Here is a 144179-nt window from a genome sequence, read left to right as displayed (position 1 = left end):
AGGCACCTCTGCAAAAAGCAAAGACAAAATATTTGCTGAGCCACTTTCTTGCTTTCTGTGTGTTGGGATGGGGTGAAGACGTCCAGGGCAGTCATCTTTGTGTTCCCTCCAATGCCAAGCCCAAATCCTGGGGCCTAGTAGTGTAGTAGGATTTAGTTAAAGTATTAGCAATTAGGAATAATCAAGGTCAAAGAACACTTAAGGACACATTATTGACACCAGCTCCCTTCATATGCCACTTAACGATGTAAGAGATCCAGATCTTAGTCATGGTTATCACCCTTCTCAGACATGTCGCTGGCCTAGTAATTAATATCTAAGAATGGAGGCAGGTACAGGAACAATCTGCAGACCAATACAAGAACATGGCTGTAATTAGTGGGCACATGCCACCAAACCCTGCACTTTTGTACTGAGGTGGTTTTCTGCGGCAAAAGAATGTCTTCTGGTGTCTTGGGAACCTTCTGGAGAAGACATGCATGTACAGAAGAGCTTGCTTCTGCATTATATGGGGCATAGTTTTTCAAAGAACAACCTCAAGACTGTCTGCATCAGAATCTTCTATAGTGCCTTCTAAAAATGCAGGCTCTTGATTCCCATTCCAGAATTACTAAATCAGAGTCTTTTGGACTTGAGGTCTAGACGATTCTTAGGCAACCAGTTGTTTGAGAACATGGGATTAAGCAGTGTTTCCAAGCTTTTTTTTTTTTTTCCTGTCACTTGGAGTTAGAAATGTTTAATAAAACAATCCTTATTTTTACTAGGGCAGTACATTCATATATTCTATTCCATTCTTTTCTATTCAGTTTGTTGACTGTGATCCATTAAGTTGATTTCATGATCAACTCAAAATGGATGAAAGACCTCAATGTAAGACAGGAAGCCACCAAAATCCTCCAGGAGAAAGCAGGCAAAACCTCTCTGATCTTGGCCGCAGCAACTTCTTACTCAACACATCTCTGGAGGCAAGAGAAACAAAAGCAAAAATGAACTATTGGGACCTCATCAAAATAAAAAGCCTCTGCACAGCGAAGGAAACAATCAGCAAAACTAAAAGGCAACTGACAGAATGGGAGAAGATATTTGCAAACAACGTATCAGATAAAGGGTTAGTATCCAAAATCTATAAAGAACTTATCAAACTCAACACCCAAAAAACAAATAATCCAGTGAAGAAATGGGCAAAAGACATGAATAGACACTTCTCCAAAGAAGACATCCAGATGGCCAACCGACACCTGAAAAAATGTGCAACATCACTCACCCATCATCAGGGAAATACAAATCAAAACCACAATGAGATACCACCTTACACCAGTCAGAATGGCTAACATTAACAACTCAGGCCACAGCAGATGTTGGTGAGGATGTGGAGAAAGAGGATCTCTTTTGCACTGCTGGTGGGAATGAAAACTGGTGCAGCCACTCTGGAAAACAGTATGGAGGTTCCTCAAATAACTAAAAATAGAACTACCCTACGACCCAGCAATTGCACTACTAGGTTATTTATCTAAGGGATACAGGTGTGCTGTTTCAAATGGACACATGCACCCCCATGTTTATAGCAGCACTATCAACAATAGCCAAAGTATGGAAAGAGCCCAAATGACCATCGACGGAAGAAGAAGTGGTATATATATACAATGGAGTATTACTTGGCATTCAAAATGAATGAAATCTTGCCATTTGCATCTATGTGGATGGAACTAGAGGGTATTATGCTAAATGAAATTAGTCAGAGAAAGACAAATATGACTTCACTCATAGGAGGATTTAAGAGAGAAAACAGATGAACATAAGGGAAGGGAAACAAAAATATAAAAACAGGGAGGGGGACAAAACAGAAGAGACTCATAAATATGGAGAACAGAGGGTTCAGGAGGGGTTGTGGGAGGGGGGATGGGCTAAATGGGTAAGGGGCACTAAGAAATCTACTCCTGAAATCATTGTTGTACTATATGCTAATTTGGATGTAAATTAAAAAAATAAAATTTAAAAAAGAAGAAAAAAAATTGGATTCAGTGACTTTCCATGTTTCAACATTAAACATTCTACAACTAGGAGGAATTGAACAACATACAGAAAATAAAAAATCTCCTCCTTTTTTCCCCCTTCCTTTCAGATTGTAGCCAATATGAAGATTGTTAAAATTCCTAGAAGCACAAGAGATGACATACCTGGGCTTTAATCTGTTGTGACTTTGAACAATCAAAATCTTTGGGCTTTCGTTTTCATCATCTATAGCATGAAGCTAGTAGTTCCCTTTACATTTCTTAAAAATATTCAAGTGAAACTAAGGAAGCTCTGTGAACTCTAAATGCATACATTGAGGGGCTCCTGGGTGGCTCAGTCAGTTAGGCATCTGACTTCAGCTCAGGTCATGATCTCAGTTTGTGAATTCAAGCCTCGCGTCAGGTTCTGTGCTGCCGGCGTCTAGCCTGGAGCTCGCTTTGAGTTCTGTGTCTCTCTCTCTCTCTGCCCCTTCCCTGCTCACGCTCTGTCTCTCTCAAAAATAAGTAAACATTAAAAATACAATAAATGCATACACTGATATAGACATTAAGTATAATACATTAATGTAATACAATTAATGTAATTATGTCCTTTTACACTAATTGTACTTGAAACAGTTTGGATATTGGGGTACCTCTACTCATAACACCTGTTGCTTTCTGGTCATAAGTACACTCCTTGATCCCTAGTGGATGGGCTTTAGAGGAAAAGGTACTGCAGAAATCATGTGAATGGTTATGCAAATATTTGGTTCTTTCTGTTATATTCTTCGTTGCTTTCATACAAGAGAAAGAATATTCCTGGGAGAGCAATCTAGATCTTTGGTCTCTGAGATACACTCTTAAGCCTTATAACCCACACACCCTGGTCATTGTTGGGAAAGTGGTAAAATACATGTTCATTAGTTTATTAATCATTTCAAAACATTGGAAAATGGTTAAAATATATTGTATTCATATAATCGAATACTAACAACCCTTCTAACATATATACTTTAATTTGGATGTATTTTAATTTCATGAAAAATGTTGTTGATGTATTGTGGAGTACAAAGTTACATATTCAACATGCCAATTATGTAAATATATATGTATATATATGTATACATATAGGAAAAGTGCCAAGAGAAATTATGCCATTTTGCTTTATATTTTTTATTTTCCAAGTTTTCCATATTGACCGATGAGAAAACCACAAATGACCACGAACATCAATAGACAAAAAAGCCTTACTTATTTCTTACTCTGTAAGTATTAGCATAATGGTAGCATTACCTTTGCTTTGATATATCGTGGAGATTGCCCATATCAGCTTATAGTAATACTTTGTTCTTTTTACATGTCACTGTAATAGTAAAACAAAGTCCCCTATTGATGGACATTTAGGTTTTTACAATCTTTTGTTCTTAACAGCAGTGGGGAAATAAATAAGATATACTCCTCTCATTTTTTTAATGTTTATTTTTGAGAGAGACAGGGTGCGACCAGAGGAGGGGCAGAGAGAGAGGGAGACACAGAATCCGAAGCAGGCTCCAGGCTCCGAGATGTCAGCACAGAGCCCAACGCGGGGCTTGAACTCACAGACCGTGAGATCATGACCCAACTTGAAGTCAGATGCTCAACTGACTGAGCCACCCAGGAGCCCCTAGGAGTGGAAATTCTTAATCCACACATACAAACCTGTTAAAATTTTACTCCTCAAAACAATTTCTACCTGAGTTTTAAGTTTAATTAAGTGGCAAAAGATATATTTAGGTGAACAGACCACTATCACTCACTGTTGACCCTGCTCCCTCTCACACCCTTGACTGTTTTGTGTCCCTACTTTTCTGAGATCAGATTTCAAATTTTCTGAAGTATGTGTTGTTTAATAAATTAGAAGCTGCGATTGTTAATACACTAACTGATTTTAAGCTCAAAAGTCCAAAAGCTGTGTGCGATATACTTTTGTGGGCTTTGATGCTCAGTATGGAATAATTACTACACAAACGTTTCCTACCACTTTGGTTATACTCTACATCTGGATGGCTTTTAGTAAATATAATTAGGATTCCAAGTCTGACTAATACGATGACATGGTTCACTGAAACTACAAATATATATCAAATTTATATTTAAAACAAAACACTAAAGCCATTTTACTGAAAACTAGATTTATTTTAAAATTAAGTGCATAGCACTCATCTAATTCCATTGGTGTAGAATTTAGCACCATACTCGCTATTTGCAATTAATGTCACAACACAGATACATTTTGGTTTGCAGTCTGTACTTGAGTAGTGTTTATTTAGTGGACTTTGGTAAAGCCCTTTATACATATCATTAATCTCTTCACAGTACACATTTAATGATGGTCCAGTAATCTCAAAAAAAAAAAAAAAAAAAGAAAAAAGACCTACTTTAAAGACTAACCAATAAATTAAACAAAACAAAACCCACACAACTCCCCCCACCCCCGTCCCCCCAAGGCTAGCAGTTGTGAGTTGTATTTATATTGAAACCTAATGTTTTAAAAATAGTTCTGATTCTCCAATCACCCCACCCACCCCATCCTGGGTATGCAGCAATAGTAACCAATTAATTATTTTATTCTACCCCCCCCCCAAATTAATCCAGTGTTTAGTTTTTTTAAATATAAACTGGGAAAGTGTTATAAGTTTTTTAAAAAGGCATATTCTTCTATAACAAGAATGACATTTAAACCAATCAATAAAAGCATTTGACAAGACATTAAATTACCATAGGCACCGGCTGTTGTTTCAAGTTGGGATCTCTATCCCAGTATCTTACATTCATAGCATTATTGAGGTAGTTAAAATACTGAAAATCGGACTCCAGGTGCTGGGTTCTGAATGTGAAAGATATATTCTCTTTTGAACCCACTTTCCCCCAAATAATTCAAGCTCTCTTGAGGTAAGAACTACCAAAATCCAATTAGCAGCCTTCTAGAGGAAAAGTGATGATACTTTCAGAAAACAATTTTCATGCTTCAAAACTGCCATGAGTGAGTGTTCTTACCTGAGTGGTTTTTAATCTACCAGACTAATAAATTCACATCATGCCCTATGTACTCTATTATACAAGTTACCATTCTTTTAAGGAAAGGACATTCTCTAAGAATTCATGCTGGCAGAAGCCACCCACCCACATTTATCCACTGGAGCCATCTGGATCAGTCCACTACTGCGTTGAGTCCCTTCCTTTCCTAACAAAAGCCATTGGCTTGATTACTGAGACTCCTGCTGCATACCCACAACACATTTATAATATTGTCTTCAATGCATATTGTGGCAGTCACATACCTGCCATGCAATTTCCCTTCTATTCAAGTGCTATCTTTAAAAACACACACACACGCGCACACACACACACACACACACACACACACACAAAACAAAAAGACACACCTTACTAATTTTTAAATCAGAAAGCTTCCCTCCACCAAATCTCTGTTCTCCCACAGATAAGAGCACAATGTATACAGTTTCAGTTATTACAATGCTTTCTTTCTTTTTACGTTTTATTCCCTCTGAATTCTTTCCCCCAAATTGCCCTTGCTGTAATGACTTATTATTGCTGTTTTCACTCATGACCAATACAGTGAAATGTCCCAGGGCAGTTCTGGGGCTGATGTAATGAAAGTGGCTACTGAAATTTAGTCATCAGTTCCTTTGCCTGCTTACACTGACTGGCTGGATTGAAAGGCTGCTTATAAAACTTGTCTTCCATGTAACAAAGTGCTGCTCTAGCACAACCTGAGAACTACCCTGGCCACATTCCATTTCAAAATAAACCTACAGGACTTCATTCTAGTACTGACAGTTTACAGCCAAGCCTTTCCTTGAAAAAACCTCTAGAGTAACATCAATTCTGAGTATAAATCATTGATTGCACCGAGAAATGCAAAACCTCTGTATGTATCATGAATGATAGGAACCACTTCATTCGTTCTAAGCTACAATTATGTTCTCATTTGAAAACACATCCTAGCAAGAGTATTTTAACCTATGTTATAAAGGTAGTTCATACTATAACATTCCCAAAACATGTTGCATTACAGTTAAGTGTTTCCAAGTAGTACAAATTCCCTGAGTTAAATGTGTTTTAATTCTAAAGATATGAGGTTGATCACTTAGGGGGAAAAATAAGAAAAACTTATGACCATGATTTTAAGAGACCTAATCCATCCTTAATCTTAGTACATGAATCCAGATGCTTATATTGTGATAGGAAGTTATATAGAATCATCTAAAAAAAATTTTTTTTCTTTTACTGCAGATTGGTATAGAATAGCAATTCATGAGTTTAAACTTAGTAAAAAAATCATTTGTGGATCAAAAATGGAACTCAAAACTGCAGAATAAAAAAAAAAAAAGGACTTCTTCAAAAACTAATACTGTAACTTTCCTTCATAAAAAGACCGTTTGGCAAGTCCACAGATAAACATTAGTCTCTGACATATAAGCCAACACTGGGCCCAGAGCCCACCGCAGGCCAATCTCAAAATGGCGATTTGGAGTCTGTCCAAATTTTGTTGTAGTGAATATTTTGAAATATTTGGACCATCAGCCAGGGCTTGAAAATTTTTGTCATTATAGGGATGTGTTTTAACAGGATTTGATATACATACTGTTAAAGTGTTTGCGGTGTTTGTTCGGTCCTCCCAGGTGTTCGTGGCGCACTGAAAGGGATTTTCAGTCTTCCTAGCAGATGCTGGTATCTGAAGAGTTCTGATGCAATCTGGATCCCTTTCCTTTTGAAGAGAAGTTTACAAAAAGCTTGCCCCAGAGCTTCAAGTCACAAACAGTCTGGGTCAGGTATTACCTTCACATAAAATCACCTTTCAAAGCATGGAGTAATGCAAGGGTAATGTTCATTTATCTGATAACTCCGGTTATAAGAAACATTCAGACAGGGCTTAACTTCTACTGGTATTGCCAGTGACATCCCAACACCAGTCTGCACATGCCCAAGGCCCTGAACACTAGTTTGGAAGCCAGCAGGACACGTCTGTAGTGTGTAAGATGAGGTGTGTGTGGTGGATACAATCTGCTGACAGCTTGGTTGTTCCGCTACAGGATGGCGATACTGCAGTGAGGTCTGATGCGTCTGATGGAGATACTGAGGCTGCTGAAAGTGAACTGGCCGCGAGGGCTGAGAAGCTGACTGGAACACACTCAGCTGTGCTGGCTGGGATCCTGCCTGTCCTCTCTGTTTGTTTGCCTCTTTCACATCATTATCATGAGCGCTGCGTAGAGAGAAAGAAAAATGTCAATAATACTACTTCCAATTCGGGGCGCCTGAGCGGCTCAGTCGGTTAAGCATCCGACTTCGGCTCAGGTCATGATTTTGCAGTCGTTGAGTTTAAGCCCCCCATTGGGCTCTGCACTGGCAGCTCGGGGCCTGGAGCTTGCTTTGGATTCCGTGTCTCCCTCTCTCTCTGCCCCTTCCCTGGCTCATGCTCTGTCTCTCTCTCAAAAACAAACAAACACTGAAAAAAAAAATTATAATGTTACTTCAACTCTTCAACAGTTGACTCCATGGACTGCCCCACTGCCCAGGTAGCAGTCACTGTAACCATAATTTTAACAACAGTGAGATTTTACTCTTATCCTTCTAAAAGCTCCTTCCTTTGACACAAACCTTGGGAATTGGCTGCTGGTAGCTCTGAGGCCTATTTCCAGCTTGGGAAATATTTCCACAATAAGCACTTAAACGTGGCTGCCACTTTGGTGACATCTGGTGGCCCTACAATTTCAAGATGTGGAAGTGGGCAAAAGGGCAAGATTTGCCTGGACTGATGAGTTGTGAGCTCACGTAAGAGCAGCTCCTTTCCTTATCATGTACCCCAAATCATGACAGCAATGACAGCCTCTCACTGGAAAACAGCTAAAGTACAGCTTTCTGCCAAGTACTAATCATAAAATGGCTTGCTCATGGCAGCTAGTAACTGTCAGAGCCAAAATCCTAAAAGCTCTGTGCTTTTAAGAAGTTCTTTTCAGAGGGACACCTGGGGGGCTCAGTCAGTTAAACGTCTGATTTTGGCTCAGGTCATGATCTTGTGGTTTGTGGGTTTGAGCCCCACGTTGGGCTCTGTGCTAACAGCTCAGAGTATGGAGCCAGCTTGGGATTCTGTGTCTCCCTCTCTCTCTGCCCCTCCCCCACTCACACTCTGTCTTTCTGTCAAAAATAAACATTTTTAAAAAAGGAAGTTCTTTTTATGGCCTTGTACATGAAGAAAAGTACTGAGAAATCACAAACACGAGGTAAGGAGGCTTACATCAATAGCCGTTCAATGCACTGCACTAAAAAATCCCAGGAGTAAGCAGTAAGACGATGCAATCTTGTAGGCCACGTTGGAGAAAGACGAAGTATAATCCTTGAAGAAGCCACACACGCAGCAGCTACTAAAGAAGGTGCATAATTTAGAAAGGCATAATCTGTGGAGACATCAAAAATGAACTTAAGCAACAGAATACACAAGTTACAAGCTCACAAGTCACTTACTGGCGTCCACAATGACTCACCTTGCAAAGATACTTCCAGGAAGTAATCTGCATACTTGGCCATGTAGAGTTTAGTTTTTTCCAAGCAAATCATTGGCCAGCCATCATGAAGATCTGTTTCGTGTACTGCTTCAGAGAGATAATACTCAATGAAATGGGCAGCTGTTGGAAGGCAGAGGTTCCACTGAAAGGTTTCTAATAATAACAGTTCCATATGTAGCAAATTTTGCTTTGTTAATACTAGATTCATGTTAGTCATACAACCCAGGCTGTTGAGCTGTTCCAGCTTAGGCACACTATCTTCTTTTTCTTCGAATTTACCTTATAAGAAAAGGGGGGAGGGGTAAGACAGAGAGACAAAATGTTATACAAGTGATCATTATAGGTCTGGTCACTTCAATGGGATTTGCTGTCTTACTGCAAAGACTTAGATCCAAAGACATTCTTTCTCCTCTCTTGGGCAGAAACAAGTGTGCCACAACTCTGGTTCTCATATTTTGCAGTATTCTCTCCTGGTGCCTCCATCCCTTACTCCCTACCCGCCTCTAAACAAAAAATGGAACATGTAAACATTCTGATCTATGTCATACTGTATAATGAAAATAGTCATATGTGCCAATGAAAAAATAACTCTCAAATCACCAGCACAATCTTTTCCAGGAAACTTCTTTTGGCAAGGGGGGAACAGCAGTGGTCAGTGGGGGAACAGGCTTTTATTTTAGAATAGAAGAAAGTTTAAAGAATTTCATGTCACGGAGTTATCTGAAATCAAAATAGCTAAGCTTCAGGGGCACCTGGGTGGCTGAGTCGGTTAAGTGTCCAGCTCTTGGTTTCGGCTCAGGTCATGATATCAGTTTGTGAAATCAAGCCCCACATTGGGCCCTGTGCCGACAGGTGGAGCCTGCTTGGGAGCCTCTCTCTGTCCCTCCCCTGCTCTCTCCATCTCTCTCTCAAAAATAAATACATAAAAACTTCAAGTGGGGCGCCTGGGTGGCTCAGTCGGTTAAGCGTCCGACTTCAGCTCAGGTCATGATCTTGCGGTCTGTGAGTTCAAGCCTCGCATCGGGCTCTGTGCTGACAGCTCAGAGCCTGGAGCCTGTTTCAGATTCTGTGTCTCTCTCTCTCTCTCTGACCCTCCCCCATTCATGCTCTGTCTCTCTCTGTCTCAAAAATAAATAAATGTTAGGGGCGCCTGGGTGGCGCAGTCGGTTAGGCGTCCGACTTCAGCCAGGTCACAATCTCGCGGTCCGTGAGTTCGAGCCCCGCGTCGGGCTCTGGGCTGATGGCTCAGAGCCTGGAGCCTGTTTCCGATTCTGTGTCTCCCTCTCTCTCTGCCCCTCGCCCGTTCATGCTCTGTCTCTCTCTGTCCCAAAAATAAATAAACGTTGAAAAAAAAAAAAAAAAGTTTAAAAAATAAATAAATAAATAAATAAATAAATAAATGTTAAAAAAAAAATTAAAAAAAACCCCAAAACTTCAAGTGTTTCATTCTGGCTTATTTTCAGCACAATCTCAATTCCAGAGAGACAGTGGGAGAAAAAACTGGGTGAATATCTAAGAAGCATTCTCATTACACTGAAAAGCCTCCTCTTCTGAATTCAAACAAAACCTAGGTAAGTCTCTTACCAAAAAAGGAACAGGAGAATACTTTATATTTACTTTTGTATCCCCTTACAAAGTAGGAGTAGACATTCTGATGGCTGTACTTTATTATTCTAAGGCATAAACTTCTTTTCAGGAAATACTCATCTAAATGTGCAGCTGAGGAATAGAATTCCCTCTCCAGCCCCAGAATAATGTTTCTACAGATTATTAATGTACCATCTTACACTTTAATTTACTGTATATAAATCATTCATTTTAGAACTTATGGCTGGAAAAAATTCAAACTATCCAGTACCTGTATGGTTTTCAAGATGCAGCATTAGAACCAAAGAATTGTCTTCAAATCTCTCTGGGTTTGTTCCATGGTGGTCCACAGAAGACAGGAAATTATTAACTAAAGCCTTCTACCTTCTACTATTATGTTCTATTTTACATTAAAACAGTCATATAATATTGCAATTATTTCTAATTGTATTGTATGCAATACAATCTATCATATAGATTTCTCACAAAAGCTTTTATACTTGTTCAAAATTATAGTTGTTAGACTATGTTACATATTACTATATAAAATTTTTTGTTTTACTATTTTGAGAACTATTTCTTTTTTTTTTTTTTAAACTTTTTTTTCAACGTTTATTTATTTTTGGGACAGAGAGAGACAGAGCATGAACGGGGGAGGGGCAGAGAGAGAGGGAGACACAGAATCGGAAACAGGCTCCAGGCTCTGAGCCATCAGCCCAGAGCCTGACGCGGGGCTCGAACTCACGGACCGCGAGATCGTGACCTGGCTGAAGTCGGACGCTCAACCGACTGCGCCACCCAGGCGCCCCATTTGAGAACTATTTCAACATATTTGATTTCTTTGGAAATCTTGTAATTTTATTTTCTCCATTTAAAAACATGTTTTGGAGAAGAGCCAGAAAGATTGTCAAAGCAATAGAAACCACACAAGCTTCCCTGTGAAGTTTCTTTTCCAAGAAAGGATGGGTTTATATCACGTGTTGGAGGTGCTACAACAAATGGTAATGGTCACCAGCCCAGATGTTCAGCAGACCGGAGTCAGTGGTGCTATTCAAGTCTGTCCGCCCAGGGCTGGGGAAAAAGTACTGCTGGCTACCTTGGGTCTGGCTTAAGGGGGAGGGGACCTGGGGTAGGTTTTGTCTCTTATGCCAGGTGAGTCAAAGCTCATGACTTAATGAAGAGGTGAAGTCCAAAGAGAATTTTTCTCCTGCCTCAGAAATTTTGAGCATCTTTAGATCTAAATTACTCTTAACTATATATTGTTACAGGTAGGAGGTGATCAAAAAACCATGTACAATTCAGACTCTGAAAGAATCTAGATAGCCCCTCCCAATTCAAATCACATACAGATGAATTTCACAAGTGTTTCCAATGATATACTCAGTAGGGCTGAGAGCACTAAAGTGATCTTTACAAGCTGGTCATCCAGCATCATCACTGCATAAAGATACCGGAAAGGAACCCACTGTTCTCCACTGTCAGAGTGGAGAGTGTCCCAGGAATTTAGTTCAATCCCTCTGGATGAATCATTAAGGCTTTCAAAGTACCCTGCCATTTGTGTAGCAACAGCAACACCCTCAGTGTACTTCAAAGGAATATCATAAAAATTAATGTGTTTATTTACATCATGCTTGAAGTTCCTTTGAAGAAATTAATACACTATAACTCACTGTTTAATTCAAGGATCAAGAATGTTTCATATTATTTCTTTGAAACTTTCAACACTGAAAACAAAATTGTATAAGACCAATTTCAAAGCTCAAAAAACGAAGGCAATGAGGTTGGCTGATTCATTCAAGGTCAAGTAAGCTGAACCAAACCAAAAATGGAAGCCAAAAGGAAGACTTATGTTTGAATTCCCAAATCTGTACTTCTAGATCAAAGTATTGCACTAGGTTATATGGGGACAACAACTATCAAAATAGACAGAATTCTGTATTATTAAAAATCTATGGGGTTTCTATATTTATAAAGTACTTGGCGGTTACAAGTGTAAAAAGAAAGCCTTTGTACCTTGACTTGCAAAGTTAAAAACAACCTGTGTACTGCATAATGACTATACTTGGGATTTTATTCAGGCTTAAGTTTTTTGGAACTTTTTCATTATATATAGTGATATACTCCGATACATAGATACTAAAAGTCTTAAAAATGTGTGACAGCGTCAGTGAGTACCTGCATTCATAACCATCATTTCTGTTGTGCTCAAAGCTATGTGCATGGGTATTTTAAATCTACTTATCTGCAATACCACATACAGATCACAAAGATCAGTTTCTTCAATTGAAAGGAAATACCAGAAGCCATGTGATTATATTGATAAAGGCCCCAAACAGGAAATAAGGGCACAGGAAATTCACATCTGCTTCCCAGAAAATAAAGAATTAGACGCCACAGAAACAAAACATCGGACTTTCTTTCCTTTATAGGAAATGCTCAGATCAGCTATGGAAACCAGCACATTTTCAAAGCCAGCAGTGAATGGTAGGTATATGGCAGAAGGAGCCAGGATCCTATGTCACTGTATACTCTGCCAATAGACATTTCGATTCTTTTATTATTGAGCAGGAAAAAAGTCATCTTTGATACATACTAAGAATTTTCACAAATTTGTTAGACTACCAATCTAAGAGAAAAACCAAGTAAGGAACAGGAAGAGGCAATTCATAGGGGGAAAAAAGTTCTATTCATATTTTAAAAAGGTTCTATTCATATTTAACTATTTGCATTAAAAAGATGTAAATCAAGTCAACTAGGAAGTAAAATTTTCACTTTTCAGATAACCAATTAAAAAGTTTTATCAACCCATTACTGGTAAGCAAGGAGAAATAAGCATTTGTCACAGATTTTCACTACTAATAGCCTATCTTACTTTTGGCTTCATCCTGATTTTGAGATCATTTCTTAGTTACACAAGACCTTGACCAAAGTATCAAAAGCCTCATATCCAAGACTGCTTCCATGCTCTCTACAAGTTCAATGCTGATCACAGAAGCCAAGGGAAGCCAGGGTATACAAGACAAAGAGTTAGAATTTAAGAATTTCCCAGGATGAAGCACAGACTTTTCTGGAAAGAGCCAGAATCTTTAGAGCTAGGGAGTCAGACTAAAGATTATAGAAGAGTTTATAGAAGAATTAATCATTATGATGCTAACATTTATGTTTCAATTTCCTATGTGTTTTTAAACATCTTACCCTACTTGATCCTCACAACAACTCTGTCAGTTAAGTGTCTTTATTTTCATTCTACAGACAAGTAACTTCAGACTTAAGGGTTGTTGAAATGCATATTGCTGACAACAGATTCAAACCTAGGAAATTCACCACTGTAATCCCTACTCTAAAACACCATACGGCTCGCTCTTTCATCAGAGACAGCCTGTCGGACCTTTCTTCCCAGCTCCAACAGTGCAGACATACAGGCAGCTGGGTACAGATATTACCTGGAACTCACAAGCTGTGCTCCATCTTTGGCCAAACTACTGACAGCCTCCCATCCTATTTAATAAGCAGAATCCACCGTCCCCCAGTCCTGTCAGCTGCAAGCTGTTCTCCACTTTTACGCAACAGGCTGCTCACCCTAAAGCAGGGAGCAGATGGGGAAGGCGAGCATACAGAGTTCAATCACTCTGGGAGGAGAGAGGCAGGACTTAAATATAAGTTTATGAAACCTAACTGGAGAGCTGCCAAAGATAAGAAAAGTGTAAGAATGTTAAGAAACACTAGAATGTACTCCACAAATTAAAAACAGACACCAGATACTAAAAATAGGCTACCAATTTATACGCAACCTAAGTACTTTTGTAGCAGCAAACCTACAGAGTAGAGACAGACTACTAAGGGTCTCTTTGATTCCTGACCCAAGGATACAGCCAACAGCTTAAACTCTTGACCACTGCCTACTTGGAGGGGCTGAGACCCTGGGGGATACCTATCTCACTCTCTTCACTATCCAGTGGAAAAGGAACAATGTAAAAACAATTCCTCTCTTTCAGCAAAGAGAGGTTAGGGGATGCCAGCAGAACAAAGGGAGGAGGTATCTGACGCTCAGCAATAGCTGATCAACAATTCATATTTAAGCCACAGGAATACAAATCCTAAAGCCTAGTTCCTTGAAAATGTGCAAAAATCATCTTCAATAAGTTGATCATAATCTTAAACAGTAAGAGATAATTAAAAAAACAAGAACAATTAAAAGCTCCATTTCAATCAACCTAAGATGGTGCACAAATAAAGTATCTTTTCCCCAAATTGTAGAAATTTCAAGAACTTGGCACCAATGCTAAACACTGCATGGTGGCCAGAAATCTTAGATTATTCAACTAGAATCCCCAGGAAACTTTAGCAATAACATGTAGTTTAAGAATATCTAGTTGAGGGGCGCCTGGGTGGCTCAGTCGGTTGAGCGTCCGACTTCGGCTCAGGTCACGATCTCGCGGTCCGGGAGTTCGAGCCCCGCGTCAGGCTCTGGGCTGACAGCTCAGAGCCTGGAGCCTGCTTCTGATTCTGTGTCTCCCTCTCTCTCTGCCCCTCCCCCTCCCCCATTCATGCTCTGTTTCTCTCTGTCTCAAAAATAAATAAAAGTTAAAAAAAAAAATTAAAAAAAAAAAAAAAGAATATCTAGTTGAGTAACTCCTAATTCATTTGATAAGTTACCACTAAGTAAAGTCAAGTAAGTCACACATGTAAGTCAGTTCACCAGGAATAATCTCCCACTTGGTTTCCACCACACTTTTAAGAATCTCAGGCATAAAGCAAGATGAGGTTTGGTAGTGGTAAAAGCAGTGATGGCCACAACAGGCAATATCATTTTTCATGAACGATCCTAAGTTTTAAAAATAACCTAACTTGCATATGTGATTTCCAGTGTCTATTATAAACTGATCCTATTATAAACTAACATTTAGTAGGATAAGAAGCCATTCCATTTGTGAATCCTCACACATCCAATGTATCAAGTGTGGGTTTTTCTAATCCTATGCCAACTACGAAAGCACAAAGGGCTTCACAGCCAGTGATGAAACACATACAGAATTGTACATGAGATTGCTTATGAGAATGAAACTTTAATTAAAGGTTAAATTAAAGGTTAATTATAAACGTACAAGTATTACCTCTCCAGCATTCTGGATAGAGGGGAGAGGAGCAGGTGATGTGTCTGGATCATAGAGGACAACAGATTAAAGGAGAAATATAGATTTTCAGAAAATAGTATTCTGGTAAGAATTTGGCTCAAGGTGTATGGGAACAGGGAGGGAAGATAAGACTGGAAAGGTGGCTGGGACCAGATGCAAGGTTCTAAGTGTTACATTAAAGAGTTTCTACCTTAACCCACAAAGAGTGCTACGTCACCCCCGGGGCTGTGTATATTTATATGCAGTGTGGTCCACAAAGAATTTGAAATACGGAGGAGGTTATCAGATCAAAGGAATAGTAATAAGAACAGAAATAGAAAAAGAAAAAGAAAATGAAAATATGAGAAGAAATTAGTGCCAGAAATGGTATCACAAGGCCTGCATTTGGTTTTAGGTTTACTTTCAGTCAAAGCACAAAACTGTTCTACAAAGAACTCTGGTGGTAGCATGTAGGGGGAATGTTCCTTAGACAGCACCCACATAAGATCCCAAACCCTCAAGAGGGGGTTAGAAATGAAGGCAGTAGGTATTACTACAAAGTATTCTGAAGTGGGGATTACATTTCTACTGTAAATGACATTACTAAAAGAAAAACCCAATTTTAATTCCTTTACTCACCCTCTTTCTCTTCAGTCAAGATACTAACAATGAAATGAATTACAGGAAGAAACTAAGAGAAAGAGCCACCAAAAGACCCAACAGTACATTCTTCATCAGGTAACAAACAGGATTTATCAGAGTCTACCTTGCAGGCCACCACTGAGCCAGGCCTATTGCAAAAACAGTCTTTCCCATTTGTAGAAGCTGCCTGTGAACCTTCAGTTCATTAAGTCAACTCATTATGTAGTCAGTAGAAGGTATTCTAACAACTCAAGACTATAGTACCTTTTGGACAGAGTTTCTCAACCTCAGTTCCACTGACATTTGGGGCCAGAAATTCTTTACGGGGCGGTGGGGGGGGGGGCTGCCTTGTGCATCATAGATATTTAGTAGCACCCTCTACTTACTAGAGCCCTCTACTTTAGACTAGAGGCTAGTAGCACCCTCCCAGGTTGTGACGACAACCAAAACTGTCTCTACCCAATGCCAACTATTTACTGTGGGTCAGTTTTTCCTGGTTGAAAGCCTAAGGCAATGGTTCTCAAATGGAAAGCTACATCAGAATCAGCTTTGGAACTCAAGCCCCATGATACAGATTCTAAGTCAATAGATCTGGAGTGGCCTAGACATTTGTATCAGAATCTTCAGGATGTAGGGCTTAAGCACGTAAGTTTTTAAAAGACTTCAGAGCTAGTCTTTTAATGTCTAGTTAAGAATGATTATGCCAAGAAGCACTTTCAACATAAACTTTCTGATATTAGTAGACTGGAATGAATGCAATTTGGTGATGTTTCACTGACCTCTATATGAATTTATTTTATTCCAAACAATGGAAACTTCTAGTCATGTAGATGAGGTTCATACTTACTTGCTAGAAGCAGACAGGAAAGTGCAACTAAATGCAGCTGCTGGATGGAGATGTCATACCGATCCATAAATAAGTCCAGCAAATAGACAGCCAGATGTCGGGCAGAAGGGCAGAGAGTGAAGCGATTGCTCACAATGGCAATCAGGTCAGCAAAATACCTTCTGAGACTTAGTTGAGGGGACTGGCCTTTGTAGGAAGGCAACTTCAGCTCCTAAATCAAGAGGAACAACATTTAGTGTAACATGGCCTGTAGGAGTAGTATCCCTACGATGCAAAGACAACTTTTGCCCCCAATATATTAGTGTTATAAGTGCCTAAAACACTTCTTGAAGGAAACACAAATTTGAAAAAGTTTAATGCCATGATGAATGGCATTTAAAATTTAAAACCAAACTTTTCTCCTTATTTTTAAACATCTGTGAGGTGAGAAGTTATAGGTGTTTCATGCATTAATTATAGAAGGGATATATTCCAGCAAGATTTTTGTATCCTTTTTCCCTACCATGTGTTTTTAGAAAAACACTGCTACCAAAAACCCAACCACACCACACATATACACCCCCTATAGGAGGCTCAAAGCTTTGGGGTAGAAGGTAACAGGTAGTGAATATGCTCCTAGTAGGTCAAATACTATTACACTTGCAGAGACGTGGAAGGTAGAGACTAGTATTCATCCACTAGGATCTTCTAAGCATGTTTCCATTTGAGCAGTTTTATGATCTCTCATTTGCCATTACCTTTTCATATACCTAAAATTTTTGTCCATCATTGCTGTTCAATCTCAGAATTACATGAACCATTTTTCGAAAATTAGAAATTTTCTATACTATTAAAGTATTTCCAGAACATACAGAAAGCAGAAAGATAAAAAGGTTCTAAATTCATTTCATGAGATCAGCATAATACTAATATTAAACCTAACAGGTATCACAATAGCAGGAAATTACATAGATATGACCTCAAAACCACAGGCAAAAAAAAAAAAGATCAATTAAACTTCATCAAAATTTAAAAATTTTGTGCAAAGTTCACTCTTTTCAACAGAGTGAACAGGCAATCCACAGAATGGAAGAAAATATTTGCAAATCATATATCTGGTAAAAGGTTAATATGCAGATCATATAAAGAACTTTTATACATGCAATCCAACAACAAAGAACTTGCTTAAAGATGGGCAAAAGGTTTAATAAACATTTCTCCAAAGATATATAAATGACCAATAAACACATATAAAGATGCTCAACATTATTAATCATTAGGGAAATGCAAATCAAAACCATTACGAGATACCACTTCAGACCCACTGGGACTGCTATTATCAAAAAAATCCAAAACAGAACACAAGTGGTGACAAGAATGTGAGAAATTGGAACCCATTTGGAATGGTGGGAATATAAAATTGTACAGCCACTAAGTAACAATATTACAATTCCTCAAAAAAATTAAACATAGAATTATTATATGATCCAGCAATTCCACTTTTAGGTATACACCAAAAAGAACTGAAAGTAGGGACTCACATATTTGTACCTCTCTATTGTTAGCAGCATTATTCACAAAAGCCAAAAGGTAGAAACAAACAACCTTTCAGTATATGAATTGATAAAATGCATTTTAGTTTAAGATGAAAAAGTTCTACAGATGTAGAGGTAAAAGTAACACAATGTAAATGTACGTAATGTCACTGAACTGTCCACTTAAAAATAGTTAAAATTTTATGTTGTAAAAACTTTACAATAAACAAACACCAAAAATGGAACTTACATATCTGCCTAACCAATAAGAGCTAAAATTTTAGACAAAATGTTAGCCAATGTAATTTAGTAGTATATCCAAAGAATACATCATCATCAATTGTAGTACACTCCAGGAATGCAAAGATGGCTTGATATCAGGAAATCTATTAATATATATATATTATAGTCTAATAAACCAAATATTATTAGAATATAATACAGTAATCACAAGTTATTACAGAACAGAGAGACAGAAGATCTAACCCAGCTCAGGAGATGGAGTGCTGGGAAAAAACAAAGCCAGGGGAGGCTTTCTTTAAAAGAGGCTTGAACAGGTCTTAAAGACTCACTGGGAAACACAGCTGGAAAACACTTTATTTGGTGGAGTTTATTTTTCACTATGTTAACTTATTAAATGTGGATAAAACAAAGGCAAGAACACCAAGGACCAACAGATTTTTAAGACTGTGTCTAATACATTCTCTTTATATCATTTTAAATGGTAAACTACAAGTGCTTACCAGATGGCTGTCAGATTCAGTTTTCTTCATCCAGATACTACAGTTATGTAAGCATGAAAAAATGACCTATGCTTCTCTCAGCTTACAAGTTTTTTTATAATGTCTATTCCTGATACTCTAGAATTTTACACTCTTGTTCCCGTCTGCTTCTCAGGATCTCACGGGACCAAAGCATGGAGACCTGAGCAGGTCGTCTCCATCTCCAGTCTCAAGTACTAGTCCATTCACCATCCTAAATGGCATCCCTTTCTCAGAATGGGCTACTGTCCAGCCAAGATGGAAATAAAGGCATAGAAGCAGTACTCACAACTGTAAATACAACTCTGTGGGATATTTTTGGAGTGTTTTTCACAAGCTAGCATTGTTCCCATCTGTCATAGACACTCCTGAAAATACTTCCCAGCCATCCTAGGATTTTAGTATACATAGCATAAACAATATGAGAAGGTACCAATATGAGAAGTGTAAGAAGACAGCTGCTTTATAGGGTTTTTTGGGGGAAGTGGAGGAGAAAATAGTTATATTTTACAAAAAATCAGAACAGCTGCATTTGGGGTTGAAGGGAATTTCCATTTGCTGTAATTTTTACCCTTCCCTAGTAGATGCAATGTTGCTGGTCAAAGCAACGATTACTCCACACACCTTGGATCTAAACAGATAATTCCTTCCATTGTGTCTAAATGGCAATTGTGCAAAGGAAGAGCTAAATTGAGATGCTGAGTTATTTGAGATTAGACCTCACACAGGCAGAGACATGTCTGTCTCATCCACTATTACCATTCTAACACCTGGCATAGTACCTTGTATATTGCAGGTATTCATATATGTTGAATAAATAAATAAGCATGACTATCCAACTAAATCACTAAATTAATAATCTGGAATTAATTTTTTTATAAGAAAAGTTCATTTTAACTTTTCTTGACTTCGGTATACTACAAACAGGGGTCTCTCCAGTTCCACAAGATTCAAGTTTTACCAATAAACATATTTACCGATTAATAAATTTTTCACAAAGTGTGACTATTGTGTCAATTGTGGCTTACACAGGGCTTAAAGATAAAATAAGACAACCCAGGGTAGCACGCCACAGGTGACCCAAGGTAACTTTCAGTGGCATTCCCTCAGGCCCCACGCTCCGATAGTTCATAAGCAATTTTAGTACAGGCTTGTGTCTTATTCCTTCGATCCTCCTTAGAGCCTAATACACAAAGTATTTAACAAACGTGCTGGAAAAAATCCACTTCCAACCTCAACTGACAAAATTAACTCAATGTCATCACTCGGATTAAAATTACACATAATTTCCATACCATGGAAATCTTTTAAGGAAAATCTTTTGAGTTTTATGTCACTAAAAAAATAAAAGTATCATTAACATCAAAGAATTAATTTCACCACATACCAGAGGGATAAAGTGCTGACATTTAGAAAAGGAGAACATTTAAAACTAAAAGACCAAGGGCGCCTAGGTGGCTCAGTTGGTTAGGCGTCTCTTTGGTTTTGGCTCAGGTCATGATCTCATGGTTGGTGAGTTCAAGCCCCGAGTCAGGCTCTGTGCTGACAGCTCAGAGCCTGGAGCCTGCTTGGGATTCTGTGTCTCCTTCCCTCTCTGCCCCTCCCCCACTTGTACTCGGTCTGTCTCTCAGAAATGAATAAATGTGTAAAAAAAAAAAAAAAAATCTCTAACCTTAGAAACAGGTACAGTTGTAACAATTTAAGTCGGAATTAGGTTTTCTAATGTAGTTAACCTGGTTTAAAAAAAAAAAAAACTGACGGATACAAGTTCATTATCATCCCAGGAACTTTAACTCCAACAGTCAGTAACCCTTTTATTTTTTTAAATGCTTATTTATTTTTGAGAGAGAGAAAGAATGCACAAGTGGGGGAGGGCCAGATAGAGTGAGATACACAAAATGTAAAACCGGCTCCAGGCTCTGAGCTGTCAGCACAGAATCTGAGGCGGGGCTTGAACCCATGAACTGAGATCATGACCTGAGGCCAAAGTCCGAGGCTTAACCCACTGAGCCACCCAGGTGCCCCATAGTATCCCTTTTATTAAAGAGGCAGTTGTTTTGCTTCTTTCTCATTTTCTGTACATAACAAACGGCCCTCTCCATCCAGGGTGAAACTGAGTTAAGTTAGGGACAGTTTTGGATGTGGTCTCTCTTCTGGTTATCAAAGAGGCAGAGATGACCCGTTAAACTGAGATGTGACATAAGAGCAAAATTGTTAACTTAAGAACAATACACAGACTTTGCATTGTGCCAGAAAATTGCACCGAACCCCCCCCCCCCATTATGTATTAAAGTCTACTTTCTGCTTTTAGTTAGCTGGAAGGAGCAGCTAACTCCTACCTTAAGGCATTTTGAACAGCCCCCAAATCTGGGGCGGGGGGGGGGGGGTGTCTCAGGGAAAAATAACAACAGTCACCTCTTTCTTAGGGCTTACTATGCCCGAAGCACTGTTGTAAAGCACATGCACAATAACTCATTTAATCTTCACAATCTCCCCACAAGCCTTATTGTATTATTATTCATTTTACAGATGAGGAAATTGGGAAAGAGAAAATTAAGTAACTTGTCCGAAGTCTTATAGCAGGCAGGTTAGTGGACAGGCTGGGGAATTTATGTACAGATGTGACCTAACAGCGGAACGCAACAGCAACTACAGAACGAGGGCTACTCTGCCCAATAAAAGCCAGCACACACATCTGTTTAAAAACAGTATCAAATTCATGTTCCACTTTCCCTCTCCCAAATACCACGCTCCACCCTCGCTTAAGTTACAGGTTCTTCTGATACATCCCAGGGAAGAAACCCAGGAGTTAATTAACCTCGAGCAAATAAGCAAACTCGCCTTTTCTGGTCTGGAAACTAGTGACCGGACTTCCCAGGGAGCCGCGATTTATACTAACTGGCACAAAACACTGAATGGAAAAATCGGGCACCGAAATTACCTTGTATCGAAGCGCTTGATGAATGTCGGCGGCCAGCTGTCCCCGCCACCACTGCCCCTCCAGCTCCATGGGACCCGGCGACGCGCCTGGCCAGACGCGGCAACTTCAGTCTGTAAGACACACCCCAGACGCGGTCAAGGCCGGCTCCTTCCACACGACCCTCAGCGCCCCCTCCCCGAGGGGTGTGACCTCAAGCCACCCTGGGTGGCTGCTCCTCTTCACCGGACTCGACCTAAAGCCAGCACCGATCCAAACCAATTCCCCGACGCCGCGCGTAAGGCCCGAGCTACCCAGTCAGGAGGAGCGGGCTCGCGCTGAGAACTGCCGGCCTGGGTGCCGGGCAAAGGGGACCAACTTGGAGTTCCCAAGGCGCGGCCCGGGGTGCGCGCAAGGGAAGCTGGAGGCGGAGGCCTGACTGGGGGCTCCCCGCGTCCCGGGTTCGAATTCTCGCGCCGGCCCCGGGCAGCGGAGAGACTGACACCAATCGAAGATCCCTTGAGGCGAAAACCTCCCGCGGATAAACCAGCAGACGAATACCCGCCCGGCCCCGGGTTCCAGCGGCAGCCGCTCGGGCACTCGCTCCCCCCGGGGGGGCCTTCCCGCGGCCCCCGCCGGGCCCGGCACGCACCCAGGCCGCCTCCACCTCGTCCAGAGCAGCGCACGGGATCGCGCGGCCCCAGAAAGGCGAACAAAAGGCCGGGCCGGGCGGGTCCGGTGCCCCGCGCCCAGCACAGGCCTGCCGGTCCCCACGGCGGCCTCCCTTACCCGGAACCGCGGCCCTCACAGCCCCAGCCCCGCCGGCGTGCGGGGGACGCCGGCCCCGCTCATGATGCGGACAGTCGGCCGCAAAGCGCCGGCCTCAGCTCGGGCCCAGCGCCGGGACGCTCGCGCCGCCCATTGTTAAAGGACCGGCAGGCGGCTCGGCGTACAAAGCCAGCGCGGGGGCACATGCGGCCCCGCCGCTGCCAATCTCGTCTCGCGATACAGCCGGGTCACGCCGAGCCGTCCAATCGGCGGCCGGGCCGGGTCCAGGTGCAGCGTCTGGCTGCGGCTCGGAGGCCCCAACCGGGACCCGGCGGCGTCAACCCCCGCCGGCCCGGCGCGACCCGGTGCTTGGAGCTGCCCGGCAGCTCCACCACCACCTACCGTGAGGCCCGCCCGAGCGGCGGGCAGAAGTCGGAGGAAGGCGCCGGAGAAATTACAAAGTTCATCCTCGTTCCGGTAGTCAATTTGGTCATGCCACTCACCTGCTAAGAACCTTCGATGGCTCCCGATGCCCGCGGAGGAAAGTTCCGAAGCTTCAGCTTGGTGTTTTAAAACTCATTGCAATGTGGATTCAATCTGTTTTATCTCACATCATTACAGCCCCGTTTTACATCCTAGGATCTGCTCAGTGGCATTACCAATCCCGCCCCCCCCCCCCCCGTAAATGTTTTTGGCCGTTGCCGAAGCACCTAAAGCGTTTTCTCTGTGAGATTCTGCTGTCTCTTTAAGTTCCACCTCGAGACCCACTCCTTCCAGAAACCTAATTGACCTCCCCCCGCCCTCATTTCCTTTGCTTTAGAGATTCCCGACAGCTTTGAATAAAGTTGAGCTTACCTTTAGTAACCTAGTTTGTCACATTGAAAATGGACGTAAATAATCATCTATGGTCTTAAATCCGGAAACTACAAAACTGTGGAAACACTCCAAAACCAAGTAAGGTGATGTGGGACCTGAAATATGATTCGCAGAAATCTAATCAATTGTATTTTAACCTTTTTGGTGGACTATCACAACAGAAGTGCATGGTCAACCCAGGACAGTGATGCTCACTTTTCTGAGAATGCAGAGCAACCTCTTTTAATATTAAAAAATAAATCATGGAAGCTTCCCCCTTTTACTTTGAATTCTTTGTCCCCAAAGATGCATGATAAAGAGATACTATAAAGTGATGAATGTATGTTATATAAATCCGTTTTACTTATCACACTGACATCTTGATAAATTTGAAGAACAGCCGCAGATATGTATATGAACCATGTGAGACCACGCTCATGCCCAGAAGAGAGCTACAGGAAGTAATGGCAAGACAAGGAAAACCCAGAAGCAGAGATGGGCAGAACCCAGCCCAGCGCAGCATTGTCCAGGGAAAGGCTGCCCCAGCCTATCTCAGTTGCAGGGTTTCCCTAGAGAGGAGAGGAACACATCAGGCTAAGAGCTCCATCCAATTTATAATGCTGTTTAAATAGTACCTACTTCCTCAGGTTCTAATTCATGTCCACTAAGCAACTTTATGACAATAATTTGGCATCCCAGTAACTTAAATGTGCAGGGTCTATTTAAGAACCTTTTCAGAAAAATAGGTCACAGACTGTAAATCATCAGTGTAATAAGTAGGTTGTCTCTCGTGGTTTCTACTTTAAGGATGTTATTCACTGGGAGGTATTTGTTCACAGTTTTCATATTTTCTGGATTTGCCTCCTATGATGAAAGGACCTTAATGTTCATGCATTTTATAGATTTGTGTGCGTGAGTGTGTTTGTCTATATATACATATATAACTTAGATTATAGCTCCCTAAAGTGTAAATTCAGGTTTATTACGATTTCTTCATTAATTCCTTTGGGGCAAGCTGGACACAATTAGGTATGTACTTAATTCTGAAATAAAGTCTGGTTTTCATACATACAGTTTATTTTCTAAAGGGGAAAGAGAAACACAGTAAGTGAGCAACAACAAAACACCACGTGGTGACAAGTTCTGTGAAGAAAAAGAAATAGAAATAGAGACTAGAAAGTGACAGTGACTGGACATTGTTTTTTGATAAGGTGAGGTGTGCAAAGGCCTGAGGGAAGCAAGGGAACGTGCGGGTATCTGGTGGCTGAGGGTTGCAGGCAAAGGGAACAGCAAATTCAAAGGCCCTAAGGAGAAGGCACGTTTGGAATGAACATGGAGGTCCTTGTATGCTTGGAGTGAAGAAATAGGAAAGACTTGGAAGTCTTGGAAGCAGCAGCCAGGAATGGTATGAAAGGATGGAAGTTAAAAAAAAAAAAAAAAAAAAAAAAGAGGCAGAACTTCTACAGAGTGAGCAGAGTGAGGAAATTTGCAAAGGGTCCAGCCTGCCTGCTGCCTAAGGCACAAAATGGATTATGCAAAGATGAGGATAGGACCAGATTCTCTGCAATGCTTTTATAACTCAGGAACTTTAGGCAGTAAAAGGCCACTGACGTTAAATTGTTTAATTTTTTTTTTTAAATGGATGCATGCAAAAGGTAAAACATTCAAACAGAAGACTGTATGGAGGGACTAGCAAATCTCCCTCTCTCCCCTAATCTCAGTTCTTCCTAGAGGCAACATTAACTCTATTTTGTTTTGTACCCTTCCAGAAATAGCCAAGTACTTCTAACCATGCATATACATAATGCATGCTCCATTTTGTGCACACATCATCACACTTTATGCCCTCTGTTGTGTACCTACCCAGCTTTGTCACTTTTGTCACAATTCTGGTGAACATTCAGTAACAGAACATCCAGGATTCCTTTCAGTGGCTCCATTGGATTCCACTGACACAAAGGACTGGACGCCCGAAGACTTGGGCTCTGGTTCCTGGTTCTTGATTTATTGCTCCCTAGTGGAGTGCTGGTAATTTGTCTCCTCTGAGACTCATGTTCCTATCTATAAAGTGAACTTCTCTCTCTCTCAAAAATAGATAAACTTAAAAAAATGTTTAAAACAGGTTCCTGGGTGGCTCAGTATGTTGAATGTCTGACTTCGGCTCAGGTGGTGATCTCACAGTTCCTGAGTTCTAGCCCTACATCGGGCTCTCTGCTGTCACTGTGGAGCCCACTCGGATCCTCTGTCCCCCTATCTCTCTCTCCCTTTCTCTCTCTCTCTTCCTCTCTGAAAAATAAATATAGTGAACTAGACGATGACTGAGATTGCTTCTGACTTTAACATTTTAGGTTCTTTGTTCTTGCTACACACGTGACAGTCTTCTGTAAGGAAAGAGGCCCAACACTCTTTATAAAGCTCTGATCATTGTCCAGTTTTAAAGGTTTTATTTTTTTGTTTATTTTTGAGAGAGAGAGAGAGAGAGAAAGAGAGAGAGCACGAGTGGGGAAGGGGCAGAAAGAGAGGAAGACAGAATCTGAAGCGGGCTCCAGGCTCTGGGCTGTCAGCACAGAGCCCGACACAGGGCTCGAACTCATGAACCGTGAGATTATGACCTGAGTCGAAGTTGGACACTTAACCGGCTGAGCCGCCCAGGTGTCCCAGTTTGAAAGGTTTTAAATTGAAAATGTATCCTGGCAATTCGTGTATGTACATACACCAATTAAGAAGTCCAATATTTCTAAAAGGCATATAATGGAGAGCAACCATTCCCTGTAGCACTCCCTCCCCACTCCCAAGTCCTACTCCAAAAGGTAACCACTTTGATCTCTTTTAGCTATTTCTCACGGTGTTTGCTATCATCTTTCAAAATGGCATGCTTATATTATGACTTCAATTTGTCATTTTAAAATACATTTGTATACTGTCCTGGCTAATGAAAAATTAGATGCTCTGTATTACCTTTCACACACACATTTCCCCCTTCCTTCATCTCCCCAATATATAATTTTAACACATTTTTGGTTACATCCATTTTCAGTTGTTTTCATTGTCATGACTACACATTGTTCACTGTGCAGCCACATGGTCTCCTATAATCATACTTTCCTTTTTGTTTTCCTAGATGCTTTTTCTTTGCTTTCTTCAAGTCTGTGTCTTAAGTTTTCTACATCCTCCAATAGCTCTGTAAAATGTCTCCATTCAGCTTTCGAAACAGTCAAGCCTATCAGATAATCTATTGGTTTTATCTTTCCACTCTTGATTGATTCCCCTGGATCCATCTAATGCTGACACTCTAGCTCCAATATTGATGGATTCTCTCTAGAGCTGATGGCTGCCTATCCTGGGTTAGATTCCTATTCCCAGGATCACGTGTCTTTCTTTTCTTTGACTTACATATCCCAACAGCTTTCTGAGAAAGGGTGTCTGGGAGGCAAATCTTTGAGACCTGGTGTATCTGAAAGTATCCTTACTCTCCCCTCATCCTTGGTTGTTTGACTAGATATGAAATTCTAACCCGGAAATCACTTCCCCTCACAATTTTGAATTCATGCTCTAGTTAATGCCTTCTAGCCCTCTCATTTCTGCCAAGGGGATTGGAGGCTACATGGAGAAGCAGCCTGGAAGGCTGTCTTCACCATACAGTGAACACACTTTCACATGATCTCTCTGTTCTCAGTAGAACCCCCCCCCTTCCCCACAGTTCAACCTCTTTAGAAAATAAGCTTTCAGACTTCTAGTGTTGGTAAGTAGAGTTGCCTGGCTACAAAGGATGAGGAAGGGGATATTTTGGTATAGCCATTCCTTTTAAAGACTTTTAACTGAGCCTGCTATTTTTAACTCACCTCATATCTCTACCCTTACCTCCATCTTTAAAGTGTCGCAGGTCCTGAGTTTTCTGAGGTTCTTTGTTGACTTTGAAAAGTCCCAACATCCCTGAATCTATAGGCATTTCATTTTCAGCTTCCTGTGGTCTGGTAAATTGGTTATCATGCGTCTATCTACTTTCTAGTTTCTTAGCTTTTATTCACTTGTGTGGTCCACTTGAGAGGGAGTAGAGTAAATTGTGTTCAGTCTACTACATTTAACTTGAAGTTGAATGAATTATTTCCAGTAAAAGTCTTACACTTTGTTCTTTGCTTGTTTTGATACTTCAGAAGTATGTTTCATAACTGCAGTTCTGTTGGTTACCCCCAAAATATGTCTTGGGTTGGTCTACTACTATCTTAGTTTCCTTGGGCAGCCATAACAAATTATCACAAACCGAGTGGCTCAAAACAACAAAAGTTCATTCTCTCATTGTTCTGGAAGCCAGAAGTCTCAAATAAAGTTGTCAGTATGCTCCTCTGAAGGCTCTAGGGAAGAATCCTTCCTTGCCTCTTCCTAGCTTATGGTGGCTCCTGGCAAACCTTGGTGTTCCCTGGCTTATATGATTCCAATCTCTACCTTCCTCTTCACAGCACCCCCTCCTCTGTGTCTGTGTCCTCTCCTCTTCTTGAAAGGATAGTAATCATTGGATTTAGGGCCCACCCTAATCCAGTATGACCTTGTCTTAACTAATTATATCTGTAAAGACTCTATTTCCAAATAAGATTACATTCTAAGTTTCTGGAGAGACAAAAATTTTTTTTTGAAGGGAGGAGCTGTTCAAGTCAGTACAGCTTATTTGTGTCCATTCTCGACATCCTAGCCCAAGGTACCATCATCTCTTACTTGGACTTGTACGATAGTTTCTCAACGAGTTGTATTACCACTAGTTCTATCCTCTAAAGTATTCACCCCCTAGCAGTTGGAGTGGTCATAAAAAGGTAAATCACACCTGTTATAAACATGGCATGGAAGAGTTCCTTGACTACGTTTCCAAACTGTTTTAGCATAATGCAGAATGTTAAAGAGAGTTGTCAAGGCTATTTTTAAAAATAGGGCACAGAATATGTAGACATTTATAATCTCTAATCAACAAGGAGGTATTCCAAATTTGAAAATGCTATATGGCAGTGTTCCATTTCCAGGTAAGATGGTTGTGACAGTTAAATTTTATGTGTCAACTTGCCCAGACATTTGAACAAACATTATTCTGAATGTGTCTGTGAGGGTATTTTTGGATGAGATGCACATCTGAATCAGTAGACTGGGTAAAGCATATTGCCCTCCTGTTTGAATAAAAATGTTTTCATTCACAACCTTACACTAACCAACTTGCCAACCCTCTAGACACAAATTGGGTGTCCTACAATTCAATTCAGTTCTGACACTGTCTACCTGGAGTAGTGCCATATCCTATAAACGCTCAGTACCAGAAGACTGTCCCCACTTTAGACATGAATTGCAAGTTCTGGGGCTTTCAGACTTCTGACTGATTGGGTATAAATGAAGAGTTCCGTGACTCCCTCCTCAGGTTTGATAATTTTTTAGGACAGCTCACAGGACTCAGGAAATGACTTTACTATTACAGGTTTATTATAAATGATACACTATGGAGGAGGAGATAGAGTAGGGTAACGTATGGGCAAGGGGTTGGAGCTTCTTTTTTTTTTTTTTTTAATTTTTTTTTTTTCAACGTTTATTTATTTTTGGGACAGAGAGAGAGCATGAACGGGGGAGGGGCAGAGAGAGAGGGAGACACAGAATCGGAAGCAGGCTCCAGGCTCTGAGCCATCAGCCCAGAGCCTGACGCGGGGCTCGAACTCACGGACCGCGAGATCGTGACCTGGCTGAAGTCGGACGCTTAACCGACTGCGCCACCCAGGCGCCCAAGGGGTTGGAGCTTCTATACCTGCTCTGTGCATGCTGCCCTCCCAGCATCTCAGTGTGTTCATCATCCCAGAAACTCTCTGAACCCGTTGTTTAGGGCTTTTATGAAGGTTGCATTATGTAGGCATGATTGATCAAACCATTGACCATTGGCGATTACCTCGATCTCTAGCCCCTCTTCCTTCCGTGGAGGTCAGGGAATAGGGCTGATAGTTCCAACCCCCTAATCACATGGTTGGTTCCAGCCTCCATCCAGAAGCTATCTAGGGGTCCACCAAGAGTCACATCATTAGTATAAACTCAGGTATGCTTGAAAGAGCTTCTTATAAATATTAGAAGATACTCTTCTTATCCCTATCATTCAAGAAATTCCAAGGGTTTTAGAAGGTCTTTTATCAGGAACTTGGGACAAAGACCAAATGCATGTTTATTATATCACGATATCATACATTCCTAATGTGGGTGGCCCCCATTTAATCAACTAAAGTTCTGAATAAAACACAAAGGCTGACCCTCCTATGAGTGAGAGAGAGAATTCCTTCTGCCTTAATGCTTTGAGCTGGCACATAGGCCTTTTTTTGGCCTTCAGACAAACTGAAACACTGGAGTTTTGTGGGTCTCGAACCTGCTGGCTTTCAGACTAGAACTTACACCATTTTTTTCTCCTGTGCTCCACGATATCTTGCTGACTGTAGATCTTGGGACTTCTCAGTCTCCATAATTGCATAAGTCAATTCTTTATAATAAATCTTCCTTCCTTCCTTCCTTCCTCCCTCCCTTCCTTCCTTTCTTTCTATTTAAATACACAAAAAATATAGGGGCACCTGGGTGGCTCAGTCGGTTAAGCATCCGACTTCGGCTCAGGTCATGATCTCACGGTTTGTGAGTTGGAGCCTCGTGCCAGGCTCTGTGCTGACAGCTCGGCCTGGAGTGTGCTTCGGATTCTGCGCGCGCGCGCACGCGTGCTCTCTCTCAAAAATAAAATGTAAAATATATAAATACACAAATACATGAAAACTATACACATAATATATAAATCTCATTTTATATATATGTGTGTGTATACAGGCATATATATAAAGGAGGAAGTGTAAAGAAATCTATATGGTGGGGACAGTTCTACAATGCACTTAAAGTAGTAAAATGTAGAAGCAGATTTTTAAGTAGACTGTGCAAAGTTAAGTATGTATAGTACAATCCCCAGAGAACTCTTTAAAAAATATACAGCAAAAAAATTAACATATACATTAAAATAAAATACTAAGAAATGTTCAAATAACCTACTAAAGTAGAAAAGAAAAACAGTGGAACAAAAACAGAAAGGAAAAATGGTAGACCTAAATCCAAACATAAACAATGACATTAAATGTAATGGTCTATGCCAATTAAAAAAAGAGACTGTCAGAAGGTATTTAAAAAATAAACCACTGTATGCTATCTGTAAAAAAACTCACTCCAAATATAATTATACAGGTACATTAAAAATAAAAAGATGAGGGGCACCTGGGTGGCTCAGTTGGTTAAGTGTCTGACTTCAGCTCAGATCATGACATCACAGGTTGTGGGTCTGAACCCAGTGTTGGGCTCTGTGCTGACAGCTCAGAGCCTGGAGCCTGCTTCAGATTCTGTGTCTCCCTCTCTCTCTCTGCCTCTCCCCTGCTTGTGCTGTCTCAAAAATAAATAAACATAAAGAAGTAAAATAAAAAGATGAAATGTGTACACACACACACACACACACACACCAGGTAAACACAAATCTAAAGAAAGCTGGACTAGCTATATAAACACGAGACAAAATACATCTAAAGATGAGTTTGTACATCTAAAAACAAAGCTTCAAAATATGAGAAGCAAAACCTGACAGAACTCAAAGAAACAAGAGACAAACTCATAATTACAGTTGGCAACTTCAATGTACCTCTTTCAGCAACTGACAGAATTAGACGACAAAAACAGCAAGGGCATAGAAAAACTAAACACTTTGACCAACTGGATCAAAAGATATTATCAATAGAAGAATGACTGAATAAACCATAATAAATATATTCACAACCAAGGCCACCACATGCTACACAACTCCAGAGGTCCTTGCACATAAATTATGAGTTGTGTGGTGCATAAACTGCTTACGTGTATGTAGTGGTTCTGCCCACACTTTAGAATACTATGGATCCTTTGGACCCACAAACATATGGCCAATTAATCTTTGACAAAATCCAATGGAATAAAGACCGTCTCTTCAGCAAGTGGTGCTGAGAAAACTGGACAGTGATAGGCAGAAGAATGAACCTGCACCATACACAAAAATAAACTCAAAATGGATGAAAGACCTCAATGTAAGACAGGAAGCCACCAAAATCCTCCAGGAGAAAGCAGGCAAAAACCTCTTTGACCTTGCCCGCAGCAACTTCTTACTCAACACGTCTCCTCCGGAGGCAACGGAAACAAAAGCAAAAATGAACTATTGGGACCTCATCAAAATAAAAAGCCTCTGCACAGCGAAGGAAACAATCAGTAAAACTAAAAGGCAACCGACAGAATGGGAGAAGATATTTGCAAATGACATATCAGATAAATAGTTAGTATCCAAAATCTATACAGAACTTATCAAACTCAACACCCAAAAAACAAATAATCCAGTGAAGAAATGGGCAAAAGACATGAATAGACACTTCTCCAAAGAAGACATCCAGATGGCCAACTGACACCTGAAAAAATGCTCAACATCACTCACCCATCATCAGGGAAATACAAATCAAAACCACAATGAGATACCACCTTACACCAGTCAGAATGGCTAACATTAACTCAGGCAACAACAGATGTTGGCGAGGATGCGGAGAAAGAGGATCTCTTTTGCACTGCTGGTGGGAATGAAAACTGGTGCAGCCACTCTGGAAAACAGTATGGAGGTTCCTCAAATAACTAAAAATAGAACTACCCTACGACCCAGCAATTGCACCACTAGGCATTTATCCAAGGAATACAGGTATGCTTTTTCGAAGGGGCACATGCACCCCAATGTGTATAGCAGCACTATCAACAGTATCCAAAGTATGGAAAGAGCCCAAATGTCCATCAATGGATGAATGGATAAAGAAGAAGTAGTATATATATACAATGGAGTATTACTCGGCAATCAAAAAGAATGAAATCTTGCCATTTGCATCCAAGTGGATGGAACTGGAGGGTATTATTCTAAGCGAAATGAGTCAGTCAGAGAAAGACAAAAATCATATGACTTCACTCATATGAGGACTTTAAGAGACAAAACAGATGAACATAAGGGAAGGGAAGCAAAAATAATATAAAAACAGGGAGGGGGACAAAACAGAAGAGACTCAAAAATGTGGAGAACAAACAGAGGGTTACTGGAGGGGTTGTGGGAGGGGGGATGGGCTAAATGGGTAAGGGGCACTAACAAATCTACTCCTGAAATCACTGTTGTACTATATGCTAACTAATTTGGATGTAAATTTAAAAAAATAAAAAATAAAACAAGTTAATAAAAAAAAATAATGCTATGGATCCTTTAATGAGAAAAATGAATTTGTTTACTGGGAGCTTTTTCTACTATTTTTGAAAGAGAAAAGCAACATATAGAAAAGCATACAGAATATGGTCACATTTTTATAAAACAGGAACATATACATACACACATATACGTCCATATGTGTATTTGAGAATGATGGTAAGTGGAAGGATGCATACTTTGTTACTAAGCAGGTGAGCCGGGTGAATAATGCAGATGGAGGAAAGGGGAGGGGAGAACAATGGAACAGGGATCTAAGCAAAAAAAAAAAAAAGGCTGCATTTAAAAATATGATCACATTTATACACTTGTAATGAATATCTGTAAAAATAACTTTTGAAATAATCTCAAATATAAAAGAGAAAAATATTTTATTCAGTTACTTAACACCTTTTGATGATTTGCTATTGTACTTCAAATACAATATGAATTCCTTACCATGACTTCTGTGATCTGATCTTTGACCACCTCTCCAACATTATGTGCCTCTACTGTCCCCTCCCTATGTGAGTCTCTTTCTGGACACAAGGACTTTGCAATTGCAGTTTCCTCTGCCTGATAGGCTTTTTTTTTTTTTTTTTTTTTTTTTTTTTGCCTGATATACTTTTGATATAGGTTTGCATGACTGGCTTCCTCTCCACAAATGCCTACCCAATAGGCCACCCTCCCCTTCCTCCTCACCAACAGGACACTGATTTTATTGGGACAGCAATATCTCATTTAAAATATTTGACCTCCCAGCTTCCACTGTATCACTAGGAGTGATACAATTCTGGTCACTGGGATATAAGTGGAAGTTACTAGGCATGGCCTCCTGGGAAGCATTTTAAAGGAGCTACACCAGCTGCATCCTTTAACTTTCCCTTCTCTTTCTGCGTTTTTTTGCCATGGAAATGGTTGTGAGGCTAAAGCAAAGGTTCTCAAGGTGTGGTCCTCAGATCAGCAGTCTCAGCATCACCTGGGAAACTTATTATAATGACAAATTACCAGGCCCCAACCCAGACCCACTGAATCAGAAATTCTGAGGGTAGGGCCCAGCTGTCTTTGTCAACTACTGTTCAGGTGGGTCTTAAGCAAGTTTGAGAGCCACTAAGCTAGTGGACAGAAGCCTCCTTAGAGATGCCGAAAAGATGGATGAAGACTAGTACACCTGTGACATTACAGAGTCACTACATGGACTTGGACTTCCTCCTTTGGGCTTGGCAGTTATGTGAAAAAGTAATCCCTATTTGGTTAGGAGGCAGCGGTTAGGTTTCTGTTCCATGCAACCAAATGAAATTCTAGTCGATAAATCATCTTCTAAATCTTGGCTGTAACATTGTCTCTTTAGAGAGGACTTCCTTGACTACTCTACTTATTCCCTCCGTCCCCACTGAAGTCCTTCTCCATCAGGCCATCCTGCTTGCTTTCTTTATAGCACTCAGTACACACTGAAATTATCTAACTTACTTACTGTTTATTTGCTTATGGTCTGTTTCCCTGTAAGAATGTAACCTTCACAGGGGCAGGAACTTTGTCTTTTCACTGCTGTACTCCAGCACATACTGAAGTATCTGGTACATAATGGAGGCTCCATTATTATTTGTGGAATGATTTAAAGAACTTTAAAATTATGTTACATTTAAAATCACGTATTTTGAGGGCACCTGGGCGGCTCAGTCAGTTAAGTGTCCGACTTCCGCTCAAGTCATGATCTTGCAGTTTGTGAGGTCGAGCCCCTCATCGGGCTCTGTGCTGACAGCTCGGAGCCTGAAGCCTGCTTCAGAGTCTGTGTCTTCCTCTCTCCCTGCCTCTCCTCCACTCACACTGTCTCTCTCTCTCTGTCTCTCTCAAAAATAAACATTAAAAAATTTTTTTAATATAAAAAATAAAATCATGTATTTTTAAGTTAAAAATAGAACTACCCAGGGAGCCTGGGTGGCTCAGTTGGTTAAACCTCCAACTTTGGGTCAGGTCATGATTTTGCAGTTTGTGGTTTTGAGTCCCTTGTTGGGCTCTGGGCTGACAGCTCAGAGCCTGGAGCCTGCTTCAGATTCTGTGTCTCCCTCTCTGCTCCCACCCTCTCAAAAATAAATAAATATTTAAAAACAAAAAACTACCGTACAATCCAGCAACCACACTATTGGGTATTTATCCAAAGAATACAAAAATACAAATACAAAGGGATACATGCACCCTGATGTTTATAGCAGCATTACTTATAATGGGCATGATACGAGAGCAGCTCAAGTTTCCATTGATTGATGAATGGATAAAGAAGATATGGTATATATATGCAATGGAATATTTATTATTCAGCCATAAAAAAAGAATGAAATCTTGCCCTTTGCAACTACACGGATGGAGCTAGACAGTATATTGCCAAGTGGAATAGGCCTGTCAGACAAAGACAAATATCATATGATTTCACTCATATGTGGAATTTAAGAAACAAAACAAATGAGCAATGCGGAGAGAGAGAGAGAGAGACGAACCAAGAAACAGATTCTTAACTGTAGTGAACAAACTGATGGTTAGCAGAAGGGAGGTGGGTGCAGGAACGGGTTAAATAGGTGATAGGGATTAAGGACTGCACTTGACATGATGAGCAACAGGTGATATATGGAAGGGTTGAATCACTATATTGTACACCTGAAACTAATAATAAAGTACTGTATGTTAACTAACTGGAATTAAAATAAAAATTTAAAAATAAAATCACATATTTTTAAAATAGACAAATGAAAAAATGGTTCATTACACAGTTTCAAAATTTTAGGGAAAAAATTTTAGTTGAGAAATCCATACACCTGCAAAAAAAACCATATGATACAGAAGGGTTCTCTATGCTTGCCTATGAGTACTTTCTACCTAACTCTTAAGTGGCCTATCAATTTGAAAACCATAAATGACTAACAAAATAGTTATGTAAATATTGAAGGTGCCACAGAAATGAACTGCGTGAGTTCAGTATTTTTTTGTCAACATTGTCTTTCCATAGACATCATTTATTGCTACCCCAATCAATATGGTTGACTTGCTAATAACAAAACTTCATAGAATATTCAAATAAGAACAAAAATTCTGATCAGCTAGGGGATACACACACTTAGGTTTTAACCTTGGAGAAAAAGCGTTCTCTTCACCCACATCTCTACTATTTTACTTAGGTAGTCACAAGTTTCATCCAAGACTAACGTCACTGCACATAAATGAGGTCTTCCCTGGCACCAGCCCATGCAGGTGCATTGCAGGACAGAATTCAGACTGAGGAGTCCCTGGGGATGTATTTGGGGGGATCTCTGCTTGTGAGAGTGACCCAAGAAACTCCAGCTTGTGGGAGAGGTGAATTTTCTTTCTCCTGTTTTTACCTCATACAAAAAAAGCTTTCATCAACCTTTGGAAATCTGTACCTTTGGTTTTTTTTTTTTAGAGTAAGTAATTATGCAACATTTAAGTAAACTGTATAAATACTTTTCTCAGTGAAGCACAGAACAACCAAATAGAAGAAAATACAGCGCTTCTGACTTAGATCCCTGTCCACTCTCTCTCAAGACTCCTAGGATCTAGACAGGCCTCCTTGGAGTCACTGCTGGGAAAGGAAAGCAGCAGAAAAGTGCGAGAGGCAAAATGGCGGACTCCTCACTAAGGAGAAAAGGAGCCCTGAGATTTGGTAAGACCATTTTCTCCCTTTCTCACAGAATCGGGAAAGCATGTTAGAGCTTCTTAGGAAGCCCTTCCAAATACTAGGAGCTGAAAGAACTTCAAGTCAGTAGCATGCCAAGTGAAAACTTTTAGGAGGCCCCAGAAGTTGACCTCAGCCCCACCTGGCAGATTTTTCTTTTACTCTTAACCAGTGAAATAATCTTTGGAGAGGCAATGACCTGGAGTTTGTACTTGAGTATCTTCTACCTGGAATTGCATCAGACCCCGCATCAAAAGTACCAGCCTCACTTTGGTAATGACAACATTCTATAAGGCGGGGTTTTCACTCTTAACAGGTCATCAGAATGATCTAGGGAGCTTGTTTAAAATAATGTGGGTTCTGGAGCTCCACTCCCAAAGGTTCCCATTCAGTAGGTCTTAGGGGGATGTGGGAATTTGCATTTTCAACAATGGTCTCCAGGTGATTCAGGTGAGCTGGTGTGATGCCTACGATTTGAGTAATACTGGCTTAAAAGGTAGGGGCCAGAATTGCTTCTTTTCCATGATAAGACCCACTGTAGACAGTGACCGAAGGCCACCAGACTTACTGAAGTGTTTTCCTTGAAGAGGTCGGGAGGTCATCTAGACTCATTCTCAAAGGTTCAGGGAGTGGGTCTCCATGGTGCCTAACTCTATAAGAGAACCAACAATCGGGCTCACATTTGGCTGGATTTGAGGATAAGTAGCAAAATCTAAAGTACCGGAAAAGTCTTGATTGCTTTGGGTGAGGGGCCCATGGCCTATATATTTTTTTTTCCTTTTTCCTTCTTCCTTTTCACTCATGTCGAGCTAAGGAAGCCAAATAGACCCACACAGATAATACGTTGTTTGGGTATGGGTGAATGTATACAGCTAGAGCCAATTCTGTCTGGGGAAATTCAGAAGAGTGAATTCCAGTTTGATACACAGCGTCAATAACTGACTGCACATCAGTGTATGGCATCTGCATAGGAAATCCTGTGACCTAGACAAAAGACAGAATCACATGTAAACCCATGCTACAGGCATGTAGGCAGTCAGGAATTATTGTATGCAAAAATATTACAGAAGCCTCAAAAAATGGTAGTCACGAAGTAATGTTATTTTCTAGGTGCTTACAATTGATGTGGGAAACAAAGGCAGAAGAAAATGGTAGATAGAATTAAATTTCCTTATAACCTGCAGCCCATTGACAAACACTTGAGGCTGGCGGGTAAAATGTTTCTCCAGGAACTCCCTGCTATCTTAATGTTAATGCTTTGCTAGAGGGAAAAACAACTTTAGCTTGACAATAGCTAGGCCTCCAGTATCTCGTGAGTCTTCTTTAGCATATGAAAATCTCACTGGAAACTTCCCCTGGACTCTACCTCCCCCACTCCAGAGTATATAACCAGTCTCTCCTCCTGCTCCTGGGGCAGCTCTTTCTGCCCACTGGTCCTGTCCCCATGCTTTAAAAAATAACCTTTTTGCACCAAAGACATCTTCAAGAATTCTTTCTTGGCCGTTGCCTCTGGACCCCACAGACCCCCCTATCACCCCCAAAACTTCATCAACCGTGTTCCGGGAACAGTACTAAATGCTTCACATACATATTTAATCCTCAAATAACCTTATGAGTTAGGTTCTACTATAATTCCCACTTTCCAGAGAGAGAGGAACAAAGCCAGATACCATAGCCCTCACACTTAACACTCCAAATACGTGCACCCTTTCTAGAATAGCAAACTGCCAATGGGAATATTACTTGGTCCTACAAATGAGGTATTTAAGTGAGCATTATGGAAGAATTTATTTAACACTGATTCAATTTATATTTATTAAGTGACAACTGTGTGACAGGATTAAAGGATTATGGTACATGGTCCTATGTAAAATTATCTATTTAATAAGATGCAGATAACAATCAGAAACCTCTTTCAAGCCTTAGATTGCTTACTTCAGGAGGCTTTTCTTGATCCTTAAATCTGTTCATGTGTTCTTCCCATGTGGTTGCAATAGGATGCTGTCCTTCCCTAACTTACTTCGTAAACTAGACTGCAATTACATGTTTTCTGGTCTGTCTCATTAGCCTGTAGTTTCTGTGAATGCACAAGATTGTATCTGTCTTGTTTACTGTCATAACCCCAGTGCCTAACACAAGGCCTGTCACATGTAATACAAATAATAATAAACATCTGCTGAACACTTGCTAAGTGCTGGGTGCTGTGGTAAGTAGCAGCTCATTTAATCCTCACCAGAACCACAAACCAGATTAACTATTTTTATCCCTGTTTATCTTGCCCAGTGGGGTGGAAAGTATAAAGGAGTTAGGTAACTTGGTCAAAACTAGTGATAAATGGTTGAACCGGGGTTTGAATCCAAACCACAAGATTAAGCTCAGGTTTATGATTATGTGTTACTAAGTAGATAATTTTACAAAGAAAGTACACGTTTTAAACCTTGGCTTAGATTAACCTCGGTTTATATTGCTTTGCTTATCTGTTTACCACTAATTCTGTTTTTTTAATGCAAATAAAAGCAACTTCCTCCCTATTCATGAATAAATAGCACCCACAGATCCCTCTTTGACACCTTAAGTACTTAACTCCAGACAGATTCCTTCTTTTCTTCTCTCAGAGGGTTTTCCTAGAAAATGTCTAGTCTACGAGATGGTAGGGGGAAGGAATCTCACTCTTGGGAGGCTGGGGCTTTCAAAAACCCATTGGATCAATTCACAGGGAAGAGTCAGTGACAGGATGTCAAGAGCTGGTGGTAGGTAGGGGAAAAACAATATACCAAATGCCCACCATGTCTGTTTATAAACTTGTTGAGTTTGAGATACCTTTTAACCAACCAAGATGATGACAAATGTGTTGGCAAATATATAAGAAAGGAGGTCAGGAAAGAAGACCAGGCTGGATACAGAAATTTGGGAGTATTTTGCATGTGAAAGGTATCAAAGCTTGCCTGGAGTCCTCTTGCCCAGAACCAAGGACAGAGAATCTAGTCTATTACTACCATCCAGAGATCATTTTTCAATTTCTTATTTACAGGTTACCTTTTTTTTCATCTCTTTTTCCAAACTTTGTGGCTATATAACATAAAACATATCAAGAAAATGTCATGCAGTGTGGTCATGGTAATAGTTGTTCAGTCTATTTGAAATTGCTTAGTCTACAAATAAATGTATTTTAATGCCTTATCATCTGTTGTCTAGGATCAAGATAAAAAAGCATTTCAGGGATACTGAAGATTACTTTTCCGTAGCAATTAACAACATAGATACAACAAATGTCATTAATGCACTAAATCATACACATACCCAATAAAATTGGAGTAGTCTTTCAAATTCACCCTCTTCTTCAGATAAAACAAAGCTTCCAGTGCCAAGTTCTAGCTTAGGAAGGATTTTTTGCAAAATATAAGTACATTGTCGATTCCAGCGTGTTGGCTGTTTAGGTCGCCATTCCATCATTTTACATTTCAGAGTCCTCTCAATCCTAAAGTAAAAATGCAAAGGTTATTTTATGACAAATTACAATTCATGTAATAAACGTGATAAGAGTGTTGTCACTTTACTCAAGTGCAAGAATATTTTTTTAAATTTTATTTAGGATGAACCAGACCTTCATGGCTAAGGATATCTACCATCATTCACATTAATCAAGTTGGGGAGAAGCAGGCACTTGCTTGGCTTGGGAAAGCAAAAAGCTTCCCAGGAGAGCCAACAGTTGGATCTCAAAGGCACATCTCTTTTCTGGTTACCTGTGTGTAGACAGCTGCCTACTGGGTGTGATGTGACAACGTCTACTGTCTGATCACTGGACTGACATCCCCATTCTCCAGGGCCCTCCTCTGTCATAAAATATTGTGTTTCCAAGAAACTGCATTTATGAAAGTTCAGATATCTGGTCTGGGTGATGTCAGCAGGGATGGATTTATTAGATTAGTTAATACAGCAAGCATGGTTGGAAGGAAATGAGGCACAGACTGATAAGTATGATGATCAGTTTCCCCCGCTAGAATGTACACTCCATAAAGGCAGAGATTTGTGCCTTTGTATTCAGCCCCTACAACAGTGCCTGCTGGTAGATTATTCCAGGGACAGTGTACGTTGGTTGACGGGGCCCCCTTGAGAAGCCTCATCTTTACACAGAATCACTGTGTGCTTAAAAACAAAAAGCCACTGGGAATTTCCTCCTGGCTGAGTCTGTAGTGTGACTGAGTAGTTTTGGAGTTTGCAGAGTCCCAGAAGCGGCTAAGCATCAGAACCACTTGTAGGGCTTTATCAACATATTTCACCTTCAGGTATTGATTCAACAGGTCTGGTCTGGGATCCTGGCATCTATTTTTTAAAATAGTTCTAGAAGTGATTCTGATGAAAACCAGAAGTTGGAATCATTTCTCTACTGCATTGCTTCCTTTTTTTGTTAAGAACTGGGGAAGAAGGAAGGAAATAAGAGGTGGGAGTTGTGTACTAGTGAGAGAAGGGAGTGGCAATATTATTTGTTATGTTTTGTTTTGATTAGTTGGTAGGGGCTTATATGGCAGCCTGCTATGTCAGCATGAGTCACTGGAGACAGTAAGATCTAGAAGCTTCTGACACATTTGGAGTAGGAGCAAGCCCTGCTGTAAAGTTTGTGACTTTGACAAACTTGTTCACCTTGACCGAACAACTCCTTGGGACGTGTGTGTGTTTGGGGAAGGGGGGAGTGCTGATGAGGGACAATATTGATGTTTCTACCACCCAACTTGGATGTTTTTTCCATACTCCAAGTGGTGGGCCATTTACCTTCATTTCCTTTCAAGAAGTATTAGTTACTGCATTATTGTTACCATAACTTCAACAGGTGTCTGTGTTGAGAACTTCCCAGCAGTAGCCCTACAATATTTTCCAGAGGCAACCACTTTTTAACTTAGATGGTCTTTTGTAAGGAGTGTCCTGGAATGGCAGAGGGACTGCTTTTTGATGCACGGACCAAAAGTCAATGACTCAGTGGAAGACACTTACCATAACCTCCATCTCTTGCTTCTATTGCTGAATCTAATAGGTATTTTGAGAGCCTGGGTTGGAGAACTGAAAGGAGCAAGAGATTAGGGAGAAAACGTAGTAATCGTAATATATAAATAAAGGTCATACCTGTTCTTTAGATCTTCTATCATGCTTTTATTAGTCTCACAATAAATTATTTCCTCAGGCTGAAACACATAGACAACTGAAAGTTATAAAAGATTCTAGGGAGACCACTTTGACATCACAGTCACCCCTGGAGTGCTAATTATAATGAGGGGAACCCAAACCACTTTCATGTGGCAAAAGCACTCCACCACAGAAGCACAAAGGTAAAACACAGATCACAGTGTTTCCTTTGATTTTAGTATTACTTCACCAGAGCGCGGTATGAGGAGTGGATTTACAAGGTATTTTTCCTGGGTAAGACAGGTCTGCTGGCCACATTCATTTATTCAAACAAACATTTGACATGCTTATTGGTTATACCAGAAAATCTTTGGCACCTGCACTAGTCTTGTCCACTTATTAACTGTGGCCTTGGTGAAGTCACTTAACTTCTCCAAGTCTCCGATTCCACATCTTTAAGAGAGGGACAATAATAGTACTTATTTCCCTAGGGTCTTGTGAAGATTTTGATATAAAGTAATATATGCAAAGCCTGGCACATATCATTCAATAAAATCAGGTATTATTACTACTACTCTTTCATTTTTTGAAAAAATTTTTGAAAGAAAGAGAGAGAGAGAGAGGGCATGAGCAGGAGAGAGGGGCAGAGGCAGAGAGAGAGAGAAAGAGAGAGAGAATCCCAAGCAGGCTCCACACTCAATGCAGAGCTCCACACAGGACTCAATCCCATGACCCTGGGATCATGACCTGAGCCAAACCAAGAGTCAGACGCGCAACCGACTGAACCAAATCAGGCGCCCTACTACTCTTTTAACATGGTTTGTTATCTTCCTTCTTTGGTTGAATATCCTTTTCTTCCAGCTGGCAGGAGCCAGGTCTTTGTGTGCATGTCCCTCCCTGCAGGGCTCACACGGACAAGACAGAGGGGCTGGGCTTGGGCATTTTTATTTTGAGCATTCCTGAACTGAGAAATAGAGGTAGCTGTAGAGATAGGGAGATGGGCGGAAGGAGGCTTGTGCAATAAGAGGGCAACAGTTTTCAGACCTCTAGGGGCTAGAATATTTCAAGAGTGATCGAGAAGATTCAGTCTGTCAGGTGATGATCTAAGCCAGTGGTTCCAGAAGTGTGGCCCCTGGACCAGCAACCTCACACCTGGGAACTTGTTAGAGATACAAATTCTCAGCCCCCATGTGGTACCCGCTGAATTAGAAACTCACAGGGCAAGGCCCAGCAATCTGCCAGGGTTCTGATGCCACCATGGATAGATTAGACAACAGTCCCAGGCACAGGGAGTTGCCACACAACAGATTCCTCCAGGAGAGGGGAGACACTGGAAAAAGGAAACTATGAACTCCAACGTCATGTTGCAGGGCCACCAGCTGTCCCAGACAGCACAGGTAAACTGAATGCCTTTATTGCTGCCACCAACCACTGTGTAACCCTCCAAGGCCCCCACTCCCCTCCCCAGCCCCTCCCTCCGTCAGGTAACTAGTGGATTAGTTAGGCCACCTTCAGGCCTGAAAAAGAGGCCTGGGTTAACGTTAACTCGATAAGTTTATGAGGTGTTAGTCCACTTGCTTTCTTTGGCAAAGGCCCTTTCTTTCAGGGAATTCATATCTTTTAAAACTTCAAGAGGATCTCCCTGTTAACTTCATCTCTGAGTACCCACATGCTCATCTTACACACTCAAATTTGGGTTCACAATTGTGACAAAAAACAAGTGTTCACCACAGATAGTGGTTTATTTTGGGATGTGTGTTGCAAGACAGAAGATTGAGGGCCATTAATCCACAAGAAAGAATAGAGATGCAAGTCAAATGCAATACTGGGTTTTATATTTATAGATTCGACATGACAAAAGGTTTTGTTTCCATACTTGGGCAGAGTGGCTTTTAAAAACTACAATTTTGATCACGGCAGCCCTTGCCTTAGTGATGTTAGCTTCTGACTGTCCTGAGGACAGGCACCCATGTCCTTACCAGGACTCTGCTCACCCCTGAGCTTGTCTTGCTCACCCCCTGGCTGCAGCCAAGCTGGCCTTTTAGCTCCTCGACAGACACCTGCCTGCACCTGCTGGTCGTCATGCCTGCTGTGTCCTCTCCTCTGCCGGGACTATTCTCTACTCTGACCTTCCTCCAGGCCAGCTCCTGCTCACCTTCCTCACTCTGCTGGTCACTGCTTTTTACCCAGGAAGCCCCAGGAACTGTCCTTCCCCTCAGGCCCTCTGCTGCACGCTCCCAAAAGCACACTCATTTCTCCTGTGATCGCATTTACCACTCTGTCCTGCAATTGCCTGCTCCCTTCTCTTTCTTCCTTGAGAACACAAGTCCTGGCAATACTGAGACACATGTTTTCCTTGTGGTACTGATGCCTCACATAGCGCAGGCACATAAGCAACATTTCACTGAAGCCCTAATAGAATGATTAACAGTAAACAAAAAAACCCTCATCTCTAAATATGTCACCTCGCTGCCAGAGGCGGCAATACATCAGTTGCAACTTTGGGATGGGAAAAGCAAGGCATGGCCTGTGGATGCTGAAAATGTTGTTTGCTTTAGAGAGATAACTACACTTCCCCTTCTTTAAAATGACTTTACAACAGGAAATATGTATACATATATACGCATGCTTGCATCACACGGAGAATGTTTAGAAGGATGCACAAGTAACTACTAACAGTGTTTATTTCTTAGAGAGTGGGAAAGAGATGTTGAAAGGGAGAGACATTCTTTGTACAGTTTGGTACTGTATGATCCCCTCTCTGTAACTTCCATGCATTCCTTCTGATTTTGTGAAATGGCTCAAATATATAGATGAGCATAGAGAACAAGGTAATGAAAATCCACCCATCATACCTACCACTTAGCTACATCTCACCTTTGCATTCTTGCATATTTGTTTTAGATTTTTTAAAAAGAAGTAAAACATTACAGACTTGAAGTACTTTGTATGTTGCTCCCGACCTCATTCCTTTTTTTCCTCTCTCCAAAGGTCACCTTTAACCTAAATTTGGTATGTATCATTTCTAGGAATGCTTTTACACCATCAATATGTGTCTATATATACATAAACAGCACATCATTTTCAAACTTCATATAAGTGATTTTGTACTATGCGTGTCATTTCATATATTTTTCATTTTGCTTGACATTACTTTGTTTTATATTCATTCCTGTTGATACGCATAGCTCTAGATCAATGACTCTCAACCTCAGTTGCACATTGGAATCACCCGGGGAGCTTTAAATAACACGAGTGTGTATGTCCCACCCTCAGCGACTCTGATGTAATGGAGGTACAGTCAAGTTGAGAACTAGTGTAAGTTGGTTCATACTTTTTTTTCTTCTGTTACGTAGAAGAAATCATACTATGAGTACTTCACAACTCATGTATTCTTTTTCTGGTTGATGAATTCTTTTCTTGTCTTTTTTTTTTTTTCCTATTTCAAGCAATTCTATAAAGAACACTGTTGTACTTGGCTGTCTTCCTGTGAATGCTCTTCTAGAGTATATGCTGAGAAGATGAACTGGTGGGTCAAAGGTTGAGCATCTTCAGCTTTATCAGATCTCGTCACACTGCTTTCCAGAGCACTTACAGCAATTTACCCTCCCACCACTTCTCCTCTTTGCCAGCACTTGGTATGATCACACTTAAATTTTTTTTTTTTTGCCACTCTTAACCATGTAAAGAGGTGCTTTGTTGTTTTAAATTGTATTTTCCTGATTGTGAGATTGAGCATTCAAGTTTGTGCTTCTATGAATTGTTTTCTGCCTATTTTTCTACTATATTTTCCACTATCTTCTTTTAACTTTCACTTCCTCTCGGCTCATAGCTCTTAGTTTATGGATTTTGTAATTGCCTGCACCTTGCCATGCCGGAGGCCTCGATCCAGAAACAGCCACTGAAGTGGAATTTGGGGTCCTTCACAAAGGGACGGCTGCATGCACCACAGATCCATTGGCTGAGCCACCTGGTAATTCCATCGTTCTTGACCTCAGGTCTGTGCTTCCACCCCTGCCTTGGTTCTCCTGGCACTGGGTCTGCAGCTTTTCTTCTCCATCTTCTTTTGAGAGTAGTGACACAGGGGGACCCGTCCCAATCCCTAGCTTCGAAAAGTGAGGCTGGCCCGGTTCCCTGGATTTCATGAACCGTTTTCAGACCTTGTTGCCGTCCTTCATTCAGCCCTACTCATTGCTAGTATTTCTGTCCTGTTTCTACTCCATGAGATCATTGTCATGGTTTGGAGCCCAGGTAAACCTTTTCTTTTTCAATCTTTATATTTTATCATTACCATGGATGTGGAGCAGAGGGCTAGGTCAAGGTAAACTTACGACACCATCTTGACATTATATTTTCAGTTTTAGAATAAACATTTACATTTTTTCCCTTTAAAATCTACATTCAGGAGGATTCTGGGAAGATGGCGGCGTAGGAGGATGCTGGGCTCACCGCGCGTCCTGCTGATCACTTAGATTCCACCTACACCTGCCTAAATAACCCAGAAAACCGCCAGAGGATTAGCAGAACGGAGTCACCGGACCCAAGTGCAGACGAGAGGCCCACGGAAGAGGGCAGGAAGGGCGGCCAGGCGGTGCGCGCTCCACGGACTGGCGGGAGGGAGCCGGGGCGGAGGGGCGGCTCGCCAGCCAAGCAGAGCCCCTGAGTCCGGCTTGCAAAAGCGGAGGGGCCTGACGGACTGTGTTCCGACAGCAAGCGCGACTTAGCGTCTGGGAGGTCATAAGTTAACAGCTCTGCTCAGAAAGCGGGAAGGCTGGAGGACAAAGGGAGGGAGAGCTGCGGAGCCCCCGGACGACAGAGCTCAGTTTGGCGGGGAACAAAGGCGCTCGCCAGCGCCATCTCCCCCGCCCATCCCCCAGCCAAAATCCCAAAGGGAACCGGTTCCGGCCAGGGAAATTGCTCGCTCCGCACGAACACCCAACTCTGTGCTTCTGCGGAGCCAGACCTCCGGCAGCGGATCTGACTCCCTCCGGCTGCCACAGGGCCCCTCCTGAAGTGGATCACCTAAGGAGAAGCGAGCTAAGCCTGCCCCCCCTGCCGCCGTGCACCTTGCCTTCCCACCCCAGCTAATACGCCAGATCCCCAGCATCACAAGCCTGGCAGTGTGCAAGTAGCCCAGACGGGCCACGCCACCCCACAGTGAATCCCGCCCCTAGGAGAGGGGAAGAGAAGGCACACACCAGTCTGACTGTGGCCCCAGCGGTGGGCTGGGGGCAGACATCAGGACTGACTGCGGCCCCGCCCACCAACTCCAGTTATACACCACAGCACAGGGGAAGTGCCCTGCAGGTCCTCACCACACCAGGGACTATCCAAAATGACGAAGCGGAAGAATTACCCTCAGAAGAATCTCCAGGAAATAACAACAGCTAATGAGCTGATCAAAAAGGATTTAAATAATATAACAGAAAGTGAATTTAGAATAATAGTCATAAAATTAATCGCTGGGCTGGAAAACAGCATACAGGACAGCAGAGAATCTCCTGCTACAGAGATCAAGGGACTAAGGAACAGTCACGAGGAGCTGAAAAACGCTTTAAATGAAATGCAAAACAAAATGCAAACCACCACGGCTCGGATGGAAGAGGCAGAGGAGAGAATAGGTGAACTAGAAGATAAAGTTATGGAAAAAGAGGAAGCTGAGAAAAAGAGAGATAAAAAAATCCAGGAGTATGAGGGGAAAATTAGAGAACTAAGTGATACACTAAAAAGAAATAATATACGCATAATTGGTATCCCAGAGGAGGAAGAGAGAGGGAAAGGTGCTGAAGGGGTACTTGAAGAAATAATAGCTGAGAACTTCCCTGAACTGGGGAAGGAAAAAGGCATTGAAATCCAAGAGGCACAGAGAACTCCCTTCAGATGTAACTTGAATCGATCTTCTGCACGACATATCATAGTGAAACTGGCAAAATACAAGGATAAAGAGAAAATTCTGAAAGCAGCAAGGGGTAAACGTGCCCTCACATATAAAGGGAGACCTATAAGACTCGTGACTGATCTCTCTTTTGAAACTTGGCAGGCCAGAAAGACTTGGCACGAGATTTTCAGTGTGCTAGACAGAAAAAATATGCAGCCGAGAATCCTTTATCCAGCAAGTCTGTCATTTAGAATAGAAGGAGAGATAAAGGTCTTCCCAAACAAACAAAAACTGAAGGAATTTGTCACCACTAAACCAGCCCTACAAGAGATCCTAAGGGGGACCCTGTGAGACAAAGTACCAGAGACATCACTACAAGCATAAAACATACAGACATCACAATGACTCTAAACCCGTATCTTTCTATAATAACACTGAATGTAAATGGATTAAATGCGCCAACCAAAAGACATAGGGTATCAGAATGGATAAAAAAACAAGACCCATCTATTTGCTGTCTACAAGAGACTCATTTTAGACCTGAGGACACCTTTAGATTCAGAGTGAGGGGATGGAGAACTATTTATCATGCTACTGGAAGCCAGAAGAAAGCTGGAGTAGCCATACTTATATCAGACAAACTAGACTTTAAATTAAAGGCTGCAACAAGAGATGAAGAAGGACATTATATAATAGTTACAGGGTCTATCCATCAGGAAGAGCTAACAATTATAAATGTCTATGCGCCGAATACCGGAGCCCCCAAATATATAAAACAATTACTCATAAACAGAAGTAACCTTATTGATAAGAATGTGGTAATTGCTGGGGACTTTAACACCCCACTTACAGAAATGGATAGATCATCTAGACACACGGTCAATAAAGAAACAAGGGCCCTGAATGAGACACTGGATCAGATGGACTTGACAGATATATTTAGAACTCTGCATCCCAAAGCAACAGAATATACTTTCTTCTCGAGTGCACATGGAACATTCTCCAAGATAGATCATATACTGGGTCACAAAACAGCCCTTCATAAGTTTACAAGAATTGAAATTATACCATGCATACTTTCAGACCACAATGCTATGAAGCTTGAAATCAACCACAGGAAAAAGTCTGGAAAACCTCCAAAAGCATGGAGGTTAAAGAACACCCTACTAACGAATGAGTGGGTCAACCAGGCAATTAGAGAAGAAATCAAAAAATATATGGAAACAAACGAAAATGAAAATACAACAATCCAAACGCTTTGGGACGCAGCGAAGGCAGTCCTGAGAGGAAAATACATTGCAATCCAGGCCTATCTCAAGAAACAAGAAAAATCCCAAATACAAAATCTAACAGCACACCTAAAGGAAATAGAAGCAGAACAGCAAAGGCAGCCTAAACCCAGCAGAAGAAGAGAAATAATAAAGATCAGAGCAGAAATAAATAATATAGAATCTAAAAAAACTGTAGAGCAGATCAACGAAACCAAGAGTTGGTTTTTTGAAAAAATAAACAAAATTGACAAACCGCTAGCCAGGCTTCTCAAAAAGAAAAGGGAGATGACCCAAATAGATAAAATCATGAATGAAAATGGAATTATTACAACCAATCCCTCAGAGATACAAACAATTATCAGGGAATACTATGAAAAATTATATGCCAACAAATTGGACAACCTGGAAGAAATGGACAAATTCCTGAACACCCACACTCTTCCAAAACTCAATGAGGAGGAAATAGAAAGCTTGAACAGACCCATAACCAGCGAAGAAATTGAATCGGTTATCAAAAATCTCCCAACAAATAAGAGTCCAGGACCAGATGGCTTCCCAGGGGAGTTCTATCAGACGTTTAAAGCAGAGATAATACCTATCCTTCTCAAGCTATTCCAAGAAATAGAAAGGGAAGGAAAACTTCCAGACTCATTCTATGAAGCCAGTATTACTTTGATTCCTAAACCAGACAGAGACCCAGTAAAAAAAGAGAACTACAGGCCAATATCCCTGATGAATATGGATGCCAAAATTCTTAATAAGATACTAGCAAATCGAATTCAACAGCATATAAAAAGAATTATTCACCATGATCAAGTGGGATTCATTCCTGGGATGCAGGGCTGGTTCAACATTCGCAAATCAATCAACGTGATACATCACATTAACAACAAAAAAGAGAAGAACCATATGATCCTGTCAATCGATGCAGAAAAGGCCTTTGACAAAATCCAGCACCCTTTCTTAATAAAAACCCTTGAGAAAGTCGGGATAGAAGGAACATACTTAAAGATCATAAAAGCCATTTATGAAAAGCCCACAGCTAACATCATCCTCAACGGGGAAAAACTGAGAGCTTTTTCCCTGAGATCAGGAACACGACAGGGATGCCCACTCTCACCGTTGTTGTTTAACATAGTGCTGGAAGTTCTAGCATCAGCAATCAGACAACAAAAGGAAATCAAAGGCATCAAAATTGGCAAAGAGGAAGTCAAGCTTTCGCTTTTTGCAGATGACATGATATTATACATGGAAAATCCGATAGACTCCACCAAAAGTCTGCTAGAACTGATACATGAATTCAGCAAAGTTGCAGGATACAAAATCAATGTACAGAAATCAGTTGCATTCTTATACACTAACAATGAAGCAACAGAAAGACAAATAAAGAAACTGATCCCATTCACAATTGCACCAAGAAGCATAAAATACCTAGGAATAAATCTAACCAAAGATGTAAAGGATCTGTATGCTGAAAACTATAGAAAGCTTATGAAGGTAATTGAAGAAGATTTAAAGAAATGGAAAGACATTCCCTGCTCATGGATTGGAAAAATAAATATTGTCAAAATGTCAATACTACCCAAAGCTATCTACACATTCAATGCAATCCCAATCAAAATTGCACCAGCATTCTTCTCGAAATTAGAACAAGCAATCCTAAAATTCATATGGAACCACAAAAGGCCCCGAATAGCCAAAGGAATTTTGAAGAAGAAGACCAAAGCAGGAGGCATCACAATCCCAGACTTTAGCCTCTACTACAAAGCTGTCATCATCAAGACAGCATGGTATTGGCACAAAAACAGACACACAGACCAATGGAATAGAATAGAAACCCCAGAACTAGACCCACAAACGTATGGCCAACTCATCTTTGACAAAGCAGGAAAGAACATCCAATGGAAAAAAGACAGCCTCTTTAACAAATGGTGCTGGGAGAACTGGACAGCAACATGCAGAAGGTTGAAACTAGACCACTTTCTCACACCATTTACAAAAATAAATTCAAAATGGATAAAGGACCTAAATGTGAGACAGGAAACCATCAAAACCTTAGAGGAGAAAGCAGGAAAAGACCTCTCTGACCTCAGCCGTAGCAATCTCTTACTCGACACATCCCCAAAGGCAAGGGAATTAAAAGCAAAAGTGAATTACTGGGACCTTATGAAGATAAAAAGCTTCTGCACAGCAAAGGAAACAACCAACAAAACTAAAAGGCAACCAACGGAATGGGAAAAGATATTTGCAAATGACATATCGGACAAAGGGCTAGTATCTAAAATCTATAAAGAGCTCACCAAACTCCACACCCGAAAAACAAATAACCCAGTGAAGAAATGGGCAGAAAACATGAATAGACACTTCTCTAAAGAAGACATCCAGATGGCCAACAGGCACATGAAAAGATGTTCAGCGTCGCTCCTTATCAGGGAAATACAAATCAAAACCACACTCAGGTATCACCTCATGCCAGTCAGAGTGGCCAAAATGAACAAATCAGGAGACTATAGATGCTGGAGAGGATGTGGAGAAACGGGAACCCTCTTGCACTGTTGGTGGGAATGCAAATTGGTGCAGCCGCTCTGGAAAGCAGTGTGGAGGTTCCTCAGAAAATTAAAAATAGACCTACCCTATGACCCAGCAATAGCACTGCTAGGAATTTACCCAAGGGATACGGGAGTACTGATGCATAGGGGCACTTGTACCCCAATGTTCATAGCAGCACTCTCAACAATAGCCAAATTATGGAAAGAGCCTAAATGTCCATCAACTGATGAATGGATAAAGAAATTGTGGTTTATATACACAATGGAATACTACGTGGCAATGAGAAAAAATGAAATATGGCCTTTTGTAGCAACGTGGATGGAACTGGAGAGTGTGATGCTAAGTGAAATAAGCCATACAGAGAAAGACAGATACCATATGGTTTCACTCTTATGTGGATCCTGAGAAACTTAACAGGAACCCATGGGGGAGGGGAAGGAAAAAAAAAGGACGTTAGAGTGGGAGAGAGCCAAAGCATAAGAGACTGTTAAAAACTGAGAACAGGGGCGCCTGGGTGGCGCAGTCGGTTAAGCGTCCGACTTCAGCCAGGTCACGATCTCGTGGTCCGTGAGTTCGAGCCCCGCGTCGGGCTCTGGGCTGATGGCTCAGAGCCTGGAGCCTGTTTCCGATTCTGTGTCTCCCTCTCTCTCTGCCCCTCCCCCGTTCATACTCTGTCTCTCTCTGTCCCAAAAATAAATAAACGTTGAAAAAAAAAATTAAAAACAAAAAACAAAAAAAAAAAACTGAGAACAAACTGAGGGTTGATGGGGGGTGGGAGGGAGGGGAGGGTGGGTGATGGGTATTGAGGAGGGCACCTTTTGGGATGAGCACTGGGTGTTGTATGGAAACCAATTTGTCAATAAATTTCATATATAAAAAAAAAATAAAATCTAAATTCACTTTGAAGATGATGCCTTCTTTTCAATTCTTCTTTTCTGCAAGTAGAGGAGTATGATAGGAATAGCCCAAACTAGGCTGGATGGCAGAGAAAACTAGATTTTATTAGCATTGCCAAATCACTCAGTCTGCAATCAGCTGTATAAACATAACGAGAGCTGGCACAACTGGTAAAGATTAGAACCGATGGTAACTTTCATACAGACACACCTGAGAAGAATTTAGTTTACCTGTATGCTTTGTGCGTTTGTCCCTTGGAAATCTTTTGGAAGCAACTGTTTCCAGAAACTTTCTTTTGAATAGTCAAAATGTACAGCCATTGGTGTATTATTTTGTTGAATATTAAACCAGACCTATTAAAACATTAACATAAAATCGGTATAGGCACATGGGAGCACAAGCCCCTACTGGTTAGGATGGAGAAAAAGTTTACAGCCCTACTACCCAGCGAAGGTAGAAGCCCAGGGAGGTTCTGAGGTAGGAGGTAGAGATTCCACGGGCATGTGAACATTAGATTGATCACTGGTTCTCAACCTTGGAGGCACTACAGAATCACCTTTAGGGATTGAAGAATCCCTGGCTCCATAACCCAGGGATTCGACTTGAACATCTGTATTTTCTTCAGAGTCCACATGGTTCTAATGTAGAGCCGGAGTAGAGGAGAACTGCCTGACTCTTGAGGATATTAACTCCAAATAAGACTTCTTTCCCCAGATACTTACATTTCCATCATCAAACAAACAGTCCACACTTTGTAAGGGACAAAATGGGTCAAACTGCTTATGACATTGCCCAGTTAATGGATTCCAAAGCAAATATTCATCAGTTTCTTGAGTTAATACATAAGCTACTTGCCCCTGTGTGAGGAAAAAGATGGTTAACGTCATTTTTGGCAGGTGGTTGATTCAACTCATTTTTGTATGTGGAAATTGTAAGTATATGATATCTTTGAGTTCTACAAGTCTTTTTGGGGGGAGTCTTCAAAGTCTTTTTGAAAAGGAAAAAAGCTAAAGCTCTAGAACTCCTCAGGCCCAGGCTAGCATGAGGATTCAAATGAGAGAACTTTTGAGCTGGTGCTGCCATGTGCAGCCCTGTAAGGTTTACCCTCACAGCAATGAAACATGTTGCTCTAGAAAAATCAGTATGTTTTGACAATTTCCCAACAGCTAGCACTGAAGTGTTTTTTTCTTAATTTTTCTTAACATGTTTATTCGTTTTTTGAGAGACAGAGAGAGACAGAGTGCAAGCGGGGGAGGGGCAGAGAGAGAGGGAGACAGAATCTGAAGCAGGCTCTGAGCTGTCAGCACAGAGCCCGATGCAGGGCTTGAACCCACGAACCACGAGATCATGACCCGAGCTGAAGGATGCTTATCCAACTGAGCCACCCAAGGCGCCCCTGAAGTGTTTTAAGGTAGGGACACTTTGGTCTAATGCACACAAAAGCACTATATAGGCCAGCCCTGCTTTGAGTGGAATATACTTGGGGACTGAATTTAGGAAATGGACACTTGCCCAAGGCTCTGAAAAAGCCAAGTGAAGTTAAAAGGTCATTAAGTTAATTTTGAGCATAAGATCTGGCATTGGAGGTTAGAGAGAAAGTATACAGGGGACCATCTGAAGAATAAAAGTAGTCATTATGTTATTATTCTGTTCTTAACATACCTTTTTAAGTGCAAAGTTTTATTAGCAAAGAATAACAATTTCAGGTAATAATAAAGACTACTGAACACTTAATGGGAATATGTGCACCAGGCACCATGCTCAGCATTCACACTAAATTTTTCACTTGCACTCACTCCAAATTCTTTGAGGTAGGGGTGATCATTATGCTCATCTTTCAGATAGAGTCAGAGGTTGAAGGGCTTGTGTAGTGTAACCATACACGGCATTCATTAGTCCTATTTATGGGGAAGATAACTGAAGTTCAGAAAAGTAAGTAAACAAGGCTGAGACTATACAGTTAGTAAATGGCATTGCTGGGTTTTCAACCGCTCTTTGATCCCCAAACACATATTCTTTTTTAAAAATTTTTTTTTTTTCAACGTTTATTTATTTTTGGGACAGAGAGAGACAGAGCATGAACGGGGGAGGGGCAGAGAGAGAGGGAGACACAGAATCGGAAACAGGCTCCAGGCTCCGAGCCATCAGCCCAGAGCCCGACGCGGGGCTCGAACTCCCGGACCGCGAGATCGTGACCTGGCTGAAGTCGGACGCTTAACCGACTGCGCCACCCAGGCGCCCCCCCAAACACATATTCTTAACACTGTGCCTGGTCTCTCCAAAGCTCTTGTTCTTTATCACTGTGCTTGGCTTCTTTTCAGGAAGGGGGAGGCTTCGCCTCAACCACAGAGCTGAGGTGAAACACACAGCCGAAGTACCTACCACCCATGGTGTTGACTCGCAGGCATAAATGCAAATATTTGTTGAAATACTGTTGACTGTTTACTGCCATCTAGTGGCACTTAAACCTACACAGGAGGATCGTGGGGGAAATTAACCACGAGCTTTTAGCCTGCTAAAAGAAATAATAAGCCATGCCAAGGAAACATAGAGAAATAAGTGATCACAACACAAAGCCTAAAACGAGACTGGAAATCTTGACCCTCATCAAGATATTCGTGGTAGAAATAGAAACAGTCCAAAGGAAGATAGTGTTCTGGAGGTATGAATGCAGGAGTATATAATTAAGGTGTAAAAATGTCAGTAGGTAAATTCAAATTGCAGGACCACTTCTTGAATGACTAAAAAGCGAGAAATGAAGAATAAGGAGAAGTATTTCTTAAGGATCTTTAAATATAGTATTAGAAAATTATAAAGATGATAGTGGTGGTGATGGTTAATAACTCCTACAACCATCACTATAACTGTTAGACCACCACCACCACCACCAAGTGGTGACTATTGAGTTTTCACCATGGACCAAGGTGCTATTCTCAGTGCCACACAGTCACTATGTAATTTAACATTTTAGTAACCCCATGAAGTAGCACTATTATTAGTACAGTTTTACAAAGAAAAGAAAAGAAAGCCTTTCTTTACACTGTGGTCATTTGGATGAACCAACATTATCCTCTTAACTAAATCATTGGTTGCCCATGAAATTCCCCAATTAGCTTGTGAAAAGAAGGAAAATTGGGATTGAGGTCTTTTAAACTTACAGCTGAAAGTTGATTAGTTTTGTTTACACTATGTAAATATTAACACCAGCACTTACTTCCAACATTGAAGTCCCCAGGACGACTAAAGCTTTCTTTCCAAAATACAGAAAGAAATTACAGAGCAGTATGGCATGCTCTTCCTTATTCCCAATAGCCAAACTGATGCAGCGCTAAGGCAAAAGAAAAGCAACAAGGCCAGAAGAAAATGGAAGAGAAAGATAAGCAATGCAAGCATCCAACAGACGTGGGCCCCTCTCCTCCCTCCAGCTTCAAACACACATATTTTTGCCAGGTCGCTGGGATGACTGACCGCAAAGCTGCAAGGTCTGGTACCTTCTGCCTTTGAAAACACTGGCGAGAACACTAGCTTGGAATATAGGGGTCACTCTACTGTGGGGCAATTATGTGGATACTGTGCAAGTGACCAAACAGTTTATCATCCAATCTAGAAAGTTTCTGTTAAGGACAAATATTAAACTTCCCTGGGCAAACAGGGACATATGGACTGATATTCTAAGAAAACCTCATGTGGTAGGAAATCCCATAGAGTTTTTAGGGGAAAGGATCCTTTGGTCAATGGAGCTATACACTGTCATGTATCCATAGAGTGCTCTCCAGTCACAGAGAGGAAGAGATTGAGTTGAAGCCCAGTCAGGAAGATGATTGAAACATCTTCAACTAAAAAAGCTGGACAGTTGGGGCTGGGTGTAGTCAAATATAGGGTGCCTAGTAAAACAGTTGTTGCAAGAGAGTAAAAGCACGACAGAGGTGGCAGACTGGTGGTCTATGACCTAGTTCTATTCTAAAGGTGTGTTTTTTGTTTGGCCCTGGAATGTTTTTTAAAATTGGGAGATCTCATATAAAACTCTACATTTCCGGCTTCCCTTGAAAAAAATCAGATCTAACAACATAAACGGGCCCAAATGTTCATACAGCAAGTCTGTTGTTGTTGAATAGCAGCTGCAACATTTAGACAGGACGCGTGCCTTCCAGTTCAGTACAGTCCTCTGTAAAGGGCTGTAGTGGCCAGGGAGGTGGGGGATGTGGGACCTCAGGAAGTGACTATTTACCATTCTGTATGAAAGCATTTCAGTGTTTTAATAACTGATATGGTCACATCTGTTCACACTGGCAGAACATGGTGGTGAGGGATGGAGTTTAGGGAGGATGGTAACATGGCTCCTCTGAAAGAAAAGTGTGAACAGAAGAATGAAGGGCAGAGTATGAGTGGTCTTCATTGTCAGGCCAAGGAGGTTTCCCTGACTGGATTTCATAAGAGGAGGAGAGAACAGGTGAGAACAGGTAACTAACATACGGAGTTCCAGATGCCTGCATATATGTTATCCTTTCAAAACCTCTGTATGACACAGATGAGGAAGTCGAGGTCCAAGGAAGCTAAATGATCTATCTTAGGTCCCAAAGCTCTTAAGTGGTTGAAGTGGGATTTGAACCAAGGTTTGTTTTTCTCCACAGACTGTGTGTTAGGAAGGAGAAAATAACCCTTGTCCTGTGACAGTCTAATAGTCATATATCATGGGCATCCCATGGCCAAAGAGTTGATGTCAGTGAGAAGACATTAGCCAAGAGGAATCCCGTACTTGTAATAACCTCTCGGTAATGGGTATTATTTGGATTGGTGGTTGGGGGTGGGGAGGGACTCGAGAGTACTAGTATTTGCCTGAATGGTTATTTTTATGGTTATTTTTTAGCTATTTTAGAGGCTCTTTCAATGTTCTGCAGGATTATAATACCCATGAACACATTTTGATTAGATGAGGGAGTCTCAGAAGAGTCTACAGTTAATGACCTCTTTGAGTTCTACTAGATTTGAATTACTGAATCACTGGAACCACATGCTTGTGTCTCCCTTGTTCTCACTTACCAAAAGACAGTGACCTATTAAGTTAGCTCTGTGCCCCCTAAATCCATTTCAGCTCAACTCTAACTTCTAAAACATTCTAGATAAGTATCAGGACCATTGGCTCCAGATGGAAAGTGTCCCTCTCTAAGGCTCCTATCATACTAGTAATTTTCAATCAAAAATATTTGTTGAATGCTTGCTGACTTTACATAAAAATAAATAATAATCAAGTCTACTTATTCATTCAAAGAGATTAAACTTGGGATGTATATGTGCAGAGTGTGGGTGCAGAGTCAATATATAAGCAACTAAATATAAGAGCACTGAAAAAAGTGCTCTACTTAGGGTTGCCAGATTTGTGGAAAACATAGGATGACCAATTAAATCTGCACTTAGTATAAACAAATTTTTAGTATAAATATGTCTCAAATATTGCATGGGGCCTCTATTCTATTTGGCGACCAGTTTAAAGAGAATTTTAATCCAAGGGCTGAGGAAAGAGCATTGCTATGCATGCTCTTCATTGAGATGTGGGGAGATTGGGGAAAGCTTCTGAGAAGGGGTGGTCTTTGCCCTAGACTCAGTGTCTGTCCAGCTCCATAGTGACAAGCCAAGTTCTGTCTGGAGGATGTCATAATATTGTACTCCTGGAATTTCCATTGGATGAAAATATTCATGAGCTACCACTTATAATGTTGAATAGATTGTTCCTCTTGAGAATTATTTCTTTTTTTTAAAATTTTTTTTAACATTTATTTATTTTTGAGACAGAGAGAGACAGAGCATGAACGGGGGAGGGGCAGAGAGAGAGAGAGACACAGAATCGGAAGCAGGCTCCAGGCTCTGAGTCATCAGCCCACAGCCTGACGCGGGGCTCGAACTCACGGATTCCAAGATCGTGACCTGAGCTGAAGTCGGACGCTCAATCGACTGAGCCACCCAGGCGCCCCATCTTGAGAATTATTTCTATGGATTATGATAGAGCTGCCTATGATGTATTAAATTATCAAATGATGTCAAATTTCACAAAACAAAGGATTACATATGTGCATACTATTTTTAAAAATCTAAGAGAAAAGTAAGAAATACTATATATTTGAATTATAAAACATAATTTGTTACCTCTGATGTCATCCATATATCAAAACCATCATTTTCATCCAGAACATCGGGCACAACAGGAATCAAAGATACAAAGCGAGCAATGAGGTCCTAGAATAATATTAACATTTATTAAGTGCATACTATATGCCCATCACCGGGCATAGTATTTTACATGCATGACCATCACATTTAGTGTATCCCATAAGCCCATGAAGTACATACTATTATTATTTTTGTTTTACAGAAGAGGAAAAAAAATCATAGCATGCTAGGATAACTTGCCCAGGGTCACACAGCTAACACAGTGCATGGAATCTCTGGGAACAAGCCCAAGTTAGCCTGACTCCAGAGGATGCCCATTAACCACTATGCTTCACTGTAATAAATTCTAGAAAATTTAAACATTATATATATTACCTATATACTTCAAATTACAACTGTTAAAAATTTTTTAAAAATATATTGAAGAATAGCAAAAGCTGATTTGCTTTTAGGTTCCAAATCTATTAGAATTATTTTTATTAATACAAGCTTGTTACAAGTTATTGGAGCAGGAAGATGTTGGTACAGCTTGCTTTCTCAAACAACAGAAATTATACTGTGGATTGTTCCCCTTACAGGGCTAGAGACAAGGACTCGGACTAAAATAGGAAAGTAGAAAGGGATACAAATAAATAATGAGTAACACAGAAAGTTTACTGACATTTTCATTGATTTATAATAGCCATCATTTATGCACCAATGACCTCCTACATTGGTCATGTTTTTGACTTCATGATTCATAGTCCTTCATAAGCAAAGTTGCTAGGAGTTATATTTAAAAACAAAACAAAACAAAACAAAAAAGGATTGGGGCACCTGGGAGGCTCAGTTGGTTGAGCATCTGACTCTTGACTTCAGCTCAGGTCATGATCCCAGGGTCATGGGATCAAGCTCCACGTTGGGCTCCACACTAAGCACGGAGCCTGCTTAAGATTCTCTTTCTCTCTCTCTCTTTCTCTCACTCCCTGACCCTTTCCCCTGCTCTCTTTCTCTCTCACTCTCTCTAAAATAAAAAACGAACAAACAAAAGACCCACGAAGATGGTTTTTGATATAAATCTAGAGCATTATTATCTCTTTGGACTTTGGGTGTCAGAAAACATAGACAGAAAGAAACTCATGATGGAAAGGCAGAGCATAGCAAAAAGCAACCTAAGTTAGGATATTTTATTTCATCCTAGAGTGCAGCTAAGGGAGCTTTATAGTGGAAAAATAATACAAATATTCTGAGGTGAGCCAACTGACTCAATCAAACCTGAATAAACAAAAGGTATAAGTGATTTTTTGTGGATGCCTTTTAAGCAAAGCTTATTTTTTTTGCCACAAAGAGGAGACTTGTAGCTCTGATTTCATATTTTCCTTTCTCAAAGTGGTAGGAGTTTTTGAGTCCATAGTGAATAAATCTTCATTTTATATGAACTTCAATTTTGAGTATGTTTCTCTTGTCAGCTGGTAAATAGATACGCATAAAGGAAAAGTCACATAGGATGGGGTAGGAGGTGTTATGATGGCAGTTTACAGAGAAAAATATAACATAGTTTCTTCATTCCCACATAACAATGAGAAGCAACCCTTTGAGCAGCCATTTGTAGGACACAACTCCTTTAGAAACATAACTTTTAAAAAAATGTTTATTGATTTATTTTGAGAGAGAGAGAGAGAGAGCATGAGCGGGGAAGGAGCAGAAAGAGAGAGAATCCCAAGCAGGCTCTGCACTGCTAGTGCAGAGCCTGAGGCGGACCTTGAACTCACAAAACTGTGAGCTCATGATCTGGGCTGAAACCAAGAGTTGGGTGCTCAACCGACTGAGCCACCCAGGCGCCCCCAGACACATAACTTAATTTTGCCTGAAGTCAAAGGAATTTTTCTGTGTCATTTTCCAAAGTTTGGTAGAAACACTACAAAGCTAGTATGGTCACATGAACTGGTGTAGCAACAGTGACTCTCTAGTCCAAGGGGGTAGAAATGAAGGAGATCAGGAAGAAATATTTTCTCCCATCTGGGGCTCAAGAGGACATACTGTAACACAGATGGTTTCTCTCTCAGGAAACTGTTTTTGAAAACAAAACAATTTTAGTAAGAAAGTTATGCTCAAAGTTAATATAAAAAATAAACAAATTAAAATAAATATAGAGTAACAAAATGTTCTAAAATTTACTATGGTGATGGTTGCACAACTTTGTGAATACACTAAAAACCACTGAACTGTATACCTTAGATGGGTGAATGATATGTAATGTGAATTATATATCAATAAAGCTACTAAAATACATATCTTACAAGTGTTGCATTAGAATCATGAAGAAATATATCCAGGAGTTGCTGAGGTGGGTTTAATGCCTTGATATATCTTGTTACTAAGATCTGTATCCCTTCACCATTAAAGACAGTAGCTGTGACTCTTCGGTTGGGAAACATCGCCTGACAACTTTTTTTAAAAATCTGTGCTCTCTTGAAAACATCTGTTTGATCTGAAAACTAGAATCAAGTTCAAAATATTTCAATATTATTCCATATTGTTCCCACAGGAAAATACCAAGAACCAACGTTCATTTTTATCCACTTTGAAATTATTACTAGCTTTTAAAACAAGTTTATACTTCTTTAATAGTACCTATAAAAACAATTCAGTGCAAAACCTACCTTGTCTAGTTCTGGATTACAGGTGACATATGATATTTGAGGTTCAATGGTAGCAAAAATATTTAAGAAGGTAGATTCTTTAAAATTCTGCCCATTATAATCTTCTTTAGGAGATGCATGAGTCTTACTCCAAGTATACCCAAGCAAAACTGGCGGAGTATTTACTTGAAATGTTCCGCTAATCTGAAAGAATATATCAATATAATAGATTCTTCATGACAAACATACACATCAGTCAAATACAGTACAGCTTGTCCCAGTCTTCTCCCAAGGAGGAAACAGACTTGCATGGGTACGCACATGCGGGTTCTACCAGTATGTACCTGCACAAGGATGATCAGGTTCTCCATGGTAATCTATTCACACACACACTCCACACCCTGGGTCCCTGTCTAACATGCACTATGTGGACAGGGCAGATGTAGAAAAGGGATGAAGTAAGGATGCAAGTTGCCCTAACAGAGTGATAGAAGTTCTTAGAAGATCTAATTCAGGCTCAGAGAAGATGCTAAAAGACCATGTTACACTGGGTACATTTTATATTGGGTCTAGAAAGAGAAGAAAAAATGCAGCAGCAGGAAAGACAACCCACAGGTCCACAGGAGGAGGAATCTTGTGTGTGTGTGTGTGTGTGTGTGTGTGCGCGCGCATGTGCAGAGGTAGGCGCTGATTTACAATAATAATAACTAATAGTAATAGCTAATAGTTACTGAACACTTACTACGTGCAAGGCACTATGCTAAGTGCTTGATGTAGATCATATCATTCAATGAAGTAAATACTCCTCTAATCTCCCACTTTGCAGATAAGGAGACTGAGGCTTACAGAATTTGAGTAATTCGTGCAAACTCACACAGCTAATGAGGTCTGCCCACCTTTGAAGCCCACATTCTTAACTACCTCTCTATCCTGGAGTCCAGCCTGAGACTGAGAGATACTCGGAGATTTACAGATGTAGGAAGCCCTGTACCCCAACAACTTAAATCTCTATTGCTCTTTCTTTGCAGTCCGGATACTTGCAACATGCTCCCTCATGACATCCCTCGTGATAACATATTATGCAGGCATTTCTACTCTCTTCCCTAATGTCTATTCTCTTCTCCTTTCTCACCAACAGTTTCAGGTGGCAATAAGACAGGCACATAGTGGCCAAGTCACATAAATGTAAGAAGGCTGCCAGGGTTTTCTGAGAAAGCGCACTGCCCCTTCTTGCTTCACCCTGCTCTCATCTGCAACATGAATACGAGGCTGGAGGAGCACTGAATAATTTGCAATTATGAGGATGACAGCCACATGATATGTAACGTGATATTCTTGAGCTGCTGCACTGTCATCTAGATTTCTTTTTAGGTGAGATAAATAGACCCCTTATATCACTCATTGTTAGGTTTTCTGTGGCAAATGGCTGAATGCAATTCTAATAATACACACACAGTTCCTTCTGAGTCAAATGCCCTCTTTTGTTTGACAACCATCTTTAAGGACTTGATTCAAAAGTTATCTCTTTGGTAAATACTTTTCTGACCTTTCCTTCTCCTTCTCATACCCCTCTTGTTCGCCCCTGTGAATACCCCCACTTCTCCAAACCAGTAAGAGTAAGGTACTCCCTACTGTATGTTCTCATAGTATCTGTCTTGTGCCCCTATCAAAGCACTATAGCATTAGTTTTCTTCTATAGACGGCGAGCTCCTTGAGGTACAAAATTCATTTCTGAAACTTCTATGGATGGCATAGCTCTATAACTAACTAACAAAGCCCCAAAGAGAGTCTAGGCTGGGTTTTTCTATTTTTCTGGTCATGTAGGCATATTTGTGCTACACAACTCAACAGGAGAGCCCTGTGGGGATATCACAGAGACAGGTGCTAATCATCAGTCTCACCATTATCAATAAGCAATGCTGAGGAGCTGAAACTCCTAGAACCCATAGTCACAAAGCAACACCATGAATAATTTATCATTAATCAAAGAACATTTGTGAGTCTGATCCTAAAAAACTATTATATGCAAGTGTTAATGTTGTTTCAAGACCTAAGGCTAGCTGTGTTATTTTTTTGCTTGTTTATTTATTTATTTTGAGAGAGAAAGCACATGTGTGTATATGAGCAGGGGAGGGGCAGAGAGAGAGGGAGGGAATCCCAAGCAGGCTCCATGCTGTCAGCCCAGAGCCCGACGTGGGACTTGATCCCATGATCCATGAATCATGACCTGAGTGGAAATCAAGAGTCAGACGCTTAAGTGACTGAGCCACCCAGGCACCCCTAGATGTATTATTCTTTATCATCAAACACTCTAAACATGTAAGAAATAAATTTGTGGGTGTCTCCTTTTCTAGAGACAGCTAGAATATTTAAATACTCCAACACCCCAGGGGCACTCAAAAACAGGGTTGCTTTGACCTACCAACCTGGTAATCACAGAATCTAATTCAAAGATAACAGTAAGTTTCTACTAGCCAAGATAAAAACTTAGAATAGTTAGCAAATACTCATTTTCTATTACCTCAGATTGTTGCAGAAGAGCAGAGAAAGGGAAGACAATGGACCCGAGCCAATTCTTTCTTATATGTGAATAACTACTGCAGCTCTTGCAATAGGGATCCTGTTAATAGAGATAATTTTTGTTACTTACTTTAATCACATGGTGAATAATTTCACAAACTTTCGCATAAGTATAAAAAATCATTTTTTCTTCTTAAAAAGAAACCAGGGTAAACAGAAAGAATATTTTTCTTTCTTTTTAATTTCTTTAAAAGACACTTGACTATTTAAAGCAAAATAATGACCCACTGTGGAGTTTATGGCCTCTATGTACAGCTATTTACATTATTGTAGTAGATTTGCTCAGTGCAGCAAACTTTGAAAATACACTAAAGAATATAGAGAAAAGAATAAAAATTACTTTAACTCAACCCCCAAGACATCACCACCACTAACAACATTTTAAGATGGTAAATTGTAGTGAAAATATGTTGAAATGATGAGGACACATTCAGAGGAGAATAGCATCATAGATTGTAGATCAGGGAGAAAAGCAGACTTAGAGTAGAAGTTTGATGGTTGATAGAACATGATCAAAAACAAGCAGGTTTTGCTGACATGACTAAGTTAATTTAAGTGCATGGTACCAATTAGGAAAAGGTAACCCCCAAGGCTACCTCAACTTAAGCCCTTAAGACCATGCAATTCAGTTTTCTCTGATTTACTTAGTAGTCTTCTGAGCCCAGTTCAGTTTTTTTTCTTCCTCCCTCCCTCCCTCCCTCTCTCTCTTCCTTCTTTCCTTCCTTCCTCCCTTTCCTTTTTTCTTTCTTTTGTTTAAGTTTATTAGCCCCATTCAGTTTCTAAGAAAGGTTTCTATATTGAGAAGTGATTGCACTGATAGACCAACTCTGACTGCTTGGAATGTTATATTTCTTATGCTAATTGAGAGATTGTTTATTTTTCCCAAGGTCCTGATCAGCTTTATCATGGGAATTTTAGATTTGCAAGACTGGTAAGATTGGTTTGATTTCCCTTTTTTTCTATCCTCACTTTGGCCTTGGATAGAGCCTACCTTACACTTCTAGGAACTTATCATTAAAGAAGTAAACAGGCCATCCTATTAAAGTAAAAAAGAGACCATCCATTTGTGTGCAAAGAGAAATTAATCATTTTGGTCTGTTTAGGATATTATGATTGATTCTAGGCATGCTTAAGCCCCATCATGGTGCAAATTGGGAAAAGGAAATTGTGATAGTTAATTTTACATGCGAACTTGACTGAACTAAGGGATGCCCACATATGTAAAACACTTTCTCTGGGTGTGTCTGTGAGGGTGTTACTGAAGAGATTTGCACTTGAAATCAATAGACTGAGTAAAAATCAGCCCTCACCAATGTGGGCAGAAATCATCCCAACCTCTGAGGACCTGAATAGAACAAAAAGGTGGAGGAAGGGCAAATTCTCTCTTTTTGAATTGGGACATCCATCTTCTCCTGCTCTCAGACATTGGAGCTCCCGGTTCTCAAGGGCTTCAGACTCTGGAACTTACACCAGCAGTCTCTCAGTCCTCAGGCCTTTGCACTCAAACTGAATTATAGCACTTGCTTTTCTGGCTCTCCAGCTTACAGATGGCATATTGTGGCATATCTCAGCTTCCATAATCCCATGAGCCAAAAATAAATCTCCTATATCTGTATCTATCTCATATATATGATATATCTATATCTATACATCATGTATATCTCTATCTATCTATCCTATTGATTCTGTTTCTCTGGAGAATACTGACTAATACAAAGAAAATTAAAGGGGGAGAGGGGACATATACCATGTATGTGGGATTGGAAAGATCAGTATTATAAAGGTGTCAATTCTAATTAAATTGATCTATGTATTCAATCCATCCTAATAAAACTACTAGCAGGTTTTGTCTTGTTTTTGGAAAGCAATAAACTGATTCTAATATTTATATGGAAATACAAAGGGCTAAGAATAGCCAAAGCAATCTTGAGGAAGAAAAACAAAGCTGAAAAACTTAGACTTCTGGATATCGAAATTTATGACAAAGCTTTAGTAATTAAGACAGTGTGGTATCAATGCAAGGATACATATTAGACTAATAGAACAGAACAGAGTCCAGAAATAAACCCACATTTATACAGTCACCAGATTCATAACAAAGGGTGACTTTGTAATGCAGTGGGGGAAGAGATGATCTTTTCCATAAATGGTGCTGGGTCAACTGAATATACTTATGGGGAAAAAATAATCCTGAACCTCTACCTCACAGACACATAAAAATCAATTCTGGTTGGATTTTAAATCTAAATGTGAAAGGTAAAATGATTAAACTTTTAGAAGCAAAAACAGGATAATATCTTCATGATCTAAAGTGGGCAATATTTCTTAAAGAGGACCAAAAAAGTACCACCACTGCATTGCAGTACATTAAATCAAGATTTTCTGTTCATCAAAAGACACATTAAAAAAGTAAAAAAGACAAGCCAGTGTGGGAAAAATACTTGTAAAATGTATATCTGACAAAGTACTCATATCCAGATTATACACAGAACTGTTAAAAATCAATGAAAAAAATGGGCAAAATACTTGAACACACCTTTCACAAAAGAGGATATCAAAATGGCCCATAAACATAGAAAAAAGTGCTCAATTTCATGAGTTATCATGAAAATGAGACTTAAAAACGTAAGGTGATATGGCTGCTTTCATCAGTGTGTTTGAAATGAAAAAATCAGACAATGCTAGGTAATGACAAGGATACGATCAACCAGAACTCTCATAAACTGGTGGTGGGAAGTGTGAATTGACACAACCATTCTGAAAATGGCTTGGCATTAAACAACTAGAGCTGGGCATATGCACAGTCCGAGAGATAGCAATTTTACTCTTAACTATATATCCAACAGAAATGCAGATGTCCCCAAGACATGTACAATTATATTTATATCAGTGTTAAATATAAGAGCCAACAACTAGAAAGAAACAAATTATCTATCAATAGTAGAATGCATAAAAAAGTTAAAGTACATTCCTACAACAATATACCATACAGCCATGAGAATCAATGAGCATCATTACAGATGACTTCCACAAACACAGTGTAGAGAGAAATAAATCACTCACAGATGGATGCATAATGTATGATTTCAATCATACAAGATTCAAAAATAAGCGATACCTAATCTATACTGTTAGAAGCTAAGATAGTTACTCGTGGGGAGGAAGGAATGTGGATAGAGCACAAAAGAGGCTTCAAGGGTGATACTAGCAATATTTGGTTTCATGATCTGAAGCACTGACATTTTTTACTTTCTTAGCCTTTTGTCTCCACTATTTATTTCCCCTTGGATAGAAAGCAAAATGTTTGCCAGAATAAGCTTGTCAATACAAATTTAATTAAGAAATCCTAGGTTGAGTCTCTTGCCTCTGAATAATTCAAACTTACCTGAAGTGGTTTGTAAACTCTAGGAAAAGCATGTAATTAAAATTAAACCTCAAAAATAAAAAGTTCTAAAGAGTTATGTTTTTCAAAAATCATAGTTCTGATTATTAAAAATTACAAAAGCACTTTGACTACAATACAATAAAACTAGAATTTGAAATCAAAAGTTACATTAGTCATTTGAAAATATATAAAAACATATTATTAAATAACTAGTAGGTCAAGAGAAAATAATACTACATAGAAAATAACAAAAAATAAAAATAACCTAATATGAAAGACGTGGTCTAAGATACTCTAGAGATAGATTCATGGTCTTAAAATATTTCCATTCCTATGAGAGAGAGATTGGTTCCAAATTCGTCTCAGAAAGAGCCCAGTTCTTTCATCCCCAGTGCTAAAAATAGGCCACATTTCTATGAGACTTCCAAGTCCTCAGCTTCCTGCTAACAAGTTAACTAATGAAGGGGGAACCCACAGGAAGTAAGAAATAGTTGATAGCAGGAAGAAAAAATACACAAGGACAAGAGGAAAACTGAAGCATGGGAAGAAACTGTTTTCTAAAGAACAGTGGTTGATGATACACCAACACCTTCTTTCAGCGGGGTAGTCATCCTGGGGCTCAGCCTAGGTGGGGTCTTTTATGAGAAAAAGGAATGTTTTGGCCCAGTGCATGAGAGGAAGGCAAGAACATAGGCCAGGCCCTTTCCTTTCCTAAATAGCAGGCTCATGTTGTCACATATGTCCTGATACTTAAAGCATATGGATTTCATTCAATAACAACACAAAGCACTTACAAGAATTTAACTATGAATCAAATATTATTCAATTCCGGTCAAACCAGATAATTCACTTCTGAGAGAGAAAGTCTGTTAGGCATTTTTTGGGTTTCCCAAGTTCCACCCATTATCAGTTTATTTTTTTATTTTTATTTTTATTTTTTTGAGGGAGAGAGAGAGAATGAGCATGTGTGCACAAGGGCAGGGGGAGGGGCAGAAGGAGAGGGAAAGAGAGAATCTTAAGCAGGCTTCACACCCAACATGGAACCCTACTCAGGGCTTGATCTCCCAACCATGAGATCAAGACCTGAGCTGAAATCAAGAGTCAGACACTAAACTGACTGAGCCACCCAAGCTCTCCTTTTTTTTCCTTTCATTAACAGTTTAATCAGAAAACTACTCAGTTTAACTCCTTGGAGAACAGCCACCACCAAATTACTGTTCAATATTTTACCTTTTATGAAGCATTTATGAAGAATTGATAGAAACTATTTTAATAAGAATGTGTGTCCCATCTCCTGGAAAACTGAATTGGAACACATTGACATTATGTTTCTTAGTTCTTATAGAAGACTCATTCCTAAACCATACTTGAAGGTCTAGTTCAACTTCTCTCCCTCTGAGCCCCAGTCCCTAGATAGAATTAATTGCTCCTTCAACAGCACGGCCATAGAATTTGATGAGCATTTATAATAAAGCGTTTAATCAGAGTCCCAAGAGAGGAGGTATAATGGATATGCATCTTTATACTTCTGGTGCCAAGTTTAGTAGGAAGGAAGCTAGTATTTATTTGAGAGATTACACTAAGCATTGTTAGGAGCTTTTGTGTATCTATGATGAAGACATTCAGTAATTTAAAAAATCTGATTGACTAGAACTGGGTTTTAGTCCTGTGAATAATTTGGTGTCTTTTGCCGAAGTGGTATGTTTTCTTTGATCAGGCCGTGAGAAATACAGAATGCATTTTCATTTCGTTTCAATTTTCTTGGCTCCCAGAAAGCTCACATTTAAATTTAATGTTAAACTGCAGAAACCTACTTCTCCCGAAATCTTGGTATATTTACCCCCTCCACCTCCTCTACGTGGTTTATGATCTCTGATATTTTTTTTTTAATTTTTTTTAACATTTATTTATTTTTGAGACAGAGAGAGACAGAGCATGAAGGGGGAGGGGCAGAGAGAGAAGGGACACAGAATCGGAAGCAGGCTCCAGGCTCTGAGCCATCAGCCCAGAGCCTGACGCGGGGCTCGAACTCACGGACCGCAAGATCGTGACCTGAGCTGAAGTCGGACGCTTAACCGACTGCGCCACCCAGGCGCCCCTGATATTTTTTAACTGACTTGTCACATGTCTGATTTTATTTCAAGTTGCCCCAAGTTCTTTTTAGAAAATGTTGGAAAAAGACATTGCATCTAAAAGCAAATTTACAAAGATGTTACTAGGGTTTATTCAGTCTGACCTTAAAATTAGTTCACCATTGATTGTTATAATTATTCTAAATTACCTGTTTTTCAATAATCATTTCATCAAAAATGTTGATATATATATTATCTTTTATTTTAGATAAGCTTGAGAAGCTATAATCATGTCCTGGTGAGCTGTAAATAAAAAAATATATATATATAAATTGCTTAACTTGTTTTATAAGAGCATTATTCATAAAGAACCATGTAATTACCTGTGTTCTTTTCTTTTACAAAGTGTAGGCTTAAGCCAGTATGTGCTTTGTAATTTGTCCTGTACCTCTCTTGAGGTAATTTGCATTAAAAGTGTTTCAATGTCAAGCAGGAAGACTTTTACTACAGCAATCCATTGCAAACAAATTATCTAAAGTATGGTGCATTAAGATTGTCCAAATATCTTAAATTCTGCTGTCTTCTGCTAGTTCCCACATACAGTTAAACTGCTCTTTTGCTGTCAGCTAAAAAATATGACTGCTTAACCATAAAGCTTTTTTTTCTTTCCTGCATTTATTTTCTCCAACTAGAAACTGGGACAGAGGAATACATTTCAAGCTGTCTGTTGATGGTTTACTTGACTAGATACATTTCTGGAGGTAGTGAAAGGAGAGTGTGGTATACCACAAGCAATGAACTTTCTTCACTCTTAGCTCCAGCTTGTGCATGCAATCTTGACCATGATCAAACTTCTAACAGCTCAGAGAAGTTAAATAATTTGCTTGAGAAAATACCACTAGCAAATGACAGAGCTCCTACCTGAACTTATTTCACTATACCAACTGCCACCGATAATATTATTGAAGCTTGTTGCTAAGGAAGCAACTATTTCAAAGGATCTCTGACAGTTTCTGTACCTTTCTGAGACCTACAGTCAGTGACAATTGAAAAATGTAAGTTGAAATTACAGAACAGTTTGAAGTTTCCTTATATTTTTAAGTGATAAGCTGACTTCCCTACCCTACTCCTCCAGAGTTCCTTTTCATGTTGCAAAGGCTTATGACAGGACAGAGGAGGCCATGAATACTTACAGAACTACACTAGTAGGAGAAATGATAACTGTCATCCTCAAACATTTTTGAGTGTGTCAACTTAGCATGTTCCTTCAATCACTCAAGTCCTGCATTGTCCTGCATTTTGTATTCTACTCAAAACTTACTCAAATTTCACAATTTCTCCTCCACAGTAGAGCTCACAAGGCTAATAACTATCTACTGTTTATTTATTATTACTATCTATCCCATTTGCATGTGGTCTTTATTCACTAAAATGTCCTGTGGAGAAGGGAACAGAGCTCTGGTATGTCATGGAACGAAAAGTGGGTAACTGAATGGTTGTGCCTTAGCTGAACCCTCTGATCTACTTGGTTGTTATCTAAATGTGTTCCTGGCTTATCACGCTGCTGTAACTGCAAATACTCTACAGTCTTCTTCTCTTCAGTTCACTTGTAAGTTTATTTATCTTACAATTTTGTGTTCTCCTAAATCCTTTTATTTAATACAGTGACACCATCAAAGAACCATGCCAATAGTCAGGAACCACATGATCTGTAGAACTTGAGGGAGATGAACAAGATTGGCAGGAGAAGGGGGAAAGGGCACCAGGACAAGAGAAAGGAGTTTGATAATGGATGTAGTTGCCAGTTCTCTATATTACTTTCACCCCAGTGAGAGCTAAAGATACATAGGAAGTGACAACTGAAAATTGCTTATTGAGTTTAGAGAACAATTTTAAATTCTATGTTTCAAATTTGTCTTGATCAATGTACCTTATTTCCAATAACAAAACCTATTTACATAGATTTAGCATCAAACATAAATCTTGAGAAAGACGAACAAACCTGAAGGCATCCAACATCCTGATTTCAAAATACATTACAAACTACAGTAATCAAAATATTATGGTACTGGCATTGAGACAGACATACAGACCAATGGTACAGAATGGAGAGCCCAGATATAAATCCCCGCATCTATATTGGGTCAACTGATCTTTGACAAGGATGTCAAGAATACACAACGTGGGAAGAATAGTCTCTTCAACAAATGGTATTAATAAAACTATCAACATGCAAAAATAGTCCAATTGGACCCTTGTTTTACACCACACACAAAAATCAATTCAAAATGGATTAAAGACTTAAAGACTTAAAACTGTAAAGCTCCTAGAAGAAAACACAAGAGAAAAGCTTCATGGCATATGTTGTGGCAATGATTTCATTTCATAGATATGACGCCAAAGCACGGGCAATAAAAACAAAAATAATCAAGTGGAAATATATCAAAATGTAAATTTTCATCACAGCAAAGGAAACAATCATCGAAGTGAAAAGGCAATGTATGGCATGACAGAAAATATTTATAAACCTTATATGTTATAAAGGGTTAATCTCCAAAACATATGAGGGATTCATACAACTCAATAATAAATTAATAATCCAATTTTAAAATATGCTGAAACTTGAGTAGACATTTTCCAAAGAAGATCTACAATGACCAACAAGTATATGAAAAAGTGCTCAGGGCGCCTGGCTGGCTCGGTCACTAGAGCATGCACTCTTTGCCTCGGGGTTGTAAATTCAAGCCCCAAGCTGGGTGTAGAGATTACTTAAAAAATAAAATAAAATAAAATCTTTTTTAAAAAAAGCTCAATAATTGTTAACCAATAATAAAATGCTCACTAATAATCAGGGAAATGCAAATCAAAACAGCAATGAGATACCACCTCACACCTGGCTGAATTTTTTGGCTTTGTTTTTAACAAAAAAGGAAAGATGACAAGTGTTAGTAAAGATGTGGAAAGCTGGAATCCTTGCACGCTGCCAGTAGGAACGCAAAAGAATGCAGCTGCTATGGAAAACAGCATGGAGGTTCTTCAAAAAAATTAAAAACAGATTTGCCATCTGATCTAGCAATCCCATTTCTGGGCATCTATCCAAAAGAACTGAATCAGGATCTCAAAGAGATGTTAGCACTCTTATGTTTATTGTAGCGCAGACAATAGTCAAGATACGAAAATATCCTAAATGTCTGTTGACAGATGAATGGATAAAGCTAATGTGCTACACACACAATGAAATAAATACTATTCACCCTTAAAAAATAAGGAAATTCTGCAATATGCGACAACATGGATGAACCTTGAGGACCTTATGCTAACTAAAAGAAACCAATAAACCAGTCACCAAAAGACAAGTACTGAATAATTCCACTTATATGAGACATCTAAAACAACTTCAAAAAATCAAAGAGTGGAATGTTAGTTGCCAGGGCCTGGGAGAGGCAAATGGGGAGTTACTAATCAATAGGCATTAAGTTTCAGTTAAGCAAGACGAGTAAGTTCTAAAGATCTGCTGTGCAACATTGTACCTACAGCCAACAGTAATATACTGCACACTTTAAAGGTTAACGGGGTAGGATTCATGTGAAGTGTTATTGCTACATTAAAAAAAAATTAGTAGACCTTGAGTAAAGCAAATTACCTTCTGTAGTGCTGACTCACGTGATTGTGGGGTATGCAAGTCCAAAATCTGCAGGGTAGACCAGCAGGCTGGAGGCCCAGGGAAGAGTTGCAGTTTGAGTCTCCCTAGGGGCAGGTAAGTCTTTTTCCTGTTAAGCCTTCAACTGATTGGATAAGGCCTACCCATAGGTTAATGCAATGACATTCTGGAAAAGGGAAAAAGCTAAGGAGGCAGTAAAAATGTCAGTGGTTGCTAGAGGTCCCAGGGGAAGGATGAAGGGATGAATAGATGAAACAGAGAATATTTTTAGGGCAGTAACACAATGCTGTATGATATTATAGTGGTGGGTTCATGTCCTTATACATTTGCCAAAACCCATAAAATGCACAACATGAGAGTGAACTCTCAAGTAATGGTTGATAATGATGTGTCAACATTGGTTCATGGATTGTAACAAACATACCACACTGATGCTGAGGGAAGCTGTATGTGTGTGTATTGTGGGAAGGGTGTATATGAGAACTCTCTGCACTTTCTACTCAAGTTTACTGTGAGCCTAAAACTGCTCTAAAAAGTAGTCTATTGATTTTTTTAAAATGGGGAAAAAACTCAATCTCATTAGAAAACAGGGAATGTAATTTAAACCACAATGATAATATCATTTTAGATCTATCATATTGGAAAACATAATTTTAAAAGTACAAAATATTATTGAAGATACGACACACAATAGAACTTTTGTATATTGCTATTGGGAGTGTATATTGGTACAGTCACTAGAAAACAGTTTGGTATTATCTAGTAAAGCTGAAGCTGAATTCAACTATAACCTAGCAATTCTACTCCTGGACATATATCCTAGAGCAGAGGTTCTCAAAGTATCTCCTCACTAAGTAGCATCAGTAACACCTGGGAACTTGTTGGAAGTGGAATCATCAAGACCTACCCCAGACCTACTGAATTAGAAGCTATGAAGGTGGGGCCCAGCAATGGTTTAAGAAGCCATATAGGTGATTCTAAGGCACAAAAACGTTTGAGCACTACTGTCTTAAAAAGAAACTCTTGCATGTGTGCTCCAGAAGACAAGTACAAGAATGTTCAGAGCAACATTACTTGCAATAGAAAAAACCTAAAACAAGAAAAATGTGTATCACCAGGAAAAAGTAGAAAAAATTATGGCATTTTAGTCCAGTAGGATACTATCTAGAAATGAAAATAAAAGAAGGAAGGAAAGAAAAGAGGAGAGGGGAGAAGAGGTAGCAAAGAAAGAAAGAAAATAGAAGGGAGGAAGGAGGAGAGAGGAAAGCTAGGAGTATGAACACAGATGAATCTCTCAAAATAACTGAGAGCAAATAAACAAGATTGCAAAAGACGATTCAATTTATATAAACATCCACAAGTAAATAATACATAGTTAGGGATAAATATTAATGATATAAAATCATAAAGAGAGGGAATGTTAACACAGATTAGTGGTTGTTACCTCCAGGGGGAAGGAGAGGGAATACGATGAGGTCCTGGCCTTCAAAGGTAATGGTCATATTCTATTTAAGCTGGATGGCCAATACATGGGTATTCATACTATCATTTTTCCTCAGAACTTACATTTGCATATATATTCATGCCTATCTAAGAAATATTTCATAATTTAAAAGCTTAAAAAATAAATCATATCTCAATCATTATTTTCGATAAATGGCATAAGAAAACAATTTTGTTATTGCTCGTTTTTAGAAGCTGAAGAGAAATAGATTCCAACCTACATAAAATCTACTTTAATTTCTTCGTTCCAGCATGGATGAGATCCACTTGCAGTACTGGTTCGGTATACAGTGTGTTGAAAGGAAACTTCCACAAAAGGGTATATAGTACCCTGAAACACATAATAAACACTGACTAGATTTTTGAAATATTTTATAAAGCTGGTAAGAGGGAGAAGGCTAGGACATTACTTGGTTACTGACTGACAACTGGATGGCTTACTTTTTCCAGGTTTTCAAACAGCCAGTAGTGGTTCATTCATTTAATAAATATTTATTGGTGCTATTCAATATCAGGTACTTTTCTAGGATCAAAACATAAATGGAACTTACCTTCAAGGATTGTATAGCCTGTCAGGGGAAGTTAAACAGGTAAACAAATAAAATTGCAATGAAATGTGAAAAATAAAAGAAATATATTCAAGGTAGAATAGTTACTCAGGAAGGCCAATGATTAATTTTCTGGGGTAAGGAAAAGGAGAGCTTCACAGAGAAAACATGTTTGAGCTCTGAAATGTTAAGTAGGAAGTTTCATGTGGCCAATAACATGGAGCTGTGTGGAGGCCATTCCAGGTAAAGGAAAGGGCAAGAGACCTTCTAGAAGTAGAAGTATGATATGATATGATATGATATGATATGATATGATATGATACTGTCGTGGGGTGGAGAGTGATGTGGCTGATTTGTAGGTAAGGGCCAGATCATCACAGATTTTTGCAGGTATTCTAAAGGAGCTTGTACCTTATTCTGTAGGCCTTGAGAGCAGGGGAGCATGGAATGAATTGGTTAGGATTACATTTTACAAAGAGCACCTTCATTGCGTTATAGAAAGTCAACTGGAAGCTCAAGACGCTAGAGATGGAGAGGCCAGATAGCAGCCAGTCACAATTCAGGGCAAACATAATCAAAATTGAACTTTATAGAAGTGTTATTAAATACTTACCTCATTTAAGATCTCATCTGAAGATACTGATTTGACTGTTTCCTTATGTCTGAGGTGAGATACGGATGATATCAAATAAGTGGGCAGATCCAAGGCTCTTCAGGAAAAATGAGTTAGAGGTAAACACTTTAAGTAATTTTAACATTAGTGTTGGTGGGAATCAGTAGCGTTTTGCCTATGTTCATGGAGATAAAGAATTCAGTTACCCTGGATCTGAAAATTTGCTTTGTATCTTCTTATCATAGGTGGTTAGAGCTAAACATTTGATAATCACTATTCTGGAAGACTGGCTCCTAAGTGCGGAACTATGTATTGGATCCAGTTTGTGATAAGTTTTCACTGGACTTTGCAAAGGAGAAAAATAAGGTAAGCGATACATGGAGATTATATCCTTCCTGTTTTAGGTATTATAATATTCTGTCTTTTACAAATTGATGACTACAGAAAATGGTGGTGATTTTATGATGTCCTTATTTCATAAAAGTTAGCCTTTGAAATGTGCATTTGTTTTGAGAACATCAGTTCTATTAGATAAATAAGGATGTAGTTTATGAAACATAGGAAAAGCTTTTGAGAGGTTTTATAAATTAGGTTTTATAGATAATCTATAGATTAGTACCTAGTAAGCAAAATATTTTTTCACATGTAGAAATCATGGGATGTGGTTAACATAAGACAAAAAGAGCACATAGGTGTTAAACATAGGAAGGGATACTTAATATTCCTGAGATACCTGGGTTCTAAATATCCATAATATACGATTCATACATGAGACTAAATATATAAGACACTCAATATTCAGGATACACTAAATATACATGAGCATTTAATATTCATGATGCCTTAATTTGGCCACTAAATGGCAATGTCTATTCTGGCCCCACATATCCTTGGCTCAAGAAACATAAATAAAACACAGAGAGTGCCTGCAGAAGGGTTGGGTAAGATCTGATTTTTGCAGAGGTCAACCAAAATGACAAGTCCCAGACAGAGCCTACTTTCAAAACTAAGAGGGGCCAGTGGCAGAGAACAGTGCACTTGGCAAGAGCAGCATCACAAGTTTCCACAACAGGGAATAGGGACAAAGGTATTTATTTGATATGTCACCCCAAAATACACATGCTGAAGTTACTTTGTGCATCTCAAACTTCTGAAAACTCTTAAGACATGGCAATGACAATATGACTATCCAAATGAAGACTTCAGCTTTCATTCCATTTCTGTATATGGAGCATTAATAAAGTGCAGAGTTTTACACACAGGACAGTTTGGAAATTATATTTAAGACAGAGCTTTTGCAACTGTAAAAACTGGTGCACACTGTCTTACCTATTAACTGTTGTGTTTCTGGTAGGAATATTGTAAGCCCGCAGTATTCTAACAAGAATCTTAATATCTCCATCACAGATAGTCTGTGCGGCCACCTTTCTCCTTTCTTTCCTCTGAGGCTTTAACTTTCTTTGTCGTTCAACAAGCTTACAAACTGCATATGTCAACTGGCTAAAGAGTAAAAAAGTGATCATCTGCATATGTACAAGATTACTTTGTTTTAAAAGACATCAATTTTTAAAGTTAACTATTGTAAATAAGGCCATTATTCTCAACCTATATGTTCTCCATTGTGGAGCGGATACAGAGTTGTCTTAAACTGAAGGAAAGAAGCTTTTTTGGAGCATAGAAGAGATGCTATGCTCACTGTCATGTTATGAGAAAATGTGATTGCTCCATGCCCTTTGGGTACATGGTCCAAGAAAAGACAAGGAGAGGTAATTCCACAAAACATGATGTTCTTTCAGAATATTATTCATTTTTCAGGAATTGCTCTCTTGAAAGTGGTTAGACACTCAACTTTTCTGCATGGCTTTGAGACAGGAGTTAGTTACACAGGCTGCCAACACAAATCCATGGAATTATAGCTTTATGGCCACACGCATTCCCCCCTCCCCCCAAAAAAATGAAAATAAAATACAATAGATTTCTGCATCCAAACCAATTTAAAGCCTTATTAGTAACATTAGGAATCTGCATGTGGCCCCAGGGAGGGTTCCCAGAAACATGGCATGCATAGTCCCGGTCCCACCGCTAAGTTTCAGAGACAGAATGATATAAGAATTGAGTTCAGCCAAAGGCTCCCCAACTGCTGTCTGTGGATCACAGCACCCATGTATGGTTGAGGATTCAGTTTTGAAAGGGGGAGATTGTAGGCTTAATGTGTGGTGCTGCCAGCAGTGACTTTTCCAGTAGTGGTTCCAGGACAGGAAAATCTTAGGACAAAACTAATTTGGGACAAAGGTATTTCTTTTCTTTTTCTTTCTCGCCTAAAAACGATCAATAAGGAGAGGGTTAAAAACTAAAATACTACCAGGGCACCTGGGTGGCTCAGTAAGCTAAAGCGTCCAGTTACGGCTCAGGTCATGGTCTCATGGCTGTTGGGTTCAAGCCCCACAATGGGCTCTATGCTGACACCTCAGAGCCTAGAGCCCCCTTCAGATTCTGTGTGTGTGTGTGTCTCTCTCTGCCCCTCCCCGGCTTGTGCTTTGTCTCAAAAAATAAACATTAAAAAAATTAAAATGCTATGCAATTGAAAATACATTGCTATGCAATTGAAAATACATATCATATACATATGTCCAAAGTGCAATTTTAAATAACCAAAAAAAAAAAAAAACTAATAAAAAAAATAACAAAATGGGGCGCCTGGGTGGCTCAGCTGGTTAAGCATCCAACTTTGGCTCAGGTCATGATCTCGTGATCCGTGGGTTAGAGCTCCACATCAGGCTCTGTGCTGATAGCTCAGAGCCTGGAGCCTGTTTTGGATTCTGTGTCCCCCTCTCTCTCTGCTCCTCCCCCCGGCTCACACTCTGTCTCTCTCTCTCTCAAAAATAAATAAACATTAAAAAAATTAATAATATATTTTAAGTCACTATATTTCACTTTAAGCTTTGTAAATGCATCCTTTGCATGTAACTTAATATTAGAACAGAGAACATAGAGAAATTTGAAGGCATTATCTTACAGCTTTATATTTCATATTTAAATAATAATTTTTACTATGTACCTTGCAGATACAATTTCTTCATAATCAGCCACAACATCCGATAAGTTAACTTTGCTAACTTTGACAATTCTTCTCATTATCAACTTTTTCATCTACAAAAAAATAAATTTAATTTAAAGAAATAACAGTTTCTATTTGAAGATTAAGTATTTACAATGGTAATGGTGCCACTATTTTTCACTCCTAATTTTTGCAAGCAATGAATGGAAAAGGAGATTAGGAGGATTTCACAAAAGTGAATGCAAACATATTAATGATACTATTTTGCCATTGTTACCTTTTTCAGAAAATTGGCAGAATTAATCCGTTGTGCAGTAATAGAATTGACATCTGAAATGGGGATATCCTTCTCTATCTGAGTTTCATATTCCTAAACAGAGAATTGTTAGTTTCACCTCTTCAATGTCACAGAGTTCAGCTATGATACACTACAATAAAATATTAAATGTTCACTTTGGTTCATGGATAGGAGACGCTGGAAATCACTGAGCATTAGCTAAGAAGAGCTTTTGATTCTTTTGTTTGCTTCTAGGATAAAGTCCATTCATCTTTTAAAATAGAGTAATGTTGAGGAAAAAATTACGATTGAGAAATTATGAAAAAATGTGAAGATGATTGAGAAATGTTCTTTATGCATATATTTACCTGGCAATCACTGAAAATAAAACATATAGGAAATAGTATAGTATCAATAACTTTAATTTTTAATTTATAACCTTATTTTTTAAAAAAATTTTAAAGTAAACCCTACACCCAATGTGGGGCTCGAACTCACAACCCCAAGATCAAGAGTTGCATGTTCCACTGACTAAGCCAGCCAGGTGCCCCTTAACTGCTAGCTTTAAAAAGTTAATGATAGGAAGATGGCGGTGTAGGAGGACGCTGAGGTCAACGTGTCCTGCGGATCACTTAGATTCCACCCACACCTGCCTAAATAACCCAGAAAATCGCCAGAAGACTAGCAGAACGGATTCTCCAGAGGCAAGCGTAGACAAGAGGCCCACAGAAGAGGGGCCCCTCCCGAAGCGGATCTCCGAAGGAAAAGCCAGCTGAGCCTGCCCCTCCTGCCCCCTTGCGGATCCACCCCAGCTAATACGCCAGATCCCCAGCACCACAAGCCTGGCAGTGTGCAAGTAGCCCAGACGGGCCACACCACCCCACAGTGAATCCCGCCCCTAGGAGAGGGGAAGAGAAGGCACACACCAGTCTGACTGTGGCCCCAGTGGTGGGCTGGGGGCAGACATCAGGTCTGACTGCGGCCCCGCCCACCAATGCAAGTTATTCAAGACAGCACAGGGGAAGTGGCCCCGCAGTCCCACACCACTCCAGGGACTATCCAAAATGACGAAATGGAAGAATTCCCCTCAAAAAAACATCCCGGAAATAACGACAGCTAATGAACTGATCAAAAACTATTTAAACAATATAACAGAAAGTGAATTTAGAGTAATAGTCATAAAATTAATCGTTGGGCTTGAAAACAGTATAAAGGACAGCAGAGAATCTATTGCTACAGGGATCAAGGGACTAAGGAACAGCCAGGAGGAGCTAAAAAATGCTATTAATGATCTGCAAAATAAAATGGAGACAACCATGGCTCGGATTGAACAGGCAGAGGAGAGAATAGGTGAACTAGAAGATAAAATTATGGAAAAAGAAGAAGCTGAGAAAAAGACAGATAAAAAAATCCAGGAGTATGAGGGGAAAATTAGAGAACTAAGTGATGCACTAAAGAGAAATCATCTACGCATAATTGGTATTCCAGAGGAGGAAGAGAGAGGGAAAGGTGCTGAAGGTGTACTTGAAACAATAATAGCTGAGAACTTCCCTGATCTGGGGAAGGAAAAAGGCATTGAAATCCAAGAGGCACAGAGAAGTCCCTTCAGATGTAACTTGAATTGATCTTCTGCACGACATATCACAGTGAAACTGGCAAAATACAAGGATAAAGAGAAAATTCTGAAAGCAGCTAGGGATAAACGTGCTCTAACATATAAAGGGAGACCTATAAGACTTGTGACCGATCTCTCCACTGAAACTTGGCAGGCCAGAAAGGAATGGCAGGAGATCTTCAATGTGATGAACAGAAAAAATATGCAGCCGAGAATCCTGTCATTTAGAATAGAAGGAGAGATAAAGGTCTTCCCAAACAAACAAAAACAGAAGGAATTCGTCACCACTAAACCAGCCCTACAAGAGATCCTAAGGGGGATCCTGTGAGACAAAGTACCAGAGACATCACTACAAGCATAAAACATGCAGACATCACAATGACTCTAAACCCGTATCTTTCTATAATAACACTGAATGTAAATGGACTAAATGCGCCAACCAAAAGACATAGGGTATCAAAATGGATAAAAAAACAAGACCCATCTATTTGTTGTCTACAAGAGACTCATTTTAGACCTGAGGACACCTTCAGATTGAGAGTGAGGGGATGGAGAACTATTTATCATGCCACTGGAAGTCAAAAGAAAGCTGGAGTAGCCATACTTATATCAGACAAACTAGACTTTAAATTAAAGGCTGTAACAAGAGATGAAGAAGGGCATTATATAATAATCACAGGGTCTATCCATCAGGAAGAGCTAACAATTATAAATGTCTATGCGCCGAATACAGGAGCCCCCAAATATATAAAACAATTACAAACATAAGCAACCTTATTGATAAGAATGTGGTAATTGCAGGTGACTTTAACACTCCACTTACAGAAATGGATAGATCATCTAGACACACGGTCAATAAAGAAACAAGGGCCCTGAATGATACATTGGTTCAGATGGACTTGACAGATATATTTAGAACTCTGCATCCCAAAGCAACAGAATATACTTTCTTCTCGAGTGCACATGGAACATTCTCCAAGATAGATCACATACTGGGTCACAAAACAGCCCTTCATAAGTATACAAGAATTGAAATCATACCATGCATACTTTCAGACCACAATGCTATGAAGCTTGAAATCAACCACAGGAAAAAGTCTGGAAAACCTCCAAAAGCATGGAGGTTAAAGAACACCCTACTAAAGAATGAGTGGGTCAACCAGGCAACTAGAAAAGAAATTAAAAAATATATGGAAACAAACGAAAATGAAAATACAACAATCCAAACGCTTTGGGATGCAGCGAAGACAGTCCTGAGAGGAAAATACATTGCAATCCAGGCCTATCTCAAGAAACAAGAAAAATCCTAAATACAAAATCTAACAGCACACCTAAAGGAAATAGAAGCAGAACAGCAAAGACAGCCTAAATCCAGCAGAAGAAGAGAAATAATAAAGATCAGAGCAGAAATAAACAATATAGAATCTTAAAAAACTGTAGAGCAGATCAACGAAACCAAGAGTTGGTTTTTTGAAAAAATAAACAAATTTGATAAACCTCTAGCCAGGCTTCTCAAAAAGAAAAGGGAGATGACCCAAATAGATAAAATCATGAATGAAAATGGAATTATTACAACCAATCCCTCAGAAATACAAGCAATTATCAGGGAATACTATGAAAAATTATATGCCAACAAACTGGACAACCTGGAAGAAATGAACAAATTCCTAAACACCCACACGCTTCCAAAACTCAATCAGGAGGAAATAGAAAGCTTGAACAGACCCATAACCAGCGAAGAAATTGAATCAGTCATCAAAAATCTCCCAACAAGTAAGAGTCCTGGACCAGATGGCTTCCCAGGTTCTACTAGACGTTTAAAGCAGAGATAATACCTATCCTTCTCAAGCTATTCCAAAAAATAGAAAGGGAAGGAAAACTTCCAGACTCATTCTATGAAGCCAGTATTACTTTGATTCCTAAACCAGACAGAGACCCATTAAAAAAAGAGAACTACAGACCAATATCCCTGATGAATATGGATGCAAAAATTCTCAATAAGATACTAGCAAATCGATACAGCATATAAATAGATACAGCATATAAAAAGAATTATTCACCATGATCAAGTGGGATTCATTCCTGGGATGCAGGGCTGGTTCAACATTCGCAAATCAATCAATGTGATACATCACATTAATAAAAGAAAAGATAAGAACCATATGATCCTGTCAATCGATGCAGAAAAGGCATTTGACAAAATTCAGCAACCTTTCTTAATAAAAACCCTCGAGAAAGTCGGGATAGAAGGAACATACTTAAACATCATAAAAGCCATTTATGAAAAGCCCACACCTAACATCACCCTCAATGGGGAAAAACTGAGAGCTTTCCCCCTGAGATCAGGAACACGACAGGGATGTCCACTCTCACTGCTGTTGTTTAACATAGTGTTGGAAGTTCTAGCAACAGCAATCAGACAACAAAAGGAAATCAAAGGCATCAAAATTGGCAAAGATGAAGTCAAGCTTTCACTTTTTGCAGATGACATGATATTATACATGGAAAATCCGACAGACTCCACCAAAAGTCTGCTAGAACTGATACATGAATTTAGCAAAGTTGCAGGATACAAAATCAATGTACAGAAATCAGTTGCATTCTTATACACTAACAATGAAGCAACAGAAAGACAAATAAAGAAACTGATCCCATTCACAATTGCACCAAGAAGCATAAAATACCTAGGGATAAATCTAACCAAAGATGTAAAAGATCTGTATGCTGAAAACTATAGAAAGCTTATGAAGGAAATTGAAGAAGATATAAAGAAATGGAAAAACATTCTGTGCTCATGGATTGGAAGAATAAATATTGTCAGAATGTCAATACTACCCAAAGCTATCTACACATTCAATGCAATCCCAATCAAAATTAAACCAGCATTCTTCTCAAAACTAGAACAAGCAATCCTAAAATTCATATGGAACCACAAAAGGCCCCGAATAGCCAAAGTAATTTTGAAGAAGAAGACCAAAGCCCAGACTTTAGCCTCTACTACAAAGCTGTAATCATCAACACAGCATGGTATTGGCACAAAAACAGACACATAGACCAATGGAATAGAATAGAAACCCCAGAACTAGACCCACAAACGTATGGCCAACTCATCTTTGACAAAGCAGGAAAGAACATCCAATGGAAAAAAGACAGTCTCTTCAACAAATGGTGCTGGGAGAACTGGACAGCAACATGCAGAAGATTGAAACTAGACCATTTTATTACACCATTCACAAAAATAAACTCAAAATTGATAAAGGACCTGAATGTGAGACAGGAAACCATCAAAACCCTAGAGGAGAAAGCAGGAAAAGACCTCTCTGACCTCAGTCGTAGCAATTTCTTACTTGACACATCCCCAAAGGCAAGGGAATTAAAAGCAAAAATGAACTACTGGGACCTTATGAAGATAAAAAGCTTCTGCACAGCAAAGGAAACAGCCAACAAAACTAAAAGGCAATCAACGGAATGGGAAAAGATATTTGCCATTGACGTATCGGACAAAGGGCTAGTATCTAAAACCTATAAAGAGCTCACCAAACTCCACACCCAAAAAAACAAATAACCCAGTGAAGAAATGGGTAGAAAACATGAATAGACACTTCCCTAAAGAAGACATCCAGATCTGGGGCGCCTGGGTGGCGCAGTCGGTTAAGCGTCCGACTTCAGCCAGGTCACAATCTCGCGGTCCGTGAGTTCGAGCCCCGCGTCGGGCTCTGGGCTGATGGCTCAGAGCCTGGAGCCTGTTTCCGATTCTGTGTCTCCCTCTCTCTCTGCCCCTCCCCCGTTCATGCTCTGTCTCTCTCTGTCCCAAAAATAAATAAACGTTGAAAAAAAAAAATTAAAAAAAAAAAAAAAAAAAGAAGACATCCAGATGGCCAACAGGCACATGAAAAGATGCTCAATATCACTCCTCATCAGGGAAATACAAATTAAAACCACACTCATGTATCACCTCACGCCAGTCAGAGTGGCCAAAATGAACAAATCAGGAGACTACAGATGCTGGAGAGGATGTGGAGAAACGGGAGCCCTCTTGCACTGTTGGTGGGAATGCAAACTGGTGCAGCCACTCTGGAAAACAGTGTGGAGGTTCCTCAAAAAATTAAAAATAGACCTACCCAATGACCCAGCAGTAGCACTGCTAGGAATTTACCCAAGGGATACAGGAGTACTGATGCATAGGGGCACTTGTACCCCAATGTTTATAGCAGCACTCTCAACAATAGCCAAATTATGGAAAGAGCCTAAATGTTCATCAACTGATGAATGGATAAAGAAATTGTGGTTTATATACACAATGGAGTACTACGTGGCAATGAGAAAGAATGAAATATGGCCCTTTGTAGCAATGTGGATAGAACTGGAGAGTGTGATGCTAAGTGAAATAAGCCATACAGAGAAAGACAGATACCATATATTTTCACTCTTATGTGGATCCTGAGAAACTTAACAGAAACCCATGGGGGAGGGGAAGGAAAAAAAAAAAGAGGTTAGAGTGGGAGAGAGAGCCAAAGCATAAGAGACTCTTAAAAACTGAGAACAAGCTGAGGGTTGATGGGGGGTGGGAGGGAGGGGAGGGTGGGTGATGGGTATTGAGGAGGGCACCTTTTGGGATGAGCACTGGGTGTTGTATGGAAACCAATTTGACAATAAATTTCATATATTGAAAAAAAAAGTTAATGATAACTTTAATTTTACATCCAACAGTTGGTATAAGATTGTCAGGCTGTGTCATCTATATAATTTAGAATAAATCTGCATCTGTTATATCTGCATTTGTGGGATACATCCTTAATGCACATGGAAATTGTTTTACATTATGGATATCACCAAACACTACCCAAAAATAATGAAGTAGATACTTTATAACTTTCAGCTATATTACAATGAACATTCTTTTATCTGAAAGTAACTTATTTGTTCTTCCAATTTTCTGCAAGAAATCTTGAATTTAATTCTGTTGGTCGGTAACTTTTACTTAAAAATATATAAATATTTCATATCACTTCGTTCTTTAAAGTATTAATTTATAGGAGTTAAATATTATATCTAGATATTAATTTTTGTTATATGTGTTATAAATATATTTTCTTAATCTGTAGGGTTTTAATCTTAGTATCAAATTTATTAAGCTTTTCCTTTTTAATTTATACTTTTTGTGTTTTAAGAAATACTTTCTTACCCCAAGATTAAGACATTCAGTTAAGTTCTGCTTTTCACATTTTCCTTTTTATGAAGTTTTTTATTTTAATTCCAGTATAGGTAACATAATTCACGTGTAATCTTCATTACACATGGTATGTATTCCTTTTGTGAGATTTGAATTTGACTTTACTTCTTTCTACAGAGATGACCAGAACCACTTAACAGATAGTCCATTTTTTTCCAACTGATTTGTGACGATACCTCTGCCAAACATAGAAGTTTCCACACATGCATGATAAGTCTGTTTGGAGGCCCTCTGCTCTATTTCACTGGTTTGGGATTGTATTACTACATTTTCACGTTAATTTGGGGAGGACCAGCATCCTACAATGTGGGCATCTTACAACTTCCTATCAGTGAACACTTACTCAGATTTTTTTTACATCATTCAAAATGTTTTATAATTGTCTCCACTAAGTTTTTGAACATCTTTTTGTTAAATATACTCCTGAGTATCTTAGAGTTTTTATTGTCATTGAAGGGGTATCTTCATTAAGTTACATTTTTAGTAGGTTTTTACTGATGTATAGAATGCTATTTATTTCTGTCTTTATTTTCTCCTCAGATTTTTCAAACCTACAGAAAATTACCAAGAATGTTAAAATCCATATACCCATTTTCTTGATTAAGTAATTACAGTTGATCCTTGAACAACATGGCTTTGAACTGTGCAGGCACACTTAGATACAGATTTTTTTTGCAGTACTGAAAATATATTTTTTCTTCATTACGATTTTCTTAATAACATTTTCTTTTCTCTCTAGCTTACTTTATGGAATACAGCATATAATAATGTAACATACAAAATATGTGTTAATCAATGCTTTATGTTATTGGTAACACATCTAGTCCACAACAGGCTATTAGTTCAGTCTGAGGGGAGTCAAAAGTTATACACAAACTTTCAACTGCTCAGGGTTCGACGCTCCTAACCCCCAAGTTGTTACAGGATCAACTGTGTACTTTGCCACATCTGCTTAATCTCTTTTATTATTTTTATTATTTTGGCTAAAATATCTCAAAGTAAATTATAGATACCATGATACCTCATTCCTAAATAAATACTTCAGCATGAATCTTCAAAAAACTAAGGACTAACAACCACGATGCCATAATCTCAGACAACAAAATTAACAATTTCCCAGTATTATTTAATACTCATCCCATAGTCAAATTTCACCAATTGCCATTTTTCCCCCTCAAAATCTAGATCTAATTACGGATCATGTTGCCTGTGGTTGTCCCTTTAGTCTCTTTTAATCTAGAATACTCTGCCTTTTTAAAGAGATTAAAACAGTTGTACCTGCCAGCCAGTTGTCCCACATTGCAAATTTGATTGTTTCAGCGGTGCCACTTAGCTTGTTTCTCTAGTCCTCCTATCTCTTGTAAACAAATTCATCTAAAGTCCTAATTGGAATCAGATTACACATATTTGGCAAGGATACTTCATTATAATGTTGTGTATTTTATACTGTATCATGTAAGGGCCAGTAATATCTGGCTGTCCTTTATTAGTATATCAGTTTTCTATTGCTGCTGTAACAAATTATCACAGATTAAGTGGCTTCCAACAACAGAAATTTATCCTCTCACAGTTTTGTAGGTGTGAGGTTCTAGTTCTCTGCCCCAGGTCTCTGCCCCAGGTCTCACAAGGTGTAGGCCAGCCAGGTTCTTATTGGGAAGCTCCAGAAGGATCTGTTTCCAAGCTCACTGACACTGTTGGCAGAATCCAGGACCCTGCAGCTATGGGACTGAGGTCTGATTCCCTTGCTGCTGTCAGCTGGGGCCCCCTCTTAGCTTCCAGGGACCCGTCTCCAGTCTTTACAGGTAGGTGGGTCTCTAAATCTCAGAGCCAGCAACCACATGTTGAATCCTTCTCTTGACAAGTCTCTGATTTCTCTTGCTGCTGTTTTTCCTCCCAGCTGGAAAAATTTCTCTGCTTTTAAAGGATCATATAATTAGATTAGGTCCACTCAGGTAATCCAGGATAATCTCCCTGTTTTAAACAACGTAACAGAACATATTCACAGGTTCTGGGGATTAGGGAGTGGACATCCTTAGGGAGTCATTATTCTGTCTACCACAATTAATAAGATTAAGTTGGATCACTGAGTCGAGATGGTGACAACTAGATTTCTTCATTGTAGAGGCACAATGTTCTTTTTGCTCTAACAAAATTGCTATTCATTTTAAAATATGGATATTATATTCAACAAATTTATTATTTTTGATAGTTTGTTGTAGATTCTCTTATGTTTTCCATGAAGACAAATGTATTTTCTGCAAACAAAGGCAGTTTGTCTTTTCTAATTCTAATTTCCTTCTTTCCTTTCTTCTTTTTGTCTTAATGTATTGGCTCTTACTGGTAGAGATAATAGTGGCCATCCTTATGTTGTTCAGATTAATGGGAAAATTGATGTCTATCCACTGAGTATAATATTTGTCTAAGAGCCTATGAGGAAACAGATTTCTGGTCATGATCCTTACACCAACTCAGTTTCAGAACCACACAGACAGTAGGGTCACTGAATCATACTCACGGGACCGATTATAAGGAACAGGTTTTTTCCAGAATGCTAGAAAGCTGGAGACAGAGAATTTGTTCAGGGACACTTAGGTACTGGCTCTATTTCTTTTCTTGAAGGATAATATGGCCTTGACTTGGGTTCAAGAGCCAGAAGAGTCCAAAGTTTGTAAACATTCCCTTAAATGGAAGTGCATTTACCATATAAGTATTAATTCTCCTAGAGTAGTTATGTAAATTTTGCCTATTGTGTACAGGGGATTTTTGTTTGATTGATTTGTTTGTTTGTTTGTTTCATTTTGTTTTGTTAACTCTGGCAAAACCTTACTCTGTGTGGACATGTCACAAGAAGCTTAATCCCCCCCATTAGGGTTCCAAAGCCCAGGAAAAACCAGCATCAAAATTTGTTGCAGGTGTCCTGTCCTATGTTCTGCTCTGCTTTTGTATGTTTCTGCATCCCTGGCTGATTACGTCTGAAACTCAATCTAATCATCCAGTGGGTGTCTAGGTGGTGCCTTCTCGTCTCCCAACCTCTCCCTATAACTTGAGTTTTAAATGTAATGAGTCTTGTATACATTTGTTTGCATATACTCTAAATTAGGGTATAAAAGCTAAAGGATGGCTAAGTGGCAGCAACAAAAACAAACATACAGAATTCTTTACATTATTTTTTTTAATGTGTAATTATTTTTGAGAGAGAGAGAGAGAGAGAGAGAGAGAGAGAGAGAAAGAGAGACAGAGTGCAAGTAACACAGAATCTGAAGCAGGCTTCAGGCTCTGAGCTGTCAGCACAGACCCAGTCATGGGGCTTGAACTCACGAACTGTGAGATCTTGACCTGAGCCAAAGTCGTATGCTTAATCAACTGAGCCACCCAGGCACCCCTACATTATTTTTTAAAACAAGTTTTACTATATTTAATATTAAGTGGTGTACTGCAATTTCCTTTCAGCCCAGGACAAAAACAAATATCAAAGAATTTATTCATTTTTTTTTCATTGATTGATAATAACCAAAGTGAAATTAAAAAACCTATTTTAACCTACTTTTAAAGTAAACATATTTTACTAGTTAAAAAAAAGAAAAAATAAGATAGATTTAAAGCAGCAAAAATATTAATCTATCACACAATGTCATATTCAAATAGAAACCATGTACCTGGAAGACTAAATCTGGAATCTCTTTATCATAGAGAGGCATTTGCTGCAGAAGGAAAACATCTAATTGACCTGCATTTCTAAGTTGCAATAGCTGGAAACGTTTACTCTTTTCCATTTCCTCTTCAGAGACAAAGTTAAATTCATCTTGCATCTGTTCAAGACGAAAATACTTTGGAATGTCCTGTCCTTTATGTTTCATGTACTATAAAACATAAATAATGTAAAGTCTTTACTGAAAATATTAATTTTTTTGAATTCAAGAATTATTTCAAAACACTGTTTCTCCCTCCCCCCGCCCAACTGTGAGATGTGAGAGTTTCCATATATGTAGGAAATGGAGCAATGAATCTATACAAGAGATAGAATCTGGGGGAAAAAAAAGAAAGAAAGAAAAGGAAAAACAGAATTCAGCATATATGGCTTCCCAACCTTTTCCTGGTCGTGACTTGAGCGAAAAATGAAAATATTTGTATTGCGCACTGGGTTAAAAGAGGAGACTTTATATCTGGTTGCCATAACTGTTGAGAAAGGATCAAAATTTCTGTACACCTGTAACCAACTGAGCACGTTAGTTGGGGAGCTCCGATCTAGGGAAGCTTAACTGCAATGATCTGTGCATTGTTTTAGCCTATAAATGCACATGTGAGTACATGGTTCATGTAAAGAAGAGAGCTAGCTGCCAAAGATTTATTCGCTGTAGTTCTACAAGGAAAAATAAAACACAGAATGAGTAACTACAGTAAAAGGCAGAATGATATCAGAGCCATAGAAGTTATAAAAAGAAAAAAAAGTTAACAGGAGCGAAAAGAACGAAGGGCCCGTATCTAACTGAGGTTATCAAGGAAACCTTCACCAGACTTGCATGGTAGGTGAGACAGTCACCATGGGTGCCCTTCTGGGTAGAGGGAATGACATGCATAAAGGTATGAAGAATGCATGTTTGAGGCACACAGAGCAGTTCAGATGGCTATAAGAAAGAGAAGTGAACAGATAATGGAGCCTTTGAGGGAAAGAATGTGTCTATAAATCATCTTTATACCTCTGGCATCTATAATACCACTGGTCCTCAGTAGTTACATAAGAGATGTTAGCTTGAAGGTTAGCCTGTAGGGTGTACTGCAGGCTGCTAAGGAAGGGCAGAGTACCAACCATCAGGTCTCCACTAGCAATTATTTCAGTCGCTAAATTTCTAATCGCCTTTACAGTACTGTAAACTGGTTGAAAGTTATATGTCCCCAGAATTATCTTTACATGCCTCGTGGTGCCTAGAAAAATATACAGCAAACTTTGAAGTATGAGGGAGGAGAGCTTACAAAATAGAATATATTTGTAGTATTGATATTTGCTATAACTTACCATGACAAATTCCATTAAATCAGAATATTCTGGATTATTTGGATCAATTTTTACTTCGTTTGCCCATTCAAAAAGCTTCCGTGCATTAATGAGCCATGGAATTCCAGGAACGCCTCTTGCGTCTACATTCCTTAACACACTAACATAGAGAAAAGTATTTGGTGACTTTGCATACTATATGCAGGTTGTGTGTCTGTTATGCTGGGTAAAACCTACCCATTCCAGGTAGTTAAAGATGAAAGCTATCCTTCCCCTGCATTTAAGGATAAAACAGAAGATTTGGGTGTGATATCTCTCCTGGTTCTTCGCACATTCTAACTTGTATCATAGCTTGTTGATCAATGCGTCTACCACCTTCCTTAAGAGACAATAAGCTTCTTAACAGTAACGGCTATAAATATCCATCTTTGCCATCTCCACCCTGTGTAGTAGCTAAAACACAGTAGATGCCCAAGTGAATAGTGCTTACTGAATGTACTTTGTAAACCCTGAGGAAAGTAACTTGTTAAATATTTTCTTTCTATAGGACGCACAATATTGAAATTTAATCAAGATGTTAGCTTTAGCAAAATTAATAAAGTCCACAATATAAAAAGAATCTTTAGGCTCTATCTTTACAATTGAAACATAATATAGAGTAATACTGGGACATATTCTGCCAGAAGACTATCTTTGCTCATATGAGGCCATCTGGAGAAGTTGGAGAGCTATAGGAATCTAGACTCATAATTCATTCTTGGTGGCCTCAGCTATAGGCTAAGTGCAAAAGAAATTCAACCCCAAACAGTAAGGATTTCTTTGGAGCCATCAATTATCCGTTATTTCATCTCTCTCTTCATGGATAATTTGCCTCACCATGTGTAATTAGAGGGATTTGTACCAGAAAATCTCTAAGATCCTTTCCATAAAGTAACTCAAGAAACGCTCCAGTCCATAAACTGGGAGTCCAGAAATACAGTTCTAACTCAGATTAAATAATGTCTTAATCCAAACAGGGACACTATCTTATATTGTCTACTTTCCATCAGCTTCTATTCATATTTCTCTGATGAATCTTTAGAAGCTATTGCTAACTAAGCCAATGCCTGGTTTGATAGGATGTAAACACAATTACAAATAGGTGAAGTATGAGTATTCTTCCTTTCTTTAATTCCTATTTCTGTCCTTGTATTCGAACTGTTTTGATATCTTTGTCACAAGAGATCTCTAGGGCCTAATACCCCTGACGTTATCATGTAAGAAACTTTCCTTCTCACAGGAAATTTTCCTTCTCCTAGGAAGAGCCCTAGCCTAGGTCACAAAGCCGGAGGCAAAGCTTACATGTTATAGATTAAGGAGAGAAACTTACCCACGATTTCTGCCTCATGGACAGTAATAAAGACCTCAGAACATCTCCTACCTTTGCTACAGTGATTCTTCCCGTTACCTCATAGGTGTTCAGCTGTGGGCTACGGCAAAATCCCTGTCACCTGTATTTCCTTCTCCACAACCAAATGCCAAGCAAGTAACACAATTCAGTGGCATTAAGTATATTCACAGTGTTGTACAACCACCGTCACTATCTCGTTCCAGAACTTTTATCATTCCAAACAGAAACTCTGTTAAACAGCAACTCAACAACTCCCCATTCCTCCCTCCCTTCAACTGCTGGCTTTTGTCTCTATGAATTAAGCCAAAAAAATAAAAAAATAAAAAAATTAAAAAAAAGGTAAAGTTATTAAGGGAGAAAAGACAGACTGTCTACAAAACACCAACACGGCAGACTTTTAAACAGGAGTAACAAATCCCAGAAAATTATGCAATTCTAGCTTCAAAGTGTCAATGGAAAATAAAATAAAAATCAACCTCAGATTTTACACCCGAACTATTATTCAAGAATGAGGACAAAGGGGGCACCTGGGTGGCTCCGTTAGTTAAGTGTTAGACTCTTGATTTTGGCTTAGGTCATGATCTCACGGTCATGAGACTTAGCCCTGCACTGGGCTTTGCACTGAGCAGGGAGCCTGCTTAAGATTCTCCCTCTGCGGGGGGTGGGAGGGAGGAGAGGGTGGGTGATGGGTATTGAGGAGGGCACCTTTTGGGATGAGCACTGGGTGTTGTATGGAAACCAATTTGACAATAAATTTCATATATTAAAAAAAAAAAAGATTCTCCCTCTGCCCTCTCCCCTGCTCTCTCTCTCTCTCAAAGAAGTAGGAGGACTAAATAAATATATACAATAACTAAACAAATTTGCTAGCCACAGAAAGTGAGTGGAAGAATCATTAAAGGAGCAAATTTTCAGTAAGAAAAGTAAATGTAGAATGAAAGTGTGAAAGATAAACAGGTGCAAATACAAAAGTCAATCATGTCAGAAAAGTAAATTAACTAATGAGCATAAGAAAAACTGTTTCATATTTTAAAAATGTGTTAAACCAAAACTCTAGACAACAATCACTGAGATTAGAGAGATGTGCTCAGTGTGGTATTAAAACATGCCAAGATTTTCTTTTCATTCACTGCTTCATCTCCAGCTCATTGATGAATGAATGAATGAATGAATGAGTAAATCAGAGAATAAATGAAGCCTTTATTTTGGATCTCCTTTGGTTCCACGCTCTGACTCTCACAAGTCAGCCTTGCTTTTTGGAGCACCCATCCTAGGTTTCTGGAACGCCTTCTCAGCACCAGTCCTTGAGCACCCACAACTGTAGACGAGAGTTCTGGAACCAATCACGCTGATCACAGAGGCCCCAGCTATAAAGTTTTACTTCAAGTTAACTACTTTAGAGAGCACTCTGGACTTTGAAACCTTCTCTTGCAATTCACTTCCTGTTGAAATCTGTCATCTGTCCTGATCTTTCACAGACCTGCTTTCAATCTTTTGTAAACTTGAGTTCCCAAGTAAAGGAACTGCCACCTGCAGCATTACAGATGCCATCAGAGAAAAAGCTTCCAGAAGCGAAATGATATGGACAGGCCAGTGAATATGGCCAGAAGGTCACTGGTAGCATTCAGGAATAAATTGGTTAAGTTAGAGAGGGAATGTGTGAATAAAAAGTGGAGGCAAAGTACAAAGATGAGTAGACCACACAAATGAGGACTTGGACAGGAAAAATGGTCAAGACAGGTCTTCAGAGTTTAATCAAATGCCTGGGTTTTTCTTTGTTTTAAAACAAAGAAGGCTTCTTGGATACCAAAGACTAACAGCTTAGGGAAATGGAATAGTTAAAGATAATGTAAGAAAAAGGGATATAAATACATCATCAGGATCCTAAAGGAGACAAAGTTCCAAATTACCTGTATAAAAGCTTCAGAGTAAGGAGAACAAACATTTGACTCCAAGAAAAAAAGCAAGGAATAGTATGATGAGGCAAAGATGGAAATAGCTGCAGTGGGGACTATGCTAGGGAAAAACTAAGAAATAAAAACAAATAATGGTTCAGAGTATTAAAAGGTTACTCACTAGCTCCAAATGAATTACCTTTATTAATTTTCCATTTTTCTCTAAAATGCCCTTACTCAGGTCTCTAAGGAGATGACCTTGTGTACTCAGCAAAACAAGGACATCATTAAAATTTTGTTTCTGTCTACATAGTTATTTCTGTCTCCTCTGATTTGAAGAGTTATTTCCTCTTCTCTGAAGCCATAGCTATTCACTTGCATTCTGGTTCAACATCTTCTTTCTGTGAAGGATCGCATACTCTTTCTAGTACATTCTGGCTCTTTCTCTATGGATTTCATCATTTGTTCTAGGAAGATAAAGATTGCCCCAACTTTCAAGAAACCTATACTTTGATTCTATTGTCTCTCTTATTTTCAGCCTCTTCTTAAAACTTCTTGACCTCAGTTTCCTCAATATCAATTGCTGAGTGCTACTGACACTTTGTTTTTTTTCTCTAAAACTATTGCCAAGGAAAGCATTTTTGAACTCTTACTGTCACTCTGGCCATATCTCACTGGTTTTATACACAGTGATCTCATTGTTATTTTTAAAATAGTCTCTAATTTCAGTCTTGATTTCCTGTTTAACCCAAGTTATTTATAGCAATGTTTTACATTTTAAAAATTATTTTATTTTAAAAATAGACTCTTTAGAGTTTTAGGTTCAGAGCAAGACTGATCAGAAAGTACACAGTTTCCATGTATCTCCTACCCCCGCTCCCACCCCCCAAAAAATGCCACCTCCTCTACTATCAACATCCTTTAACAATGTGTAATTTAGTACATTCATCACAATAAAAGACTTGCATTTGTTAAGTCAATGGTTGACACACCATTATCACTCCAAATCCACAGTTTACATTACGGTTTATTTTTGGTGTTATACATTCCATTCCATAGGTTTTGACAAACATGTAATGACAGGTATCTACAATGATAATATCATATAGATAGTAGTTTCACTGCCCTAAAAATCCTGTGTGTCCTGCCTATTCATCCCTGCCTCCTCCTAATGCCTGGCAACCACTGATATTTTTTTGTCTCCACAGTTCTGACTTTTCCATAATGTCATATAGTTGGATATATAACTACGTCCTTTAAAAATATGTGTTTAGAGGTGCCTGGGTGGTTCAGTTGGTTGAGCGACCAACTCTTGATTTCAGCTCAGGTCATGATCTATAGTTCGTGAATCTGAGCCCTGCGTCAGGCTCTGCACTGACAGCACAGAGCCTGCTTGGGATTCTCTCTTTCTCCCTGTCTCTCTGCCTCTCTCCTGCTTGTGTGTGCTCTCTCTCTCTCAAAATAAATACATAAACTTAAAAAAACACATAAAAATTCCATACTATTAAAAAATAATAACAAATATATGTTTTGATGGGGAAGGGAAAGACCATCTTTTTGTTATCATCATTCATTAATTTTTAAATGATGGAAACCACTTGCCCCTTACATTTACTATTTTATTTAAATGTAGCAAACATATAAACCAGTATTATCATTTTTACAGAATTTTACTGTACTTAATTCTAGCAATCCTTTTTGTGGTATAATCTAGAAATCAATCCCAATTTCTCTAAGAAGTCCTAGGACATAGGGGTGTCTGGCTGGCTCAGTTGGTTAAGCGTCCAGCTCTTGATTTCAGCTCAGGTCATGATCTTATAGTTCGAGGCATCAAGCCCCATGTTAGGCTCTGTGTTGACAGCATGGGGCCTGCTTGGGATTCTCTCTCTCCCTCTCTCTCTGCCCCTACCCTGCACTCTCATGCTCACTCTTTCTGTCTCTCTCACTCTCTCTCAAAATAAATAAACTTAAAAAAAATAAAGAAAGAAGTCCTGGGACATGAATAAGATTTCTAGGAGTTTTCTTCTAGCAAACTGATAATGCATAAATGATTCTTTCATAATCCAAAATGTTTGGGAGATATAAAAGCTTCACAAATAAAATCCTTGGGAGTACTTGGCCCCTGCCTGCAAGAGCTATGGAACTGTTTCTGTCATCATCCATGTAGCTATTAACCTAAGCATTAAAGAGATACAGTCACTTACATGTAAATGCAAATAAAAATAAATAGTCCAAATAAACTGACCTGCTCTTACCACTGCTAGAGTTTTTTTCCCTTTTACAGATATAGATTCTGTGTGATGCTTTGCTGAAGATTGGTATTATTTCATAAAAGTTTATTACCTGCATGCAGAAGAATGAAACTAGACCACTTTCTTACACCATTCACAAAAACAAACTCAAAATGGATGAAGGACCTGAATGTGAGACAGGAAACCATCAAAACCCTAGAGGAGAAAGCAGGAAAAAACCTCTCTGACCTCAGCCGCAGCAATTTCTTACTTGACACATCTCCAAAGGCAAGGGAATTAAAAGCAAGAATGAACTATTGGGACCTCATCAAGATAAAAAGCTTCTTCACTGCAAAGGAAACAATTAACAAAACTAAAAGGCAACCGATGGAATAGGAAAAGATATTTGCAAATGACATATCGGATAAAGGGCTAGTATCCAAAATCTATAAAGAACTCACCAAACTCCACACCCGAAAAACAAATAATCCAGTGAATAAATGGGCAGAAGACGTGAATAGACACTTTTCTAAAGAAGACATCCAGATGGCCAACAGGCACATGAAAAGATGCTCAATATCACGCCTCATCAGGGAAATACAAATCAAAACCACACTGAGATACCACCTTACACTGGTCAGAGTGGCTAAAATGAACAAATCAGGAGACTATAGATGCTGGAGAGGATGTGGAGAAACGGGAGCCCTCTTGCACTGTTGGTGGGAATGCAAACTGGTGCAGCCACTCTGGAAAACAGTGTGGAGGTTCCTCAAAAAATTAAAAATAGACCTACCCTATGACCCAGCAATAGCACTGCTAGGAATTTACCCAAGGGATACAGGAGTGCTAATGCATAGGGGCACTTGTACCCCAATGTTTATAGCAGCACTTTCAACAATGGCCAAATTATGGAAAGAGCCTCAATGTCCATCAACTGACAAATGGATAAAGAAGATGTGGTTTATTTATACAATGGAATACTACTCGGCAATGAGAAAGAATGAAATCTGGCCATTTGTAGCAACGTGGATGGAACTGGAGAGTGTTATGCTAAGTGAAGTAAGTCAGGCAGAGAAAGACAGATACCATATGTTTTCACTCCTATGTGGATCCTGAGAAACTTAACAGAAAACCAGGGGGGAGGGGAGGGGGAGAAAAAAAGTTACAGAGAGGGAAGGAGGCAAACCATAAGAGACTCTTAAATACTGAGAGCAAACTGAGGGTTGATGGGGGGTGGGGGAGAGGGGAAAGCGGGTGATGGGCATTGAGGAGGGCACCTGTTGGGAGGAGCACTGGGTGTTGTATGGAAACCAATTTGACAATAAATTACATATTAAAAAATAATAATTAAAAAATAAATAAAATAAAATAAGTTTATTACCTGCAGTAAGCAGATCTTAAGGACTGCGACTTGGGTGTCAGAGGAATACCATTTTCGTCTAAAGCCCATGATAGACAGTAGCTAAGTTTTCCTGATGTCAAAAGACAAAGTTCTTCAGTTGCATTTCCCTCAAGAATAAAAGGCACATCTGTATATAAAAAGCATTAAAAACATGCAATTTAAATAAAGCACAGAGTTTAACACATTGTAGATGTTTTCCCCTGACTTTTACCTGTGGAACCCAAGGCTGTTCTGTGGTGACCCCAGGCTCTAATTTTAGAGCTCTCCCTCATTTCCCATCTAACGTACCTCAAGGCAGACGACTTCAAACAGACTACAAAAGAGAGAGGAAAACCTAGGGATGAACGTCTCTACTGCCTTCTCCTTACAACCAGAACTTTTCTTAACCATTCTTTCTGGAAGTGGCTTCCAGAAGGAAAGGACACTGGCAGCAGGTCAAGCACCAAACCAGCTACTACTCCGTCCTTTTTCCCTACATTCCCGAGTCTTCTCCCTCTACCCATTTTCTTTCTCAGTCTCCAGGGGGCTTAACAATACATCCCTTCTCTCCTTTTCTCTCTTTCTCTCCTTCCTTCTCTCTCCCTTCCCTATTCAGTTCAAAGACAAATCAACATGTCCTGGAGCTTCTTTAGGCTTCACTGAAGGAGAGGTAGAAGCAGAGCAGTCTCTCCACTCAGGATCAGACTCCTGTTCCACAGAGCACCGTGCTCCTGTTTCAGATAATTTAGGAAAAGCACAGGTGCTGATTCCCAATTTTAGATTTCCCAAAGATCTGATGATTCAAGACAAAGTATAAAAAATCTTGGTTTAACATCTGAAAGGAGAGTTTAATACACTTCAAACCTGATTCCGTAAACATAGCATTCTTTACTCACATAAATGATCCAGGGTCGTGTGGGATACGGAGTTCAAAAAGAGAATAGAGGTGGGGGAGGGGACGTTTTAAATACACTTACTGCTTCCTACTTCTCCATATGCAGGTGTGACCAGATCATCAGAGCTAAACTCTACATATTCCAAAACAGTTTTGCTTTTCACCTCTGTGCTGTTAGGTAAAGGTAAATACAGTTTTGCCAGTAAGCTTGTCCTTTGACTTACTTCATAAACCTAAATATAAAAGAAACAGTTGATAGCTCACTGGAAGTACCAAATAAATAAGTAAATAAATAAATTAAAAAAAAAAAGCTAAAAGCTAAAATAAGAATCTTCACTAACACATTTTTATTCTTTTTTAAAAATACTAGAATATAAAATAGGTATAGCATTTCATCCACATGATTATAAGAAAAGGAAATAATCATATGTCCTTAAAAATACAATGCCTTTTAGTGGTTTCAAAGAAAATGAATTGAATAAAAGGATTACAAATATAGTTCTGAGCATATGGGTACATATAACACAATATCTGAATAACTTGCTTTTGGATAGCACTTTTAAAGTTCTTTATCTCGGGGGCGCCTGGGTGGCGCAGTCGGTTGAGCGTCCGACTTCAGCCAGGTCACGATCTCACGGTCCGTGAGTTCGAGCCTTGCATCGGGCTCTGGGCTGATGGCTCAGAGCCTGGAGCCTGTTTCCGATTCTGTGTCTTCCTCTCTCTCTGCCCCTCCCCCGTTCATGCTCTGTCTCTCTCTGTCCCAAAAATAAATAAACGTTGAAAAAAAAATTAAAAAAAAAAAGTTCTTTATCTCATTTAAACCTCATAAAAATTATAGGAAATAGGCATTATTCTTCCAATTTTATAAATGAAGAAACTGAGTCTCTATATGAAACTACATTAGTTTTTATTATAAATGATAGAAACCCAGGTTGAATTGCTCAACAAAAGGGGAGATCCATTGGTTCATGGAGTCCAAGGACAAGTTAAATAAGCTACAGGAGGTACGGGAGGGAGAAAGAGTCCCAGAAGAAGGAGTAGGGAGGTGCTGAGTAGACAGTTCCATACTAAACCCGGGACTTCTGATTCTGCGTGCTGTTCTATACTACAATCCCATCACTGCCATAACTACAAACCTAATGGGTTTCTTAGAAAAATCGTATTTTGACTTATACTGTGTTGTCAGTGTTTGGGGAAACAGTGATAGGTGCTCAAAGAAGAAGGAAATCAAGGAGGGAGAAAATGCTTCCTGAAAGATAAGAACGTGTCAATCAAAAGGATGGGTGGTTAACCAGAAAAGTAGAGAAAAAGGAGAGTCAAAGAGGCAAATGTTTTTTCCGGTCATCTTAGCACTGTCCTTGTAAGAGTGAATATAAGTCAGCACACTAGTTCCTTGACAAAGGCATCCCTAATGTAGAAAAGTTTATAGGGGTGTAGTTAATGGACTTACAGGATTCAGGTCTATGAGAGAAATTTCTTATTGCAACTCAGTAAATTGGCTACCTGAAGAGAGGTGATGCACTGATAACTATATTCAAATGTAAAATTGGCATTTTGATTTTACACATCAGTCTTGTGTTTTGTTTAGGGGATATAGACGTATTCTCACGGGACTGTCAAATTCAGGTTCTGAGACTGCAGGGCTGGAGACCAGATCCTGGGTAGTAACTGTAAAGGTAGAGAGTTCCACCTCTGTGAAGTCTCCTGGTAGAGTCTTGTCCCCTGATGGCAGCTCTCTGGACCACTGCGTGGCTGGGATGGAGTGTCAAGAATGAAAATGGGCCTTGTGAGTAGAAGAACTAGAATGTTCAGAAGCTCAGAGGTAGAAAATGGCAAGGATGTATGGGGAAAAAACCAAGCAGTTCAGTTTGACTAAGGTGAGAAAGGAATAAAGAGGAACGGCAAGGAGTTCCTAAATTCAAAATGTAGGTTAGCATCTGTTAGGCTATCTAAATAAATAGATTTATTTTGCAATTTTTGCAGTAGCTCATGGTGCACTTTATTCCTAGCTAGATTCCCTTCCTTCCCTGCCTCTTAGTTTGTTAAGATCATGTTCTAAGTGGTAGTATGATGATGAAGGACTCAAAATACACATTTGTCTACTTGGGTGGGGGCAAGTTTTAAACTTCAAGTGGTTAGATTATTGTATCACAATTTATTTTAAGTACAACAGGCAAGTATAGTCAGTATATATCTTAGCATATTTTTAAATTTTTTTTTTCAACGTTTATTTATTTTTGGGACAGAGAGAGACAGAGCATGAACGGGGGAGGGGCAGAGAGAGAGGGAGACACAGAATCGGAAACAGGCTCCAGGCTCTGAGCCATCAGCCCAGAGCCCGACGCGGGGCTCGAACTCACGGACCGTGAGATCGTGACCTGGCTGAAGTCGGACGCTTAGCCGACTGCGCCACCCAGGCGCCCCTCTTAGCATATTTTTAAAATAGGAATTTCAACAGAGGTGCATTTTAAGATGATAGAAACTTGTAAAGTTTAGATAAACAAAATGAAGGTAGCCTCTGAGCAGAGATAGAAAAAATTATTTTAGGTATTGTAAACATACCTCTGATTTACATTTATAATTATAATTCTTTCCTCACTCCTCAAACCTCAGCCCATGCTCATATACACAAATCTTTATTCCCTCCTAACTTTCCTTTCAAGTCTAGTTGCAAGTTTAACCCCCATAATAGCCAAGACTTCCTATCTAGACTCCCTTACTGTCTTTAATTTTTCTCCATTGTCCTATTTTCTTCTTCCTTTAGTGCAGGGGTTCTGATGATGGGGCCTTTGGACAGCAATTAGGAGTCTGTTATATGTATGTTCTTTCATCAGCTTCTTAAAGGGATCCAAAACATAAACAAACAAATAAATAACATACATGCATACATACATACATACATACATACATACATACATACTTACAAATTCAGCAAAAGACTGAAATCACCAAGTCAGGGTTGGGACTATTTGGAGAAATCAAACAGCACTTACAAAAGCTATGTTACTCATTTTAGTTTAAATAATTGCCTTACACCTTGCTAGCAAGTGAATAGTAATGCTGCACATCCAGGGTTGGTAGGAATTTCAGCAGGAGAGAATGGAAATATTTAGAACAACCACAAATCAAATAATTTATACTTGTAGTATAAAAGACTATTGCTGAATTACAAATACATTATTTATAAATGACTTGCCCACCCATACAGATCGATCATCTCTGAACAGAAATTACTTGTCACATATAACAGTAGCTACCAAGAAATATAAAAGTATGTATGACATAAAATAAGATACAGAAGTAAATGACAATGGCATACCTCCAAGCAAATTGTTTCTGGCCAACATATTATCTGAATATTGAAAATTTGCTGAAACATGACTTTAAAATCAAACTGTAGGGGAGATACGGAAGTGCAAGAAACTTGTTTATCGTTGGATAATATTTTAATAAAATATTTAAGCTTCTGAATTTTGGCTCTCCTCTTTTGTTCATGCCTAAAAATTAAATAAATATTTAAAGGATCCTTGAAAAGCAAGACAGGTACAAAATATTGTTCTTTTCAAAATGTACCTAAGCATGTTAAAGTATGACCTTTTTGGAAACCATTTAATGCTATCTTTGAGCCAAATAATGATTGCCTATGTGTGGATAATAGCCTCTCCTACTCAAATATTTTTTTTAAAGATATTTACTTAAAAATAAAGAAAGAAGTAAAGTCAAGGTACTATATATATCACTCTGCTATTTATTTTACTAAACTGTAACTTAGTCTTCTAAGAGGAGAAAACTGAGGGACTTAGGAATGGGGGGAGGAGCTTGAATTAAAAACTCAAAAATATTTTCTAACTTCTAGAAGAAAGACACACTTTTAAAAGAAATACACCATGTTTTCAATAACCTCAGTGAGGTGGCTCTAAGTCAACAGAGTTACTATGTCCTCTTAAAGGTCTTTATAAACCCCTTTAGGCTTTAGGCTGCACACTCTTTTTTCTCTAGGACGTTCTTTCTCTAAGCCCAAAGACCAGAGAGGCAAGCCAATTCCGTGGGGCTTCTATGAAACACTTGCTGGGAAATCAAACTGATCCCTTAAGTGATATGAAACTCCTAAAGAGAGTCTTGCGGCCACTCATTCATTTGTTCATTCAACCAACATTTATTGAATTATCTTCTCAGCTGCAAGGCAACTGACCTAATGATGTTTAGGGCTTCTCTTTTTCAGAAGGGAGAAGACTGGTTGGAAGATAAGCTCTGGGATGAAACATAACATGCCCTTCTGTTCTCCACCGTAATCGTCCTAGGGGCCCAGCATCTCCCGGCCTCCATATCTGCCCATGTTCTCTGTAACCTTTTCAGAGGTTCAGGAGACAAAAGATTACTTATTTTTCTTATCTCCCTGTTGGCCTCTTCTAAGCATCTTACCAATTACTTTTTCCTTTTTACAAATTACTTTTTAATGTTGCCCTCTGAAAGTAGTTTTAACAATGAGCTCATGAACTGATTATGAAAATCCATTAATTCAGGATTATATTTTATCTTTGGGAAATCTTGCCTTTTTTGTCACCTATAAACTCTTTATAATTCTTCTTTAATCCTTGTATTCCTTTCATCTCTATCCCTGACACCAGTATATTCTTCTTTTCTAGAGAATCAATCCTTATTCAACTGGACATTTTAAGGGAATAATGACAGCAGTGCCCCATAATAGCATTGGCTTTGAAAAGACAGAACATGTCCCATTTCCTTTTGCCTTGATTTCCACTAAGTTTTAGCCTAGGTTTTCCAGCACATATATCTTCTTCCTTCTCTTCCCACTCTTTACTTCTAACTTCTATTTTGTGGCTCTTGTTCTCTCATCCTCATTTAGATGGTCCTTTTGTATGCCTGTCTTACATAATAATTATCTCGGGCCCTCTTTGGAAGTAGGTGCAGAACAAATAAAGCATTGCTTCACTGCTGCACTCTGCTAGTCCGAAAGAGGGTAGTGGTAATTGTGCCTTTGTGTCTGCTACTCTTTATGTTCATTTCAAATGTAATCATCCATCCATTCATTTCATAAGTATAATTATTTATTGGGCATTTACTACCCTCCAACGCTGTATTAAATGATGCACATTCACACAATACTCAAAGATGAATTGGTACAAAGTGTCCCATGGGGCAGAGATGTTGAAAAGTTGGACCTAGTTCAATGTCCCAAGATGCCATATCCATCTCCTTTAAAGGAGATGAGGTCCATGGGCTCAGAGATGGGAGAAATGGGAATCTGTATGAGGTCTGTTTTTGCATGAATGTCCTAGGAATAGGGAGAAAACACAGCTCAAGGAAAAAAACCACAACTAGAAAGGAAAGAAGTTTGTATAAAGCAGAAAATTTTCCTCCAGATACAGAATACTTATGGAAGCAAGAGGTGGGCAACCACATACTCTTATTTTCTGCAGTGGCTATCTATACCTGAACAAAAATTAGTACCATAGCAAAACAAAAAACAATCATCAAACCAAACTGGTTTATGTCCTACCTGAGTCATGAATTAGGTGACCCTGGGCAACTTGCCCTTCATAAGCATAAATTCCCCCAAATCTACGATGGGGATAATACCACAGAGATATGGTTGCAGTTAAATGTGCAAATGTATTTAAAACCTTAATAAAGTGTCTGGCATCTGGTATTCACTCTAATACTATTAGTCTAATACTATTATTAAAACAATACAACAGACAATATATAACGAAGAAATAATCCTTTAAAATGCTTACAGTGAACACTTGGATAAGTTTGTTAATTCTGTAGTGAAAGAAAGTTGTGGGATCAAGGTAATTGGTCTTATTCTTTCAATGTCTGTTTCTTCAAGTTCTGAAGCTAAGTATGAGAGGCTCTAGAAACCAAAACATAAACATATAATTTACAATGTAAGTTCACTGCTTAAGACAAGAATTCTTGAAATTACACTTTTATTTCTTAGGTTTATCATTTTGTTGGGTAACTGTTACAAATACCAAGATTTCCTATTCTACCAAACAATTAAATGTTATAACCAGCAAAGAGGAGTGGAATGTTATTTTGAAATATAAATACCTCCCATTTATCCCCATTCTTAAATGCTTTTCCTTCAGTTTTCTTCTGAGTCTCAGACATTTCTAACAGTTCTTCTTGGTTTTGCTCATCACATTTATTCATTTTTACCCTAATTGATAATAAACATAATTATTTGAAGCAGAAATAATGGGACTATGTGAGATCTGTTAGAGGTGTTCTTAACACATATACACACACACGACCAATCTCTTACAACAAATAATTGTACACCCCAAGAACATTAGTAGTGAGAGTAAAAGTGAGTGGTGAGCAGGCGGTATTGGTCTAGATCTGCTGTTCTGAACAAACTTATGGCACCTCTGTCTCTCCTTTTCCGCCCAGGGGCTCATAATGCATGGGCATATCAGACTGGTTTAAAGGAATGGAGGCAAGTCAGCAAGTTTACGTGAATTCAGAACTCTACGAAAAAGTTTCATGCTGGGTTAGGTTCAGAAACTGTCAGAAGCTGGGGCGCCTGGGTGGCTCAGTCGGTTAAGCTTCTGACTTAGGCTCAGGTCAGGTCATGATCTCATGGTTTAGGTCATGATCTCGTGGTTCGTGGTTCGTGAGTTTGAGCTCTGAGTCGGGCTCTGTGCTGACAGCTTCGAGCCTGCTTCAGATTCTGTGTCTCCCTCTCTGCCCCTCCCCCTGTCACACTCTGTCTCTCTCTCTCTTAAAAATAAACAAACATTATAAAAAAATTAAAAAAAAGAAAAACCACAAGAAGCACTTTTGTTAAAAACCACTGTAGCAGGAAAAAAAAATCAACAAAGTAAATGTCTTTCTTAATAGGCTGAAGTTACACTAATTTCTTAGTTTTGAAAAAGACATGGGTTGTGGGGAGGGAACTAGTTATTTCAATGTATTCACACACAGCTTAAGTGATTAGCAAATACAGATTTGAACTGTAACCATCTCCTCCACTAACCATGTTTTTATGACTTATACATTTCACCTAGGAGTATGATTGCTGGGTCTATGTGAGGCTTTGTAAGAAAAGTGCCAAACTGTTTTCTTTCTTTTTTTTTTTTTTTTTTGCCAAACTGTTTTCAAATGGCTGCACTAATTACATTCTCATCAGCAATTAATGAATGAGACTTCCTCCTGCTCAATATCTTCATCAATATTTGTTACTGCCTTTTTAATTTTGTCTTGTTTTGGATTTTAGCCATTCTAAATGGTGTATAGTTATCCCACTGTGGTTTTAATTTACATTTCTTTACTGACATGCCATGCCATGCTGAGCATCTTTTCATGTGTCCATTTACCATCCATGTGCCTTCTTTAGTGAAGTGTCTGTTCAAATCTTTCACCCATTTTAATTTTTTTAATAATGTGTATTTATTTTTGAGAGAGAGAGAGACAGAGACAGAGACAGAGTGTGAGTAGCAGGGAGGGGCAGAGAGAGAGGGAGACACAGAATCTGAAGCAGGCTCCAGGCTCTGAGCTGTCAGCACAGAGCCCGACGCGGGGCTCGAACCCACAAACCGTGAGATCATGACCTGAGCCGAAGTCTGACTTAATCAACTGAGCCACCCAGGCACCCCAATCTTTTGCCCATTTAAGAAATCAAGTTGTCTCATTAAGTTTTAAGGATTGTTCAAGTATTCAAAATACAAGTCCTTTGTTGATGACATCAAGTAGATGTCTAGCTTCTGGATTTTCTCCCAGTTACTGTAAATGTCCAGTTATTCATGGGCGGTTCCTCAGGAGACTTATAAGAACAAACAGAGTAGCCACTCACCTTTGAAATTGTAACTTTACTGGGGTGCTTGTAAACCCTTGCTGTTGTCGGAGGGATTTTATTTGTTTCCAAGTCCGTGATATACTGTGTAATAGGGAGAAGTCTTTTCCTCTTTCTAAATCATAAAGCTGTTTTGTATTACTACAACAATAATGGTAGATCAAAAATATGTTGGTCATTAATAGAAATCATTAAAAATGGCCTGGAAGAATGTACTGACGAATTGTTCTGGATACCCCCACCTTATGATTTTTTTGCATTTTACCCACGTCTTGATATAGCTATAGAAATTCCACTTAAGAGATTAATTCCTTTACGACTGGAAGATTTTTCACTATTCAAAAGTGCCCTGCTAAAAGCCAGACTTTTCCAGATGTTCTGGTCATTCTGCAGTGTATTTATTATACTTTTTTTCCAGATCAACAATTGAAACTATTGCTTCAAATTTAGAGGTACTTTGCTGGATGGGGTAGTGATCATATGATTTGGATATTGGTAATCTACAGTTTTTAAAGATGCCTCTTCTGTTTTATGACTTTGCAAACACACTATTAGTATGACAAATTACACTGACTTTCTAATGTTAAGTCACCCACCCTTGCATTCCTGGAATGGTCCCAACAACTTCACTGTATTAATGGACAGAATTCTGTTTAGCATGTTTGTAACTATGTTCATGCGTTAAATTGGGTTGCAAGAGTTTTTGTATTAAGTTTTGTTTTTGTTTTTAATTTTTTTTAACGTTTATTATTGAGAGACAGAGAGAGACAGAGCATGAACATGGGAGGGGCAGAGAGAGGAGGAGACACAGAATCCAAAGCAGGCTGCAGGCTCTGAGCTGTTAGCACAGAGCCAAACGCAGGGCTCGAACTCACAAAATGCGAGATCATGACCTGAGGTGAAGTTGGATGTTTAACCAACTGAGTCACCCAGGTGCTCCTCTAATCAATTTTGCTTTATATATTTTGAAGCCATATTATTATACGCATATATGTGTATATGTGTGTATGCATATATATAAATACATCTTAATTAAACTGCATTATTTTGATGTACCCTTCATTATACCTAGTAAAACTTTTTGCCTTAAACATCTATTTTACCTTATATTAATATAGCTATGCTGGCTTTATTTTGTTAGTGTTTGTATGGTATTTTTTCCCATTATTTCTATTCCCTAACTTTTTATATCTTTATGATCTAGATAAGTCTCTTATAAATAATATACAATTAGATTTTAGTTTTGGTTTTCCTCCTTTTAAAAAAATTTATTGAAATTTAGTTGACACGCAAGTTTCAAGTGTACAACATAATGATTCAACAATTCTACAAGTTATACTATACTCACCACAAATTTGTCTAACATAAGTCACCTTACAACACTAGTACAATACACTAGTACTGTATTTTCCATGCTGTACCTTTCATCCCTGTGACTTATTCATTCCATAACTGGAAGCTTGTACCTCCTACTCCCCTTCACCCGTCTTGTCCATCCCCTACCTCCTTCCTCTCTGGCAACCACCAGTTTGTTGTCTGTACTTATGGGTCTGTTTCTGCTTTTTGTTCATTTGTTTTGTTTTCAGATTCCACATATAAATGAAATCATGGTATTTGTCTTTCTCTGTCTTACTTACTTCACTTAGCATAATACCCTTTAGGTCCATGTTGTCACAAATGGTAAGATCTCATTCTTTTTTATGGCTCGGTAATATTCTGTGGTATATGTGTGTATGTGTCTATGTGTGTGTGTGTGTGTGTGTGTGTGTGTGTGTGTGTACACCATATCTTTATTCATCTATTGACACTTAGGTTGTTCCATATGGATTTTGTTTTCTTTTTCTTTTTTTTTTTTTTTAAACAATTTTTTTTTTTCAACGTTTATTTATTTTTGGGACAGAGAGAGACAGAGCATGAACGGGGGAGGGGCAGAGAGAGAGGGAGACACAGAATCGGAAGCAGGCTCCAGGCTCTGAGCCATCAGCCCAGAGCCCGACGCGGGGCTCGAACTCATGGACCGCGAGATCGTGACCTGGCTGAAGTCGGACGCTTAACCGACTGCGCCACCCAGGTGCCCCTGGATTTTGTTTTCTAAATTCTAATCCAGTCTACCAACCTAGACAAAAATGGAGCACTTAGCTCATTTAGATATATTTAGGTTTAACTCCATTTTCTTTTATGTTTTCTACTTGTCTCATATGTTTCTATGTTCCTTTTTCTCTCTTTTCTTGTCTTCTTTTGGATTGTTTGAATATTTCTTTATTGTCTCATTTTCCTCTCCTATTGACTTGAGCTGTATTTTCTTTTAGATGTTGTAAGTTAAAATCTGAGCCCTTGATTTATCAAAGTCTAATATTAAGCTTTACCCTTACTCTCCTTCTGAACAATGCAAATATCTTTAATTACTCTTATCCTCCTCCATTCTTTACTCCATTCTACAAGTGATACATTTGAACTCTCTCTATATTTTTATACCCATGAGACACCATTACATCACTTGTTCACTGAGAATTGCCTGCATATTTACCACCTTTATTGCTCCTCAATACTTCCTGATTCATTTTTTTTTAATTTTTTTTTTTAACATTTATTTATTTTTGGGACAGAGAGAGACAGAGCATGAACGGGGGAGGGGCAGAGAGAGAGGGAGACACAGAATCGGAAACAGGCTCCAGGCTCTGAGCCATCAGCCCAGAGCCCGACGCGGGGCTCGAACTCACGGACCGCGAGATCGTGACCTGGCTGAAGTCGGACGCTTAACCGACTGCGCCACCCAGGCGCCCCACTTCCTGATTCATTTTTTACTGGAAGCTCATGTTCCTTAGAATTCCAAATCTGTGAAAATCTCTGAGCTAAGGTTAAATTTGTGCTCTTCCAGAAAGAATATTTATTGGCTTTGCCAATTGTCTGCTGTCACTACTAATCTGGGACTATTTTAAATTCAGTTCTAAATCTGATATGTTAGATCACATAAGTACTGTGAAGTCAGATTATAAATCTGTATGAATGCTGGATTGTGGTTATGAATTTTCAAAGGAGCATTTTCCCCCTTCTGCCTAGTGACAAAGTCCAAGACAAATTTTTTTTGTCATCCTCTTTATATTCCCCCTTCATGAGGTTTAACACCCATTATAGAATGATCTCTTACTAGACTTTCCAATTAAGTTGACCTTCACTTTCTTTATCTTCTACTTTTGGTACTCCCTGAAGCCATCTGAATGATAGCTCAAGGTTACTAATATTTAACAAATATCCTCAGCATAAAAGCTGGCTTTACCCCTCTCTAATTTTTATGAGTTTTCCTTTCAGTTTGTTTTTGGCTTTTGCAGATTCCTTACTTTTTGCCATTTTGGGAATATGTTTATAAAGATAACATTCAAATTTTATCAGACATTTTTAGTTGTTTTCATTAAAAGGGCCATTCATGAAATCTAGCCTACCAGAAATAGAAGCCCATTGTCATTTATTCATTCAGCAAATATTCACTGAATGCTTACTACATGTCAGGCACTGTGCTAGTTAAGAGGGATACAAAGATAAACAGATATACTCTCTGGGTTCAAGAAGCTTACAGACACGTAAACTAACCAATGCAATAAAATGTTATAGGTGTTATAACAGAAGTCCACACAGCTAGAGTGTGGGCATAAATAAGAGCTAAAAGGCAATAGCAGGGGAAAACTTAAGAGTATGTGACACTCAATTCAAATCAACAAACACATAATAAATATTATGTGGTAGGGAATATTTTGGGTGCTGATAACTAATATCCCAACAGGGAAAAATGCAGAACAAGTAATTACAAATATAATGAATATTATGAAAGGGGGAATATGTAAATACCATGTGAATATACAAAATAAAGAGAGAGAGAAAGAATTTAATCTAATCTAATGGGCAAGTAAGAGCCTCCCTGAGAAACTTGAAATTGAATAAAATGCATATGTTGCCTAAGTGTCAGGTAGAAAACAATGAAAGAACCTTCTAGAAACAAGAGGCATTAAAACAAGGATACTTAGATATTAGACAACATAGTCCATTTAGGGCACTCAACTATGAAATTCCAAAGCAGAAAGCCCCTAACATGAAGCTTGAGAGGGAAGCAGGAGTCCGGTTACCTAGGGCCTTACAGATCATACTAAAGCTATTGAATTTTATTGTGAAGGTAACAGGAAACCACTAATTGTGGCTTATTTATTTAGAAAAATCACTTTGGTTTCAATACGGAGCATGGCTTAAAGAGAGGTATTCTAGGAGACTGAGTAGTCAGGCTATGAGATAAGCACCTGAAATAAGGCAGAATCAGTGGGAATGTTTATTGTTTGGAGGTGAGGGATGAGAGGAGAGGCAAGAAGGGGGTTCATGAATGACTTACAGCTTTCTATCCTGGGTACCAGCTCATTGTGGGTATCAGGCACATAAAAGGTTAGATAGTCATAAAAGGTTAAATACAGGGGCGCCTGGGTGGCGCAGTCGGTTAAGCGTCCGACTTCAGCCAGGTCACGATCTCGCGGTCCGTGAGTTCGAGCCCCGCGTCGGGCTCTGGGCTGATGGCTCAGAGCCTGGAGCCTGTTTCCGATTCTGTGTCTCCCTCTCTCTCTCTGCCCCTCCCCCGTTCATGCTCTGTCTCTCTCTGTCCCAAAAATAAATAAATGTTGAAAAAAAAAATTAAAAAAAAAAAAAGGTTAAATACATCTTTTCTAATGGAAACACTGTTTTTCAAATGTCCACAAACTACTCTTTGCAGCATTTCAACACCACTCTAAGAATTTTCCTGAATGTAAATCTATTACATTGCTTTTTTTCTGCTTTGATAAAGCAATGATATCTTCAATGACCCTCCGACACACACACACACACACACACATACACACACACACACACATGTGCACACGTGCATAGTGGTAGGCCCTTATCTACCACCATCAGATCCCATCTAAAGCCTACTTTTCTCTTTTCTTCATTAAAGCTTACTTGCTCTGTGCCAATGTCTGTTCTTTGCCTTTAATTTTAGTTAATCTTATAAATAACACCAGTTTATGGTTTTGTAAATACTGGTGGCTTCTATTCATTCATTCATTCATTCATTCATTCATTCATTCATTCAAGTAATGTTTATCAAGAACTCATTATGTGCCAGGACTTGTGCAAGGTATATATCAACTTTCTCAGGTAACATTGTTTGTGTTTAACTAGATTATTCTAGGAAACCAATTATTTAAATTGACTGTTGCTTCTAGAGTTTGTAGAACCATGTTAGGTCAATGGGCAGGGAGTGAGGGAAGTTCTTTAACTATCAAGTCACTCTCTTATATAGACATTTATTTTATCTTTGTGCATAAGTGAACTTTCTTTTTTTTTTTTTTTTTTAATTTTTTTTTTTTTTAACGTTTATTTATTTTTGGGACAGAGAGAGACAGAGCATGAACGGGGGAGGGGCAGAGAGAGGGAGACACAGAATCGGAAACAGGCTCCAGGATCTGAGCCATCAGCCCAGAGCCCGACGCGGGGCTCGAACTCACGGACCGTGAGATCGTGACCTGGCTGAAGTCGGACGCTTAACCGACTGCGCCACCCAGGCGCCCCAAGTGAACTTTCTATACAATAAGTACCTCCCAGTGAGATTTCTTGCTTTTGGAGTGTCCTTGAGACGTACTTTATTTAGTTATTTCATACTTTCCTAACTTATCTTCCCAACTACTCTATAAGCTGATGGCTCCCAACTTGTACACGATGTTTTTTTTTTTTTTTTTTAACAGGGATCCTTAAATCTATATGCTCTTTGAGTAATGTTTTTAGCTGAATTAATTATCTTGTACATACATATACATGGATTAATTCTCAAATATATACAAACACTTGAGGCTAATATGTTCCAAAAAATATTAGTGAACTCATGGTGGTTTTTAATTAGCATGTGTTTTTTTTAAATCAATGGATGTGTAAATTACAACTACTTTCATGTGACACTTCTATGAAATATTTTTACACAAAAATTTTTTTTTTCAAAACTGGGTCTTAAGGAAAGGTTGGAACCATTTCTGTAGTTGTCTAAAGAGTGAGGACCTTGTATTTTTCTTATTTTATATCTTCCATAGCAAGTGCAATACTCTAAGGAGTTTCTTAATAAATGCTTGAGAAATACACGAATAGTCAAAAACCTACCTTATCTGCCAATAATAATCTTGTAAAGATTTTTTGGTTAGCTGACTTATTTCCAAATTTTCACTTGCTAATTTGGTAGCGTCTCTCAGTGCTATCAGCTACAACAAAGAAAAGAGCTTTTTAGTACATTTCATCCACTGTCACCAATACTCCAATTTCTCTGAAGGTCCAGGTGTGTGCAGCAGAAGCACAACTGTATAACCTTTTGTGTATTACTGTCTTATCTTCCAAAATATATTTTATATAAGTACCTTGGGGCAGAACTGAAAATAACCTCAATACATTATACCTATGGGCACCTGGGTGGCTCAGTAGGTTGAGCATCTGACTCGATTTCAGCTCAGGTCATGATCTCACAGTTCATGGGACTGAGCCCTGCATCAGGCTCTGTGCTGACAGCACACAGCCTGCTCGGGATTCTCTCTCTCCCTCTCTCCATTTTCCTCCCTCCCTCTCTCTGCCTCTCTCAAAATGAATTTAAAAAAGAAAGAAACATTATACCTAGAACCTTCTAATCAGTTCATTAATTAATGTAAAAAAAATGCCAACCAATTAAGATGGCATATTGAGCACAGGAATCTACCTTATCTTCCACAGTTACATCAGGGTTCTTCCATGGTTACAGAAAAGATATGTTTATCTGTCTTTGTCCATATCTACTGCCAACATCACATCCATATCTATATATGTATATTTATGACTGCATTTATATCTATATCTCTCTATAAAAAATAAATGTATAACATAGGAAAACAAGAAAAAATAAAATGAAAAGAAAAAGATATACTGAGGAAAGTATAAAGCAGAAATATCCATAGAGAATATCTTTAGAGAAATAAAACTGGAGGAAACTGTACCCTTAAACATGCATAGGAGAAATCTGTCACAGGGACAGTTTGTAGGAACTCTAAGACTAGAATCAATTAATATAAATGTTTACTGGAAGAAATCAGAGAAGATCTCAACAAATAGGAAGACATATGATAGTCTTGGATAAGGAAACACAATTTTTATAAAGATAAAATTTCTTTTGAAACTAATATAATAATATAATGCAATCACAGTAAATACGGTAATAGAATTTTAAAAATAGAAGTTGACAGGCTCGGGGCGCCTGGGTGGCGCAGTCGGTTAAGCGTCCGACTTCAGCCAGGTCACGATCTCACGGTCCGTGAGTTCGAGCCCCGCGTCAGGCTCTGGGCTGATGGCTCGGAGCCTGGAGCCTGTTTCCGATTCTGTGTCTCCCTCTCTCTCTGCCCCTCCCCCGTTCATGCTCTGTCTCTCTCTGTCCCAAAAATAAATAAACGTTGAAAAAAAAAAATTAAAAAAAAAAAAAAGAAGTTGACAGGCTAATTCTAACACATGGAAGATCAAATCTTTAAGAGCATACAAAAACATCCTAGAAAAAATGAGGAGTCACTTGTCCTACTGCATTATAATTTAACAATTAAATATAGTAATTAAGACAGGGCAGGACTAGGGGCACCTGGGTGGCTCAGTTTGTTGAGCATCTGACTCTTGATTTCGGTTCTGTGATAGCTTGCTCTGCATGACTTGTTTTCTCTTTCAATATTAAATGGTCAACTCTATAAATAGAATAAAAACCATTCTCACCTTCTCATAAAGCAGCTGAGGTAAATTCTGTTGCTGCCTGTCCTGAAAACACTCATAAAGTTGAAGCAGCCTAGCACATAACACTTGTTCTTGATTGAAGAGAGGATGATGGCTGAATTGCAAACCCACAATGTTAAGATCTAATTGATACATTTCCCTTTGACCTTCCATTTTGTTCCTCATAGAGCTTTCCAGATCAGGTTTCACTGCCTTTTAAAGAAAAATATGTACATAATGTTAACTTTATTCTTTGTATGTCTTTTGAAATTATAAGTGATTTTTCCTTATAAAAGTAACACATTAACTGTAAGAAAATGAAGGGATACAGGAAAGCAATAAATAATTTGCTTTTTTTTCCTTGAAATTGATTATGGCCCTTGATTTCATAAAATATATTTATATTGCATCATTTTAATCATCTTTCTATAAATTAGTGTCACATACCTTATTGTTGTGTGCTGGTAGAAGTTAGACTTTCAAGTTATAAGCCCCACAATGATTTCCTATAGAAATATTATGACAAATGGTCTGTTTAGGTCTGTTGGGTTAATAGTTTAGGTCTGTTGGGTCAATAGTTCGACTACCTGATGATCTCTAATAGTCATCCATGGGCCAGAGTTAAGTGGTAAACCCTTATTAAAACATTGTTCTTATGTGAATATATTGGTAATGCCCTGGAAAATCCCCTGGAGGGGCCTGGACCCTCAAAATAAATGCTACCTAACAAGGAGACCATCTTTTGTTATACATGAGATTGTCTCCACGTGTATACCAAACTGCCCCTAAATTAGCTGAAGTCTGTAAACCTTAACCAATATACCAAATGATTCAATTATGTTTTAGTACACTATTCTGAATTTAAGTACATGTGTTTGAATATGCACGTGACTAGTTATTAGTGATGTAATTTGAGAGAGTTAAGAGGTTACTCAGCATAGATAGCCTAGTTCATGAATGCCTAGCCACTCTCAATAAGATCCATGACTGCATCCACCTAAAAAGGAGAGCTCGAGCCCTCTTTCTGGATCAGTCTGGTGTAATAGGATGTGCTTCCCAGTCTGTGCCATTGTTATTACAATCGCTGTTACACTGAAAAATTGCTGTTGTACCTTTGACTTGGTGTGGCAGACCCAGTGCTTCTCAAGGACTGTAGGTTACCAGTATGATGCCTACATTTCTCCCTATCTACTCCCTCCTGAGCCAGGAATATTCCCCTATTTCCTCACTGGCCTGAGGGGAGGCAAGAGAAGAGCCATAAAGTTTGTTTTGTTTTGTTTTATCCTTATCTTGTAAGTCTCTATGTTCTATGTAAGGACCAACTCAGAGAAGAAAACCTGTTCTTGATTCCACTTATAAGATTTAGTTAATTGGTAATAAAATGGTCATCTACCAGGCAAAAACACCAATGAAATAAACGGCTTTGGTATTAAGCAACCAAATTATAAATAAACTTTTGAAAATTAGAGTTCCTAAGCTAGAGATGCCTGTTTTATTGAGCAGATTCATCACTGGTCAGTTAAGTCAGAGGATTAAGAGAACTTCTAGAAGTAGGTAAGTGTGTTAGACCAAAAGCACAAAGATCTAGGCAACAATAAATCAAAGGCTGGATAAATGCAAAAAAACATCCAAGCTGGCGACAAGTATAAAATCTGCGCAAACGCATAAGAGGAATGTTGGAAGAGGGAGTAAAGGGCATAGTCAAATGGTCAGGCAAAACTACTCAGCAAACAGGCAAATAAGGCCTGGGGTAGAGGAATCTGGCAGAGGCAAGAACAAAGACAGGACTTTGGTATTTGGGCAGCTATTACCTGTGCTTCAGTCACCCTCATATTTCTTTTATTCTGGTGAGAAACCCCAAATGAGTCTTGCCTCCAAGGCTAGCTGGGCTGAGTAACAAATGTGGAGAAGATAAAAGGGGAAAGCAGGCAGAAGCATTTGGCTGACACAAATTCCAGAACATTATCTGTTAAGGATGCTACAGAATGAATTTGAATACTCAGTTTAGATGCTTGGTGAAGTGACATTTCCATTTACTTCCAAGTCTAAGAGTCCATGAGATACTGAAATTGTGCTTGGATAAAGCGAGAACACAGGCATTTGAGGAAAAAGGTACTTGTTCAGCCCAGTGGTTTCCAAGTTGGGATTCTGGTGGTTACAAAGGTTAATCTGGATGGTGGTTAATATTTCTCCAAAAATTATACATTTTGCATTTATTTGTTTCATACAATTGTTCGTTCATTCGTTCAGCAAACTATGAGTTGTTTCAAGGATCTCTCTCCCTAAGAAGAATCATCTCAGATAATTATGTCAAAATATCTGTGTTTTATCCTCAGCAATATTTAGATAAAACATATTGTCGCTATAAGGTGTAAATGCTATGCCACATAAGAGCAAAGAACAAGAAGAGATAAAATCTAGGGGTTTTCCCTCTTCCCTCTTTCATTCTTTCATTTTTATTTTTAATGGATATGGATTTTTATAGTAACCAAACTGGAAAAAACAGAAAGATATTGCAATGTTGGGTGTGTATGTGTGTTGGGGATGGAAATCTCATTTAAAAAATGTCAGTAAATGAGTAATATTATAAATTAGGATAGGGCAGAGACATTACCAGTCTCTCATGGTGTGACAGGCACCATGCAAAAAATAGTATTTTCCAAGATTATGGCAGTCAGCTGATGTCTTTCTCTTCTGATGTATACTAGGACTATAAAAGTTGACATCTACTGAGGTTGCATTACAAATAATACAAGCACTCATTGAGTGTCTATTATATGCTAGGCATTTGGATATGTGTTAGCAATTGATTAAAAAAAAAAAAAAGGAAAGAAAATACCACTCTCTTCAGTCAAGCAGGAAAGAGATTAGGTAAACAGAGGATACAGATACAGATTGAACCTTAACAAAACTGCAACCCAGTCTGAAATCAATAAAGTCTCGAACTGGGTTAAGATTTATTATCCCCACTCAATATGCCTAACAAAGCAAAGGACAGAACCTTTCTGAAAAAAAGATATAATCTAGAGCTTTTATAACTTTTCATACATGCTTTGATACAATAAAAAGCCTTTTAAAAAATAGAGTAAAAGTTTAAAAAACAGAGTTAAAGGGAAAATATGTGAAAAAAATGGGAGTATTCTAGAAGAAAACTGGAATATATACATAAGAATCAAATGTCAAAAGAACATTTTAAAGCTAAAATTATACTGAAAATATCTGAAATTAAGAATTCATTAGACAGGTGATTCTGGGAATACCATGGCAATATAGTTTTACATATTCCCAAATCTCTACCTTTAAAACAGGCAGAGACGGATGCCTGGGTGGCTCAGTCAGTTAAGCATCTAACTTCAGCCCAGGTCATGATCTCTCAGTTCGTGGGTTCAAGCCATGCGTCAGGTTCTGTGCTGACAGCTCAGAGCCTGGAGCCTGCTTCAGATTCTGTGGCTGCCTTTCTCTCTGCCCCTCCCCTGCTTGTGCTCTGTCTCTCTCTCTCTCTCTCATGTTTAATGTTTAAATAAACATTAAAAAAATTTTTTTTTTTTAAATTTTTTTTTTTCAACGTTTATTTATTTTTGGGACAGAGAGAGACAGAGCACGAACGGGGGAGGGGCAGAGAGAGAGGGAGACACAGAATCGGAAACAGGCTCCAGGCTCCGAGCCATCAGCCCAGAGCCTGACGCGGGGCTCGAACTCACGGACCGTGAGATCGTGACCTGGCTGAAGTCGGACGCTTAACCGACTGCGCCACCCAGGCGCCCCAAACATTAAAAAATTTTTAAAAAATAATAAAAATAAATAAAACAGGCAGAGAAACTAGATAGCAAAGCTCAAAATCCATGGACAAGATCCATAACAAAACTAGATCTCAAGAATCCTCCGTGAAACCCAAAATACAAGTGGATGGAGACAAACCACTGACAGTAAAAAGACCTGCATGGTATTGGTGATTGTGTGGAAGAGAGGCGCAATGAAGCCACTGAAGGCCCTGATGGCAGGAGAACCCCAAAGGGCCAACAGATATTCACCAGAAAGTACAGCATCCCAACTCGGAAACAGCAGGTAAAATTGGAAGAGGTTTTATCTACTCCAACTGTGGGTGAGTGCAAGGGGTTTTGCTAAGGACTACAGGGGCTTAGAGGCACCTACTTCCTAAGAAGTTTTAGGACAAGTCTTCATACTAAAGAGAAACTGCTAGGAGTGGAATACAAATTGAAAAGGCCGGGGATCACAGAGATTACAGAAAGAGAAGGTACAGAAAAATATCTAGGAAGAGAAACACAGCCAAGAAATTTCAGAAATCCAGCCACTATATTTTTTTAACCCTACACAAGAACAATAGAGTTCTGTGACATTATTAGAAAAAGCTTTCTAGGAAAGCCAAGCCTTTTCTCTAAAAGTTCAGGAAAACTAATTTAATATAAAATGAGTAGTAGAAAAAAGACTCAAGATTAAATCTATAGAAATAAGAATAATGAATAAACAGTAAAATACTATCCCCACTGACAAAGTACAACACAAAAACATCCAGAAACAGATAAAAATAGAAATGTACTTCCAAATGAGCGAAAAGTATTGAGAAAAATTGTATGACATTAAAGAACATAAATTAGAATTAGAAAAATAGAGAAATCAGGTGACAGACGGAAAGTGACAGAAAGAATTAAAAATAAAAAATAATTTAGGGGCACCTGGATGGCTCAGTCAGTTAGGGGTCCAACTTCAGCTGACGTCATGACCTCCCCATCTGTGAGTTCAAACCCTGCACAGATACTGCATGGGATTCTCTCTCTCCCTCTCTCTCTGCCCCTCTCCCCTCAAATAAATAAATAAACATTAACAAAAAAAAAAAAAGAGCAAAGCAACAGAGGGAGTAAAGAATAACACCCTGTAAGTATTTTTAATATTATTTCCACTTTGTATCTACTTATAGCCAAATCTTTTATAGATGGAATAGTTAAGGCAAGTGAATGGGCAACTGAGTCTTGTAAACAGTTCTGATTTAAATTTTTCGGGCCAATTTTTTTATGTTTATTTATTTTTGAGAGAGAGAGTGTGTGCGCATGCCTGTGGGGAAGGAATCAGTGAGAGAGGGAGATAGAGTATCCCAAGCAGGCTTTGCGCTGACAGCACAGAGCCTGATGTGGGGCTTGAACTCACTAACTGTGAGACCATGACCTGAACCGAAGTTGGAAGCTTAACCAACTGAGCTACCCAGGCGCCCCAACCAATTTTTAAATGTAACTATTTCTGTCTAAGTATTTCTTCTCTTAGGTTGATGGACTGCTAATTTTCACAATGTCTTGGAATACATATAAAACTTGTTTCTTTGACTATTATATTCATTTTTAAAATTTAGAACAGAGAAATAAAGCAAAAATAATCCTATGCCCTACAAGAGATAATTATTAACTTTGATATATTTTTCCACTTTTAATATATCTACACATGTATGTGTACACTTAGTCATTCATTGATTCATTTATTCTTTATTCTTATAAAATTAGGATCACATATAACTTTGCATTCTGCTTTTTTCTCACTTGGCATTTTATTTTGAGCATTTCCCCCACATCACTGACTATTCCTCAAAAACATAATTTTCATGACTATTTTACATTTCATCATAGTTTTGCCATTTATTACTAGATTTACTAATATCAATAAGGGGTGAATTAACTCCACAAAGACTTAAGTTACCATTGATACTACAAGAATTCTTTTAACCATCATTACAAATAAACTTGCCGGTTACCTTTCTGTATATGGTCTTTAGTGCTGGATTTAAAGATCCCTTGCTTGTGTTTAGCCTGAAATTCCACGATTGTCTGATGGGTGAAGGTAATGACATAATTTCTCCACTTTCTTCAAACCAACTCTTCCCCTATCAAAAATATTCAAGAAACAGAGTAATAAGATATTTCGCTAAAAACAAACGTCACATGCTCTGAATGAGTGATGTAACTTGGTAGCTGGCGTACTTGCCTCTTCTACGGTAAGTAGGCGATTTTCCATTTTGTTGCAGGTCTTTTTATGGATTTCTGGTTTTCTCTGAATATAGAATCCTTCATCTTCTAAAATGCGTGGCATCATATCTTTTGGCAGTTTACGCTCGTTGGCCACTTCATAACAAAACCTTGATATTACTCTAAAGTCCCAAATCCTAAACTGGTATTGACTAAACAAGAAGCAAAAGGTAATTATCATATCCCCTACCACTAAAGTCTAGCAGGAAGTCTAAATGTATACATACAATGAATGAGCTCTTTTAACCAGTTTCCTTAAAGTCAGAGAAGACATGAGGAACAAATACAGAAAACTTGCTCTAGTTTTAGCTCGGTAGTTTGTATCTATCCAGCATACAAAAAGCTATTATTCTACCATATGATTCATTCATGACTTAAATATTTCATTGTAAGGAATTTTACCTGGAGAATTACTTGGCACAAAAATGTTTGCCTGTTGTTTTCTGATTTGTTCTTGATCAACTTCATATTCAGCAGCTTTTACTTCAAGTAAATCTGGAAAAATGACTTCCTGCATAAAATCTTCACCTTGGTCTTCAGCAAAATTTTGTAAATTATCATCAAGTGAAAAGTGTTTGGGATAGCTGTCATTTACTGATCTCTGTTGAATACCAAGAAGAAAAATAAGTAAATGTGTTGTCCCCAAGATTAATATATAGATAAATGAGATGTATTGGGACCTTGCTGTGAATTGTCTTTCTGATCCATGCCACCTAGTTCAAGTTCGAGCTGAAACTGTTATAATAAAATTTCATTGAACATAGAGGAACTCATTTAAGGCTTAACAATATGCAGTATGATTTTTCTCTATCCCTTCTTTGCAGTTCACAATGAAAGATTACTGGGATAGAACTATAATTCAAGCCCTTCCTCTCTCATGGAGAATGTCTTGAGATACTGGATTATGATATTTCAACCACTGAGAATTCAGTTGTAGGGCAAAGTCCAGAGACATCAGGCCATGCAGTCTTAAATTGCATTTTTTTTCACCATTCAGGAAGGTGACCAGATCACCTTCCTGGTCTTTACTGTGCAGCTCACAGCAGAGCAGGGTCTGTGCTGTTAGGTGTTATGTGACAGGGAGTATGAGGTCAGAAGCATCCACCTAACTTTCCATGCATAAGTGTAGATGGATACACTTGAGTATGGTGTGGTAGAAAAGAGATATCACTGACTCCCCCCGCCCCCCATGTCACAGGAACATGTCTTGCTGATTGTGGTGTGATAGGCAGAACTGTCTGAAAATAACCTTGGACCTCACTTTGGGCTGTCCAGACAATATATTTGGGACCAGGACTCCCCTTTCTCCCAGCAGGAAGAAACTCAACCCCCAACAAAACAGTGGCTTTCTTCTCTTTGTGACAAGGAAGTCATCAGGGCAATGGCTTCTCCAGACAGCTCCTCTCAACAATCCAGACCTAGGAGCACCTGGGTGGCTCAGTTGGTTAAGCATCTGACTTTGGCTCAGGTCATGATCTCACGGTTCATGAGATTGAGTGCCAGGTCAGGCTCTGTGTTGAAATCTCAGTGCCTGGAGCCTGCTTTGGATTCTGTGTCTCCCTCTCTCTCTCTGCCCCTCCCCCACTCGTGCTCTGCCTCTTACTCTCAAAAAAAGATAAATAAATATTGAAAAAAATTTAAATAATCCTAAACCCGGACTCACTGAAGTCCAAGTAGCTGGTCTGCCTCACTGACCTAATTGCTCTCCTGCCTGCCCTCCAAGAAGGAAAGCAGCCATAACCAGAGCACCTGACCCTGGTATACTCTGCTGGCTGGCCTTTCTCTTGTTTTCTCAGAAAAGCTCATTCTTTAACCCATATTGTGAGACTCCAGGACGTCAAATGACTTGGCAGAGCATGCACATGTTTGAAACTTATTCAGCATACGTTGGACCATTCACTGAGTGCCTAATACGTTTCAGGAAGAAAATAAACAAATAGATAAGGGATATAGGTTGGGTGGTGACAAGTATGTTGAGAAACAGAAAAGCAAGATAAGGGGTTAGAGAATACCAGGCCAGGTGGGTGGGGGTACTGACAGAGTTGTCAGACACAGTATCTTAGATTATGTGTCACTTGAACAGAGACCCAAAGGTAGTGAGAGAGAGAGAGAGCATGAGGATAAGGGAAAATCTTCCTACACAAATCAAAGGTAGAAGTCCTTGAGGCAGGAGCATGCTGTGAGGAATAAGAAGGAGGCCAATCTGTCTGGAGTTGGGTGGGAGAAGGGCAGAGAAGTGAGCAATGAGGTCAGAGAGGTACCAAGGGGGCCAGGTCACATAGGCCTTGGAGGACTTGAGGTTTTGTTTTGAGTGACATAGGAAACCATTAGAAGGTGTAAGCGAAAGCATGGTCTTAGATCTTAACAGGATCACTCTGCCCACTGTATGACACAGAAAATAGCCTGTTGAGGTAATAGTGAAAACAGAGGGTGACACTGACAATGATCCAGATGAGAGGTTATGGTGGCTTAGACTAGGGTTGTACCAGTGGGGGTGGTGAAAAGTGGGTCAGATTCTAGGATACTTTGAAGGTAGAACCAATAGGATTTGTGATGAATTGGATGTGAGGTATATTGTCATTTGTTTATTTATCTTCTTCCTGTAACACATTAGGCACTCACTCAGTGAATGTTCCAATGAGTGTTGAATAAATGAGTTTCAAACATGTACATGCTCCGCCAAGTCATCTGACCTCCCAGAGTCTCATAGTATGGGTTAAAGAATGAATTTTTCTGGGAAAATAAAAGAATACCCATATCCATAAAAGAGGATCCAAGGATGACACCAAGGGTCAGCTGAGCAACTGGAAAATGGAATGGCCATTTACAAATATGATTCTATTCATATAAAAGCCCGTGTCCGTGCAAGTATGGGCATAAGAATAGAGAAAGATGTGAAAAATGATAGTGGTTTATCTCAGAGCAGTGGGATTTCCTGTGATTTTCAGTTTCTTCCACATGTTTTCCGAATTTTTAAGAATACTGTACATACTTTCTTTAAACTTTTAAAAGATAAAGCTCTTTTTATTGTAGAAAAAACAACAATAACAAAGAAGGACCGAAAGGACCGGGGCAGGATGCAGAGAAATGGGGGTGGAAGGGAAAGGGAAGTAAATCAGAATGCAAATGGGTGCCCAAGAGGGACTCCTGAAGCCTGAGGGATTAGAAAACAGCTGAGGGGTGTCAAGAGACACTGGGTCCAGTAGTGCTGGGGGAGAGGACCAAGGAAACTGTGCAGAGACTGAAGGCAGAGAGGAGTTAGAGAAAGGGTAGAACAGAAGCAGGCAGGGACAGCGGCGGGGGGATGGACACTCAGGAGATGGGGAAGGACTCGTGAGACTAACTGGTACCGGAGGAGAGGACCACCAGGGAGTAACAGGAGGCTGAGGAGTTTGGAGAGAAGCGGAAGAAGTGCTACAAATTAGAAGAGTCCTGGATCAGACCGGGAGGGAGGGAGAATCAGTTATCCACGGAGAGTAATGGAGATCATGGAGAACAGCGTGGGACACTTGGAGAGAAGGACAGGAACAACAAAAGAAAAAGAAAACACGGGTTTTGGAGGGAAAGCCGGTGCTTCCAGCTCTATTGATGTTTAACCCTCTGTGCCTGAGCTTCCTTGCCTATAAAGTAGAGATTATAGTAACACCTGCCTCACACGATTAGGATGAGGATTGGATGATATGGTCCATATTAAAAATTCAGTACAGCATTGGGCATCCAGTAAGCACTCAATCAATGTTTAGAATTATTATTTTGAACATATTCTTAATTAAAAGAGAAGAAGGTGACTCAGTAATAAAAATTTCATCTCCCATCCAAGCATTTCATTCTATGCCTTTAACAAAGAGTTCATTGTCCTGAGGCACAAGAGGAAGGGGAACAAATCCAACCTGCTCTGAACACCGGCCTGAATCGGAGCCTTTGTCACCACACGGCATGAAAAACCAAAGGCCTTCATCGAATGAGACTTCAGTCTGTGGATTAAACAATGGTAAACCGGTATTCAGGGTGGAAATACTTTTTTCTGCTTCTAAGTGGAAGAAAAACTTTTGTGTAATGTGGTAAACACTAATTATTATCTTAGTCGTGAGCAAGGAGCACCAAGAGTCTGTTTGGTTCATTACGTTTTTTGGTTTTTGTTTTGAAGGTTCTGGTAACTGCAATAAGAAACAGAATGATGTAGAGCCCAGTTCTTCTGCTTCCCAAACTATCTCTTCACTACTAAGAGTACTAATACTAAGAGTATTACCTTACAGTTTGACCAAAATGAAGGCATAGGGCAAACTCTTTTTTCTCCCAGTTTTTGGGTGCTCTGATGTGCTAACACACGAGTACCACCGCAGGGCATCTACAGCCTTTGCGGCTATAGGTAGTTCAAAGTATTAAAAGGGGCATATTCTTAGTTATAAGTTTGCTGATAAATAAGCTCTCATTTTTCAATACTGTCAAGTCTGAATCTTTTAAATGTAAATCACCATTTCTTTCTCACACACATATTAAAATGAACTGTTTGCAGGGAGATTTGGGAGAGGAATTAATTCCATAATAAAAAATAAAACTCAGGGGCGCCTGGGTGGCTCAGTCAGTTAAAGGATCTGACTTCACTTCGGCTCAGGTCATGATCTCACAGTAGTCATGAGGTGGAGCCCTGCATTGGGCTCCCTGCTGTCAGCACAGAGTCTGCTACAGATCCTCTGTCTCTCTCTCTTTTCCCCTCCCCCACTGGTGCCCGTGATCTCTCTCTCTCTCTCTCTCTCTTTCTGTCAAAACTAAATAAACATTAAAAAAAAAGTAAAACTCATAGTTACTAGAAGCCAAATAATTTTAAAATATGTAAAATACAAAGTTTACTTTATACCTTGTTCGTATCTACAATGCAACTGTCACATTAACTTTAAAAGTTATTCACCCTGGGGCTCCTGGGTGGCTCAGTCAGTTCAGCATCAGACTCTTGATTTCAGCTCAGGTCATGATCTCACAGTTCATGAGACCGAGCCCCACATTCAGGCTCTGTACTGACAGCGCAAAGCCTGCTTGGGATTCTCTCTCTCTATCTCTCTCTCCCCCGTCAAAATAAATAAATAAACTTTAAAATAAAAAATAAAAAATTCACCCTGCAACAATGCTGCATATCTAAATTGTCAGTATACACTTTACTTCCCTTCATCTCTGCTCATTGCAAAACCACTTGCTAAAATCCTCAACTTCCTGAGCAGATATTTCTATCTAGTGGTTGGTATGGAGAGTCTTAGAAGCCAATTTCTCCTCCTTTGAATGCATAATTCTGTAAGTTAACTAAAAATCGTTAAATCATACACTTAAAATGAGTGAATTTTTGCAACATAAAGTATATCTCAATAAAGCTGTTTTAAAAAGTGTAAAGAGGGAGGGGTTAAGATGGGGGACCCTGGACTTTCCTTGTGCCTCAAACACAGCTGTGTTGTGGTCAGATCACTTGGAACACCTAGGAAATCGACCTGCCCACTGGCAGAAGGATCTCCACAGTTGGAGGGAGACAGCGTGGTAGGTGTGAGGTGCATGGAAGCGAATTGGGGGAGAGAAAAACAGTGGCGCCACGGAGGGGAGGGAACCCTTTCCATGGAGAGACCAAAGGGAGAGAAAGAGAGAGAGACTGAGAAAGTGTGGCATCAATTTCTCACAAAAGGAAAACCTCTCTGGATCACAGACTGGGGAGCAAAAAGTGCTGAGTTCCACAGGGTTGTTTGTCTGTCTGTCAGTGTGTTTGTTTTTCCACAGGGTTTTTTTTTTTTTTTCCACAAACTTCAATTGGAGCTCAAACTCTGAGGTTTTGGAAGTGTGCAACTTTCTCTGGAGCAGAGCTGTGACATGTGCTCCTGGGGAGGAGGGAGCTATCCCCTGAGTGCATAGTGTGGTACAGAGATCTCTGGGGCACATTGTGAGAGAACATTCCCTTTCCTGGAGTACTTTTGGAAGAGGGTTTATTGCCTCCCCAAGGACAAAAGACCCTAAGGGTGCCAGCCAAAGACCTTTCATCAACAGGTCACAGAGGTGCACCCAGGGGGATATAACCTTTGCTACTTTTAGCAGTGCTACTCCATAGATTCTGTGCACTGTGCAGGCGGGGGGCTGTTTTTCAGGGACAGAGGGTGTCAGACACCGTGTGGAGAAGCTCTACTCTGGAGGAGGGGAATGGATCCACGTGGTGTCAGGTCCTTTAAGACTTTGGGTTTTGAGCATTTGACAAAATACAGCATCCTTTCTTGATAAAAACCCTCAAGAAAGTCAGGATAGAAGGTATCCTAAGATACCTAGGAATAAACCTAACCAAAGAGGTAAAAGATCTGTATGCTGAAAACTATACAAACTTACGAAAGAAATTGAAGAAGTAATAGAGAATCACTCCATGGATTGGAAGAACAAATATTGTTAAAATGTCTATACTACCCAAAGCAATCTACGTGTTCAATGCAATTCCTATCAAAATAACATCAGCATTTTTTTAACATTTATTTATTTTTGAGAGAGAGAGAGAGTGAGAGGGAGCAGGGGAGGGGCAAAGAGAGGGAGAGAGAAGATCTGAAGCAGGTGCTGCGCTATCAGCTAAGAGCCCAACACGGAGCTCAAATAATGAACCATGAGATCATGACCTGACCTGAGCCAAAGTTGGACACTTAACTGACTGAGCCACTCAGGCGCCCCAACACCAGCATTCTTCACAGAGCTAGAAAAAGCAATTCCGAAATTTGTACAGAACCTGAAAAGACTCCAAATAGCCCAAATAATGTTGAAAAAGAAAAGCAAAGCTGGAGGTATCACAATTCTAGACTTCAAGCTGTATTACAAAGCTGTAATCATCAAGACAGGATGGTACTGGCACAAAAACACATACATCAATGGAACAGAATAGGGAACCAAGAAATGGACCCACAAACATATGGCCAACTAATCTTTGACACAGCAGGAAAGAATATCCAATGGAAAAAAAAAGACAGTTTCTTCAGCAAATGGTGCTGGGAAAAGTGGACAGTGACATGCAGAAGAATGAACCTGGACCACTTTCTTACACCACAGACAAAAATAAACTCAAAATGGATGAAAGACCTAGCTGTGGGACAGGAAGCCATCAAAATCCTAGAGGAGAAAACAGGCAACAACCTCTTGGATCTCAGCCGCAGCAAATTCTTATTAGACATATATCCAGAGGCAAGGGAAACAAAGCAAAAATGAACTATTGAGATCTCATCAAGATAAAAAGTTTGCACAGCAAAGGAAACAATCAGCAAAACTAAAAGGTAACTGATGGAATGGGAGAAAGTATTTGCAAATGACATATTGGTTAAAGGGTTAGTATCAAAAATCTATAAAGAATTTATCAAACTCAACACCCAAAGAACAAATAATCCAGTGAAGAAATGGGCAAAAGACATGAATACACACTTTTCCAAAGAAGACATCCAGCTGGCTAACAGACACATGAAAAAATGCTCAACATCATTCATTATCAGGGAATTACAACTCAAAATCACAATGAGGTACCATCTCACAGGTGTCAGGATGCCTAAAATTAATAATTCAAGCAGCAGCAGATGTCCGTGACGATGCGGAGAAAGGGGAACACTCTTACACTGTTGGTGGAAATGCAAACCGGTGCAGCCAGTCTGCAAAACAGTATGAAGTTTCCTCAAAAAAATTAAAAATAGAACTACCCTATGACCCAGCAATTGCACTATTAGGAATTTATCCAAAGGATACAAAAATGCTGATTCGAAGGGGCACATGCACCCTAATGTTTACAGCAGTGCTATCAACAATAGCCAAATTATGGAAAGAGCCCAAATGTCCATCAACTGATGCATGGATAAAGAAGATGTGGTATGGGGCGCCTGGGTGGCTCAGTCAGTTAAGCGTCTGACTTTGGCTCAGGTCATGATCTCACAGTTCGTGGGTTCGAGCCCTGCGTTGGGCTCTGTGCTGACAGCTGAGAGCCTGGAGCCTGCTTCAGATTCTGTGTCTCCCTCTCTCTCTGCCCTTCCCCAGCTCGCACTCTGTCTCTCTCTTTCTCAAAAATAAATAAACATTAAAAAAAATTTTTTTTAAAGAAGGATGTGGTATATATATATAATTGAGTATTACTGGTCGATCAAAAAGAATGAAATCTTGCTATTTGCAACAATGTGGATGGAAGTAGAATGTATTATGCTAAGTGAAATAAGTCAGTCAGAGAAAGACAAGTATCATGATTTTACTCATATGTGGAATTTAAGAAACAAAACAGATGAACATAGGGGAAGGGAAGGAAAATAAGATTAAAAACAGAGGGAGGCAAACCATAAGAGACTCTTAAATACAAAGAACAAACTGAAGGTTGCTGGAAGGGAGGTGGTGGGGATGGGATAAATGGATGATGGGCATTAAGGAGGTCACTTGTTGGGATGAGCACTGGGTGTTATATGGAAGCGATGAATCACTGGGTTCTACTCCTGAAACCAATACTACACCGTATGTTAACTAACTGGAATTTAAATTTAAAAAAAAAGTAAAAACAGGGCACCTGGGTGGCTCAGTTGGTTGCGTGTCTGTCTCTTGATTTCAGCTCAGGTCATGATCCCAGGATTGTGGGATTGAACCCAGCATCTGGCTCCACTCTGAGCATGGAGCCTGCTCAAGATTTTCTCTCTCTCTCTCTCTCTCTCTCTCTCTCTCTCTGTCTCTCTCTCCCTCCCTCCCTCTGCCCCTCTTCCCTGCTTGCACTCTCTCTTTCTCTCTCAAATTAAAAAAAAGTGTAAGAAAATTTATTTACCTTAGGCCATTGATATATCTTATCATCAATGAGTAGGTGAGTTAAAGATTTTTCGCCTTGGTTAATCTGAAACACAACATAAATAAGTGGTATGGAAAAGTTAATCTTCATAAGTACGGCCACAATTGTGCTCATAAGTCTTTTGTCCAAAGGGATAAAAATCAAATTTTCTCAATGTTTTTCTTATTTTTTTCATTTTTTTTTCTTTTAACAAGCACATACATGTTTTCCCTTGAGACGTCATCTAGCATGACCAACTCAACTTTTCTTGGCTTTAGGTTTGAAGAAAAAAAGCATGGAAAAGAACTTGAAGATGTTGGGATTTAAGGAGCTATATATTAAGGCTGAATTTTCACTCTTTTTTGACAAAGAAAAGTTTATTATGATGCATATTGCAGTAGACAGTAAATCTGAAAATAGGAAAGAAAAAAGAAGCATTACCTGAACATTTTTTAGTTTTTCTCTTACTTTGCCTCTCGACATTTCTATTACGTTTTGATTTTCTTCTGCATCTAAATCTACCAAGAAGTCAACATAATAACATAGAGTTCATAACACTTCCTTATAACATAATTAAATAGCAATAGTGGCAAAAGTACTTACTAAATAGCTAAACTGCATGTATTTCTAAAGATTATGACAATTATGAAGACTCGGTCATTGCCCCATGTGAGCTCAGAACCTAAGACCATGGCTGTTGTCCCTTCCCTCTTTTTCAATCTGGACTAAAAACAGGATGGAATTTTGTTTCTTTTTGTGACTCTTCCCCTAGCTCCTGTATCCTCAGCTATCGGCTAGAGTTTTTCTTTGTAGTCAGGCAAAAAAAGAAAAAAAAAAAGCAGGCTCAGATAAGCATGAGAATAGTCATATTCTATACAAACTGTCCCGCAGAATATACAAATAACAAAGCAAGGTTATTTCAATCTGATTAAACTGGAGAAAAAGGAATCTGAAAGGAAGAGAGATAAGTTTCTAGGTACCCATTTTAACTACTACTGTCGGTTCTGTAAAGTCAATATAATACTACCAACCCCCCACTTCTGCCAGCTCTTAGGGATATGAAACATAGGGTATAAAGAAGATTCCAGTGTTGTGTGCACTCCAACCCATGTGTAATTTTCTGCTTATCCACCCGACAATCCACCAGTTGGCCTGAGAAGGACAGGGGTTGTGCTGTCCTATGTACCTTAGAAAATGGAGGGCCTATTGGTTATTTGACCTAGCATTTGTCTTTTTCTTCTCCTTTGAGTACTCAAAGGTTGCACAGAGGCTGGTGGAAATAAAGGCTAAGTATAAAGCTAAATCACTGTATGTCATGAGAATCTTACTGCAGTATTCCTTGGTAAATTTAAAAATTGCTGGTTGGTTTTATACTCTACTCCCAGAACTTAGAACGGCAGATGCCACCAAGTAGGTGCTCAATAAATGTTTGATGGATGGATGACCAGGGTTCAACCATATTTATCTGTGTTTCTCCCTGAGCTCTACACCTTCCCGAAGCAGGTTCTGTATCTACGTATCTTTACGGTCTAACAGTCTCAAGCACTAGTGGCTTCTCCACGTTTGTGAAAAGGGTTAGAAAACAAAACTTGGCTTTATTACACATATTTACTATGTATTTTCTTATGCCCATCTTGCATTATCCAGGTAGTTTCGTTTCTGTTTGAACCCATCTCTTAAGAAACTTGGGTTCCCAGCTGAAGCCTGAGAATTAGATGTAGATGTACATCTTTAAAAAACAGAAACCAACAGTATCAGAGTGGTGGTATACTTATTGAGAAGCTTTTTGGAGATGCTTGTCTATATTTTCTTCTGTACTGTTATCTTCTGGCATCTGCAAAGAAGTTGAGGTGGGGGGTTACCTTGCATCTTTTTGTTTTATCTTTTCATGTGGTCATCAGCCCTTTGAAAGTCATCACCTTTAGTATGCCAAGTCTTATTCTTTGCCTGTTTTCTTAAATTTCACCTTTTTATCAACTGATATGAGCTCTTTAAATATGGTGGATTTTAAATTAAGAAACTGCATTCTGTAATATCCAAAAGGACGTTTTTTTTTTTAATTTTTTTTTTCAACGTTTATTTATTTTTGGGGCAGAGAGAGACAGAGCATGAACGGGGGAGGGGCAGAGAGAGAGGGAGACACAGAATCGGAAACAGGCTCCAGGCTCTGAGCCATCAGCCCAGAGCCTGACGCGGGGCTCGAACTCACAGACCGCGAGATCGTGACCTGGCTGAAGTCGGACGCTCAACCGACTGCGCCACCCAGGCGCCCCCAAAAGGACGTTTTAATGATAAAATCCAATGGGTAAGTTCTTAGTGTTCACGTATTGCCAACTTCACATATCTTTTAGGAGGGTCAAATAAGATCAGACATATGAAAATACTTTGAAACCCAACACTATCAGTGTTAGCTATTCTTTGATTACTCTATAGCATCTGATGATGTTGGGCACCTTTATTTTCTGAAAACTTTGTATGTCACTGTTCTCCACTCTTCTACCTCTCTGGTGCCTTACCCGTGTATTCTTCAATGGTCACACTTCTCTTCATAGCTTAAATGTGGGCATATTCCAAGGCCTCAGAGAATGTGTGCACGCATTCCCAGGGCTTCCCAAATCTCTGTCCAATCTTGACTGCTATCCTGAATATCATATTTCTAGCTGCCTACTGGTTTTTCTGATTGAATATCTTACCATTATCAAAAACTCAATATGTTCAAATGAGCTTTTATTTCTTTTACAGTTTTTTAGGCCTTAATATTCTGAAGTTACACCATACTAGCAATGTTAAGTCTTTTTTTAGGACAAGATAGATTATGAGTTTGTTTTTCATTTCAAGTTTAAGAAATACAATGGCAAAAGACTCCTTAAATTACAACTAAAATAAAAGACGTTATCACAGTAAGAGCCTCGTCTACAGAGTTTCTGAAAGAACTTCAAAATCTACCAGTGCTTCCTGGACCACACTTAAGAACTATTGAGGGGTGCTTGCGTGGCTCAGTCAGTTAAGCGTCTGACTTCGGCTAAGCGTCTGACTTTGGCTCAGGTCATGATCTCACAGTTTGTGAATTCGAGCCCCGCTTCAGGCTCTGGCTGAAGGCTCAGAGCCTGGAGCCTGTTTGGTATTCTGGGTCTCCCTCTCTCTCTGCCCCTCCCCTGCTTGCACTCTGTCTCTCCCTCTCTCTTTCAAAAATAAACATTAAAAAAAAATTTTTTTAAAGAACTACTGAATGAGTCCAACATAAACTAAGATGTTCTGTTTTTATTAAACCTTTAGTATCTTCCTCAACACAATTAAAAATACCTAATTCTACTCTTGACCAAGGAACAGCAACCCTTCAAGGTGGGATGGAATATTAACCCTGGCAAGTGACTGATAGAGGTCTCCCTTTAATTCCTAATAAACTCATCCAGCATTTCAGGGTTCTGCACATTTCTCTAACTTCCCTCTAGAAGGCAGGGATAAAACAGGAATCTTAACTGAAGTTACTCCAAAAGACATGTAGATATTGGTCCTATATATGTTTAATCCACCAACTAAAAAAAGAAAACTTTTTTTTTTTTTTTTTTGAGCAAAGCAGCAATGGACTGCTGGCTGAGAAAACAGGTAATTGAATTAACATTTATATAAGAGAATAAATAAATAAACAAATAAATACTTCACCTCTAATACTATTGTACAATTAACTGACCAAAGAGTACAATTCATTCTTAAGTTTATTATTTTTTTAACATATGAACTATGGTGTCTCTCAATTGGATAAGGGCCCCCAAATGTGGGGTGACCATCCGGAAAAAGCCAGTGATGCAGAAAGTGAAAGAATTCACTTGGGGCAGAACAAAGGAGCTAGAAGTTTACTGACTCCCCACAAGGAGGAGGCGTACAAGACAGTAGAGGAGAGGCTGTCTGCCACGAGGCAGTGGGAGGGGGCTGTTTTTAAAGAGGGAAGGTGAAGAGGTGGGGCAATGAATGGAATTTCCCTTTTAGTAACTGTGCCTGGTTGTAAGTAGCCCTTCAGCTAAGGCCTCTGGATATTTTGAGGCCGGTGGCCTGATGGGCCTGTCTGTGTTTCATTGCTCAAGCCTATTTGCCTGAAAGTGGTCTCCACATGAACTATATAACTTGAATATAGAACCAAATATATCACATTGTTCAGGATTATCCTACATTTATAATTGAGCTATTAGTATAATCAAGATCCTTATAAACTCCATCAATCCCTTACCTTTTTTTCCATATCTTCTCTCCTCTTTGAGATCTTTTTCATGATGGTTCTTTCATTTCTACTTTCTAAATAAATAAGAAAATAGTCTTAAGGATGACATATTACTGAAAGTATGATGTGATATTTAAAAGTATGCTACTTAAATTTAACTAGAAACTAAACAAAGAAATATGCCATCACTTTTAATATGCAGTAAAAATGCTGGTTAATGTAATAAGATATGTAAAAGAAGAGGTATAACTATCAGTAAAGAGAAGACAAAGTTATCATTGTTTGTAGAGGATAGGTTTTTATATGTAGAAAACCCAGGACACTCAATCAAAAAGTTTAGACACAATTAGGGGCGCCTGGGTGGCGCAGTCGGTTAAGCGTCCGACTTCAGCCAGGTCACGATCTCGCGGTCCGTGAGTTCGAGCCCCGCGTCGGGCTCTGGGCTGATAGCTCAGAGCCTGGAGCCTGTTTCTGATTCTGTGTCTCCCTCTCTCTCTGCCCCTCCCCCGTTCATGCTCTGTCTCTCTCTGTCCCAAAAATAAATAAACGTTGAAAAAAAAATTAAAAAAAAAAAGTTTAGACACAATTAGAAAGTTAAGTGGCAGAATATAAGATCATGTATATAAAAGTTAATAGCTTCCCTATATATTATATGACAGAAAAAAACACTTTCATAATAGCAATACAAAAACATTTTCATAATACCTAGGAATAACTTCAATTAAAATATGTGGGAACCCTCCCAAACTATAAAACTTTAGTGAGAAAAAATATCTGATTAAACATGGAGATATTCACCAGAGGCAGGGAGATTGGTTAAGAGGCCATTATAATAGTGGAGGTGAGAGATACTAGAGATCTGGATCAAAAATAGACGTGGGTGGGGCTCCTGGGTGGCTCAGTCAGTTAAGAGTCTGACTCTTGATTTTGGCTCAGGTCTGGATCTCACCATCTTGGGATAGAGCCCCACGTTGGGCCCCTTGCTGAGCATGGAGCCTGGTTGGGATTCTCTCTCTCTCTCTCTCTCTCTCTCTCTCTCAGTCTCTCTCTCTTTAAAAAAAAATGGAAGTGGGAATGGAGGGTGGAGAAAGATTCATTTAAAAGGTAGAAGTCACAAAATCTCATGAGCAATTAAACATAGGACAAAGTGAGGGAAGAATCAAGGACTCTAGGTGTTTGGTTTTAGTCATCAAGAAGAAGTATCATTTCAAGTATTGTCAATGTAGGAATGAAGGTGGAGTAGGGAATCAGTAAGTTCAGTTTTTGGGTGTTACTAATGGATGTTTATAGGACATTCAGGTGAGACATCCAGAAGATGATTAAAAATACTGTATAAAAATAAAAAAATAAAAATACTGTATAGAAGAGAACAGAAGTCTAAATTAGCAAAATTCTTTGTTTAATCAGTAAATAGACATTTAGGAAATAGATTTAAGATTCTTTAAAGCATCTTTAAAATTCTTCCTAACAACATACCTAAATTAGGCACAACAGGAATATGATGTCAGGAAAACAATTTTTAACTTACTTTGCATTCTGCAAGAACATCTAAAATGAACTTAAAATCAATATCTGGCTTACCAATGCCTACACCTGTAAATTTTATCTGCTAAGCTTGGGGAAACATTAGCGACAACACATCCTACAGATAGTTAAATTACAATAAATCAAATAAAAAACTTATCATATGAGAAATTTTTAACCAGATATTGTTTTGCAGACTTAGTGATGTTTCTAACCTGGTTCATTTATCATTCCATAAGATAAATAAATGATTATAGACAAAATATTAGATAAAATTGAAGATCTGGAAAAAACTGCATTTGCTTTTTGAAAATTTGCCTAAGGGAAAATTGTGACTCATACCTTCTTACGGCAATTCACGCCTCTTTATTAAAAAATTGCCTCCAATAAGAGACTTAAAAACTGAGAACAATCTGAGGGTTGATGGGGGGTGGGAGGGAGGGGAGGGTGGGTGATGGGCATTGAGGAGGGCACCTGTTGGGATGAGCATTGGATGTTGTATGGAAACCAATTTGACAATAAATTTCATATTAAAAAAAATTGGCTCCAACAGTTAAACCCAATCTTCTCTTCAAGATTATTGCTAATTTACAATTCTTGCAGTTAAAGCTCTTTCTAAAGGGTAAGGAAATTGAGGATTAGCTTTTTTTTTTTTTTTTTTTTGTATAAGATGACCTGGAGGTCCATAGTCAAAACCTGAGAATTAAAATCAAATAGTTCATTCATTCTTTTCTGATCCAGAGCAAACAGAAGGCAATTTATGTGTATAAATGCCACTTGCTTAGCATTTAGAAATCTCTGTGTTCTGCCAATTTATCCAGTTACACCTTTATCACCAAGGTGATTCCTGAAGTGAAATTTTATGTTGTGTGTAAATTTAACACTCAATCACCTTGATTACTTCTGTCACATGCCATTTGATTTCAGGAGTGTTAGCAGAATAAAATTACAAAAAAACTCTAGCATATGGAATAGTCACAAAATGCATATTCTGTTACCTAGTATTATTTCTTTGGTTAATTATGAACTAACTAGAAGTTTGTTTTTCCTTTAGTTTTCCCCCAGCTCTTGGAAATCTTTCCAAATGTATTAATCCATCTTCCTTCTTTAGAGGAACTGAATTCAGTCTCAAATCCAATTTTATCTCTTAGTTCATCGATTGTCACAGAGTCTGATCAGTCCTTTTTGAACTCCCGTATAGCAGTGTTTCTCAAATAATGCTTTCCCAGACTTCTTCGATTTGCATTATGATGGTATGCAAAAAACTTAAAACCTCACTCAAAGTTTTGATACAATTAAGGTAATGGATAGCATTTTGCCAACATCAAAATTTATTAAATATATGGCAAATATACTGGTACTAAGATGTGGAAAAGGTGGAATTTAACAAAAAATTCTACAATTGGTTAAATATAACAGCATTATTTCACAAGATGTTACAAAAAGCATCATGGCTTCCAGGTGTTTCATTACCTGACAAATTTGAAAACAAATACTTTTTAGTTAACTATAATCTTATTTTCTAAAAGAAAAAACTAGGAACAAGTGGCCTAACAAAGATTTTCTGTGAATTCATATAGAAGTCTTGGAAAGGCATCAAAATGGAATCATCCATTGCACAGGACTAAGCCCCCAAGTCATCATAAGCTGCTCCTGTAAGTCAAGAAAGATTTGGGTTCACTTCCCTTGAGACTTCAGGCACATAAAAACCGAATAATGCCAAAACAGGTTACAAAAACTATGGCATATTTTGAAAGTTTATAACACACACACACACACACACACACACACACACACACAATGTAATTTTGCTACTCCCAAGTTAATTACAGGATTTATAAAAAATGCACTAATTCATAGAGCAATAGTAGGTCCAGAAACTGGACACAGGTAAGTCCTGTGATGTTGTCTTTTATTTAAAACTGACAACATATCGCAGTGCCTGTGCTTTGAGTTTCAGTCCGAGAGAAAGTCAAAACGAGGGGCCCTTTCTGAAAGTGAGGCTAAAAGACCACTTGGTCTGCTTCCCCGGCTAAGCCCTGCTTCCCACTCTCCAACATACACTTTCCACTATAGCCTGACCACTCTTCTTGCCACTCCCCGCCACATCCATCCTTTGATTTTTGCAGTTTTCCTCTAATCTAGAGCATTTCACGTCTCAAAGCCTAATTCAAACCCCGCATCTTCCAGGAAATTGTTACTCTGACCCTTCTGTGACCTTGAAGAGCACTTACGATTGCACTTTTTCTTCTTACGTCCTACTTTGCAAGTTCAGCTTTCTGCCTACCATAACGTGAGGATGAGAGCTGGGGTACGAACTCATCCGTCCGCCACCAATCCTAACAAGATGTTCAGCACACAGTAGACAATAACATGGTCTTGGATTTGCTACAAATCAAGCTCGACTCCCGAATGCTGGAAAATGGGAGTGTTTCTCAACCCTCTCAATTCCCAAAGGGCATGATTGACAGACAGGTCGGCCAGGTTCTGGGGACTACAAGTTTCTAGCGGCCTGTGCGGGTCTCTGGTTACTGGCGGCCGCCGCTGGTTTTGCCCACAGAGCAGGGCTCCAACAGACAAGATAGTGGGGTCCAGGGGGCTTTAACAGGCAGTATGACATTCACCTGGATGGAGAGTGCACTCTTGTTATGTTACGAGGACGCACCATTTATTGCGGACTCTGGGAAGGTCACCAACCGCCCGGCAAGGATCCCGACCACCGCGCCCACCGCCTGCCCAGCGCTCGCTCCTCGGGCACTGACGTCAAGGCGGTCCAGGAGCATGCGCGATGCGGCTCGTGAGGGGTAGAGCGTGCGCCTTCGGGAGTCTTCGGGAGTTTTCGGTGCGCTACTTCTGTTCACGCGCAGCCTGGGCTAGTGACTCGAATTGAAGCGTCGGAGTCTGTCACTCCTGCTCTGGCTTATAGTTCCTGCAGGAACGCCGGCTTTGATCACCTGCGGGCTGAGTGCGCGCCCCGGTGGTCGCAGCTGCCCGAGGGTCTGTTCTGGAAGAAGCCTGAGAGCTGGTTGTCCTGGCGCGTGGGAGCCCCGAACTTCTCTTGTCATGGTGAAGAACCGTATCCCCAACGGGTGAGTACCTGCCGCGAGCTTCCCGGCGCGCATGGGTCCGCAGCGACAACCGGAGTCCTGGGGGACGTGCGCGCGAGACCGCTTGTCCAAAGTCAACGTGCGTCGAGTGGTCTCCCGCCGGTGTGCGCGACGGTTGGCGCAGATGGGGGCGCTGATAGCGTGTATTTACTGAGATGTATTATAACTACACCTAAGTGTTATGAAGTATATTGGCCTGAATATACAACAGGTTAAAAGGAGGCAGTGTAGGATTTGAGATCTAATACTGGACAGTTTGTAGTTTAGGGGGATTAAAATATATATATATATATATATATATATATATATATATATATATGTATGTATATATACACACACACGTATATGTATGTATATATATATATATATATACATACACACACATATATATATACATATATATATATACACACACATATATATATACATATATATATCAGACTTAAATATTTTCATGTTTAAAGGGAAATGGTATTGGTCTAGCAGATATCTCAGTTTAGTAGTCCCAATCTCACTTCCAAAGTACTTAAGTTATTTTTATTTTAATTTTGTTAAGTTGCTGTCATTATCAGGAACTTCACATGAAAATCGAGATTTCTTGAAAAATCAGATGTAGGAAACCAGATCTGTACATGGCAATAGTCCATGATTTGCAGGGTCTTCCCTGTGAAGAGTAAGCCTCTCCAGTTCTTCAGTCCAAGTGTCCCATCCCCCTGTAGCCTCCGCAGCACCGAGACTTAGTTTCATTGATTTTTTTTTTTTTAAATCATATCTTTATTTGGGACATGTCTTACTTAGGTATGTCAGCCTGCCTGGCATTTGAATTTGTAACTCCAGCTGTAAAGGGTAAATGGGAGGAAAGAACTGAAGTTTATTATATTACTTGTTTCCAGAATAAAACGTCATATTGAGTGCAGCGAGGCGGTGCTGTGAAGGACTGTTTTGTCAAAAAGGGTGGTTACCTGCCCTATTATGAACCTCATAAGATGACTCCACTTAAATATGCTTAGAGGCCCTTCACTTGGTGAGGTGTAGTTTTAGCATCTGAACAGCCTGGGTGATCATAGTTTTCAGTGTCCTACCTCCCACCTGGGATTATGGTGAAATGTGACAGTGAAATGTGAAAGTGCTTTGTAAACTAAAGCCTCTAAACAAACTAGTAGCAGTAACTCTAAAACAGCAGTTTTCTTGTCTGGAGGTATAGACTTACTTTTACCTTCCAGTGACCCCTCTTCCCAAAGTTTTTTGTTTTGTTTTGTTTTGTTTTGTTTTGTTTTGTTTTGTTTTGTTTTTTAAGAAAGAGAAGAAATATATAGGGCTACAGATGAGAGATACTCTAATTGGGATAGATTTAGAAAACAATTTAAAAATGTACAATTGCCCTTTTAAATTATAGAATTTTTTTTAATTTTTATTTAAAAATTTTTTTTAACCTTTTATTTATTTTTGAGACAGAGACAGAGCATGAACGGGGGAGGGGAAGAGAGAGAGGGAGACACAGAATGGGAAGCAGGCTCCAGGCTCTGAGCCATCAGCCCAGAGCCCGATGCGGGGCTCGAACTCACGGACCGTGAGATTGTGACCTGAGCTGAAGTCGGCCGCTCAACCGACTGAGCCACCCAGGCGCCCCGAATTATAGAATATTTTAACATGAGTTTTCAGAAATGTGCTGTTTATTTGATCCAATTAGAATACAATTTAATTAAACTCTCTGCCTTATTTTTTTCTTTGAGAAACTGCCCTCTGTTATAACAGCAACTCCTGGTGATTATACTTTGCATCCAGTCTCTTTTCCAAGTAAAATTCTGTGCATCGCTGTAAGAGCCCTGATGGGTTTTATACATGTTGTGACAAAGTAATCACACTGAGGATTTTTCCATCTCAAGCCACTACATTCATATTCAAAATAATTGTGATTCTCAGTCCTATACTATGTCTTCCTCCACTCATTTGCCCATTTTTCAGAGCTGTCACAAAACCAGAGGGTCTGCCATGAGAAGGACAGCTATAGCTGTGTATGTGGGGGGTGGGGGGGACGAAGTCCCTGAGAAAATGAAATTGACAACAGAGTAGTATTTGAATAGGTGGAAAGATTTTTCTAGTAGACATTGTCTATAACATCCTTCTGTCCCTGCCTCTATAATCTTAAATTAGTATTTTCATCCATTCACATAGCTTGAATGATTGACAGCTTAACAACTTCTTGATTTGTTAGTAGTGCTAAGAACACTATAGTTTTTCTCCATATAGTCTCTACCTTTTTTTAAATTGTTTAATTTTGCAATGGTACTTGCCTTTTATCTTACAATGTGTCCAAGAATTCTGTAAGCAAGTTTTTTTTTTTTTTGTATAGTGTACACTAAAGATTTCTGCCTTCTTTAGGAGCTTAATAAAATTTTATCTGTCTGAAAACCAGAAACCCAAAAGTATTGCATTCCAGAAGCAAAAATTGGGAATGTATATAGACTCACTTTTTAAAAAAAAGTAGCTGACTAGATAATTCAAATGAAGAACCAGTTTATTTAGATTCCATCATTTATGTTATTGTGGAAACATTAGTTGTGGAAATAAATGAATTGAAAAAAGTGCATGTTATAGTAATGTTTGCAGTATTAGCAGATGATCTAAAATTCCTTTCATATGGTTTCCTTGTATAGTTAATGCTAAAAGAACAGCTTCCAACTGGATGTCAAAACCAAAGATGAACATGTTTATAGAATTATTATGGTCATAATTGAATATCATTCATAATGGTGGAGTTATGCTATCGAGGAAAGAATAAATGTCATAACTATTCATGGGTATCTTATTCCACAATGAAGAATTCCATCAAAGAAATGATCTTCTAGAAATGTCACAAGCAAAAATCTAAGAGTTAATGAGTTACTTAAAAATGAGGCCTTTTATTTAGAGATGAGGCCTTTTATTTACTTTTGATAGAAATTATTTTCTAATTTTTAAAGAGAAAGAAGCCTAATCCAACATCATTGCTTTGTTGGATTTTGGTGCCATTTGGATTGTATTTAAAAACTTGAGAAACTGTATTTTTCAATTCTAGATAAATTATCAAAATCAAATTTCTGTTTTTGCAAAGCAAAGGACTACTGGAACATAGTAATCATTCCTTTTTGAAGGATAGTTTTGCTAGATATAGACTTCTTGGTTGGCTATAATTTTTCTTTCAGCATTTGAATGTCATCCTACTACCTCTGACAGTCATTATTCCTAATGATAAGTCAGCTGTTAATCACATCTAATCAGTACATTAGGTAGTGATTTTATGAAGCCAAACTTATTCAATATTAATTTAATGTTTATGGAATATCTGTGGTATGGCAGGCACTGTACTATGAAGAAAGACAGACATGGTCACTCTCACAGAGTTAATGGTCAAGAGAGAAACCACGATTTGTCAGAAAAAAAATTCACATAATCATGTGTGTAGTTACAAACTCTGTTAAGTGCCAGGAAGGAAGGTAAAAGGTATGTCTAAAGAGAATAGGTGGATGGATGACAGACACTTTCCTGAGAACTGATCTAGGAGCTGCAAGCTGAGCATGACTGAAGGGGTGACATGGGAGAAGGGGCAGAAGGAATAGCATGGAACATTGGGAGGACTGAGGAAAGGAAACCAGGTGAAGCCAGACTGGGGAAGGAAAAACGGAACAGCAATAAAGCTGGAGAAGTAAGCAGGGCATTAAAATGCTCATTTTAAGAAATACTCATGTGTTAAAATTAGAATTCATAAAAAATAACAGGAAATAATTAGATGACAATTATTTTTAATACCAATTTCTTTACTTTGTTTTTCATAAAAAGTTATAAAGATGTTTAAAGTTAATTAACTGTACTTCTTTTAAAAAATTTTTTTTTAATGTTTATTTATTTTTGAGAGAGAGAGAGAGAGAGAGAGAGAGAGACAGAGCATGAGCGGGGGAGGGGCAGAGAGAGAGGGAGACACAGAATCTGAAGCAGGCTTCAGGCTCTGAGCGTCAGCCCAGAGCCCGATGTGGGGCTTGAATCCACAGACCGCGAGATCATGACCTGAGCCAAAGTCAGACACTCAACCAACTGAGCCACCTAGGCGCCCCAATGAACTGTACTTCTTAATTCAAGATTAATCAGAAATTAAAACAAGACATCTCCAAAATAATGTTGAAGAAATGACTTTGTTTCCTGCTTACTAAAACACTGTAGGTTTTCATGTTTTACTTTGATTACTCCTACATTTAATACATATTACCACTTAGTATAAATCAGTGATGATGATGTAAAATTCATAAACTATTTTCCTTCTTTTACCTATTATCCAAGAAAAACAAAGACAAAATATTGTTTTGGGTATTGAAAGTTTATGTTAGGAATGAATACTACCTTATTCACTGTAGAAGTGCTGTACATATGTAAAACCTTCCATTTTTGTGTTTTCTTTTTGAGGGAGGAAGCAGTAAATTAAAATTTCATACATGATAGCACTCAGAAAGCAACTAACCAACAAATTAGGCCCTATTTATTAAAGAATAATTTCTTTATCATCTTGAGTTATTAAACTATTTTTATTATAATTGTTATTTTCATTGCAGGTGGAGCACTGTGATGCCAATTGGACATCCTCTACCTGGGACACAATTTATTGCATTTAAAGTACCTTTAAAAGGAATATGTAAATTATTTTCTTATTTATCATGTAAGGAGAAGAATTGGGACTGATGTGATCCATGTTTACTTAATGTTATGCTTTTCTTCATAAAAATATGTGAATTGTAAGTTTCCAGCAAATGTTTGACATTATGGAAGTAACAGTAGACGTTTTCACACATGTAATTATTAATTGCTCATTCTAGTGGAAGGGAGTATTTTGAATTAATTTTTATTTTTTTTATTTTTATTTTTTTTTAATTTTTTTTTTCAACGTTTATTTATTTTTGGGACAGCGAGAGACAGAGCATGAACGGGGGAGGGGCAGAGAGAGAGGGAGACACAGAATCGGAAACAGGCTCCAGGCTCTGAGCCATCAGCCCAGAGCCTGACGCGGGGCTCGAACTCACGGACCGCGAGATCGTGACCTGGCTGAAGTCGGACGCTTAACCGACTGCGCCACCCAGGCGCCCCTTGAATTAATTTTTAAATAACAGCTTTATTGGTGTGTAATTCACCTATTCATATTCACCTGGTTAATGTAAACTGTGGTTTTTAGTATCTTCATGATGTTGTGCAGCTGCTACCACAATTTTGGAACATTTTCATCACCTCTCCCTCCCCCCAAACCCAAGCACAGTGGCAGTCACTCCTCTTTCCTCCTAGCTTCCACCCCCACCTCCCAGGCAACCACTAATCCCCTTTCAGTCTCCATAGATGTGACTGCTCAGGACATTTCATGTAGATGGAATGGTGTATCTGCCCTTGGTGATTGGCTTCTTTAGCATAATGTTTTTAAGATTGACCTATGTTGTAGTGTATAGCACACTTCATTTATTTTTCTTGCCAAGTTAATTTTTCTAATGGTTCAATTTATTTTATTGAAAAAAAATTTGACAAGATAAATTTTTTGAGCAAAAATATCTTTAATCCTAATGTTATTTTTGGTTTTTAGGTTTTGACCTATTTAAAAAACAAATCCAGGGGCGCCTGGGTGGCTCAGTCGTTTAAGCGTCCGACTTCAGCTCATGATCTCACGGTTTGTGAGTTCGGGCCCTGCATCGGGCTCTGTGCTGACAGCTGGGATCCTAGAGCCTGCTTCGGATTCTGTGTCTCCCTCTCTCTCTGCCCCTCCCCCACTCACATTCTGTCTCTCTCTGCCTCTCAAAAATAAAACTAATAAAAAAATTGTTTTTAATCAAATCCAAAATAATCCAGAAATAAAGATGGATAACTTTTTAGTACTTCCCCCCGAAATCAGCACTCCTTTACTAATTTGTCATATCCTTTGTGTAGTACTTCCTAAAAAAAAAAAAAAAATTCAAAATACTTGAAACCCATGCCATGTTTTTATATGACCTCAGATGCATGGCAGCTTTGCTTTCGCCTACTTGCTCTGACATTGGGAACATATAAGCACATAGTTCAGAGTCTTTTATGCTGACCCCCAACTTAACTCAGCCTTTTCTTTCATTGGTCTTTAAGTTACTTTTTTAACATATTGAGATATAATTCACATACCATAAAATTCACCCTTTTAAAGTATATAGGCAAGTGGTTTTTAATATATTCATAGAGTTGTGTAATCATTGCCACCAATTCCAGATCATTTTCTTTCCCTCAAAAAGAAACCTTGTACCCATTTCCCCTCCTGTTGGCCCCTCCTACAGTCCCTTAATCAACAGAGTGACCCAGGCTCCCCTAAAACCTTGTTGTAGAGGAAAATAACTCTTGAACCTTGTTCAATTGGATTGGTGCCATCAAAGATGTCATCTGTCATTTTTTCCCTGATTAGGTGACATTTTGTCTTGGATATCTTGCTGCCATGTCATACTTCAACATACATGTAACCAAACATACCATCATTTCTTAACTTCCACACCACTCCTTCCCAAAAATACAAATTAGCAAACTCTTTAACTTTCCTGTTTCTCCTGAAAGCA

At 39.2% G+C, this 144179-nt stretch overlaps 2 protein-coding genes across 2 annotated transcripts; both read right to left on the bottom strand.

Moving 5' to 3' along the window:
* Positions 1-6825: 6825 nt before the first annotated feature.
* CCNJ (cyclin J) lies at positions 6826-22860 on the bottom strand. Its single transcript, XM_047073213.1, has 6 exons — positions 22732-22860; positions 21967-22076; positions 16751-16961; positions 8540-8839; positions 8293-8452; positions 6826-7260 (listed from the first exon to the last, which is right to left on the bottom strand). Exons 2-6 carry the CDS (start codon positions 22033-22035, stop codon positions 6849-6851), a joined length of 1152 nt encoding a protein of 383 aa, XP_046929169.1. The 5' UTR covers positions 22036-22076; positions 22732-22860; the 3' UTR covers positions 6826-6848.
* A 14447-nt stretch (positions 22861-37307) lies between these two features.
* Positions 37308-133018, bottom strand: CC2D2B (coiled-coil and C2 domain containing 2B). Its single transcript, XM_047072658.1, has 32 exons — positions 132977-133018; positions 128752-128817; positions 123860-123943; positions 120372-120570; positions 119929-120065; positions 119699-119827; positions 113944-114153; positions 112330-112427; positions 106165-106305; positions 104421-104529; positions 104102-104220; positions 101662-101839; positions 98425-98575; positions 97448-97595; positions 90572-90710; positions 89214-89417; positions 78710-78802; positions 78433-78524; positions 76704-76874; positions 75375-75471; positions 74435-74544; positions 69259-69352; positions 63534-63632; positions 61034-61216; positions 60671-60868; positions 58368-58457; positions 55441-55554; positions 52949-53083; positions 52457-52579; positions 41631-41689; positions 39813-39990; positions 37308-37496 (listed from the first exon to the last, which is right to left on the bottom strand). Exons 1-32 carry the CDS (start codon positions 133016-133018, stop codon positions 37308-37310), a joined length of 4179 nt encoding a protein of 1392 aa, XP_046928614.1.
* Between the last annotated feature and the right edge of the window lie 11161 nt (positions 133019-144179).

Source organism: Lynx rufus, unplaced genomic scaffold, assembly GCF_022079265.1.
Source record: "Lynx rufus isolate CCGP_SWC_20201006 ecotype Redwood Valley unplaced genomic scaffold, mLynRuf1.p SCAF_11, whole genome shotgun sequence".
Lineage (NCBI taxonomy): Eukaryota > Metazoa > Chordata > Mammalia > Carnivora > Felidae > Lynx > Lynx rufus.
Note: the sequence above shows the minus strand (reverse complement) of the source record. Positions and strands in the feature narration are given on the sequence as shown.

Coding starts and splice junctions, on each gene's coding strand:
- CCNJ (XM_047073213.1), bottom strand. CDS start 22,035: ATGGAGCTGGAGGGGCAGTGGTGGCGGGGACAGCTGGCCGCCGACATT. Junction 8,840..16,750: donor TTCCTGTCTGCTTCTAGCAA/GTAAGTATGAAC, acceptor TTTTCTTATAAG/GTAAATTCGAAGAAAAAGAA. Junction 8,453..8,539: donor CCTGGAAGTATCTTTGCAAG/GTGAGTCATTGT, acceptor ATGTCTCCACAG/ATTATGCCTTTCTAAATTAT.
- CC2D2B (XM_047072658.1), bottom strand. CDS start 133,018: ATGAAAAAGATCTCAAAGAGGAGAGAAGATATGGAAAAAAAG. Junction 114,154..119,698: donor TAAAGACCATATACAGAAAG/GTAACCGGCAAG, acceptor TTTCTTTAAAAG/GCAGTGAAACCTGATCTGGA. Junction 74,545..75,374: donor CAGATGAGATCTTAAATGAG/GTAAGTATTTAA, acceptor TATGTGTTTCAG/GGTACTATATACCCTTTTGT.